Consider the following 132,258-nt stretch of genomic DNA (forward strand, 5'->3'; position numbering starts at 1 on the left):
CCGACCCTGCAGCAGGCCACCGCCGACCCACGCCTCCACCAGAGACTCCTAGACACTCACGGCAAGTCTGGGGCAGTCTCCTGTGGGGTCCCTGCTCCTTTCTCCTGGGTCCTGGGGCGCACAAGTTCTGTCTGTGCCTCCCAGAGTCTGTTTCCCAGTACCTGTGTAAGTTCTGGTGGCTCTGTGGTGGGGTTAATGGCGACCTCCTCCAAGAGGGCTTATGGCATACCCAGGTCTGCTGCACCCAGAGCCCCTGCCTCAGTGGCGGGCCACTGCTGACCTGTTCCCCTATGGAAGACACTCAGACACAGTTCTGGCTCAGTCTCTGTGGGGTCCTGGTGCACACAAGGTTTGTCTGAGCCCTCCGAGCGTCTCTGGCAGGTATGGGGTTTGATTCTAAATGTGATTTCGCCCCTCCTACCATCTTACTGGGGCTTCTCCTTTGCCCTTGGACGTGGGGTATCTTTTTTTGGTGGGATCCAACATTCTCCTGTCGATGGTTGTTCAGCAGCAAGTTGCAATTTTGGAGTTCTCACAGGAGAAGATGAGAGCATGTCCTACTTTGCCATTTTGTAGTCCCATCAACATGCCACCATAAAAAGATATTCCACAGTTATTTACTACATTCCCCCATACACACACACACACACACACACACACACACATACATATATATATACATTTGTTGTTGCTGTTGTTGTTCAGTCACTAAGTCCTGTCCAATTCTTTGTGCCCCATGGACTGCAGCACACCAGGCTTCCCTGTCCTTCATTATCACCCAGAGTTTGCCCAAACTCATGTCCATTGAGTTGGTGATGCCATCCAACCATCTGGTCCTCTGTTGTCCCCTTCTCCTCCTGCCCTCAATCTTTCTCAGCATCAGGGTCTTTTCCAACTAGTCAGCTCTTTGCATCAAGTGGGCAAAGTACTGGCGCTTCAGCATCAGTCTTTCCAGTGAATATTCAGGGTTGATGTCCTTTAGGAGTGATGGTTTGATCTCCTTGCAGTCCAGGGGACTCTCAAGAGTCCTCTCTAACAGCATAGCATCAATCCTTCAGGGCTCAGCCTTCTTTGTGATCCAGCTCTCATATCTGTATATGACTACTGGAAAGACCATAGCTTTGTCTATATAGACTTGTGTCGGCAAAGTGACATCTCTGTTTTTTAATACGCTGTCTAGGTTTGTCATAGCTTTTCTTCCAAGGAGCAAGCATCTTTTAATTTCATGGCTGCAGTCACTGTCTCAGTGATTTTGGAGCTCAAAAGAAGAAAATCTGTCACTGCTTCCCTGTTTTCCCCTTCGATTTGCCATGAAGTGATGGGGCTGGATCCCATGACTTTACTTTTTGAATGTTGAGTTTTAAGCCAGCTTTTTCACTCTCCTCTTTCACCCTCATCAAGAAGCTCTTTTTTTTTGCCATTAGAGTGGTATCATCTGCATATCTGAGGTTGTTGATTTCTCCTGGCAATCTTGATTGATTCCAGCTTGTGAGTGGTCCAGCCCAGCATTTTGCATGATGCACTCTGCATATAAGTTAAACAAGCAGGGTTCCAATATACAGCCTTGATGTACTCCTTTCCCAATTTTGAGCCAGTCCTAACTGTTGCTTCTTGTTCTGCACACAGGTTTCTCAGGAGGCAGGTGAGATCGTCTGGTACTCCCACCTCTTTAGGGATTTTCCAGTTTGTTGTGGTCCACACAGTCAAGGCTTTCGCGCAGCCAGTGAAGCAGAAGGAAGTGTTTTCCTGGAACTCTCTTGCTTTTTCGATGACCCAGCGGATGCTGGCAGTCTGATCTCTGGTTCCCCTGCCTTTTCTAAACCAGCTTGAACATCTGGAGTTCTCAGTTCCCATACTGCTGAAGCCTAGCTTGAAGGATTTTGAACATAACCTTACTAGCATTTTAACAACCCTTCCTTTTTACTATACCCACCCTCAGCATTTAGTTTTTGACATCTTTTGTGTGTGTGTGTATCCCTTAACTACTTATTTTGGATATAGATGAGTTTACTACTTTTATCTTTTAACCTTTCTACTATTGTTGACATATGTTTGCCTTTACCAAGGGGCTTTAGCTGTGGCCTTCTCTTTTCAACTTGGAGAAGTTCCTTTAACACTTCTTGTAAAGCTGGTTTGGTGGTGCTGACCTCTTTCAGCTTTTGTCTGTAAAACTTTCAATTTTTCCATGAAATGTGAATAAAAGCCTCGCTGAGTATTCTTGGTTGTAGGTTTTTCCCTTTGATCACTTTAAGTATATCACGCCGCTCACTCTCTTCTGGCTTACAGAGTTTTTGCTGAAAAGTTAGCCTAATGGGAGTTACCTTGTATGTTGCTTTTCCCTTGCTGATTATAATATTCTCTCCTTATCTTTAATCTTTGCCCTTTTAATTACCGTGTGTCTTGGTGTGACCTTCTTTGGGTTGATTCCCTTTGAGATTGTCTTTGCTTCCTGGACTTGGATGTCTGCTTCCATTCCCAGGTTTGGGGAGTTTTCAGCTATTATGTCTTCAAATATGCTCTCAGCCCCTTTCTTTCTGCCTTCTTCTTCTGGGAACCCTATAATCATGGTTTTTTTTTTCTATTCCCTTTCAGTGTTTTTATCAGTGTTTATTTTTTCATATAGGCTTCCCTGGTGGCTCAGATGGTAAAGAATCTGCCTGCGATGTGGGAGACCCGGGTTCGATCCCTGGGTCAGGGAGATCCTCTGGAGAAGGGAATGGCAACCTGCTCCAGAGTTCTTGCCTGGAGAATCCCAGGGCCAGAGGAGCCTGGGGGGCTACAGTCCCTGGGGTTGCACAGAGCCGGACATGACGGAGCGACCAACATGACGCAGCCAGCCAGCCTTTCATACGCTAGTTCTAATTTCACGTCACTTCTGTGGTGATTTCTCTTTTCTGCTCCGAGTTCGTCTCACTCGGGTTTTAAACCTCCTGTTGGCTGTTCCCTCCACAGGCTCGTGTTTCTCTGGTTTGTGCTTTAGGCAGGAGGTTGCTTCATTGTTTGAAAATTCATGGAGAAATATCAGACAAAATTCCATCTGTTCCATAAATTTTTATTTTTGGTGTGGCTTCTTCATTCTCCACAAGTTTCACCTTTTCTTTTCTCCTTTTTAATCCTGTAATCTTATTACATAGGTCCTGTGCTATTTCCCCTTTTGAAACTCATCCACAAATAAGGTATTTCCTGGCATAGATATTTGCACAAGTGTCATTGTGGGAGGGAACAAGATCATAATTAAGGGCAATAAGGATTTCCTTAACGTGTAAGTTCCTTTAGCCTTTATATCCCTGAGTCAGAGAGAAAAGGAAGCTTTAAGCTTGTTCCCAGTATATCATCTCTCTAATCCTAGCCTCCAACACAGACAGTCCTGCAAATCAACCTTATCATGTAGGTCTTCATTCAATGCCCCATCCTCTGCTTCTCAGAAGCAAACATCCACACAGGCTTTTGACTGCTGCATTGCCCATGCCATCCTCATTGCTAGAGCAGGATTTTGTGTTTGCACCTTGAAGAAGGGGATTCAATGCTTCCAGAGATGTGGAGCCAAGCACCACCCCTCCTCCCTTCATTTGGCTCTCCGGATGTATCTCTACTACTTTCCACACCGTGTCCACTTCTTTATGGTCCAGGATATTAAATGCATCTTTAGTTACCTCTAGGAGGTGGCTTCTGGTTTTGTTTTTTTTTCTTTCTGAGTTGCTCTGTGGTACTTTCTGAAAGGAGAATAGAGGAATCTTCAAATTGGATTTGCCCTAATATCTTTTCAATAAATCCCCCTTTCTGCTTAAATTAATTAATGCAATTAAATTAATTGCTTCTAAGAGTCCTGAGTGACATAAAAATTTGTGCTAACAGTGGCGGCAGGTGACATTTGCTCAGGAGGCATTAAGGCTCTTAAGAACATCCTTGCTCTCTCTTTCCAGGCCCTGGGAAGAATTGTAGCCGTGTGACTTGCTTTGGGCAGTGAAGAGTGACCAGAAGTGACACATCACACTTCCAGAGAAAAGCATTCCGTTTCAATGATCACTCTGTTTTTTTCAACTAATAAACTTTATTATTACTACTTTTTTGGCTATGGCAAGCAGCATGTCGGATCTTAATTCACTGACCGGGGACTAAAACCATGCTCCTTGCAGTGGAGGCATGAAGTCTTAACCATTGGACTGCCAGGGAAGTCCCTAATTATTTTTAAGAGCAGTTTTAGGTTCACGGGAAAATTGAGTGGAAAGCACAAACAGTTCCCATAAAACCTCTTGTCTCCAAACACACAGCCTCCCCCACTATTGACATCCTGCACCACAGATGATGATCAATGAACCTACACTGACACGTCATCATCACCCAGGTCCATTTACGTTAAGATTCACTCTCAGTGCTGTACATCCTTTAAAAGTGAAAAGTGAAAGCGTTAGTTACTCAGTCATGTCTGCCTCTTTGTGACCCCAAGGACTGTAGCCCGCCAGGCCCCTCTGCCCATGGAATTCTCCAGGCAAGAATACTGGAATGGGTATCCATTCCCTTCTCCAGGGGATCTTCCTGACCCAGGGATCGAACCCTGGTCTCACACATTGCAGGTGGGTTCTTTACCATCTGAGCCACCAGGGAAACCCCAGTATATCCTATGGGTTTTGACAAATGTATAATGACATGTATCCACCACTACAGTATCATCCAGGGTTGTTTCACTGCCCTAGACCTCCTCTGTGCTCTGCCTTTTCATCCTCCATCCCCTCTTCATCCCTGCATCCACTGATCTACTTTCTGCATAGTTTTGCCTTTTCCAGAGTGTCATACATAGTTGGAACCGTTCAGTCTGCAGCCTTTCAGACTGGGCTCTCTCACTCCGCACTGCGTATCTATGCTGGTCTGAATGGACCAACCGTTCCGTCTGCAGCCTTTCAGACTGGGCTCTCTCACTCCGCACTGCGTATCTCTGCTGGTCTGAATGGACCAGCCGTCCCGTCTGCAGCCTTTCAGACTGGGCTCTCTCACTCCGCAGTGCGCATCTCTGCTGGTCTGAATGGACCAACCATTCCGTCTGCAGCTTTTCAGACTGGGCTCTCTCACTCCGCACTGTGTATCTATGCTGGTCTGAATGGACCAGCCGTCCCGTCTGCAGCCTTTCAGACTGGGCTCTCTCACTCCGCAGTGCGCATCTCTGCTGGTCTGAATGGACCAACCATTCCGTCTGCAGCCTTTCAGACTGGGCTCTCTCACTCCGCACTGCGTATCTATGCTGGTCTGAATGGACCAACCGTTCCGTCTGCAGCCTTTCAGACTGGGCTCTCTCACTCCGCACTGCGCATCTCTGCTGGTCTGAATGGACCAGCGTTTATTTACCCATTGGCCTCCCGAAGGACACTTTTTTTTCTTTTTGAGGATAATTCTTTCCAATACTGTGTTGGTTTCTGCCCTACATCAGCATGAATCAGTCCCAGGTTCACACATGTCCGCTCCCTCGTGAACGCCCCTCCCGTCTCCCACCCCATCCCGCCCCTCTAGGTTGTCACAGGGCATCAGGCTGACCGCCCCGGGTCACACAGCAAACTCCCACGTGCTCTCTATTTTACATACGGTAATGTGTACGTTTCCCTACTACTCTCTCAGCTCATCCCGCCCGCTCCTTCCCCTACTGTGTCCACAAGTCCACTCTCTCTGTCTGCGTCTCCACTGCTGCCCTGCAAACAGGCTCATCAACACCATCTTTCCAGATTCCATACATGTGTGTCAATATGCAGTATTTGTCTTTCTCTTTCTGACTTACTTCACTCTGTATAATAGGCTCTAGGTTCATCCACCTCATTAAGGCTGACTTGAATACATTCTTTTTTATAGTTGTGTGTGGATAATTGTGTGAATCACAACAAACAGTAGGAAATTCTTAAAGAGGTGGGAATATCAGTCCACCTTACTTGCCTCCTGAGAAATCTGTATGCAGGTCAAGAAGCAACAGTTAGAATGGGAAATGGAACAACAGACTGGTTCCAAATCAGGAAAGGAGTACATCAAGGCTGTATATTGTCACCGTGCTTATTTAACTTATTTAACTTTCACAGAGTACACCATGCGAAATGCTGGGCTGGATGAAGTACAAGCTGGAATCAAGATTGCCAGGAGAGAGATCAATAACTTCAGATATGCAGATGACACCACCCTTATGGCAGAAAGTGAAGAACTAAAGAGCCTCTTGATGAAAGTGAAAGAGTAGAGTGAAAAAGTTGGCTTAAAATTCAACATTCAGAAAACTAAGATCATGGCATCTGGTCCCATCACTTCACAGCAAATACATGGGGAAACAGTAAGAGACTTTGTTTTGGGGGCTCCAAAATCACTGCAGATGATGACTGCAGCCATGAAATCAAAAGACTCTTGCTCCTTGGAAATAAAGCTATGACCAACCTAGACAGCATATTCAAAAGCAGAGACATTACTTTGCCAACAAAGGTCTGTCTACTCAAAGATATGGTTTTTCCAGTAGTCATGTATGGATGTGAGAGTTGGACTATAAAGAGAGCTGACCACTGAAGAATTGATGCTTTTGAACCATGGTGTTGGAGAAGACCCTTGAGAGTCCCTTGGATTGCATGGAGATCCAACCAGTCCATCCTAAAGGAAATCAGTCCTCAATAATCATTGGAAGGATTGATGCTGAAGCTGAAATTCCAATACTTTGGCCACCTGATGCGAAGAACTGATTCATTGGAAAAGACCCTGATGTTGGGAAAGATTGAAGGCAGGAGAAGGGGCCAAAAGAAGATAAGATGGTTGGATGGCATCACCGACTTAGTGGACATGGGTTTGAGCAAGCTCCAGGAGTTGGTGATGGACAGGGAAGTCTGGCGTGCTGCAGTTTATGGGGTCACAAAGAGTCAGACACAACTAAGCAACTGAACTTCTGACCTACTTCACTCTGTGTAATAGGCTCTAGGTTCATCCACCTCGTTAGGATCGACTCAAATATATTCTTTTTTATAGATGAGTAATATTCCATTGTATATATGTACCACAATTTTTTTCTCTACTCATCTGTCAATGAACATCTAGGTTGCTCTGAAGGGCATCTTGATTGCTTCTAAGTTTTGGCAATTGTAAATAAAGCTGTGATAAACATCCTTCTGCAGGATTTTGTATGGACATAAATTTTCACTTTATTTGGGTGAATACTAAGGAGTATGATTGCTGGGTCATATGGTAAGAATTTGTTTTGTTTCATAAAAAACTGCCAGTGTTTTTAACACACCTGTATCATTTTGCATTCTGGCAGTGAATGAAACTGTACTGCTCCATATTCTCACCAGAATTCAGCATTGTCAGTGTTCTGCATTTTGGCCATTTCTAACAAGTCTGTTGGTGATATCTAGTTGTTGTTTTGATTTGCCTTTCTCTAATGACATAGATTGAGCATCTTTTCCTGTGCTTATTTGCCACCTGCGTCTCTTCCCTGTTATCTGTTCTTGTCTTTTGCCCATTTTGAATCACGTTCACTTTGTGATTGCTGAGTTTGAAGAGGGTTTTGTTTTTTGTTTTGAATATTTTGGATAATGGTCCTTTATCAGTTGCATCCTTTGCAAATATTTCCTTCTAGGCTGTCTTATGTCTATGGCTTAGAAGAATAAGTCTCTTCTTATTCCCTTGGTATTGTATTCCACAGAGCACAAGTGTTTAATGAAGTCATTCACATCAATTACTTCTTTCATGTATCATGCCTTTGATTTTGTCTCTAAAAAGTCACAAGCATACCCAGGGTCACTTAGCTTTCTTAGTCACTGTCACTGTCACTTTCAGTTTTATAGTTTTGCACTTTATGTTTAGAGCTATGATCCACTTTGAGTTAAGTTTTTGTGTAAGGTGTAAGGTCTAGGCTGTTTGTCTGCAGGTTGACGTCCAGTTTTTCCTGCACTGTCTGTTCAGGGGACTATCTTCGCTCCACTGTATTCCCTTACTCTCTTCAGAGATCAGTTGACTACGTGTTTGTGGGTCTGTTTCTGGGTCCTCTTTTGCCAATACCATGCTGTCTTGATTACTGTAGCTTTATTACAGTCTTGAAGGTAGGCAGGGTCAGTCCTCCACTTGCATCCTTCTGAACCTTTAATACTGAGTCAGCTGTTCTGGGTCTTTTGTCTCTCCACATAAACTTTAGAATAAGTCTGTCAATATGCAGAAACTAACTTGCTGGAAATGCAAGTAGATCAAGTTGGGGAGAAGTGACATCTTGACAACATCGAGTCTCCCTATCCATGAACATAGAATCTCTCTCCATTTATTTAGTTCTTCTTTTGGTCTCTTTCATCAGAGTTTTGGTATATAGATCAAATATATAGCTTGTTAGACTTAAACCTAATTACTTCATTTTGGGGAAGCTAATTGCTAACCTAAAGCAATAAGATAGCCAGTTATTTCACCACCACCAACAACAAAAGGCATATTCAGGAGCAGCAAATAATTGCAATTCAGGACATGCAACTACGGTGACCTGCATGCAAGTCCAGTAAAGGAGACTTTTTAAAAAAACCTATTGGCTGCATCAGGTCTTAGTTGCAGCAGGTAGGGTCTTCCTTGGGTCTCCGGGACCTTTTCCTCGCAGTGCATGGACTCTCTAGCTATGGTGCATGGGCTCGGGCGTTCTTCCTTGTGGACTAAGGTGCCCTGTGGCATATGGGATCTCAGTTCCCTGACCAACGTTTGAACCCACTGACCCTGCATTGCAAGGCAGATTCTTTACCACTGGGCCACCACGGAAGTTGCAAGGAAACTCCTTTACAGAGCAGAGGAGGAGCTGGGAAGGGCTACTAGAAATTAAGTGTCCATGGGAGTAAACTGGGGTTTGATGCACAGTGGATTTTCATTAGCTGAGCTGTGACAGCCTGACATTGAGCTCTCACCAGGCAACGAGAGTCTCTCTTCCTCCTGTTGGCAGTAGTGGCATCACTCCTGCCTGAGAGGTAAGGCCCATCTCCTATGGACGCTGTATTGAGAGATACGTGCGTGAGAGCTTCTGCTTCTGTCCTTTCAGCTCCATTTTAGCAAGGTTCCCTTTTACAGGGACACCGTCTCTTACTGCACATTGCCTTACTGAACATCAAAGATACTGCTTTTTTAAAACCTGAAGGTTGGTGCACCAAGCCTGCATCAAGCAAGTCTGTTAGCACCATTTTGCCAACAGCATTTTCTTACTTCACGTCTCTATGTCCCATTTTGGCAACTCTCACAATATTGAAAGAAAACTTTACACTATTATTGTATTTGTTATAGTGATCTGTGATGTTTGATTTTAATACAACTCACTGAAGGTTCAGATGACAGCATTTTTCGGTAGTACTTTTAAAATTAAAGTATGGGTATGTGCATTTTTTTAGACATGTTATTATTGCACACTTAACCACTGACCACAATATAGTGTAAACATAACTTTTATATGCTCTGGGAAACAAAAGAAAAAGGTGTGACTTTACTGCAATATTCACTTTATTGTGGTGGTCTGGCTATCTGCAATATCGGGACATTGCAATAAACTGCAATATATGTGAGGTATGCTTGTATCAATTTTCACATAGTGTAAATGATAATACATTACTGATTTCAAAGTCCACTTGTTCATTACTGGTATACAGGAAAGCAGCTGACTTTCACATGTTTATTTTGTACCCTGCAGCCCTGATATAATCACTTATTAGTTTCAGGTTTGTTGTCTTTCGGATGTTTACATAGATGATCATGTCATTTGCAGAGACAGTTTGACTTCTTCCTTCCCAATCTGCGTGTTTCATTTTTCTTGTTGCATGTGCTAGGACTTCTTGTGTGGCACTGAAAAGCAGCTGTGAGAAGCAACATTCTTGCCTTGCTCTTGATCTTGGCAAGAAAACTCTGATGATGGTATTAAGGATGATGGTATTTTTACACTTTTGGTAAACTTTTATCCAGTTGAGGACACTTTCCTCTATTCAGAGCTGCTAAGACATATCCAGTTATCAGTGTGGCTTTAAACTATTAGTTTTGTTAAAAAGCACTTTTGTGAATGCAACATAACATGACCTGTCATGAATGAACTAGGGAAAATCTGGGATTTGTTATCTGGCTGGATTTTAGCTGTGTATGCTAAGGCGCTTCTGTCGTATTGACTCTTAGCAACCCTATCGACTGTAGCCCACCAGGCTCCTCTGCCCGTGGAATTCTCCAGGCAAGAATACCAGAGTGAGTTGCTATGCACTCCTCCAGGGGATCTTCCCAACCCAGGAACTGAACCCACATTTCTTATGTTTTCTGCATCGGCGTGTGGATTCCTTACTACTAGTGCCACCTGGGAAGCCTATGATTTTAGCAGAGGGTAGTAATCTAGATAGTACCAAGGGAGTGGACTCTGGATATATTGACAAACAGCTACAAAATAACTTATCTGGAGATGTGGACACCAGAGACAAATATCTTTTGAAGGCAAGACTTTGAGACTAGCTGACACCACCTTAAAAACAATGAGAAAGACTTGAGAAATTCAAGGACTACTCAAGGCAGTGGGGGGTGGGAAGGTCTCCTCTAACAGTGCTGGGTAGTCAATAGACAATGACAGGCTCAAAGTCCTAAAGTTTTAAGTTAAGACAAGGACTGAGAATCAGGAACTTTCTCTTACTTTGTAGAAGAATCTCTGAGTTTGCAACTGCCAAGACTGAATTAAGGGAAAACCAAAGTTTTAGCTAGTTCACCAGCAAATCCTACCAACAGGTGAATTCACAACCTTACCAGATCTCTCATGGAAAAGTTGGAGCACTCATCAGTCCTGGGAATTGAATTGGGGTATTTTGACAATAATGGGTACCTCATGCACCCTGAATATCCAACCTACCAAGGACCACCTTGAGAAATCAGTCCTTGCCCTATCTAAAAACTCTCACCTGAGGCAGTTAGTTCCAAGGTGAAGCCAGTTTCCTCCATTTCACCCCCATCTCACCTTGTCTCTACTGATACGTAAGAGCAAGATCTCAGTAGGACCCATGTGGTCAATCACCAAGTCACAGTCAGAAGAGTTTGAGCGGCTTCCCTGGTGGCTCAGTGGTAGAGAATTTGCCTGCCAGTGCAGATGACATGGGTTTGATCCCTGATCTGGGAGGATACCACATAGCAAAGAGCAACTAAGTCAGCTTGATGCCACCTGCCACCAAAATGTACCATTTGCTGGCTTCGCACACCAGCTACTTGAAACTAAGGCCGCAGCAGCTCCCTAGGTTGGAGGGGCATGCTCCTGGCCTTCCGGGCTTCAGGGTAAGGCGCGGAACACCCACTGATACACGTCCACCGGGTGCTCTAGGTTGGAGGGGCATGCTCCTGGCCTTCCGGGCTTCAGGGGAAGGCGCGGAACACCCGATGACACACATCCACTGGGCGCTCTAGGTTGGAGGGGCATGCTCCTGGCCTTCTGGGCTTCAGGGGAAGGCGCAGAATACCCGATGATACACGTCCACCGGGCACTGAGATGCTCCTGGCCTTCCGGGCTTCAGGGGAAGGCGCGGAATACCCGATGATACACGTCCACCGAGTGCTGAGATGCTCCTGGCCTTCCGGGCTTCAGGGGAAGGGGCAGAACACACGATGATACACGTCCACCGGGCACTGAGATGCTCCTGGCCTTCTGGGCTTCAGGGGAAGGTGCAGAATACCCGATGATACACGTCCACCGGGTGCTGAGATGCTCCTGGCCTTCCGGGCTTCAGGGGAAGGGGCGGAACACCCGATGATACACGTCCACCGGGCGCTCTAGGTTGGAGGGGCATGCTCCTGGCCTTCCGGGCTTCAGTGGAAGGCGCGGAACACCCACTGATACACGTCCACTGGGCGCTCTTAAGTTGGAGGGGCATGCTCCTGGCCTCCCAGGCTTCAGGGGAAGGGGCGGAACACCCGATGATACACGTCCACCGGGCGCTCTAGGTTGGAGGGGCATGCTCCTGGCCTTCCGGGCTTCAGGGGAAGGCGCAGAATACCCGATGATACACATCCACCGGGCGCTCTAGGTTGGAGGGGTATGCTCCTGGTCTTCCAGGCTTCAGGGGAAGGAGTGGAACACCCGATGATACACGTCCACTGGGCGCTGAGATGCTCCTGCGGCTGCCACAGGGGGTCACACTCTCCTGACTGCAACGTGTGCACAGTAATTCAGAAGCAACTGCCAGGGGCAGAGTGGGTCAACAGAACCCAGGAATGAGGCTCTAGGTCAAGCAGGAAATTGTGCTGCATGATGGAATCACTTCCTAACATTTATAACCAAGGATACATATAAACACAGCTTCACAGCTATAAAGTGCTTTTTGCACTGCCTCAGCTGTGGCCCACAAATTTTAATGCACACCACTTCCATTATCTTCCAATCCTAAACAGTCTCTCACATCTACGAGGATTCTTTGACAAGTAATTTAGAAGTGTGTTTTTAAATTTCCAAATATGTAACAGTTACCTCTGAAATTTTTAAAATGTTTTATGGCCCAATAACACACTTTGTATGATGCTAAAGCTTTGAAATATGACTGGCTTTGTGGACTAGGTGATGGTCAGTTTTCACCACTGTCCCACGTGTGCTTGAGGTTGTTTTTTTTTAAATTTCTTTAAAAAAAATGTTGGCTGCACCCCGCAGCACCTGGAATCTTTAGTTTCCCAACTAGGGATTGAACCCGTACCTCTGCATTGGAACAGAGTCCATCACCAACTTGATGGACATGAGTTTGAGCAAGCTCCAGGAGTTGGTGATGGACAGGAAAGCCTGGTGTGCTGCAGTCCATGGGAACACCAAGAGTTGGCTGTGACGGACTGACTGGATGGAACAGAACCACTGGACCGCTGGGGAAGTCCCTCACGCTGTTCTCAGAAGAGCGGCCTCTGTGTGTCCATCAGACCAAGCTTATAAACGGTCTCATCTGAATCTTCCGTATCCATCTGATTTTGTCTACTTGATCATCAGTCCCTAGTACAGATGTTAAACATCTCCCACTTGGGTTTGTGAACTGACTTCTCCTTGAAGTTGTGTCGGCTTCTGTTAGATAGATCTGAAGCTGTTTCTGGTGCAAGGCTGTTTTACCTTACAGGTGATCTGAACCCATTTCATTATTCAGTGACATCTTTTCTCTCTAGCAATACCTTTTAAATTCTAGGAACACATCATCATCTAATGATACAGTCATACCAGTTTTGTTTTGGTTACCATCTGTTTAACTGGAATTTAGTCTAATCTGTGTGCGTTCACTGTGACGGCGTGTGGGCCTAGACTTACCTCTGTCACTGTGTACCTTCCATTCACCCCACGTAGTTCTCCAGGTTTTACCCCTTCTCTCCCGCCTCCCCCTAGACTGATATTATCCATCCAGTTCCATTATCTTTTCCCTCCTACCCCAATAACAATGTTTCTGTCTTTTAGTAGTTAGAATTTTTAATAACCATCTTCACCTTAAAGTCTCTTTACCCACTTTACATATCAACTTGGTGTAACTCGGTTACAGCCAGCCTGGGGCCGCCCTGCCTTCTCCACTATCAAGCCCATCAACTCCACTCCAGCTCTGCTGCAGGAGCTGGTTTCCACCCTTTCCAAACGAGGCTGGGGCTAACACCGCAGTCACAGCGGCCGTGCCCTTCCTGCTCCTGTGACAATGAGAGGAAGAGGTGGCCAGCAAAGCCCTCCCTAGATGCCCACTCCCTCCTCACAGCTCCCTGGTCCACTGCCCCACAACCTGCAGGGAGTCTCTGGCCTAATAAGAGGCGGCTGGAGCTGGATCACCCCCTTCCCCGGATCTGAAGGCTCTTCTGCACGTGGGGCCTGAGCCCAGGACAAGCCGGCAAGGGACACGTGGCAGAGTCCGCTTTCCACCGGAGCCTGCCCCACAAGGGATGGGGTCAGGCAGCCCGGGCCTCAGGCCAGGCCGGCGCGCTCCAGGTCTTGGGGCAGGATGCGGCCCTTCTTGCGGGCCTTCTCCAGGCGCCGCTCGGCCCTGGCCACCTTCTTCTTGCGCAGGTTCTGCCGCCGCCGGTCCTGCCGCTGCTGCATCTTGCCCACCACGTGCGCCGTGCGCTTTTCCCAGGCACGCAGGCGCTGTGCGCGCCGCCGCTCCTTGCGCTTCAGGGCCTCCTGCAGCAGGCGCTCGTTGTCGCGGATCCTCACGCCCTCGGCCTTGTACAGCAGGTTGGTCCAGCGCATCTTGGCCTCGAGCTCCTGGGCCTGCCCCGCGTCCCGGTCCCGCAGCTCCTCCAGCCGGGCCTGCCGTGCCTGCAGGCGCTCCAGCAGCTGCCGGTAGTTTCTGCCGGTCAGGGGCGTCAGGTTCCCCTTCAGCTTCTGCCTCTTCTCCTTCCGGCGCTGGGCCTTGCTGGCCGGCTCCTCCTCGGTCACCTCCACCTCGGGGGAGAGGGCGGCGCGACCTGAGGGCTGCTCCCCGCCTGCCCCGGGGGCCCACTTCTGCCCGCCCAGCGGCAGCGCAGGGCACTCACCTTGTTGAAGAGCAGCCCCAGCTGGGCCTGCGTCTCCGCCCCGGGCACCCGAGGGCCCGGCTCGGTGGCCTTTGCCGCCTCCAGTGCCGCGGCAGCCTTCTCCTTTGCTCTCAGCTCCCTCCGCTTCCTCTTTTTCCGGTCGCGCTCCTGCTTCCTCCGGCGTCTTTTCTCCAAAACGGCGGCAGACAGCTCCTTGACGCTACCCTGCAGGGCGATCCCGCGCTCACTCACAAAGTTCTGGAAACGGGGCCCCTAGCTTAGCACATGCAATCAGGTCAGGAGAAGGGCCGGCGAAGCGCGGCGTTCCACCCCAAGATGACCTGGCCCCAGAGTGCACCAGAAAGAAGGACGAGGGGACGCCGTGAGAACCACACCTTCCGGATTCCAGGCAGAGGCCACATGCCAGGGCTCCTCCCCAGAAGAGGCCACTGAGTCTACCCGACAACCCGGCAAAGGGCACACCGCCCCCGTCTGGTCAGCCAGGCTCAGGCGCCCCACCAGGCGGGGAGGCTCGGTCAGGACGAGGCAGCGCTGCCTGTGCAGAGCCCAGCGCTACTCTGAGCTCACCGGGCAGACGAGCGTCTGCAGGAAGGCAGGGCCCCCGGGCCTGTCCCCACACGGCGAGAGGCTGGGGGAGGTCCCCAGGGAAAGGAGGGGGCGGCGACCCCATTCAGCACTCGGCACTCAGGCTAGTTCACATCCTGGAGGGTCAGTCAGTCGTGTGGCGGTCCCCTCAGGGAGGTCGCCTCATCTCAGGCCCTGGCTCACCTCAGGGCCGTCAGGACAATCAGAAGAACAAACGCCTAGGAGATGCTGCTGAGGGAGGAGCCTGAGCCTCTCAAAGGCCACAGCAGAGAAGAGCCAGGAGCTCAACACGGGGGCTTAGCCTGCACCGCCCCCCCAGAGAATGGCACCTGACCTCCCGCAGAACAGAGCTGCCGAGGCCCCCGTCAGGCCCGTGATGGCCAGCAGAGCAGGGAGCCGACCTCGGAGAGCCCCGGGGTGGGGAAAGCCCTGCAGCACCGAGACCCCTGCCACCCCCCGCCCCCCACCTACCTGGCCCCGCGCCTCCTCAATCTTCTCATGCAGGAGCTGCCGCAGAACATCCAAGGCGAATAACGAGTCGGGCTCTGTGGCCAGGCCATCTGCAAAGGAGGGTCAGAAATACGAAAGGAGCGCCTCCGTGGGCGGCCGCCTCCTCCCCGCCAGTGGCCACCAGCGGACCCGCGCAGGTTCAGAGAGCTCTTCACCTCTTCACGCTGGACTGGCCTCCGGGGCAGGGCCCGCTCGTGTAGCACGGGCCAAACCCATGTCTGGGTGCCGCCAACTCCTGAGGCACCCAGTGTACCTAATCGTGTTGCTACGACCAGAGAGGGCTGCATTTGCACCTATCCCAGATCCTGGGGGGCCCTGCCTGCCTGCCTCCCTCACCCGCCGGGGCCCTGGTGGAGCGGGCGGCTTCCTCCTCCTCCTTCTCCTCCTCGGCTGCCTCTGGCTTCCTGGCCTCAGACTTCTCCGCAGGGGCCTGGGCCTTGGGCTTTGCAGTCTTCTTCTCCCGCTCCCGGGATTTCTTCTGCGCTTTCTTCCTCTTCTTTCTGGGGGGTACAGCAGCTTCTGAGACTTGAGTTTTGCCAGCTGAAACAAGAAACGAGAAAGGGCTCCCACTTCAATCCTGGGACCCAGTGAGTAGGTAAGAAGGTCCTGCAAAGGTTTTGATTCCAGAAGGATGCCAAAAGCCAGTTGAGATAGGGGTTGTGGGGACCCTCATCCACTGAGCTCAGAACCACACAGCTCCTGGAAAGCAGACTGGTCACACTCATCAATCCCTGAAAAACACCCACACACTGACCCAACGGTCTACTTGTGAAATCATTCCTGGTGAGCAGATAGATCTGGCCTCAAAGATGTTCATCATAGTATCCTTTTTTGAGTGAAAAAGTAAAACCTAAATATCCATCCACAGGGACAATGATAGCACCTCCCACAACAAACTATGTAGCCATAAAAAATAACAACGTAAGCTTTCATTTTGGGCTTCCCAGGTGGTGCTAGTGGTAAAGAATCCACTTGCCAAAGAGATGCGGGTTCGATCCTTGTGCCAGCAAGATGCCCTGGAGTAGGAAATGGCAACCTACTCCAGTACTCTTGCATGGAAAAATCCCATGGACAGGGGAGCCTGGCAGGCTATAGTACACGGGGCCCGCAGAGTGGGACACAACTGAGCGACTGAACACACACACACACACACACACTTTCATATTAACAGGTGGAAAGGGAATTCCCTGACAGTCCAGGCAAAATGACTGTCTGAGGAGGCCTTACAAACGGCTGAGAAAAGAAAAGAAGCAAAAGGCAAAAGAGATAAGGAAAGATATACCCACTTGAACTCAGAGTTCCAAAGCATAGCAAAGAAAGCCTTCCTAAGTGACCAATGCAAAGAGATAGAGGTAAACAATAGACGGGAAAGACTAGAGATCTCTTCAAGAAAATTAAGAGACACCACAGGAACATTTCATGCAAAGGTAGGCATAATAAAGGACAGAAACAGCATGGACCTAACAGAAGCAGAAAATATTAAGAAGTGGTGGCACGGATACACAGAAAAACTATACCAAAAAGATCTTTATGACCCAGATTATCATGAGTATGTGATCACTCACCTAGACCCACACATCCTGGAATGTGAAGTCAAGTGGGCCTTAGGAAGCATCACTATGAACAAAGCTAGTGGAGGTGATGGAATTCCAATTGAGCTATTTCAAATCCTAAAAGAGGATGCTGTGAAAGTGCTGCACTCAATATGCCAGCAAATTTGGAAAACTCAGCAGTGGCCAGAGGACTGGAAAAAGTCAGTTTTCATTCCAATCCCAAAGAAAGGCAATGTCAAAGAATGTTCAAACTACCACACAATTGCACTCATCTCACCCACTAGCAAAGAAATGCTCAAAATTCTCCAAGTTAGGCTTCAACAGTACATAATAAGTTGACAAGTTTCAGATGTTCAAGTTGGTTTTAGAAAAGGCAGAGAGGAACCAGAGATCAAATTGCCAACATCAGCTGGATCACAGAGAAAGCAAGGTGATTTCCAGGTAAACACCTACATCTACTTCATTGACTACACTAAAGTCTCTTGACTGTGTGGATCACAACAAACTGTGGAAAATTTTTAAAGAGATGGAAATACCAGATCACCTTACCTGCCTCCTGAGAAATCTGTATGTAGGTCAAGAAGCAACAGTTAGAAATGGACATGGATAAAAAAAAAAAAAGAAACGGACATAGAAAAATGAACTGGTTCAAAATTGGGATACGTCAAGGCTGTATATTGTCACTCTGCTTATTTAACTTCTATGCAGAGTACATCATGCAAAATGCTGGACTGGATGAAGCACAAGCTGGAATCAAGATTGCCGGCAGAAATATCAATAACCTCAGATATGCAGATGATGCCACCCTTATGGCAGAAAGCGAAGAGGAACTAAAGAGCTTCTTGATGAAAGTGAAAGAGGAGAGTGAAAAAGCTGGCTTAAAACTCAACATTCAAAAAATGAAGACCGTGGCTCCAGTCCCATCACTTTATGGCAAACAGATGGGGAAACAGTGACAGACTTTATTTTCTTGGGCTCCAAAATGACTGCAGCCATGAAATTAAAAGACACTCCTTGGAAGAAAAGTTATGACCAACCTAGACAGCCTATTAAAAAGCAGAGACATCACTTTGCCAACAAAGGTCCATATAGTCAAAGCTATGGTTTTTCCAGTAGTCATGTATGGATGTGAGATTTGGACCATAAAGCACGCTGAGCACCAAAGAATTCACATTTTTGAACTATGGTGTTGGAGAAGACTCCTGAAAGTCCCTTGGACTGTAAGGAGATCAAATCACTCCATCCTGAAGGAAATCAGTCCTGAATATTCATTGGGAGGACTGATAATGAAGCTGAAGCTCCAATACTTTGGCCACTTGATGTGAAGAACTGACTCACTGAAAAAGACTCTGAGGCTGGTAAAGACTGAAGGCAGGAGGAGAAGGAGACAACAGAGGATGAGATGGTTGGATGGCATCACCAATTCAATGGACAGAAGTTTGAGTGAGCTCTTGGAGTTGGTGTCCCTTGGTCTGCAAGATCAAACCAGTCAATCCTAAAGGAAATCAACACCAAATATTCATTGGAAATCCTGATTCTGGGAAAGAGTGAAGGCAGGAGTAGAAGGAGTCAGGATGAGATAGGAGGGCTGACAGATGATGGGATGGCTGGATTGCATCATGGACTTGTTGGACATGAGTTTGAGCAAACTCTGGGAGCTGGTGATGGACAGGGAAGCCTGGGGTGCCGCAGTCCACGGGGTGGAAAAGACTCAGACACGACTGACCTGAACTGAATCAGTGGTTAGGACTCCATACTCTCACTGCCAAGGGCCTGAGTTCAATGTGTGGTTGGGGAACTAAGATCCCATAAATTATGTGGCAAAGAAAAGGTGGAGAAAATGTTTACATTTTAAAAGGAAAATGAGAAATGAGTGCACCAAGCAGGGACCTAGGTGGTTCAGGGAGAAATTCACAGGAAAGGAACTAGAAAGACACAGATCTAAAAAAAAAAAAAAGACACAGATCTAACTTTTCACTGAGTGACGAGAAATTCTCTTAACCTCTAGAGTGAACAGGTTGTCCTGGTATAAAGAAAGTCCGTTTCTCCTCTGGAAGGTCCACGCCCGTCTCTGCCGCTCTCCCTCTCCTCCAAGGCTGGACAGGACTTACAAGCCCCGGCTCCCCACAAGGCAGTTTTTGTCTGCTTCGCCTATCTGTGTATATGAGGGGGCCCTGTGACAGCAGCCATGTACGCTCCCATTGGCAGGAGCCATCTTCTTCCTCCCTTCTCCTCACACTACCCACAGTAATGGGCTGAACAAGTCATTTTTCTTATCAACGCTCACACCAGTCTTTCCACCCAGTGTGGAGAGCTGGCCGAGCCTGTTCCACAGAGTCACCTCCTCCAAACCCCGGCCGAGCTTCCTGCCTGGTGGGGCGCACGGCTGAGCCCCCTCGGACTCCGAGACAGGGGCCCCCAACCGGCCAGGGCAGTAGCGCGGCCCCGGTATCTCCCTCTAGTGCTTCGCAGACCTGCTTCACCCATCTGCGCCTCTACCCCGCCCGAAGACGGCTCATGGGCGGTGCAGCGGAGTGGGGACGCGAGCGCCGCGAGGATGGACGGGGTCCCCCTTCCGAAGCCCTTCAGCCCCGGCCCCCCGGGCTGCGCTTTTACCCGACTTGCGCTTCTGAGGCTCGGCGCTGGGCTGGGAGCAGATCTTCTTGGCCAGGCCCTGCAGGTAAGCGTCCTTCGCTAGCAGAGAAGTCATGGCTGGAGGCTCGGGGGTCAGCCGGGGCTCGCTCACCGTCCTGCTCGGAGCGAGGAGGGCCGGGGTGCAGCGTTCCGGGCCGCCACCGGGCTCGCAGGACCCTCACCACAAGACAACACCCTCACCACAAGACGCCCTGATGAGACCCTCTCACAAAATCCTCACCCTCCCAGCAACGCTCGCCGGAAATCACCACGTGCGCAGGCGCGGCTGGCCGAGCGCCGAGCCGCCAGCGCGCGGCGCTCGATTAACCGGGCCTAGGTGCCGCCGGAAGAAGCCTTTGGGGCGGGGAACGCAAAGCACTGTGGGGCGGGACGCAAAGCATTGTGGGGCAGAGGCGGTTCCTCGTACGCGGCGGGCCCCCGATTACCTTGGGGGGTGGGGGCGGGGCGACTGGAATAGACCCGCAATAATTGGGGCCTGTTTGGAGCTCAGCCCCCAAGGGGAAGCTGGCGAGACCGCGTTCGTCCGGAAAGGACTTGCGCGCCAGGCAGGTTCCAAACCCCGGGCATGCAAGCGATGAAGAAAACACGCGTCGGTGGCCCTGTCGAGTGTGTGGTTCCTTGGTGACTAGTGATAAATTCCGAGTATCGGAGGTGTCGGGTCGTGGGCTGTCGTTTCCTCCGTACACTGGGACGCTGACCTCCCTCTTGGAAGGAGACAGGACGCACCGGTGACAGGGCGCAGGGTTGACTTCCCGGCTCTCCTGGGTAACAGCCCCCGCCCCCCTCAGGTGAGCCTGGCTCCAGGCACGGGGCCTCGTTCCACCTGGGTTGAGTCCTGACCCCTCTCAGGGTCACGGGGCACAACACTAAATCCCCTTTGGAGCCCGCGGTCGGTCCTCCCTGACATGCCGGTAACCACAGCCCCGACTTGGGGGGCAACCGGAGGTTCAGACTTCCGGGCCCAAAGACATGCAGTAACGGTAGCAGTTTCTAATACATTCACTAAGTATTACTATCAAGGCCTTCTAGATCCTAGCGAGCTCTCTCCAGGAACTGGAAATGCATCCATGATCCCCATGCCGATAGAGCCCCCCAGGGCCAGAAGGCTGACCTGAAGGCCAAGGTTGACTAGGCAGAGCCCCGGGGCTCTTTTCCGACAGCCACTGGGAGACTGAGTGGTCCAAAAGCAAGAAAAGGAACCAAGCGATGCAAAAGGGCAGAAGTGGTTTTATTCAACAGTCTTTTATTACAAAAATAACCAAACGTATACAGCAACAGAATTAGGAAGCACTCTGCCTGACTTCCATGAGTGGGCAGCCCTCTTTCCCCACAGCCCTGCAGGGGCAGTCAGCTAGCAGAGGAGCCTCAGGATGAGGTAGTGGGCAGAGCTGTGCATGGAGGCTGGGCCTTGGCTAGTACTGTCCACTCTGAGCACTTACCCCCTCCCCCCATGGTAAATAGTATGCACAGATTAGGTTTCCCAACACTGGGCATCCTTGCCCTGCTGGTCCTCAATGAGACAAACTCTCCTGGAAACTCCCTTCTAGCCAGCCCAGAAAGCAGCAAATAGGAAGGATGGGCTACCCTGGAATGGTGGGGGGCACTCCTTCTCCCCAACACTCCTAGGTGGGCTGTCCCTGGGCTGACAAGTTTCCCAAAAAAGCCACAGTGGCTCCCCAAGTGGGCACCAGGGCTGAAGGGAGTGGAGGCTGGGGTGGGCCCAGAGGGGAGGACTGGATTTCATTCCTAAGATCCTAGGGGTCCGGGGCTGGGGGGAGCCCCAGGAGGCTCAGGTGTGCTCCGTGGGGCCTGGGCCACTAGTGTGGGAGTGGGCAGGGGCTGCAGCCTGCAGGGGGCCGCCAGCACTGGGCTCCGGGGATGCAAGCAGAGGGGCTGAGAGGCAGTCAGCGGAGTCTGTGTCCGGGTCCAGCCTCCAGTAAGCTTCGCACAGAGGCAGATCATTAGCTTCGCATAGACTTGAGCTTTTCCACCACCAGAAACCCAGGGAGAGACAGGAGCAGGCAGAGATGAAGCCAGGGAAGGAAAGCAAGATAGAAGCAGTTAAGGAAACACAGATCACACCCCAGACCTGCATTCCCCTCCTCCCGTGTGCACAGGGTGCTGCGCCTGCTTCCCGGTCCTCCAGGGGCTCCTACAGGGACCCATTTGGGACCAGCCACTGGCAGGCTGTGTGACCTCGGCAGGACCCTTCCACTGACCCATCCATGTTCCTCCTGCAGGGAGCTGCCAGCTCCACTCTCTAGCTGCAGGAACCAGTGTCCAGATGTGGTCTCCATGGTCCCTGCGCTTCTCAAGGCCCCTGGGGGCAGAGACCTTGTCTATTCTCTGGGCCTGGGACTCAGCCTGAATGGGGTGGTGGTTAGAAACAGAGGCCCTGGCGTTCTGTCTGGCAGCCCTGCACTAGCTGTGTGACCTCAAACAGGACCCCAGCGCCTTGAACTCAGGCTCCCGTCTCTAACACGGGGACAGTCTACGGCCACGCCACACTCAACGCACCAGATCTCATCTAGTGTGGGGACAGCACAGCTGGCCTCTCAGGACAGGGATGCAGGTGAACACAGCATGGCTCGTGGAGGCCGTCCAGGGGGCGGGTGGGGCCTGCCCGTCCCCACACTTGTCCCGCGGGCTTCCTCCCGCATCCTGCCTCTCGCTCCCGCCCCCAGCATCCAGCCTCAGAACCATCCTGGACACAGAGCAGAGTTTTGTAGACAGCGGAGGGCGAGAGGCAGAGAAAGCAAATCATGAGCAGAAAGCGGGGAAGCGAGCGTGTGGGCAGCGGGGATGCACGCGGAGAACGGGCTGAGCGCTGGTGGCTGGGGGACACGCCGCCTGTGTAGGGGACAAGCAGGGAGGGGCCCACAGCCGGCTGGCCCTGACAGCTGAGCCCCGGCCACCACAAGCATTTACAGACGGAGGGCCTCAGCCTCTCGAAGACCCCAGGCTGGCTGAGCCAGACTGACGGCCTGGAGCCACGACAGGAGGAGCCTGGCTCTCAGGCGTTCCCCTTCAGCCCCCATTGCCCTCAGCCTCAAGAGGCAGGGCTAAGCTCTCTCCTGCAGACATTCAGTCCACGGCCCTGGCCCATGGGGGCCACAAGGGGGCAAACACAAAGACACAAGGAGCAATGCCCCCAGCAGGGTCTGAACCCCCCCCAGGGACCACTCTGGACCCCTCCCTGAAGGCCACTATGTAGGAGGCACTTGCTGTGTGTCTGCTGAGCCAATAGGCATCAGGGATGAGAGGTGGTCCCAGAACCCTCTGGAAGAGTTGAAACCACTCCAACCGAGCAGTGACACTTGTCCCTTCCCACGAAGGTAAAGGCAGGAGGGACCGTGAGGGGTGGCACTGGAACACACACAGAAATCAAGCCTCAGGCCACAGACACGCTGGCTCTGGGCATCTTTGGCCCTAGCCTGGCCGCCATGGGACAGAAAGGAGCGATGAAAATCCACGACAGGAAAGACACATTTATCCAGCGAGGGCGAGGGGGTGCCAACCCCGCGTCTGCTGGAGTGAGTCTTGATTTTTCCAAGCTAACGACGGATGTGCGAGGCCTCTCCAGCCTCAGCTTCCCCGTAAGTAAATTACACCTGGATTCTGATTTCCTGGGGTCCCTCCAGCTCAAACTGCCTTGGTTTTGGAACTGTAAGCAGGCCACAAGGGCTGGCGTCACAGGCCTTGCCCACTGCTGTGATTGGGCATAGCACGCAGGAGGGCTGTGGTCTGTGAATAACGCTGAGCTGAACGGGAACTCTGGTCCAAGTGCCCAGGCCTGGCGTTCAAGGCCACACTCCACTTGGATTTTCTCCTCCTCCTTCCCAGGAACCCCCACCCCGACACACACATACAGAGTGGGTGTTCGGTGACACCCATGGCGAATCACAACCCTGGGCAAGCACTGGGGTTCTGGACAGGGGCTGGGTAGCCAAGAGCGCTGGCCCCGCGTGGCTGGGATGTTTAGGCCTGGATTAGACGATTAAGACGGACAGATGGGCCCCCAGACAGAAACACTGGCCTGGCCCTCCCAACCCTCGAGGTTCTGATTTTCATTCTGATGCCCGGGCCCCAGGAGGCAGCATCAGCTGTCTGTTGATCAGACGTTCTGACCCTGAGGTCTGCTCTGAAACCCAGACAAAGGGTTCTGTTGCCGAGACCAGGAAGGGTTGGGAAGCAGGGACCTTCGGGCTGCTGGCCGGGCCCGGGTCCGCAGGTCCAGCGTGCACGGGGTCCAGCCCTATTTGTACCTGGACGAGTAGTACTCCTCCTCCAGCTCGTACAGGTCGATGGAGACCTCGTCCCGCAGCGCGACGAGCTTCCGGTCACACTCCTCCTGCAGGGCACGCAGCTGCTGGCGGCGCTGCTCGATGGCCTCGTTCACAGACGGGAAGTCGTTGAGGATGAGGAACTGCTTGAGGTCAGACACCAGCTTCATCAGGGACTCGCCAGCGCGGACCTGTGGCCGTGGGGATCGAGCGGCACGGTGAGGGGCCGCCTGCCTCCGTGTGCCTGATGCTGGGTAGGCAATGGCAGCGGTGGCCTCATCCGCGAAGTGCGGCCACAGCGCTCACACAGGGTCATCGCCAGAAGTGAGGGACTAGAAGGTGAGCGAGCGGAGGGCAGCCACGTGAATTGCTGCCATGACAGGTGCCATCGGGCCTCTGGCTTCCACTCCTACAGGTATGGCCAGTCACACACTTTATTCAATCACGTATCCTGCTTCTGAAGACCTCAAACCCCAGACAAAACTGCCGTCCATTTAACCTGCCCTGTTCTTCCTCAGGGCCAGCATACCTGCCAGTTGTGGGTCCTACCGTTTAGGACCCTGTGCTATGCATTTCCATCCTGGGTGTGGACCCATGGAAACGCTTGGTGGCTTTGCTTCTTCCGTGGCATTGAAAGGGATCAAAATGACTGTCCTGTTTCATCTGGCCGTTTGCTTCTTGCATTTATAGAACCTTTACTTATGAGAAACCTTTGTGTATAAAGAACCTGCACTTAGAATCTTCAGAGAGGAAGGGCTGATCTCTTTGTAACCCCTGCCTAGCACTGGACAGAGTGGCCGTACCCACTACCTGCCAGCCCCTCCCTCAGCTGCCGAGGAAAGCCCTCCTCTCGAAGGGAGGTTTGCCCCTCTGCCCTCGGGAACCCCAGTAGACCACAGGCTTCTGGAGCCTGGACTGTCCCCTCCACCTGGTGACTCACGATGTTGGCGGCTCTCACGTGCATCTCGTAGTTGTCCTGCTCGCCCTGAGTGGCCCTTGACACCTGCGTCTCGTCCTCAATCTGGAGGGCAAATGAGAAAGTCCAGCATGGGCAGATGCCCCGGCCCACACGTACCCAGTGGTGGCGTTGGTGCACTCACACTTGCCACACCCTGTGGCCTATCTTGCCCTCTGCACCAGATGCTGCCCCCAGACCTCAGGCTGCGTGCTCCAGCACCCCCCACCCCCGCCCCGTTCTAAGGAGGTAAGGGGCACCCTCACAGGACCAACAGATGCCCAAGTACGAGGGCTGCTGTGCCAGGTGCAAGGAGGGGTTGGCCCCATCTCTTCAGCTCGTGCACTCAGCGACCTCCTAAACGGATGAATAAAAGGACAGTGTATTTTTTTAACTGACCATTTTCTGAGGGTTTTCTGGGTGCCAGACACTGTGTTAAGCACTTAACCATCATCTTAGGAAACTCTCACTGAAGCCTGGACAATCTTCCCTGGGGGGCAGACCTGAAGCCGGGACAGACCTGAGTGCACTCCAGGTGTCTCAGACGGTCAGTGGAGGAGCCAGGAGTCCTGCACCACCTGTCCTGTCCAAGGTCCGGGCTATTAACTGTCCCAACCCACCCACCAGGCCAGGATGCAGGCAGGGGTCAGGGCACTCTAACTGGTAGGGACCCAGATTTCCCAGGTCCCAATCCCAGCCCTGTTGGATATTCACAAAATATCCTGACTTGGGGCAGGATGCTAAAGCTTCTGAGTCTCTGTTCCCTCCTCTGAAAAGGAATTGGAGAGCAATGACCTGCCCTATAGCATTCTCTTGACGATTAAATGGGACGGGACACAAAGGGCCCTCACAGCTCAGCCTGACACTACGTGAGCACTAAATATCACTAAGAGCACTAGCTGCCACCATCACTATTAAGGCTCAAGCGAGTTACAGGACTGGAGCAATCATGCAGAGATCCAGCCCCACTCCAGTCAGTGGGCTTGCCTGCCCAGAACCGGCTGCTGACCCTCTCTCTGCCCACATGAGGGGCTTTCCCCAGCTTCTCGCCCGACCACATGCGCTCACAATAGTCCCTAGTGACTGCTTTAGGCGGATAAACACATCCAGCCAGACAAGGACGCCATGCTGCAGGGGACAATGAGGCACTGAGAAGTCAAGACCTCATCCAACCCCTTGATGCTAGTAAGTGACGCTGGATCCCGGCACTGTGACTGGAGTCCCATACAAATGTCTCCCCAGGGCCTGTAATTAGCCGGGAGATTTACCTGTCTCCCTTTTTGCTGCGGTCACCCTCTCCCCCACACCCCCACCCCCGGCCCTCCCAAACGTTCTCCCCATGGGGACGAGGGCCCTGCCTGGGGGCTCACTGCAGGATGGCCACCACCTGGCTGGGAGCACCCACGTGCAGTGGGTGCTGTTGAAAGCGGACGCCCCGACTCAGCTCTGCTCACTACTGTATTGGTCTTCAAGGGAGCCGGAGACCGGCGGCCCCCACCCACCTTGGCGGTCTTGATGATCTCGGTGAAGTTGTCCATGATGGACTTGACATCGTCCTTAAGCCGCTTGTTGTAAGACTGCAGCAGCGTCTCCTTGCTCTGCGGCAGGGCTCTCTGCTGGGCCATCGCGGGGCCTCAGGCAGCGCAGGACGGGGCGGGGGGCACCTGGAAGCGAGTCTGGGTGTGAGCAGGCCAGCTCCGGCCTCTCTCTCCGCTGCAGGCGCCAGCCTGGGTAGGACCCTCGGGCAGGCTCTCCGGAGATGCCCTTTCCGCCAAACACGCGCTACGGGCTCTCCTCTGGTCCGCGCCCCCTCGGCCGGACCCCGACGACCACTCGGCCGGCGCCGGCGCAGCCCTCTCGGAGGCTAGGCTGACGCACGTCCCCGCCGGCCCGCGGGGACCCGAGGAGCCGCTCGGGTCCTACCCCGACTCTGCCGCCCCCGTCTCCACGCCGCGGGCCCTGGAGGGCCGCCCCACGAGGCGTCGGGGCTCCTCGCTCCCGGGACCGGCCGCCCTCCCGCCCCGCGCCAGGTGCCTCCGGGCTGCGCGCGCGCTCCCGCGCGGCGAGGCTCCCCGACCGAACTCGCAGGGGAGTAAACCCCACCAGAAGGACGCCGACCGAGCCACGCCGCCCCAGCTCCCGCAGTAGGTCCGCAGAGCCGGAGCCCGCTGGGTACCTCGCTGGGGGCGGAGTGGGGGGGTACAAGCGCGCGCCCCTCCGAGTCAGTCTCCGCGGCCCTTCCCTGGGCTCCCACGGTTCTTCCTGCTCTAGGTACCGCCCCCCACCGAGCGGGAGGGAAAACGAAGTTCTTTCTCTTTAAATTCGAAATCCCGCGCCGGCGCCAGTTCTCGCGATCTCCGAGGGCCCCTACAAATTACCCACAATTCTTGGTCCTTTCTCTCTACGCCAGCCTTTCAAGATGGTGAGTCTGTTTTCTGTTCGTCGTGCCGGTTCGGCTGTCTGAGCTCTATCCGCCGCCATCCTCCTCGAAGCGCGACCGCGCGGGGGTGCCTCCACTGCCCAGAGCGAGGGCACCCCGCAGGGTCTCGCTCAGCGGCCTTGGGGCTGGATAAGACTCCCCGCCTTCGTCTGGCAGGGAGGGATGATGATCTGGGGAGAGCAGCGCCGCAGTGCGTGGCTCGGGGACGGACGGGGCCGGGGGGGAGGGGGAAGCTTCTCCATTTCTTAAGGGCCCGCTCAGGGGGTCTCGGCCCGCGCGGTGTCTTCTCTCGCTTCTACTGTTTGGAGCCTTCCGGTCCCCGAAGAGGGGGCCCGCTGTCCCCGTCGCGGGGAAGGGGCGGCGCCGCGGGTTCCCGGACCCGCCGCGCTCGTGCAGATGATGTGAAAGAATATTTGCTATCTGAGTGATGGTGAGGACGTTCCTGACCACCAAGATCGCTGATGTACGAGCCGGGGGCGGCCTCTGGGCCCGCGCGGCGCCTGACACACGAGGGGTCGGGCTCGCCCTCGGGGGTGGCGGGGTTGCCCGCCGTCCGCGCTCGTCATCGGGGGGCCAGGCCCCCAGGACCCGCCCGTCTGTAGAGAAACCGGCAGAGGCGGCGGTGGCGAAAGCTGGTGTTTTTTCTCGCCCAGCCGAAGGGAAAGAAGGCCAAGGGGAAGAAGGTGGCCCCGGCCCCGGCCGTGGTGAAGAAGCAGGAGGCCAAGAAGGTGGTAAACCCCCTGTTCGAGAAGAGGCCCAAGAATTTTGGCATTGGTGAGTCAGAAACGGGAGATATGTTTTCACGTTATCCTCGATGGAGAAAAATAGTAGCTCGTTGAACAGGAGGTCGTATTCTGTCCTAGATTTCGCTGGGTTCGGAGTCGAGGCTTACTTGGGTTGGAATTCTCACGTTTTGCCACTTTCTAACTAAGTTGTGCTCGGCTCTTAATCTCTCGCTTTGAGAGGTGGGGCAGTGACGGTCCTTTCTCAGTGGCCTCACTGTAAGCCTGAACATGTGTCACCGTGGAGTCCAGGTGCTGGCCTTCGGGGTTTGGCTTGGCCATCAAGAACCTCTGATGGTTCCCAGCGCAGAGGTGATGGGGCTGACTGCACCTTGGCTGCTTGAGGAACAGGAGGTGGCGCTATAGTCTCCCCTGTGTTCTTTGGTGTTTGTGTGCAAATGATGTAAAAGTATCTGTTACCTGGAATCTGGTGATGACATTTTAAACCACCAAGATCGCTGATGCACCTACGTCCTTACGTGTGTTTCTATACCTGAACTTGACAAGGAGTTTGAGCCTCACCTCGTTACTTTTTACTTCACAGGACAGGACATCCAACCCAAGAGGGACCTCACCCGCTTTGTCAAATGGCCCCGCTACATCCGCCTGCAGCGGCAAAGGGCTATTCTCTATAAGCGGCTGAAAGTGCCTCCTGCAATTAATCAATTCACCCAGGCCTTGGACCGACAAACAGGTGAGGTTCTGTGGTTTAAAAACACCATTGGGAAGGGATTTCTTGGACATGGTTGCCACCCTTTCTTGGACATGCTAGAACTCAGGCTTTTGAAGGGGCAGTGTGTGTTTTTAATAGGCTGGTTTATTAAAACTTAAAAGATTCCTTGTCTAGTTCCAAAATATGACATACTGATGGGTTAATGAACTAGGTCTGAGATCTCTTGGTCTGTGGTTGTATCCAGGACTGATCTAGCATTTATTGTTAAGTGATAAATATTGCAACCTCAGATCTGAATTTTTTTTTTTTTTTTTTTTTGGTCAGCTACTCAACTGCTTAAGCTGGCCCACAAGTACAGACCAGAGACAAAGCAGGAGAAGAAGCAGAGGCTGCTGGCCCGCGCTGAGAAGAAAGCCGCCGGCAAAGGCGACGTCCCCACCAAGAGGCCACCTGTCCTTAGAGCAGGTGAGTGCACCTTTCCTTGAAGAAGGTGAGTTGTGGGGCAGGCTGTTGGCAATGATGCATGAATTTCTTCACCTGGAATCACTGTGGAGAGTAAAATCCGAGCTTTTTAACCCTGAGTCACAGCCAGGCTGCGTGGAACTGCTTCTGTGAACAGCAGCCCCACCTCGCCCTCATGCAAACTGGCTGTGTGTTCCAGGGGTCAACACTGTCACCACCCTGGTGGAGAACAAGAAAGCTCAGCTGGTGGTGATCGCTCACGATGTGGATCCCATCGAGGTATGTGTGGTTTGTTTGCCTGTGTCGACTGCTGGACTTAGATTGGTGGGTCCTTGTCTGTACCAGGAAGATAGTGCCAAACTAGATGCTGGGTCTGACTGGCCCTGGTGGAGTGACAAGAATAGTCAGTTTTTCATATAAGGAAGTCCTGACAAGGGATCCAGTTCCTGGTTTTTGCGATGATGTGAATTTCTGACTGAATTAAACCTTGAAGTGCAAACACATGAGCTTTTTAACCCTGAGCAATTGCTACCACATTAGCCTTTTTAAGTTACTGCTTTTGCTCCAGATAACTCTAGAGCTAACGCTGTCTTCCAGCTCGTGGTCTTCCTGCCTGCCCTGTGCCGCAAGATGGGGGTTCCCTACTGCATCATCAAGGGTAAGGCCCGGCTGGGGCGCCTGGTCCACAGGAAGACATGTACCACCGTAGCCTTCACACAAGTCAACTCGTAAGTGCAGCGGAGCCCAGCATTCCCAAGTCACTAGGGGACCACCCTGCCCCCACTCCAAGGTCACATAATTTCTCTGGGTTTTACTTTAAAAAGTACATTTTCTGAATCTTTGCCAATGATGGTTATGAATTTCTTCACCTGAATAAACCATGTGGTCATGCTATATCTGAGGCAAGAGGCTTCTGTTGGAGCTAAATTGATGTCATGTCTGCTTTGAGGGAGGTGGGTAACTTGACAGGCCAGTGACCTTAATTTCCCTCTCTGCCTTGTCAGGGAGGACAAGAGTGCCCTGGCTAAGCTGGTGGAAGCCATCAGAACCAATTACAACGACAGATACGATGAGGTGAGAAACACATTCATACAAAATATTGTCTTTGAAGCCTTCAGTCAAAGACTGGCTGCTCTTGGGTCTGAGCAGTTGTATATGCCAGTGAACTTGGAACAATGAAATAGAATTGCATGAACCAGCGTGGTTTGAAAGCCTTAGAAAATGACACAGCAGGCTGACCGTGTCTCTTCTCCCACAGATCCGCCGTCACTGGGGAGGCAATGTCCTGGGGCCGAAGTCAGTGGCTCGCATCGCCAAGCTGGAAAAGGCTAAGGCCAAAGAACTGGCCACCAAGCTGGGCTGAGTGTACACTATTGAGTTTTCTGTACATAAAAGTAATAAAAAGGCTGCTTCAGCTGGTATCAAGCATTCTGGGATGAGAGTTTGGGGATGGTGACGAAGTACTTTCATCAGTTGTGCGTCCAGTTTTGTTTGGGGGGGGGGGGTGGGCGGGTACTGTGCTTGGTTTTCATTTACTGCACATGATTTTTTCCCTTGTTTGTGGTAAGCAGGGGCTCCTCTCCACGTTGTGCGTGGGCTTTTCCCTGTCACCACGGAAGCCCTGTGTGTGTGTCCAGTTTCTTAAAAGGCTGTCTTAGGTGGTACATTGGAGTTTAGGTGGAAAGAAAGGCACTTCATGTGCTGCAGAGATTTATTTATACCAAGAGCACATGATCAGCATAAAACCAAATCTCTTGAAGTGGCTTCAGTTGTTAAGGGACAGGCTGACTTCGGCTAACCTCACACACCAGGAGTCCGACTTAGGAACTTCTTGCACCACAGGTACGAGGTAGCCGCACAGAGTCCATACCTTGGGTTGAAAGCAGGGAACACTGTCAGGGGGTGGGTGGGGGGAGGGAGAGGGCGAGGCCGGGCCCCGGCTTACCAGGTGATGATGTACTGCAGGTGCTCGTTCCGCAGTGTGACTCTGGTCTGCCCTCCAATGGGCCCGCCAGGGACTGTGCTCTCTGCGGGACATGGAAGTGGCCTCATGGTGTCTGTGGGGCACTCAGCCAAGTCGGGCACACTCCCACCCACTGACATACATGCTGGGGTGTAAAGGACAGGAGGAGAGGTGTGTGGCCAGGGCTAAGAGGGAGGTGTTGGGGTGTGCTGCTCATAACATACTGAAGTCCGCATCGATGAAGATGGGTTCTGCGCCTGTGAGCCTGGCCATGGCCTCCAGGTCCCGGTAATGCCAGTGGTTCCGCTCCGGATTGTTCTCGGGGACAAAAGGCTTCCTAGTCTCTGTGAGCCTCACCATCCCCACCAGGTCCACCTCTCCCTCGATCTGTGAGGGAAGGTGAGAGATGCCGTGTCTCTGCAGAGCTGGGACAGCTCCTCCCGGAGGGGACAATCCACAGCCCTCACCTGGCCTTTACGCCGCGTGTCTGGATTCACTTTCCTCCTGGGCACAAACCCTCTGTTCACCAGAATGGTGATTCTAGAGTAGTAAGAACATGCTATTTCAGGCAGGGAAGAGGTTCTGAATGCAGGTGATGAGTGGTCACTGGGTGCCTCAGGGAAAGACTGCAGTAGAGCGAGCTGGGGGCAGGGGCGGGGCTCCAGCCCCGGGCGTGCTGTGGGTTCATAGCCTCCCCGCCGCCAACCTCTGCCTTTCACCTGCTGCAACACAGCCGGTGGCGGGTGTCTCCCCCCTGCCTCTCCCTTCAACTCCTGCTTTCAGTTCGCTGGCCTAGCCTAGCTGCAGCACTGGGACCCATCCTGCGCAGAAAACCAGAAGGCGAAGGCTGAGGCCCTGGGGTTTCTTCTCAGGCTGATGCTCCCGTTTTGGGTCTTGGTGGTGGTGGGGGAAGCGGTGCTGCAGGGCTGGCACTGACTACATACCACTTCCTACTCAAACAGCCTCCTGGGAAGGCTCCCCTGACCCGGAACCCTCCACGCAAGGCTGGGGCTCCTCTGCTGGCCCACCTGTTGCCCCATAAGCACTAAATGTCAGCTGAACGGTTTCTCCAAAGAGGTCTATTTCATGCTCCTTCCCCTTCAGAGCTCAACAACGCAGATGAAGTTCAGTAATTAGCTGTCTTAATGACACCAGGATGACATTTCAAACTCTCCAAGGAGTTGAGCTGTCTGGGTAGCCTGGATTCCCCGGGGTTGGGGGCTGAGAAGGAACATGGGAACCAGTACCTCTGCCAGGCCACTCAGCACCCCTTCCCTGACATGCCACTCACCCCAGCTCAGTGCAGTGGAAGGGAGTGACCACGTAGGCACCGCTCTCAGCCGCTGATGAGAGCCGGCCGGCTTCCCGGGCCTCCCGGGCAGGGTCCACCATCGTCCGCGGCATCATGTACAGCTCCTTGGAGTGGTCAAAGTGCCCCCTGACCTTCACGGGCCTGTACTCCAGGTTCTTCAGTTCCATTGGGCTATACGGGGCGGGAGAAGGGGAGCCGAGACCCACTTGAGGGTCTGCAGACCACGCCGCCCACCGTGGCCTGAGCAGAAGATGCACCAGCACCATGGGGGCTGCAGGGCTGCATGCTGTGCCCTCGAAGCGGGGCTGGGTCCTTGGGAAGCACGCGGAACGAGGATCTGTGCTGCTAAACGGTCCTAGTTTTCAAGAAAAGCTTAACGCTGTGGACTCCTGTGTGAACTCAGTAAAACAGAGGGGCCAAAGCGACCATCTGCAAGGCAAACATGACCCACTGTCTGCTCCCTTGAATGGGAAGCGTCATGACAACAGCTGTCCTTGTAGGCGAGTGTTTTTAAAGGAGGGAAGAAGGCCGGAGAATCACTAGGCACATTTTCAAAACACCACTCATGTCCAGACATGACAGACGTCTGTACTCCCGCCACCTAAGAAATACTGCTACGGGAGGCCGTCAGCACTGCAGGAGCCCTCAGTACACTGGGCCTGGAAACGGGTGAAACCCAAAGGCCTCTTTACATGTGTGGGTCAGGCAGCAGCTGGGTGTCAACAAGAAGCCGAGCAGGCCCACTGAGGAGTCAGGAAGGCAAGCTGCAGCCAGGCCCCACTGCTGCCCGTGAGCAAGCCCAGCCCCAGCTGGGCAGCCGCACACACTCACTCTGCGGGCAGTGGGATGGGCTCAGCCATAACTCTCGACTCTAGCTCTGCGATCAGCTGTAGCTTCCACTTCCGACGCTGGACCTGTGGGCACAGGGCGTAAGCCCAAGTGGGCGGCAGCACAGTCAAGGGCTCAGGGCCAGGAGAGCCACGTCAGCCTTTACCTGCCACGTCCCCAGGCCAAAAGCAGTCGCAGGAATAAGAAGCAGAAACCAGCGGAGGAAGGACTCATCTTCGCTTTTTGTGGCAGTTGCTTCGGCTGAAGAGCTACCACACCTGCGGGGCCTCCAGGCCAACCCTAGGAGATGTCACAGCACGGGCATGGGGCCAGAAGCCCTGGAAAGAACTGCAGTGGCCAATTCCTCGAAGCTGCCCTGACTGCCTGAGAGAACGTGGAACAGAAGGAGGGCGGCCACCGCGGGCAGTCAGAGCTAACCAGCAGCCCCTGCGTCCGGCCCAGCTCCTAACCCTAACCCTAACCCTAACCCTAACCCAGCGCAGGACCCCCACTCAGCAGTCACCGACTGAATGAGACCCAGCGATTAGGGCCTGGCTCTGTCACCCGACATGACCCTGGGTAACTCAAGGAACCACCTCATGGCTTTCCTGCAAGGACATGCTGAGACCTATCCTGTTACTTAGACACACGGACTGCCCATGCTCTGCAGAACAGAATGTGATACACTTAAGGACAGTGGTTTACACAGCTCTCAGAACGACTTTTCCTTTGAATCGCTCACAAATTTAAAGTTGGAAAAACGTACACAAGAGGTACCTTAGAGCTCTCAGAGCGTGACTTCCATCAATGGAAAGCAGCCTAGGTCTTAGGTTAAAAAAAAGGCAGGCCTGGAGCAAACTTACAGCCGCCTTTCCAGGGCGCCCAGCGCTCTATACACAAACACCCTTTGCTGAACCGCGGGGACCACATGCAAACTATACAGACAAGCCATGCTTTCCTTTAGGATCCCAGACGGTTTCGATCTCGGGTCGGCCCCGCCTCAGCCCGAGGCGGCCTCGGGCAGTGGCTGCACTGGTCGGCCGGGTGGCAGCACGGAGAACAGCCCGCGCGCACCCAGGGCCCGACTCCCGAGGCTGGGGCGGCAGTTTCAGAGCTTATCGCGACACCCTCGCCCCCCCGGCAAAATGAACGCACGGACTGAAAGGCTTTCCCGGGGCGCCTGGGGCGTCCCTGCACAAGAACTCACCTGCGCGCGGGGCGATCGCCAGGGCGCTCCTCCAGACGACGCTGGCCGGGGCCTGCGGAGACGCGAAAAACCGGCTGAGCTCACCCACTCCGAGGGCGCGCCCGACCGGCCGCACCCCCGCCCAGCCGCACCGCCCCAGCCCACTCACCATCCCCGCGCCCGCCGCGCACAGCAAAGGCCGCAGCCCCGCGGCGCGCAGCCCCAGCTGCAGCACCGCCGCCGCCATCGCCCCGCCCGCTCACTTCCGGGCCCTGGAGGCGTTTGCTTCCGGGACGTCGTTCGGCCCCGCCTCCGGCCCGCCCCCCGACCCACGTGGTTCCGGCGAAGGTCGGCGAAGGAGCCATGAACGAGCTGCCGGCGGACGTGCGCGCCTTTCTGCGCGAGCACCCGAGCCTGCGGCTGGAGCCCGGCGCCTGCAAGGTGGGAGCGGGGCGGGGGTGGGGTGCGGGAATCCCACGGCGGGCCCGGAGACCCCCAGCGCCCGGACCCCGTGACCGCGCCGCGCTCCCGCCCGCAGGTGCGGTGCGCTCTGACCGGCCACGAGCTGCCCTGTCGCCTGCCCGAGCTCCAGGTCTACACCCGCGGCAAGAAGTACCGGCGGCTGGTCCGCGCCTCCCCGGCCTTCGACTACGCCGAGTTCGAGCCGCACATCGTGCCCAGCACCAAGAACCCGTACGTGGCCGGGCCGGGGCGGGGCGGCCGGGCACTGCCCGCGGAGACCCAGGGAGGGACAGTTTCTAGTGCTGAGTCTGGGACTGGGTAGACTCCGGAGCCCCGACCCCTCCTCGCAGAGTGAGCGCTCTTCAGAGATGCGGCCAGTTTGGCAGCGCCCACCCTCCCGTCTTATAGGAGACCTGAGATGCAGGTGGGAGTTCCGGAGCTGTGAGTCACCTGGGACCCCAAATGAGACCCCCATCTCGCTCATGTCTATGTGTGTGTGTTCAGTCGCTCAGTCGTGTCCGACTCTTTGCGATCTGGTGGGCTTTAGTGCACCAGGCTTTTCTGTTCTTCACCATCTCCTGGAGTTTGCTCAAATTCATGTTCATTGAGTCGGTGTTGCTAGCTAACCATCTCATCCTCTGTCGTCCCCTTCTCCCCTTGCTCTGAATCTTTCCCAACCTAAGGGTCTTTTCCACTGAGTCGGCTCTTCGCATCAGGTGGCCAAAGTATTGGAGCTTCAGCTTCAGCATCAGTCCTTCCAGTGAACATTCAGGGTTGATTTCCTTCAGAAGTGATTGGTTTGATTTTGCTGTAGAAGGGATTCTCAAAAGTCTTCTCCAGCATCACAATTCAAAATTATCAGTTATTCCGCACTCAGCTTTCTTTATGGTCCAACTCTCACATTCATACATGACTACTGGATGGTAGTGCATTACAGTGGTACCGTCTGCATATCTGAAGTTGATATTTCGTTTTCTTTTTGTAAACACGAGGTTTGCCACCTGGCCTGTTTGCTTCGTAGAGGGTTGGCGCACTTGTGGTCTGTCACCTGAGGTTCTGAAGGCGGTCGTTTTCCTTCTTTAGTGTAAAGGAGAGCTTTGATTTAGCCGAGAGGGCATGGTTGACAGTAGTAGTCAAGATGAAGGGGGGGTGGCAGACAGTCCCGCTGTCCAGCACTTTGTGAAGCGGTGGTTCACATGCCTCTCCTGCTGGAAAAGCCTGGGGAGGCTGGCCAGGCTGTCTAGGCCTGTTTTCTGGGTGGACGGTGAAGCTGTCTGGAGGAGTGGCAGGCTGCAGTTGCTTGGAGGAATCCTGATGCCTAAGCCACACGGCAGACCTCCCTCATCAGACTCTCTAGGGGTGATTCTAAGATGTGGCCATGGTAGAGAGCTGTGGGTCTGGACCCTGGCTTGTGAACTGTCCCTTAGGCGTCAGCTGTTCTGCAAACTCACCCTGCGACACATCAACAAGTCCCCGGAGCACGTCCTGAGGCACACCCAGGGCCGGCGGTACCAGAGGGCGCTGCAGAAGTGTAAGTAGCCTCAGGGGACATGGGTGTCTGGGTGCTTGCGTGCTCTCCCCAGGACCAGCACCCCTAGAAGGCAGAAGCAGCAGCCCAGTCAGCCTTTGGTGGCCCTTGGTGGATGCACCAGGCCCGGTCCCAGCATGGTGAGGAGAGGGTCATGGTAGAGACGGCCCAGAGCGAGCAGCAGACTCGGAGTGACGTGGGTTGGGTTAAGTGCTGTGAAGGAGACGGTGCTAAAGCATCCTCAGGTGGGCCTGCCTCACACAGGAGGCTCTGTGAGGGTTTCTCTTTAGACAAGACTTGAGGGGCTGCTGGAAGAATGGTCGGCATGGCCGTGGGGAGGGGGGTTCTGTAGGATGGCTGCTGTGCCACCCGGCAAGTGGACCTGGAAAGGCAGGTGGGGATGAGACCACAGAGGGTCTTGGCAGCTATGGATGGGAGTGCGCTGGAGGGCTAGAGCCAGGACTTCATGGAGCACACCATCCAGGGAGGGGTCCCAGCTGCTGTGCCTGAGCGGGTGTCAGTCTCCGGGCGGCAGGCTGGCGTGGCTTCCTGGAAACTGGCTGGAGCCGAAGGAATGGGTGCTCCAGGCCTGTTCAGTCTCCGCTGTCCTGCCCCTGGCCCGCACCCCGACACCCCTGGCTGCTCTCCCCAGAGGAGCTGAGCTGAAGGCTCTCCTGCTGTTTCCCTGGGGAGGAGGGTGGCAGGGCCCGGGCCAAGCCCAGCTGTGTGCCGGAGGATGGTGGGGAGATGTGAGGGAGCCAGGCAGCATACCGGTCTGTCTCACAGATGAGGAGTGTCAGGAGCGGGGCGTGGAGTTTGTGCCGGCCTGCCTCCTACACAAGAGGAGGAGGAGGGAAGAGCAGCAGGATGGTGACAGGCCGCCACGTCCTAGAGAAGCCTTCTGGGAGCCCCCGTCCAGCGATGACGGCGCCGCCCCGAGTGACAGTGATGACAGCATGACAGACCTGTACCCGCGTAAGCTCCAGTGCTCGGGGTCCGGGTCACAGCTGTCCCCGCGGATTCCATCAGCAAGCCGCTCCCTGCTGCTGCATGTTCGCCTCTGGTCCTGGGCCTGGCTGACCCCTCGGCATAGGTGGTGCACTTGACCTAAGACAGCCCAAATCTCTACCCCTTGCAGCTGAGCTGTTCACCAAGGAGGACTTGGAGGCGCCCGGGCCTGGGGACAGCGCTGACGACTTTCTGACCGAGGAAGAGGATGAGAGGCTGAGGGGCCCCCGAGAGACGGGCCCTGAAGACGGGGGGGCCCTGGGAGCGGGCCAGGAACGCGTCCTCAAGCGCAGGAAGGTAGTGCTGTCTCCCAGGGTGCCGGTGTGGCAGCGGTTTCCTGTAGCCGTGGGTTTCAGCTTCTTTAGAAAAAATCAGATCCTTTTTTTTTTTTTTTTACAACTAAAATTTCAAGCCAGCAGTGTACAAGACAGGTGCTGGCGGGGCTGCTTCCTGGTCTGCGCTTTCACAGAAGGGGCTGCATGGAGCAGGCTCAGGGCCCCAGGTCTAAGGCAGGATGGCCCGGGCACAGCGCAGGAACCTTGAGGAGAGGACTCGACCAGAGCCCCCGGAACCTCTGAGACTGGGGCAGGAAAGACGGTTCCGTCAGTGACACAGCACTGGGCTGGTAGAGGGCGGGGCAGGGCTGTGCGGTTGGGGTCCCAGTGCTGCCTTTAACTGCCCCACCGAGTCATCAAGGAAGCCGCAGCCAGAAAGCTGCCCAGGGGTTCCCACTAAAGTCCCTTTCTCCCTGCAGGCTGGGGTTGGGGGGCAGGCTCACAACACCCCGGCATCGCATCAGAATGCCCCCGCTAATGGGAATTCTCTGTGCCACAGAAACAGTCCAGCTCCTTGAAAAAGAAGTTCAAAAGTCACCACCGCAAACCTAAGAGCTTCAGCTCTTGTAAACAGTCGGGTTAATGAAAGGTCGCTGGGGAAAACGCATCGAGAGAATTCTGAAAGTCCTCGGAAGTAGCCCGCCAGGGTCCCCATGGGTCCAGCCGGTGTCCCAAGACCTGCTTGACGCACTCCTTGCTTGCTGCCCCTGCACGGCTGAGGTCTGAGCCCCACACCCAGGGAGCAGCACGGACCCCAAAGGAAGACCTCCGTCTGGACACGGTCTCGGGCAACGCCTGGCAGGGGCACCCAGAGATTGCCCTGGCCAGGCCCCACCTGGCTGGCGGACACCAGAGGACCACACTGCGTACAACAAATGCCATTATTTATTTTGACGTGTCTCCAAAAATCAAAATGTTTTCAAACACAACTAAGATATAAAATACAGCATGAGATTTATACCTATTTCCCACAGAGAGCCAAAAAAAAAAGTATTTTTTTTTTTTTATTGTTTTTGCTCAAACCAATTTAGTAGGTCCTTTCTCCTCTTACATAAGCATCTACCCTGCCCTGAGTGTGGCCCACTCAGGGCAGGGGCTGTGGACTGGTGACCACCAGGGGTCAGTCTGCTTTTACAAACCAAAACCTGCCACAGAGCAGCTGCGGCCTGGCCAAGCGGGCTGCTCCCTGGGCCAGGAGGCTGGGTGACTGGGCGGGGTGCGCAGACAGAGGCCAGCCTGCCCAGACTGACAGCGAGTCTGCCCCCCTGCGTGTGGGCGCGCCCGCGGGATGGAAGTTGAAAGCCCTCCATCCTTATAAATACTTGGGGAGCAGGGAAGTGGGCTCCTGGGGGTGGGGTGTGAGGAGCCTCTGCAGTGGTGGGGCTCGGGGAGGGTATACACGGGTGGTGCTGGAAAGGTGGCGATGGCTCCCCTCGGGTTAGCTGGGTCCAGACTGCAGGGAAGGTTCTAGCAGCTCTGGTGGGTAAGAGCCAGCCTCCCCCTGCCCTGTGAAGCTGGCCAGGGGCTCGAGTGGGTCGGGGTGGGGGTTGCTCCCCTCACCCTGGCTCAACACGAAGGTCCGTGTGGATGCGGGTTCGGGACTGGCCCCAGAAGCCCCAGGGAAGGCCCTCAGGTCAGGCTCGCACCCCCAGCAGATGAATCCAGAGAAGACGGGGCCTGCTCCAAGGCAAGGTTTGTGAGACCTCGGAGGGCCTGGCCCCCAGGAGGACCTGGGGAGGGGCGGGGGCATAGGGGTTGTGGTCACCTTGTGGCCTCTGCTACTAGATGGACGAGTGAAGAACAGCGAGAAGAGCTCACGGCCCCGCCCCCAAGAAGAGAAACACAGTATAAGGCAATGTTAGAAAACTTTAAATACAGGATCAAGATCCAATCGGTAAGGCATCACAAATCGTAAAAAGTAATTGGGGCTGCATTCAGCATAGCAAATAGACAATCTGAGCAAGCAGCGGCCTCATGAGGGTGGGGAGAGAGCGGGGCCGGGGGGCACCAGGCCGGCTGCGGCTACGGCTCTGGGATGGTCGGCCTGAGGTAACTGGTCTGAGCGCCCGCCCCGGCCCAGCCCAGCCCGCAGCGGCAGCTGCTCCCTGGCTGGGCACGCAGGGGCCGACAAGGCCCACGTGCTGCCAGGCCTGGGCTCCAGACCCTGCGGGCTCCAGGTGGCCTTTCTGAGGGCCTTGTCCCCACCGTGAGACCCTCGTGCTCCCAGGTATCGCCCCACGGAAACCGTACTGGCCCCAGCTCCTTCTCTGAGGAACGCCCTGGCCACGAACCGCAGCCTCGCCTGCCGCTCTAATACTGCCTTATTCTTTGGGTCTGGGGTTTCTCTAAACGCTCTCACCGGCCTGTAAGAGGCTCCCAGCGCAGGGCGGAGACCACGGGGAAGGCACTGGTGCGGGGCTGAACCAGTGTGTTGGTGCTGGGCTGGGCCACCCTGATCATTGAGTAGTTTTAGCTAAAAAGGTAAACTTCAAAAAAAAATAAGAGGGGGGCTGCTCTGAATGATACACAAATGTATCTGCTCACAGTAGGCTTCCAGGTCCCCACCCCAAAAATGAAACAGAAAAACAGGGCTGACAGGCCACAGCCAAGCAAGATGCCCACTCCAAGAAGCCATGGCCCTGCCCTGGGGTGGGAAGCGCTGACCTCGGCCGGCTGGCTCCACGCGGTCGGATACCAGGCTGTGGGTCCATAGCAGGTTTAGCCGTTAATTATCAGGTGTCTGCAAATAAAGTTCTCAAAACATCTGTGCCTTTACCAAGGGAGGGAAGGGAAGGGGGTACAGGAGATGCTGGCAGTTACTCGAATCCACCCTGAACCAGTCCTCGACGGCCGCGGGTTCCAGCCAGGCAGGGAGGACTCTGTTACCATTCTTTCTTCTTCTCGTCCATGGACACGCCCCCGGGGCCCAGGGCCACCACCAGGAGCAAGCCTCCAATCACCGACATGGTCTGGAAGAAGTCGTACTTGAGGAAGTCGTGCATGGGCTTATAGACGGGAATGGTCCAGAAGGCGTTGAAGTACACGTTGATGGCAAACAGCCAGACGACAAGAGTCAAGGCGGCCAGCTTGGTTTTAAAACCGATGGCCACCAAGATCATCAGAGCCGTGCCCACGATGTTCTGGAGGATCTGCATAGGTTGAAAGGTATGGAATGAGAATGAATGTGAAGAACAGATGTATCCCATTTAATATGTAGGCGAGTTCCAGCTGCCCACATCCCCGCAGGCCCCGCGCCAGGGTGGAGTAACTCGGCGTGTGCCGAGAGCTTCACAAGCAGGGAAGGAAAAGAGGCGCTACCGAGGCGAGGGCAGCAGAGGCTGCCCCGGAGGGAGCGAGGCCTGCAGTTCACAGGCAGGGTTATTCGCGGGCTCACTCACGGCTGACCCCAGGGGCCCTGTTAGCTGGACCACACTCCCCAGGGCTGCTCAGGACCAACTGCTCCCTGCCCCCAGCGCCAGGAGCCCCTCCTGGGGACCCTGCCCAGCCAGGGCCCCAGCTCTATGAGCTCCTAGGAGCCAAGGATGAAGCCTTCGACTCTGCAGCCCCAAGCCCTGGCGTGCAAATAGGACATGCTGCAGGCGGGCGTGCCCGGAAGGAGAGAGAAGCAGGTGTGCGTGCTCTGATCCTGCTTCCCCCACTGGAGGGGCCCTGTGATGCGGTCAGGGCAGGACGGCCCCTTGGCGATGTGCAGCGTGCAGAGAGGAGGTGGCAGTGCCCTTCCAGAAGGCCGGGGATCAGCCAGGGAGACGTACCGAGAAGAAGCTGGCATCAAAGTGGAGCAGCGTCATGAACATCAGCACCAGCAGGACACGGCCTCCGAGCTGCATGTACTGCCTGGGGGAGCTCTCGCGCACGGTGGGCACGCCTGCGAACATGCTCTTGCCCTCGGAGCGGGACTCAGCCAGCAGCAGCAGCAAGCCGCCTCCCAGGGCCAGGTTCCTGCAGGACACACCCCGCGGCGGTCACTCGGGGCCCCCAGGCCCCACCAGCGCTGGGCGGGCTGGGTCGGAGGGCCCAGCAGGAAGGGGACTCCACTGACCAGCGCCCCCCGGACCCTCAGCCCTCATGAGACATGGGGTTCTCACCTGTGTTCTCGGGGTTCGGGGATGGGGAGGAAAAGGCCTCACCAACGTCCACTACAGGGTCTAAGAAGCACAGTTTTGACCCAGAGAAACTCACTTCAACCAGTAGCTACTGACTTTAGAGACATGAGGAGATACACTAGTCACCAACCAGGAGACACCTACCTCATCAAAAACTTCAAGTCCCACAAAATGCTGTAGGCGATCGTCTGGGGAACAGAGGAAAAAGAAACTGGAGTCTCAGCAGTTTCAGACAAACCTGTGTTTCCACAGAATTAACCGCATCAGGCAATTCTTCCAACATCGTGAGAAATCTAAACACAAGACAGACAAAACTCTTTCGGGACACCAACAGCCCCAAACTCAGCAAGGGGCTCGGCGTCCCTCGGGGTGGGCGGTGGCCCAGACCCGTCAACGAGCCCCTCCTTCCTCAGAGCTGGGCCCAGAGAGTTTTGGAGGACATGGCGGCTCCAAGACCCGATCCGGATGAAATGTGAGCTGAACATTTCATGAGTAGCTATGTGTTCTCTGTGAAGTAGAGAACCCTGTTCCTGCCTGGTCAGAAGGAACTTGGGGAAGTGGCCAACGGTGGAAGCCCGGAGCCTGGCCCCAAGCAGTTCCAGAAGACACACTCGGGCTGAAAGGGGAGTGGGGCTGAGTCCTCGCCGCCTCTGCCACAGGGGCTCGGCTCTAAGCAGGGCGAGAGGAGGGAGACCCGCTTACCTGCAGCGCGATGATGCCGAAGAGCCCGAAGCAGGCGTACTGCACGAAGTTCCTGCTCAGCACCAGGATGCAGCCGGCTGCAAGAAGGCTGAGGTCAGGGCTGCGGCCCCCCCACCCCGGCCGCTGGCATTGCGGCAGCCCAGCCACCCGCCCCGAGCAGAAAGCAGCCTCTGGCAGGGGGCGGTCTCTACCTATCAAAAGCCCTGGTCCAGAAAGCAGACTCCTGGCTAGAGCCGCGTGTGTTAGAGACAGCTCTGCTGGGAGCCGCAGTCCTGTCCTGTCCCTGACGGACGGGCGGCGGGAGCCGGGCCCAAAGCCCACGCGGCCGCACAGCGTCCGAGGCCCACCCTTCTCCGTTTGCCGCTGTTTTCCTCTCCAGACCCCAGGTTCAGTGTTCCTTGGCTCCTCACTGGCTGCCCCCAGCCCCTTGTACCTCCTGTTCTGGGAACTGAACCCAGGGCCGCAAAGCAACACAGCCAGGACTAAACACAGAGCAGCCAGCCGGGGGCCAGCAGGGCTCGCTCCCAGGCCCGCCCGGCGCCCTGGTGCGGGGAGCGGGGCGCAGGCCGCCGCCCGGGAGGCCCGCGGGGGCACAGGCGCCACTCACTCAGCTGTCCAAGCAGGTTGAGGAAGACGAAGGAGGAGGCCAGCAAGTAGCCGCAGCTCCAGGTGGTGTCGATGTAGTCCCGCTGCTCACTCCACTGGAACCACATGCGGATGCCGTCCTCCAGGAACGTGCTGATCAGGCAGAGGCGCGCCACGTGCGGCAGGTACTGCTTCGTGACGCGCAGGAACTGCAGGGCCGGGAAAGCTGCGGTGAGGGGCGGCAGGACGGAGCGGGGAGGCCCGGCGCCTGCTCCCAGCACCGCCCAGGGGTCGGAGGGCAGGGGGGCGTCCGGGCACCCTGCCTGGAGGCGAGGGAGACCTCAGTCCAGCCCCCGACCTCCTCCTCTGTCGTTTCAGCCGGTATGTGCGTGTCAACTACAGTCATCACCCGTGGAACTACTGCAGGACACCATGTCCACCCTCAGTCAAGGGCGTGAGAAGCCAGACTGGCCCACGACAGACTCAGCAGGCCCTCGGTGATGCCCTGGCCCAGGGTCTCTCTGCCGCAGCACTGCTGCCCCGGCACACACTGTGTCCGTCGCGGGGCGTCCACGAAGGCCGTGAGAGCCTGCCTGGCTTCGCTACCCTCAAGCTGCTGGGGCAGCTCCGCTCCCACGCTGACAGCTGGAAACGCCTGCAGACACAGCTTCCTCCTGCCCCATGCCAGCCAGGCTGTTCACGACGGCTGACCAGGAAAGACACACGCACCTTGAAACTGAGGGACAAATGTCATTCGGGTGAACCACACGCACTTTCTCTTCCCAGGCACTCGAAGCAGAGGGACAAAGGGAAAGACACCCTGTGACACACGATAACAGCAGACACCGGGGAGAAAGATCGGGTACCCGCCCACGTGACTGGTGTGTCAGCAGCCAGAGTCCGAAGGGCACCCGTTGAGTCTGACCCCTCGAAGGGACATCGAATGAGCGTCACAACCTCTGAGGCTGGATAGCCTGCTGCTGGAATAAACGAAGGTGTGCCTGGGAGCGTTTCTGCCATTTCGGTGTTTTGAAAAGCTGACTGCAAGTCCTAGGCGCTGCAAAGCCGTCCACCATGGTTAGCAGGCTGCCAGCCGCTTAGACCAAACTTTGGTTGTCAGTTCTGGCTTAGGGGGCACAGAGATGCCTCCCCTCCCCCGGGCTCTGGGCCGCAGCAGCCCGTCCTGAAGACAGAGGGGTGAAAGGCCAGGCGTCCACGCACTCCACATCCCAGAGCCTGGACCCCGAGGTGTCGCTTGTTCACATGTCTGCTTGGCCCCTGACCCCCCACGGAATTGCGCCGGAGCCCCAGGGAGAGAGGGAGATGTGCAGACAGGCGAGCGGGCGGCCCAGGGCAGGAAGCCAGGGCTGGGGCTGACCCCCCGACGGCCAGCGCACCGTGGACAAGCCGAGTGAATGCTTTGGTGGGGGCGGGGGGTCTCCACTATCCTACAAAGCACGGACCAGTGGGTTAATAGTCGTGAAGATTCTTTCCAACCTTAATGAGCAGAGGAAAAAAGCAAAGGACAATGAATCTTGTCTTTAAAAGGAAAAAAAAAAGAGGCCCCCAATACACCTACATGAAGTCTGGAGGCCACGTAGGCAGAAGCACTTCAGATCAGGAGCTGTGGGGACAGCGGACACCACACACCCTCCCGTTTCTGCCTCAGGGCCTGAATCAAAACGCCCAGCAGCAGGGTAATCACCCAGCCCAGGAGGCCCCGCCACCAGCCAAGAAGCCCTGGCGACAACACAGGCCTCAGCAGGGTGACAACACCTGGGGAAAGCCGAACGAGGCTGGCGCAGCCCACCAGGAGGGCAGTGTGGACTGTGAGTCCCAGGCAGGGGCCAACTCGCCTCCACTGGCCCCTAAACCGCAAGACGGAGGCTGTGTTTAAAGCCTCCATGACACGTCTGCACTCTTAATTTGAGTGTCTGGGTCAAGGGGATTAGAGAGCGGCGGAGAGAAGTTCTCTTCGGACAGGTAATTCACTCCTTCCAAGTGCAGACATGCCAAGACAGACATCTCTCTGCATTAGAAAAAACTGCAAAAATTCAGGTATCTGTGCTCTAAACTAAGCACATCTCAGTGATAAAGAATCCGCTTGCCAATGCAGGAGGCGTGGGTTTGATTCCTGGGTCAGGAAGGAAGGAAATGGCAACCCATTCCAGTATTCTTGACTGTGAAATCCCATGGACAGAGGAGCCTGGTGGGCTACAGCCCATGGGGTCACAAAGAGTTGGACATAACTTAGCAGCTAAACAACAACGTGGGCCAGGTTTCGGGCTATTTTACAAATCAGGCCACAGAGCCTCTCTGTAACCAGCCACGTCTAATGAGCACCTGTTTGGACTGAACACGGAGGAGGATGTCTAGGTGTGACAGTGTGAGACCAGCCCCAGCCTGAACCTTGCCTGCACACATCACGGTCTCAGCGTCTGGCCCCTGGACCCACACTGCTGCTGCAGACAGCGGCCTCGGCATGGCAGGGGAGCCCCTGAAGCAGGCACCCAGAGGCCACCAGGCCAGTGCTCACACTAAGCTGGCCTCCTGCACACACCATGGGTCCCGAGGCCGGGGCTGCCTGCGGCCCATGCACCCAGAGTGGTCACCCATGCCGTGCGCCGGGCAGAGGATCACAATGGGAAGGCCGGAGGGAGACGCTGAGTGGGCAGGGCCTGTCACCCTCTGGGGGGGAGGGCTTTCGCAGGAAGCTCACGGTAAAGTGTGGCATATGGGTCCTAAGCAGGACCCCATCTGAGGGCTCACCTACAGAGCTGAGGTTTCTGTACAAGGGGCTGTGGTTTCCGAGCAGCAGAGATTTAAGCGGCAGCTGTACCCAAGCTGGGACATGGCTCTGTGACACGGCCATCACATCACACAGCCACCTGCAGCTCCCAGAGAACACGGGGAAACCTACTCTCTCCGAGTGTTCAGGAAAAAAGGGACTTGAGGAAAACAGGCTACAATTCTTGGTTCATGAGAACTTGCAGGCAGAGGCAAGAGGTGGGTTAGGCTCCCGTGCACCCTGAGAACTGGGGCTGCCCTTCTCCAGGGCCGCTCTGAGCCTGCACACCCCAGAAGATTAAAGCCTGCAGCCAGGGACCTCCGGCCCATCAGGCTGAGTCAGGGCTGGTACCTGAGGCCAGTGACTCACAGGGGCACATCCACCAGGACCCCCGGGCCCCCAGCGAGTCTCCCCGGGAGCTCTGTAAGGCCACGCAGCACCTGGAGGTCCAGAAAGAGGTGGCGGTTGGCCCTGGGCTGGAGAGATGGCCTGGCTTCCCTACTAAAAGCCCACATGGGACACAGCACCAGGAGAGAGGAGCAGGGCCAGGCTGCTCCTGACCTTCCGGGAGAAGCCCCGCCGCCGCCGCCCCCACCCCGCGCCTTCTCAGAACCTCCTGTCTGAGGTCGGAGCAGGGGAGAGTGAGTCAGCCGGCTCCTCTCTGCCCTCTCCCCGCTCCTTTTTGGTGTGAGGCCGGAAGCCCCTGTGGGGGAGGGATGACAAAGGAACGGAACACGGAGAAGCCACCCAGCACCATCCCAAACCCGACCCACACCGGGGATCCACACGGGTTAAGGCACAGCCCGAGACCTGGGGGCTATGGGGGCTCGACTCAGTGTCCCGCCAGGGCCATCCCCGCTCCCCAGCGCTTGACCAGAGGCCAAAGGGAGCTCCCGAAGGTGAGAGCGCCCAGGACTGGCTCTGTCCTGCCAGAGGACAGGTGGAAATACCAAAGGCCACACGGACAGCAAGGTCTCATGCAGCTTATCTGTCACCTTGGTGACACAACCCATTAAGTGCTAATATTACTTACTGGGGCAAATGTGCTTGGGAGTCACAGCCTGCAGCCTGGCCGTGAGTCCCAGCTGCAGGGGACGGGCGTCATTTTGGATTGCTGAGCTCATTAGTCTCTGGCCCCTTCAGACCCAGGCTCAGATGGCTTCTGAATGCCAGCTTCCGCAGACAGCTCTCTCAGCACTTTCTCCAGCAGGAGGACGCTGTCCCTGCCACCCAGGGCAAGGAGCCTGATGCCAAAGAGGCAGCTGAGCCTGCTGGCCGCAAGGAGCCGGACCACTCACCCACACTCATGCCTCTGCAGGCCTGAAGGAAGGTTGCAGCTTGCTGACTCAATGTGGCGGCCCACCACGAGCCGCGCGAGACCACACAGACCTCCCTCTCTGCATCTGAAGAGGGAAGCACTCTGGCCCGAGCTCCCGGGACCCTGGGGCAACACAACAAGTGTGCACGGTCAACACAACGAGTGTGCACGGACAACATGGCCCCGCGCCGGAGCACTGGAGGTTCCGGATTACCGTCGTAGCTCTCGGGACACACAGCCCTTCTGAAACCCCGCTCACTTCTGGCCGACTTTCTGTCCCTTCATTTCTGCTTTTGTTTTCTGAAGATGAGGTTAGAAAAGACAGATATGTCGTGTTTATATTTATCGGTCACATCAGTGACTTTCATGACATTTCCCCAATCCCTTCAAGCGAGATCATTTTCGTCTTAAAAGCCCAGACCTTCTGCACCTTTACTGTTGGCAGCTGTTTTGACACTATGTGGATCACCGTCAAAAACGAAACCGCCAGCCCAGCCGGGCCAGATTCTGTCCATAGGAAGCCGTCGCTTTTGCCCTGTGCCCCGTCACCCATCCACGTCTTCCTCTCACACCAGGCCGGGTGGCAGAAGCAGCTCCTAACCTCGGTGGTTACAGCACAGCCTGGCCCCGCCCTCCCGAGTCGCCCACAGAAGGGCACAGAGGTGTCTGCGGACAGCTGTCACCACCAAGGTGGGCTCTGGCCCTCAAAAACTGACCGCAGGAGCCTGCCCTGCCCGGCAGATGCAGCCTTGTTTTCCCAGATTTTAGGCGGCGTGCTCTTACAGAAAAACACCAGGCATGAGAAGCATCTTGCGTGTGACACTGGGCTTTGCCCAGGGCTGTGGCCCCAGGAGCCTCAGCAGTGAAACCAGTACAGGTTGATCCTATGCGCCCCTCGAGGGCCTTTCGGTTCCAAGATTCTGCTGCTTTCATTTAAAGCAAACAAAATGCATGGAGGAAAAAAAGGAAGGATTACGTAAAGAGAGTCTGATTTTTTTTTTTTTTTTGGCAGGAGGAGGGTTTATCATTTGATAGTTGGCAGCAACTTGAGTGGAGACATTTTATCTAGATTCAGTTATGAAATTCACTTGCAAAACTGGGGTTTTTCCGGGCTGCAGAGAGAGTTGTACGAGGCTCTTACGGCTACCACGGCTGCATGGAGCCGTCTCCTTAGGTGGCGGCTACTTGGGGAAACAAAACTGGGTCACTAAAATCATGTCAATGAAAGCGGACAAAGCCGGCTGGCTTGGTTTTTGAGAGCTTTCTATACGAATTGTTTTTGCAAGGGATACAATTTTTAGATTGTAAACACAAAATCATGACCTGAGGGAAAAACATTTCTTCAAGTTGACTGTTTTAGCCCCACACTGTTTTATAACATAAACAGCTCACAGGAAAGTGGGGCTGGGAGAACCCAACGGGGAGGCCACGCTAGAGAGATCTCATCTGTCAGGGGAACGACAGGAAATCTTGTTCACCAATAACCGATTAGAAAACAGCTCAATTAACTATTGTTTAAAAATCTCTCTCTCACACACACACACACCTTCCAGGGAGCCCAGCCTTGTAGCAGGATGAATGATAACCACCCCCATAAAAACAGAAACTTAAACCTCACTGCTTTTAACTCCGACGAAGCCACACACCCATTAAGTAACCAAAGAAAGCATGGCGGTTGGGCCGGCCGCGGCTCTTCCTACAGGTCTGTAGACATAACGGGACACTTTCAGAAGTAAAACGTGCACGGCTAAAGAATCACCGCCATGGTCTCCAGGACAAGCTTGGTCGAATGAGACGGGTGGGAGGACCCTTTGCAGTACCTGGTTCTGTCCGTCTAGATTCCGAGCACCTTTAGCAGTGACTCAGTGGCCTGTTTCAAGGGCTCGCTTCCCTGTTGCTAGGAATGCCACCTGGACACTCCTGGACTCCTCCAACAGGAAGGTAGGCGTCCCCCTCCCCCCGGCTGTGTGTACAGACAGATACCCATTCATTTCAACGCGGGGCAGAGTCCACACAGGGAAGGAAGATGGAAGGGAAGGGTCAAAGGGACCCCGTGAACCCAACACGTCTGGGACAGAGCAAAGAAACAGTGCCGTGGCTTTCTGCAGTGGGGGTGCCTACCAGGGCGCCCCCCTTTCCACCGGGAGGACCCCCTCAGGCCTCCAGTTTGACCAACCCCCCTGTTCAGGATCCGCCCCCTAAGAATGCCCAGTGGAAGGACAAGCTTGCAGGGACGACCCAGCAGTGCAGAAAGGCGAGGACGCTCCCCAAGCATCCCCCATCCCACCCCGGGGCCTCAGGCCCCTTCTCGGGAGGCGCGGAGACAGCCGCTGGCGCCCCTCGGCGTCTAGGACGAGCCGGGCCGGATCAGGCAGGGAGGACAGGCCCACAGAGCTGGGCGCCCGAAGCCCGGGCCCGGCGAACACACCCAGGGCGCCCGACGCGCAGGCGGCGCAAGGGCGGGCTGGGCCCCCGAGGACGAGTTTGGGGGTGCCCCCGGCCGGGCAGGCGGCGAGCCCGGGAGGCAGGGCCTCGGCTGGGGGAGGGGGAGCGAGCCCGGCGGGGTATCGGCGGGGGGGGCCCGGCCCAGGCCTCGGGGCGGCGCGGGGGCCGGGGGCCGGCTCCGCGGGGCACGGGAGGGGCCCCGGGGGCACCCAGGCCGGGGGCCCGACAGGAGGGCCGGGGTTAGGGGGGCGCTCCGGGCCGACGGGCCCGCAGGCCGCACCTGGTCGGCGAAGTCCTCGGCCGTGCCCATCAGGTCGTTCTGGCCCATGGCGGCGGCGGGACGCTCGGCTCGCTCGCTCGCTCGATCGCTCCCTCGGCGCTCGGCCCGTCGGCGCCCGCGCCCGCTGCGGCCTCCACAGGAAGTGCCCGGCGGCCAGCCTCACTCCGCGTCCGCGGCTCCAGCGGCTGCCACGTAGGCCAACCCTTAAAGGGGCCGCGCCGCGGGGCCCGCCCCGGCCGCGCCTTAAAGGGGCCGCGCGCGGCCCGCCACACTCAGGCCCCGCCCTCCCCGCTGTGTTCAGGCCCCGCCCTCCCCGCGCGAGGCCCCGCCCCTGAGGGCCCGCCTGCTACAAGGACGTAGCAGTGGGCGCAGTTCAGGCCGGGAGGGCCCGGGTCGGCAGGCAAGCTCCCGGGGGCTGATGGGTTACCCCAGAGTGGGGGATGGGCGCACACCGGACGCGGACCACACTGCGCATGCTCAGTTCGGGGTCCGACTGCGGCTTGGGCCAGAGTGCACCCCAGCGCCCCGCAGAGGGACAGGGAGGCCGAGTCTTCCCCTCAAGACCCTATGGAAAAGTACCAGGTGCCGAGCGGTCCCCTGGCGAGGAGGTGGGGACGACAAGGGGCCGATGGTCAGGGCCGAGCCCAGGACCCGATCCTGCTGCCACACCGCCCCCCGCCCCCCACCGGTTTAAACGGTCACAGTCCCTGTGGCCCCCAGGGCTTCCCTGGTGGCTCAGCTGGTCAAGAATCCGCCTTACAGTGCGAGGGACCCGGGTTCGATCCCTGGGCGGGGAAGATCCCCTGGAGGAGGGCATGGACCCACTCCAGTATCCTTGCCTGGAGAATCCCACAGACAGAGGAGCCTGGCGGGCTACAGTCCATGGGGGCTACAAAGTGCCCGACACCACTGAGCGACTCAGCACAGCACACCCGAAAAGCCTCCCTGCTTCTACGTCTGACCCCAGGGAGGCAAAGTGCCCATGTTGGGCCAGTATTTGCCTCTAGCTCATAGGTGACCTCCTGGGTGTCCTTAGCCCCTTGGCATTGGATTTCCCCCTCTCTAAAATGAGGGATGAAATTAAGGCCTCTGCAGTCTGAATACAGGATGCTGGAAAACAACCTCATCCTTTTTCCCCCACAGGTCCTGCAAACTGTAGAACATTCAGAATTCAACATCTGCAGCCCTCACGCTCCCAGACACTCCATCACTAGTCCCTAGCTGGGGGAAACTGGGCATTTTCCAGGGCTTGTGAAAATGTTTAGGGCCTAAAAAATTCACAAAACAAAAGGAAGTTTGGAAAATAAAGAGAAATGAATGTTTCAGTTCAGTTCAGTTGCTCAGTTGTGTCCAACTCTTTGCGACCCCATGGACTGCAGCATGCCAGGCCTCCCTGTCCATCACCAACTTCTGGAGCTTGCTCAAACTCATGTCCATCGAGTTGGTGATGCCATCCAACCAACTCATCCTCTGTCGTCCACTTCTCCTGCCTTCAATCTTTCCCAGCATCAGGTCAGTTCTTCACATCAGGTGGCCAAGGTATTAGAGCTTCAGCTTCAGCATCAGTCCTTTCAATGAATATTCGGGACTGATCTCCTTTAGGATGGACTGGTTGGATCTCCTTGCAGTCCAAAGGACTCTTAAGAGTCTTCTCCAACATCACGGTTCAAAAGCATCAATTCTTCGGTACTCAGCTTTCTTTAAGGTCCAACTCTCACATCCATACATGACTACTGGAAAAACCATAGCTTTGACTAGATGGGGACTTCCCTGGTAGCTCAGTTGGTAAAGAATCTGCCTGCAATGAAGGAGACCCCGGTTCGATTCCTGGGTTGGAAAGATCTGCTGGAGAAGAAATAGGCTACCCACTCCAGTATTCTTGGGCTTCACTGGTGGCTCAGCTGGTAAAGAATCCGGCAGCATTTTAGGAGATCTGGGTTCGATCCCTAGGTTGGGAAGATTCCCTGGAGAAGGGAAAGGCCACCCACTCCAGTGTTCTGGCCTGGAGAATTCCATGGACTGACTGTATAGTCCATGGGGTCACAAAGAATCAGACATGACTGAGCAACTTTCACTCTGACTAGATGGACTTTTGTCGGCAAAGTAATGTCTCCACTTTTTAATATGCTGTCTAGGTTTGTCATAGCTTTTCTTCCAAGGAGCAAACATCTTTTAATTTCATGGCTGCAGTCACCATCTGTAGTGATTTTGGAGCCCAAGAAAATAAAATCTCTCACTGTTTCTACTGTTTCACTGTCTATTTGCCATGAAGTGATGGGACCAGATGCCATGATCTTAGTTTTCTGAAAGTTGAATTTTAAGCCAATTTTTTCACTCTTCTCTTTCACTTTCATCAAGAGGCTCTTTAGTTCCGCTTCGCTTTCTGCCGTAAGGGTGGTGTCATCTGCATATCTGAGGTTATTGATATTTCTCCCAGCAATCTTGATTCCAGCTTGTGCTTCTTCCAGCCCAGTGTTTCTCATGATGTAGTCTGCGTATAAGTTAAATAAGCAGGGTGACACTATACAGCCTTGACGTACTCCTTTCTCGATTTGGAACCAGTTCATTGTTCCAATCTGGTTCTAACTGTTGCTTCTTGACCTGCATAGATTTCTCAGGAGGCAGGTAAGGTGATCTGGTATTCCCATCTCGAGTAATTTTTCAGTTTGTAGTGATCCACACAGTTAAAGCCTTTAGTGTAGTCAATGAAGCAGAAGTATACGTTTTTCTGGAACTCTCTTGCTTTTTCGATGATCCAACGAATGTTGGCAATTTGATCTCTGGTTCCTCTGCCTTTTCTAAGTCCAGCTTGAACATCTGAAAGTACTTGGTTCACATACTGTCGAAGCCTAGCTTGGAGAATTTTGAACATCACTTTGCTAGCGTGTGAGATAAATGCAGTTGTGTGGTAGTCTGAACATTCTTTGGCATTACCTTGCTTTGGGATTGGAATGAGAACTGACCTTTTCCAGTCTTGTGGCCACTGCTAAGTTTTCCAAATTTGCTGGCATATTGAGTGCAGCACTTTCACAGCATCATCTTTTAGGATTTGAAATAGCTCAACTGGAATTCCATCACCTCCACTAGCTTTGTTCATAGTGATGCTTTCTAAGGCCCACTTGACTTCACATTGCAGGATGTCTGGCTCTAGATGAGTGATCACACCATCGTGATTATCTGGGTCATTAAGATCTTTTTAATGTAGTTCTTCTGTGTATTCTTGTCACCTTAATATCTTCTGCTTCTATTAGGTCCATACAGTTTCTGTCCTATATTGTGCCCACCTTTGCATGAAGTGTTTCCTCGGTATCTCTCATTTTCTTGAAGAGATCTCCAGTCTTTCCCATTCTATTGTATTCCTCTGTTTCCTTGCATTGATCAGTTGGGAAGGCTTTCTTCCTTCTCCTTGCTAGTGTTTGGAACTCTGCATTCCAATGGCTATATCTTTCCCTTTTCTCCTTTCCCTTTTGCTTCTCTTCTTTTCACAGCTATTTGTAAGGCTTCCTCAGACAGCCATTTGAATGTTTACCAAATGTATTAGATGTCAACTTTATTAAATGTTAGAGTCAATCTTTGTAAAAAAGATTCGTTAATCTGACAGTGACTCATTACGTTAGGTTTTCCTTACTTTGTGAGAATCCCCCTTGTGTGGGAGGGACGGGGAGGGAGTGTGGTGGGGAGTGAGCTGGTGGTAAAGCGGATGCACTTCTGGGTGACCAGAGAATTTTAAAAACAAGGTTATTCTTTAAGAGGGAAAAAAAAAAGCCTTGATCTGAGACACCAGTGCACTTTACTGTTTCATTTGCCCCCTGAGCATGCCTGAGTGTGAGCCTTCTTACACGGGCATGATCTAGTCAGGTCTCTGCCCCTGTCACCGCCGAGCAGGCTTCAGGCCACAGGTGCTGGGTTACAGAACCCTGAAACTCCTCTGGACTCTGAGGGTACCTAGACTGAGGGCCCCGCCGCCTGGACAAACTCCTCTGCATCCTGCAGCACCCTTTCCTTCATCCTCTGATGAATGTACTCGTGTCACTCAGCCTCATGTGTTCACGCACCATCTCTGGAGTCAGACCCCCGACTTCCAGCCCAAGCCAGGCCCTCTGAGGTATTAGTGCTGTAGCCTTGGGCAAGGACCCAGCTCCCCGTGTCTCAGTTTCCTCCAGTGGAAACGAGGAGATGGCAACAGTGCCAACTGTGTGGGTGGCTGTAAAGCGCTTGGCACGTGCCAGGTTCCCATGGGGTCATGGCTTATGATTGCACCAGTTGTGGACCAGTTATTTTCTTATTTGGTGGCCCAGTTTGGAGGTGGCTGCTGAAAGTTGGGATCCTAAGGGGCTAGTGAGTGAAGAAACCCTCTGCCCCAGGGAGGTGCTGGCTCTTGGACGCCTGGCTGGTCCTAACCACAGATTGGAGAAGGGGCCTGGGGAGTGGACAGAGCTCCAGAGTCAGCCCCTGAGAGATGGGCTCAGGTTCTGCCTTTGCAGGCCTCCTCAGCCTTCTGGGTCACTTCCTTCTTTGCTAGCCCACGAAGAAAGTTAGGAGGACCGGAAAAGACACTGGAGGTGGGCACACTTTGGGAAGTGCAAAGATGTGTACGTTTTCCTGAAAGCTTCTCTTTTGCTGGTAGATCTTGGACTGGCTGAGTCCTGGGGCTTTGGGGGTGAACCTGGTGGTAGAGGAGACAAAAACCAAAGCAAAACGCGTGATAAAGCAGGTAAGAGGCCATGCCTGAGGCACTCCAGTGGGGCTAGTGCCCCAAACATACACGGATCTCCTCCCACTTAGAGGAAGGCTTTCTCATGTGACAGTCGGGTTCCTGTCTGCCAGCAGTCGGGGAGGCAGATCCAGGGGTTGCGAGGGGCTGCGGGGGGAGATGTGGGGGTGGTATGAGGCTCCTTGGGGTTCCCTGGAGACTCAGCTCTTCCACCTTGATGGGGAAGGAATGCTCATGATTATTCCACCAGCAACCACAACCATACTCCCCATTTACGTGGACATGGTGCCAGGCATAATTGTTATCTTATTTAACTGCCCACCAACTCAGCAAAGAGGGACCGATGACCCCTCTTTATAGCCAAGGATAAGGAGGCTGGATGGCATCACTGACTCAATGGACATGAGCTTGAGCAAGCTCCGGGAGTTGGAGATGGACAGGGAGGCCTGGCGTGCTGCAGTCCATGGGGTCGCAAAGAGTCAGACACGACTGAGGACTGAACTGAACTGAACTGAAGGAGGCTGGCTGGGGGGTGGGGGCAGGGACTTGCCCAAGGTCACACAAGTTTAAGGGCAGGACACCAACCCTGGGCCCTTCCTCCACCTCCTCAGCAGGGCTGGCACGGCGGGGTGGAGTGCGCACCTGCAGGGGATGTGTAGTGTGCACCTTGGCATGTCCAAGCCCAGGTGGTCCAGAAGAGCAGCGGGTCTAGGCCAGAGCTTCGCTGCTGGCTGCTGCTGGCGCCCCCCGCTCTGCCAGGCCTCCTGTCTCTGCAGCAGTTCCCCTGAGGCAGCCAGGCTGGGAGTCCATACCAGCCTCCTGCTCCTTTGTGGGCTGGCCTCGAGGACTGACGCCCCACCTATCCACTCGGGACAACAAGCGCAAAAATTTTCTTGATTTTTCCCTCTGTATAAGCAACTCTGATAGGGCTTCCCTGGTGACTCAGTGGTAAAGAATCCGCCTTTACAGGAGACTCAAGTTCGATCCCTGGGTTGGGAAGATCCCCTGGAGGAGGAAATGGCTACCCACTCCAGTATTCTTTCCTGGGAAATCCCATGGACAGAGGAGCCTGGTGGGCTCCATGGGGTCCATAGGGTCACAGAGAGTCAGAGACAACTTAGTGACTAAACAACAATAAGGAACTCTGATGAACAATCTTACGGTTAATTTTTTTGAGGATCCATGATCTGCTTGGGATAAATTCCTAGAGGTGGGATTTCCAGTTCAAAAAGAGGTGATAATTTTAAAGCTCTCAGTATGTTTTTGGCCAAAATGACTTAAGCATGAGCCCTGAAGAGAGGAAAGGAATGCACGGTGCACCTGTTTCAGGGGTCTTTACGTGGGTCTGGCAATCACCCACCAACTGCATGTTCATCTGTGATCAGCTGATTACAAGAGTTCTTCATCGGTAAATCTTAGGAGCAGAAGTTCTGGGTGAGGGTCTGGTAAGATGCGGTGATAGTGTGCACCCAGTCTTTGCTATCAAGTATGGCGCAGAGTCAAAGTTCAGGCTGCTCTGCCCACCACCCTCGCTCCCTCTGCACACGTCCCCCAGCGCCCACGTTCGGTGCCGGGCACAGTCCTCCCGAACTGAGTGAGCAGCGAGCCATAAGGCTGGCGTGTACCAGGCTCCCTGGCTCTGGGCGCGACACATTTTTCCCTTCCCGGCTTTCGACATGGTGTGAAAATGGTCAGTGATTCTCTGGGGTTTGTGTCAGGCTGTCCTAAACTTACCCTTGCAGTAGGAGTGAAGATGATCTCACTGCTTAAAGTATTTCTGGATCCATCCCTTAGAACCTCTCCAGGCCCATCTGGTGCTGTGTGGTGGGTCCCGAATGATAGGAGCTTGGCACCCCTGGTGAATAATGGTGGTGGTGGTGGTAATAATGGTGGTGATGATGGTAGTGAATTGTGGTAATGGTGATTTTGATGGTGGTGGTGATTATAGTGGTGGTGATGGCGTTGGTAATGGTGGTGATTATAGTGGTGGTGATGATGACAGTAGTGACTGGGATCTTGATGGTGGTGATGGTGGTGGTTATAGTGGTGGTGATGATGACGGCAGTGACTGGGGTCTTGATGGTGGTGATGGCGGTGGTGATGGCAGTGATTATAGTGGTGATGATGGTAGTGATTGGGATCTTGATGGTGATGATGGTGGTTGTTATAGTGGTGGTGATGATGACAGTAGTGACTGGGGTCTTGATGGTGGTGATGGTGGTGGTTATAGTGGTGGTGATGATGACGGTAGTGACTGGGGTCTTGATGGTGGTGATGGCGGTGGTTATAGTGGTGGTGATGATGAAGGTAGTGACTGGGATCTTGATGGTGGTGGTGATGGTGGTTATAGTGGTGGTGATGATGACGGTAGTGACTGGGGTCTTGATGGTGATGATGGTGGTGGTTATAGTGGTGGTGGTGATGATGGTAGTGACTGGGATCTTGGTGGTGGTGATGCTGGTGGTTATAGTGGTGGTGATGATGACAGTAGTGACTGGGGTCTTGATGGTGGTGATGGTGGTGGTTATAGTGGTGGTGATGATGACGGTAGTGACTGGGGTCTTGATGGTGGTGATGGCGGTGGTTATAGTGGTGGTGATGATGAAGGTAGTGACTGGGATCTTGATGGTGGTGGTGATGGTGGTTATAGTGGTGGTGATGATGACGGTAGTGACTGGGGTCTTGATGGTGGTTATGGTGGTGGTTATAGTGGTGGTGGTGATGATGGTAGTGACTGGGATCTTGGTGGTGGTGATGCTGGTGGTTATAGTGGTGGTGATGATGACAGTAGTGACTGGGGTCTTGATGGTGGTGATGGTGGTGGTTATAGTGGTGGTGATGATGACGGCAGTGACTGGGGTCTTGATGGTGGTGATGGCGGTGGTGATGGCAGTGATTATAGTGGTGATGACGGTAGTGACTGGGGTCTTGATGGTGGTGATGGTGGTGGTTATAGTGGTGGTGGTGATGACAGTAGTGACTGGGGTCTTGATGGTGGTGATGGTGGTGGTTATAGTGGTGGTGGTGATGATGGCAGTGACTGGGGTCTTGGTGGTGGTGGTGGTGATGGCGCTGCTAGTGATCCTGATGGGGGTGTTCACTGCGTCTTGACTGACCGAGCTCTCCTCTGCGCCTCTAGGTGGAGTGCATTGATGAGCATCAGGCCGACGAGGCCCTGGAGGAGGTAACTCTCTGGGGACCACCTCTCCAGAGGACGTGATACAGGACACACAGAGCCTCTTCTGTACCCGCCTGTGGAGTGAAGGGTGGGCTGCTGGGGGCTTGGAGAGTCAGGACCAGCTCTTGGCTGGTGCCGTGGAGCCAGGTGCCCCAGGTCATGAAGGGAGTCTGTGCTCCAAACATTTATTTCTAAATCCAGGTACCGACAACTTAGAATATACGTTCTCAAAGAAGACTACCTTTAAATGTTGGCTAGGTCCCTAGGCTCTTCTACCAATAACCATCGGTCTTTTTCTTCAATTGTGAAAGTATCAGTTACAACAGAAAGTTTGGAAAATAGAGAATTGTTTAACAAAGAAAACATAAACTCTTACATTCCTTAGGTCTGCCAGTGGGCACTGACGGTGACATCCTGATTGATAAGAGCAGAGACAGCTGCGTGTACTGCAGTTTGCTGGGCAAAGGCTCTGAGCTGTTTTCTCTGCCCCTCTTGAATTTTACACGAAACTAAATGTCTCCCCTCCCATCTAATGGCCACCCGTAGCTTTTCTTTCTGGAATCACGAGCTTTTTAGCTTTACCAGCAGCTATTCTGTCCACAGAGTGTCTGAGGCACGCTGATGGACCCAGGCCACATTCATGGAAGAAAGAAGTGGGGGGCCATCCTGTACCCCCCAAGCATCATACTCCCCCCAACTCTCTCCCACATCCTGCTAGGCCACTGCCTTTCACACCCAACCCACCATCATGAGCAGCTGTCCATCAGGCTCCAAGTTGCTAAGGGAGCCACTTCTGCCGCCTAACTGTGTTTGTTTTCAAAGCACTTGGAGCTGAGGGCAGGGGCCTGGGACCTCTAGTGCCCACAGCCAGGAGGCCAGGGGGCCAGGGGGCCCAGGCACAGCAGTGCCCTCCTCCCTTTGGCCACACCCCCTTCTCCAGACATCCCGGACTCTGCTTGTTTCCGACGTGCCAGGGATTCTGCCTGCATCGGCCCACCTGGTCCTCCCGACACCCCACGAGGCAGACACCATGGCTACTGCTCTTTCCAGATGGGGCTGGGCGCCTGAGAGGTGGAGGAGCCTGCCCTCCGTTATACAGCACAGCCAGCACATCCGGAAACAGGACTCACCCTGGGCCATCTGGCTCCTAACCTCCAGGCCGCCCGCCCTCCCGGGACCCCCGCCCCTGCCCTGGACAGAGGAGCATGGCTGAGATGCGGTCTTCCCCACACCACCACCTCCTCTGCCCTTGTCCACAGCTGATGCCGCTGCTGAAGCTTCAGCACGCCCATATCTCCATCTACCAGGAGCTCTTCATCACGTGGAACAGTGAGGTGGGTCAGAGCCTGCCCGCGGACTCAGTGGGCACAGAGGGCCCCCCACCCAGCTGATTGTAACCCCGTGAGCACCAATGGCAGGACCTCTGCGAGGCTCCCCCTGGCTCTGCACCCTCCGGGCCATGCAGGGGCTTCTGGGTGGCATCTCACCTGGGACCCTACAGCCTTTGCGTGGGGCTCATTATCCCACTTTCCAGGAGAAGGCTGGGAGAAACCAGCTGGCAACAACCCAGTGTCTCTCAGGTCTGGGCCTGGCAGCCCCTAAGCCCTGCGCTGGGTCCCAGTGGCCGTCTGACTCCTCGTCTTTCCAGGGACCCCGAGGCCTGCCTGCCAGTCACCCCAGACGGGGTTGAGCTGGGGGCTGCTGGGCCCCGTCAGGCAAGGCCCCTCAGGGAGGAGTGGGTCTCAGCTGAACCCTAAGGGACGAAGGTGCCAGGGCCCCAGGCGCTGTGGCCTGCATGTGCCGCGGCGGACGCACGCACCTTTAAGAAAAGCCCAAGGGGCTTCGTGTAGACAGGGGTAGGGCAGGAGCGGGGAGCCACTCGTGATGGGCCGTGTCCACCCTGGGGGATGGGGGCAGTGCTGCCGTAGCCACCGCCGGTGGTGGCCCGGGGGAGGAAGGTCCTGGAGCAGTGATGGCCCAGGAGGTCCCAGGCGTGGGCTGCCAGGGGCCCGAACTCGGCACCTGGCTAAGGGGTCCAGGTGGGACCCGGCTAAGGGGCTGTGTCCCCAGCAGATCTCCTCTCTGTTCCTCTGCCTGGTGATGGAGTACCACAAGGAAAGCTTCCAGAATGTCATTGAGAAGAACAGGGCGGCAAAGACAGCCATGGACTCTGAGGTAAGACAGACTGTCAGGGATGCCAGGCCTGAGGCCCATCTGGACCGTGGGAGGCCCCACAGCGGGGGGCAGAGGGGCACCGGGGCACCACTGGGGCCCGGGCTCAGTTCTTCTGACGCTTAGGAATGAAGGTATTTGCCTACCGTAACGTGCATAGATCTTTCTGTAGAGTGGGCTGCATTTTGCATGGGCGGACACTCTGTCCCCGCCTCCCGTGAGGTCAGAGTGCTCCTGGTCCTCCAGACACCCCCAGCCAGTGCCCAGGCTCGACTGCCGCCTCCGGAGATCCCCTGCGTGTCCCTGAAGCTCCGGCAGACGGGCTCAGACAGCGTGACGTTTGCCTGTGTCTGGTTTCGCCTGTTCATCCCGGTACTTTGAGATCTGCTCACCTGTGAGTGTGTCAGGGGGCTCACGCCTGACTCACACCAGGTGATGCTTTTGAACTGTGGTGCTGGAGAAGACTTGAGAGTCCCTTGGAGATCAAACCAGTCAATCCTTAAGGAAATCAGTCCTGATTGTTTATTGGAAGGACTGATGCTGAAGCTGACGCTCCAATAAAATCAGTGCTGAATATTTATTGGAAGGACTGATGCTGAAGCTGAAGCTCCAATACTTTGGCCACCTGATGCAAAGAACTGACCTGATGCTGGGAAAGATTGAAGGCAGGAGGAGAAGGGGACGACAGAGGATGAGATGGTTGGATGGCATCACCGACTGGATGGACATGACTTTGAGCAAGCTCCAGGAGCTGGTGATGGACAGGGAGGCCTGGCGTGCTGCAGTCCATGGGGTCGCAGAGAGTCGGACACGACTTTGCGGCTGAACTGAACTGGGTGTGTCAGGAGAGCGTGCCTGTCCACAGCCAGGTGCCGCTCCATTGGATGGCCGCACCTCCGTCACGCACCTGGTCCAGGGCAGTGAGCATTTGGATTGCTTCCAGTTTGGGGCTGTTGTGACCAAGGGCCACCACGAACACTGCGGGGCATGTGTCTGATGGACCGAAACATCCGTTTCCTGGGGGAGTCCCTCGCCGTGGAGCTGCCGGGTCACAGCGTGGCTGCATGCACTGCTGTGGCCAGCGTCCCCCCGGGCTTCCGGGATGGTTAGTCAACTTGGTGCTGACCCTCAAGCGGTGGCCCTCGGGCTGTGCGTCCGGCCGGCGCTGCAGCATGTCAGTCCTCCTCCTGTTAGTGTTTCTTCACATGGCTGCGCCGGGTCTTCATGGCAGCACGCGGGGTCTTCAGTCTTCACTGCGGCACTCGGGATCTTTAGCTGTGGCGTATGGGAGCTCATTCCTGACCAGGGATCAAACCCACACCCCCAGTGCTGGGCGCACAGGGTCCTAACCACAGGACCGCCAGGGACATCCCAGACTTGTTAGTTTTAATTAAACATCACATTTCAGTTCACTGATTTCGAGCATGGTCACGGTGAGCACTTTTTGGCCGTTGGTATCTTCTGTAGTGTCTATTCAGGCCCCTCCCCGTTTAAACGCGAGGTCGTCCGTCTTGTTGATTCACACGAGCTGTGTCTGTGTTCTGGACACGGTGTCCAAACGTCTCCTAGTCTGCGGCTGCCGGCTCACTTTCTCAGTTGTCACGAGCTGCGGCTCATCAGTGTTTCCTCTGGTTGGTGCCTTCTGAGCCTTCGGGGAAGCTGTTCTTGGCCCAGGATTAGGACAATATTTTGCTCTGTCGTCCTCAGACTGGATCTATCTCGCTTTCACATTTAGGCCTGTGACCCACACCACGTGACTTTTGCTCTGAACACACCTCTGTTCTGCGGGCCTCTGGGAACCATCTCCCCGCTGGCGGTGGGTGGGTGGTGGTGCGGTGTTCTGAGGGGCAGCCGGCTCCTCTCCCAAGGTGGGCCTGGAGACAGGCTCAGAGTGGGTTTCAAACTTTCTGTTTGTAGGAGAACCCTGTCAAGCACAGGATGTTCTCAGAACCCCAGTAAGGAAAGCAGAGGCACTCTACTCAGGGGCCTGAGGTCAGTGGGAGGAGGAAGCCCAAGGTCCTGCCCCCTCAGCCCCTCTCCGGCACCCTGGGTGGGGTCTCTCAAGGAACACGGTGTGAAACTCACTGCCCTGGAAACTACATGGATCTTGTTGCTGACACAAACTGCTTCCAGAATGTTCTCAGGGCTCTTTTCATGCTAATGACCTGGGCAGGGAAGTCCCAAGTGAGAGCTGAACACTCAGCATCTCTGGTACTCTCGAGGGGTGGGGTGCAGGTAGAGCTGGAACCCAGGGCCTTGCAACTGACAAGGTCTTGCTGTCCTGAGGGCCCCCAAGCAGCCTGCAGCAGAAGTTCCCGCACTGGCTCTGAGCTGCCGGCCACTGGCTTCAGGCTCATCTGGACCCACGGGGGGGGAATGGGCCTGACCCCATGGGCTACACTGAGCGGCCCCGAGCTGCCTGTGAAGGGCAGGCGCCTTCTGGCCCCCCATCCTGGCGTCTCTTCCTCCCCAGTGGCTGCAGAACATGCTGGGCCAGGTGCTGGACGCGCTGGATTACCTGCACCACTTGGACATCATCCACAGGTTAGCGGGTGGCCAGGCCCCTCCTGGGGGTGGCGCCTCCCAGGGCAGCGTCTGCGGCGGAGGGGGGGGGGGCGGGGGGCAGGCCCACGGGAAGGAGGGGCAGCTGGACGAGGGTGGGCCCTGCTCCTCCAGGAGCACCTCCCAGACTCAGAGGGAGTGCCACCCCCTCCACGACCCTCCCCAGGCACACCCCGGGTGGGAGGTTCTAAAGTGCAAGGAAAGAAGCAGACAGCAGCATCCGTGGCCTCTGGGCATGCCCAGGCCGAGCTGCTGACCCTGGGCGTTGCAGAAGCAGTGCAGCTGCATGCCGTAGAGCCACCGTCGGAAGGAGAGAAAACCGTGTGAACTGACGTAGAAAGGGAACGCTCGCGATCCTGCTAAGGTCACTGATGGGACGCCAGGCCCCAAACGAGCTGGAAGGCTGTCAGTGGAGGGACCGCAGGCCGATCGCCAGGTTCCCTGCTTGTAGTTGCTTCGTTTTCCCTGTTTGAAGTGACAGTGTACTTAGCTTACAGGAAGCGGTATTTTTAAAGTGGTCCCAATAGGGCATTTACTGAGGCGGGGGGAGAAGGGATGGGGGCCCTAGGTGTGACCGGAATGGAGGGTCCGCAGAAGTGGCCCTGCCGGGCAGCGGGTGGAAGAGCACGCCTCTCGGTTGCAGGAACCTCAAGCCCTCCAACATTGCCCTCGTCAGCAACGACCACTGCAAACTGCAGGATCTGAGCTCCAACACGCTCATGACCGACAAGGCCAAGTGGAACGTCCGGGCGGAGGAAGGTGGCTGGGAGCAGCAGGGCCATTCCCTCAAGGGGGGGGTCCAAGGGCAGGGGCCACTCTAGAAGCTGAAACAAGGCAACAGCAACCTCTCTTTGCTCAGAAGGGCCCCAGAGACCGCCCCCCACCCCAGGCTTCTGTGGACTCCACAGAGACCCCCTTGCCTGGCTGTAACCGAGCGGGGTACAACCAAGGGGGGGGGGGGCACATGCAGGGTCCCGAAGATACTCAGAAAATGCTCACCTTCATGGAGGGGGCAGGGAGGTCTCCACAGGAAGGAAGCGGAGGGAGGCGCGGGGGGAGGGCTGGTGGGCGCTGGGCACTAGCTTGGCTGCGTTTCCTGATTTCTATGTGGCTGTGCGGGTCTTCTCCGCTGCACCGGCTTTCTCCAGTTCCGGGCAGCGGGGGCTGCTCTCCAGTCGCGGCGTGCTGGCCTCGCACTGCGGGGGCTTCTGGTTGCAGGGCGCAGGCTCTAGGCACACGGGCTTCAGTAGCTTGGCCTGCGGGCCCTGGAGCGTGCAGGCTGCGTGAGCTGCGACTCGCAGGCTCCAGAACTCGGGCTCTGCAGTGGTGGTGCCCGGGCTCGGTCGCTCCACAGCCTGTGGGGTCTTCCCAGACCAGAAACTGAACCGGTATCCCCAGCAATGCAGGCTAGTTCTCATCCACTGCACCACCAGGGAAGCCCCTCGGGCTGGATTTCTTTACTGAGCCTCAGAATAACCCAGGAGATGGTAGAGGTGAGGAGTCAGAGAGACGTTTCCATCCTCTGAAAAGACCACAGGGCAAAGGGAGCTGGGCTCCAAGCCTAACAGCCACCAGGGCGGTGAGAGGAGAGGGCGGCTCTCCCCGAGACACGGCAGAGCCCTGGGCGGGCAGGCACTGGTGGCATGCTGCCCTTCTGGAAGGCTGAACAAATGGGTGGTAGATGGACATGACATGCAGACAGATGGACAGGTGGATGGACGGACGGGTTGACAGATGAGTGGGTCGGGGAGTGGGTGGGTAGATGGACATGCAGACAGGTGGACAGATGGATGGATGGATGGATGGGTTGACAGATGAGTGGGTGAACAATCCAGGTGGATGAATGGTGGGCAGGTGTGTGAATGGGCGGGTCTGCTGGCGGCATAGATGGCAGGGGTTCTTGGAGCCACCCCTGTCTGGGCAGTGGGGGGTCCAGAAAGGGAGGGGTGCCTGAGGCGGGTCCGGCTCTGAGAGCTGGACAGGGATCCTGCTCTTCTGGCTCCCCGTTTGGGCTGCAAGTTGAGAAACTGGGGCAGGGCACCTAGAGCTTTGCCTCGAGGTCCGGACACGTAGAGGCAAGATGCTGAACGGGCACGTGGGTCTCAGCCTTCCTGGAAATGCCCCGTCTGCCTGTTCCCGCAGCCACTGTGAGACTCAGGGGTGCACACAGCTGGCCTGGTGGGCCCCAGCCTCGCAGGCCAGGATCTTACTAACCCGGGGCCTCAGACAGCATGTCTCTCCCTCCTCCGAGGAGAGTGACCAAGGGCCCATTTTCAAGTTGCTTGCTTCCCCGGGGAGCCCAGGACTCATACATGCCCCGCCTCATTCCTGCCAACAGACCCCTTCCAGAAGTCCTGGATGGCCCCTGAAGCCCTCAGCTTCTCCTTCAGCCAGAAATCCGACATCTGGTCCCTGGGCTGCATCATCTTGGACATGGCCAGCTGCTCCTTCCTGGACGTGAGGGCCTCCCACCTGCCCCCGCCCCTCAGCCCCCAGGAGCGCACCTTGGCCCTGAGAGGGGCACACACCCCCCATGGCATCCTCCTGCCATGGGTGTGCCCCATGTGAAGCCCCCTGCACTCCGCCCCGCTGGGCCCTTGTGTGGGGGCGATGCTGGTAACATGCCAACCCGCCCCCCACGGCAGCCCCTCGGGGACAAGATCCACCGAGCTCAAGTGCGCTGACCGGCCCGCCGTGGGGTCCCGGCCGTGGTGGGGGGTTGTCCCCAACTCCCTCTGGCCAGTGAGATGGCCACGGGCTTTTCTCCAAACCTGCATTTCTTCTTTGGACCAGAACTCCGGGGCACAGGTAGCCTCCATGCCTTCCTGACAGCGGTGGCCATCTCAGCTCCCTCTGCCTGGGGTCAGGCCTCCTCCTTCCCGCTGGGAGAGTACACAGCAGCCCTCTCTCCTCCTAGACGCTGGAGGCCATGCACCTGCGGAAGAACATCCGGAGCTCCCCCGACAGCCTGAGAGTTGTCCTGAGGACCATGGAGAAGAGGAAGGTCCCCGACGCGGAAACCTTCCAGTCCCTCTTGCCTCTGATGCTTCAGGCCGACCCAGCGGAGCGAGTCACCATCAGGTGAGCTCAGGCTCCGGGGTCCCATCTCGCTCTGGCTGTCACCATCTTCCCCTCTTAGTCTCTCAGCGGCCACTTGGGGTTTCAATGCTACAAAGCGCTTCATCCGCGGACAGTGGCTCCTCCAAGCTGGGCTGTCCCAAACTGTGGCCACGTCTCTTGAGTCCTGGACCGACAGGGGCATGGCCCCAGGCCCAGGAGCATGTTTGAATTCTAAGGTATTTTAAAGTCAGAAGGACAAAATGATCCATCCTGCGTTCTGAATGTTCACCTTTATTTCAACATAACCTGGAACTGTGGGGGTTTTTTTTGGTCTACATTATAGACGGAGGTGTCCACGCGGGTGCAAGTGCAGGGTCCTTCCTGGACAGGACGAGCTGGGGCACCCGCTGTGAGAGGTGCTTGCAAAGTGAGCGCCCACAGAAGGTGGGGGTCCCGCAGCTGCCAGCGAGCGGGGTGCGGGCGCAGGCGGCGGTTCTCTGCTCCTCCCCAGGGACGTGATTCACTTCACCTTCGTGCGCAGCAACTTCCGATCCTCCAGCATCGCCCTGGTGCTACAACGGCAGGCGGTGCCCGAGTTCATCATCGACTTGCTGCTCGACAGCAACGTGGCCAGCACCTTCGGTGACGACGGGGGCCCCAGAGGCCGGCGCGGGGGGGCCCCGTGGCCTCTTTATAAAGCTGGGGTTCCCCGGGACTGCTCCTCCCATGCGGCCGGTGGGCTTGCCCCTCGTCCCTCCCGAGCGTGGCCCTGCTCAATAGACCCCTCCGCCTGCTCTGGCCGGGGCCACGCCTCTGCTCTCGGGTGGACGGTGGGTCTGCAGGTCACCTTCAGTTCAGGCCTGGCTCTGCCCTCCCACCCCCTGCCTCTGGTATGGGTGGGCCATTCACTCCCTCCTCCCCTTCAGTGGCCCCCCGCCTGGGCTACGATAAGGGACTCCCTCCCACCCACCTACCCCCAGTGGACCACCTGTGCCTCCCTTTCTGGGGAAGGGGCACCCCCTGGGTCCTAGCTGCCCAGGCTCCCCGTCTCGTGGTTATGGGCTTTGGAGGCGGACAGCTGGGTCCAGTTGAAGCCCATCGCCCGCTGACTGAGTGGCCTGGAGGGAGTCGCCCGAGTTGAACCTCCTGGGTGGGCGCTGAGGCTGACCCTGGACTTTGGCTCGGTGGCTCCGCCCAGGAGGTGGGGATAAGGGCGTGGCCCCACGCCTGGTCACATGTGTCTGTGTGGTGGGGGGCTCACAGATGGGCCTTGAGCCGAGGCCTCCCCGCGCTGCCCTGTCCCCTGCAGAGGTCATGCAGAACTTCTCCAGCCGCCCGGAAGTCCAGCACAGGGCCCTGAAGAGGCTCCTGAGGATGACTGAAGACCAGCTGGGTAGAGCTCCCACGCCCCCATCCCGTCCCAGCTCCACCCCGCCCCTGCGGAGCCCCGCCCCCTCCAGCGCGCCTCGCTGGACGCCCCTGCCATCTGGCCCATCAGCATCCGAGGCTTCACCACATGCTGGGAGCAGGAGCCTGGACTTCTCTTACTGAGCCGAGGGTGGTGGGTGGCTCGGGGTCAGAACCATCTCCTGTGGCCTCTTTCCGCCTGCTTTTCATGGACACTACACAGACACCCCGCCTCTCCACCGTCCCTCTGGTCAGGCATCTGAGTGGCTGCTGATTTCCCGGTATCATAACCGAGGTCACACAGACCACCTCAGGGCGTTTGTGCGCTCTGTCCGTTTCTGCACAGTAAGACCCCAGATGTGCAGGCCTGAGTACTTCATGTTTTCACAGACGCTGCTCACTGCCTGCATAGATGTACCAACCTACCCACCTCTCAAGAGTGCATCTCCATCGATTATTAATATTAATAATACCATTAATTCTGCCAAAACATGGTTTTGGAAGATGTCTGCACTCAACCTGTCTCACCAGCCTGAATATCACATTCACGCACTCATCCACCCACCATCCATCCACCGTCCATTTGTCTATCATCCATCCAGCCAGCCACCATCCGTCCCCTCCATCCATTGTCCATTATCCCCCTCCATCCACCCACTGTCCATCCTTCTATAGCAGGCTGTCCCAGTGGCCGGGCTGCAGATATCATGGAGGCCAAGCCCCAGCCGGTCCTGAGGCCGCGGGGACCTCTCCTCGGTCGTTCCCCTTCCCTCCTCCCTCCCCGCGACCCCACCGAGCTGGGCGGTGGCCAGGAGAGCCCATGGGCAGGGAGAGTCTGCTCCCGGGGAAGGGGAGGGCAGGGCTGGGTCCCTTCTGAAGGGACCCTCAGCCTCCCAGGCGCCAGCACCTCTGACCTTGTCATTCTCACCACAAGGACACAGGCTAGGAGAGGGGACGGCAGTGGGAAGGGGCACAGCTGGGCCTGGACCCTGCTGCCACAGCCTGCTCCCCCCACCCCCGTGCTCGGCACAGGTCCCCGGGCGCTGAGCCGGCAGCCTAAGGCACTGCAGACGTCCCCTCTGAGGGCAGCCACGGCCAAGGGCGCTGGCGCTCTGGAGTCACACCACCTGGGTTCTCATCTACAAGGTCAGCCTTGTAGAGCTGCTGGGATAGGAAGCCAGCTACAGCATATCTGACAGGTGGTGCTCGGTCACCCAGGGCCCACACGCGATGCCCCCGACTCCCAGCGGGTTCTGGTCCCTGGTCTGGCCCACACCCCTCCCCTCACCTGCTCCTGTTCCCCCCCACCCCCAGGTCTACCGTGGCCGGCGGAGCTGGTGGAGGTGTTGCTCACCACCATGAAGCAGCACCAGAGGATACTGGACATACAGCTGTGTGCCTGCGCCCTGCTGCTGCGCACCCTGGGCCAAGGTGGGGCTCCCTCCGCCCCCCACACCCACCCTGGGCCCAGTTGGGCTCTCCCTGGCCGCCACACCCCCCATGGGCCAAGGTGGGCTCCCCCCGCCCCACCCACCCACCCTGAGCCAAGGTGGGCTCCCCCTGCCCCCCCAAACCCACCCTGGGCCAAAGTGGGCTCCCCCTGCCCCCCAAACCCACCCTGGGCCAAAGTGGGCTCCCCCAGCCCCACCCACCCACCCTGGGCCTGGGTGGGCTCCCCCCACCCCCCACCCCCACCCTGGGCCCGGGTTGGCTCCCTCCCCCCAACCAGGTCTGCGCTTGGCGTCCAACCCTCTGGGCGTGCTGCCACCCAACCCCACCCCAGGATGGCACAGCGTGGCCAGGAGACTGGGGCAGCACCCGGGGCCTGCCTGTGACCTGCTCTGGGGCCCTGGGCCGGCTCCTCCCTGCTCTGGCTGGTCTCCAGGCAAGAGAGGAGGAGCTGGATGGGGTGGAGGGGCTCTGTGGTGTGGCCACCCCGCCCCCCCCAGGCAGGCTGGGCGGGGTCCTAGGTGTGGGTGTCCAGGGGGTCAGCTGAGGGGGCAGTGAGAGAGGCTGGTGCCGACAGTCTGGGCTCCTCCTGGAGTCTTTAAAGAAAGCTTTAAATACCTGGCTTTTAAACTGGAAGTATTTCATTACTACTCTGAACTTTACTATTTAGGTTGAATTCCCACATAATGCTTTGCATGTCCACTCCGTGATAAATATCTACCCTGGCAGGGCCCCCAGCCCCTCGGTCCTTGACTTGGTCACACAAGCACTTGTGGGGACCCGCTCTGCACCCCGCCCTCAGCATCCTCCCCACAACCACGGAGCCCTGCCTCCAGCCCGGGGTAAACCCTGCTCTCCTGTGGCCCACGCAGCGCTGGCCCAGGACCCGGCGGCCACAGTAGCGAATGCCAGCACCATCATCCCTGTGCTGCTGAGCGTCCTGCAGAGCCACCCCGCGGAGGAGCAGCTCCTGGTTGTGGTCTACAGCCTGCTCACCATCGTGGCCAGCCAAGGTGGGTGCCACTCTCGGGCACTGGGCACATGGCGGGGGGGGGCACCCAGCCCCTCCACGGGGGCACAGACATTGCTTCCGGCTGCCCCACGCCCACGTGCGTCCCTCTGCCCATGGACACGGGCCCTACCAGGCAGCGGCACCGCCATGGGCTTCAGGTTCCTGCCCTTGCTGCCCCTCCGGCCCCTCCGCCTCACCTCACAATGGCCACCTGCGAGTCCTGGCCGAGGGGTGGCGTGCGGGAGAGGGTCACCCCCCAGGGCCTTACCCGAGTTGACTCCTGTCCAACCACTCACCTCTGCAATAGAAAGCTGGGGCCCCAGAGAGCCCAGGACCCTCACCTGGAGCCTGCCCGCACTAACCAGCCCACCACAGTCCACTGACCCCACGGCAGAGAGTGGAAAGGGCTGCCAGGCGTCCTCACGCTGGGACGACAGGTCTAAGTCAGGGCCACTTGGCCACGTCTGCTCACCACCCGAGCGAAAGCACCTTGGAAGAGAGGCCCCGAGGCTGGTCCGAGCCCAGTAATGGGACGCCAGCTGCTGGAACGGTGGCCCAGGGTTGGTCCAACAGTACCCATTTGTTTCCGAGTCCCACGCTGGGCGCGAGGCTGGCCCAGAGCAGGCTATGCGTTGAGATCATCGTGCCCGAGGTCAGGAGAGAAGGGAGGGGCCCTCAGGGAAGGCCTCTTGGGGAGGGGCTCCCCGCGGCCTCACTTCCCGGCCCACCCACAGGACTGGCCACAGACGAGCTGCAGAGGGCCGGGCTGTTCGAGGACATCCTGCAGCACCTGGACGGCGTCCCCAGGAACAGGGACATCTGCATCCACGGCCTGAGCCTGCTCTGGGCCCTGCTGGTGGGCAGTGAGTGAGCCACCCCCCCACCCCGCTGCCCCCTGACCACCCGAGCTGGGAGAAGGGGCAGACCCCGACCCTGGGCCCCCACCCGCCCACCCGGGAGGCCCTCTGCTCGGCCATCAGGGGCCACCCTGGTCTCACACACTGGCTCTAGCACCGGGCGACCTCTCTCTGACTTTTGATTCAGAAATGGGGACCCCCGCCAGCTGAATGGCTCCCTCTCCAGGTCCCAGCCCTCCAGCACCTGGACAGTCATTTTCCCAAGGAGAAGAGATCTCCCAGCCTTGGAGGCCCTGAGCACAGCTGGGTGCAAGATGCCCCAAGCCTCCCCTTGGGGTCCGATGCCTGTCCAGACTTGCTCGGCAGGCTGGAGTCAGCCCTCCCATCTCCCCACCTCGGACGGCAGGCCTCGAACCCCGCAGCTCTTGCTGTCCCCGTGGCAGGCGGGGGCGGGGGCCACACACACAGCAGGTACTTCTCCCCACGCCGGGACACAGGCGACCCCTCCTCACTTCGTCCCGTTGCAGCTGTCATCGTGAACAAGGCCCCCTTGGAGAGAGCCCCGGCTCTTGTCGCTGAGGTGCTGGCCACCTTCCCCAAGGATGCAGAGATGGCTGAAGCTGGCTGTTCGGTTCTGTGGCTGCTGTCCTTGCTGGGTGAGCAGCTGGGGGCCGAGGGCCGGAGGGCTGGCCAGGCCTCTGGACACAGGCGTGCCGGCCCCTCCCCAGGCTGCATCCAGGAGCAGGAGTGTGCGGAGGTGGCGGACCTCCTCTTGCAGAGCGTGCAGCTGTACCAGGACCGAGTCCTGCTGCTGAACAACGCCTACCGCGGGCTGGCCAGCCTCGCCAAGGTGTCCGGTGAGCCTGGGCTCAACGGGGCTGCTGCTCAGAGGTGGGGGGTGGGCTTCCCAGCGAAGCCTGCTGATGGCCCACAGACCGAAACCCATGCACACTCGCAAAGCAGGGAAACACCCAGTCCCAGCATGCAGGCGTCCTCTGCACCCACGCTGACCCTGTGTCGTGACCACCTCTCCTGCCCAACACGCTTGGTGTGAGCAGAGGTGCTCCTCCAGGTGCGGCTCTGAAATCAGCAGAGCTGACAAGCCTGAACCCCACCTGTCACTCAGCCCCTGGCCAGGCTCTGCGCCCGACCCGGGGCCACAGCCCTCTAGAGACTCTTGGGGCCTGGAGTCAGGCCAAGGCTGCCCGCTGCATCAGGGTGGTTCAGCCTGTGAGGTCCAGGCCCCTGGGGTGCACAGGCTAGACGGGGTGACCCTCACTCCTGGAGAAGCTCTGGAGTGGGGCAGGGTCTTCCCTTTCTGATGGAGACAACCTAGGCTGCAGGCCTGCCCCCACTCCCTCTGGGATCCCGTCAAACTGGGAGGAGACAGGGCCTGGAGCCCTGAGAGCAAAAGGCTCGAGGCTCAGCACACAGGAGCTGGGTCGTCAGAACCCAGTGAGCCAGACGCGAGTCAGAGTCCTGGGGAGAGCCTTGGCTTTGCTGCCTTCGAGGATCTATCGATGCCTTGGGGTGTCCGCCTCCCTCAGAACTCCAGGGGACCTGATGACCACATGGCATCAGGAGCTGGGTCTAACCTGCCTTGACAGGCCTCCTCGCGTGGGGGCACACTCCCTCCTCCATCCTGGGAGACGGCAGGGGTGGAGAGACCGGTGCCCTCTGCCGAAGAACACCCCAGAGGTGCAGAGTGGTCAAGGCCTGACTGCTGAAGTCCCCGAGGCCACCGTGGTGTCCTCAGCTGGCCGACGCTTGCTGCCCACAGCGCTCTGGGCTCTCAACAACCCCAAAAACTCAGCATGGCTGTCCTCCATCTGCTGGAGGACCCTCAGGCCCACCTATCAGGGAATGACCCCTACCTTCCCTCAGAGCTGGCAGCCCTGCAGGTGGTGATGCCCAGGGAGAGCGGCAGCGGCCTGGACCTCATCCTGGAGACGTACCAGCTGCACCGCGACGACCCGGAGGTGGTGGAGAGCATGTGCCTGCTGCTGGCCCACCTGGCCGCGTACAGTGAGGGCCCCGGCTCGTGGCCGTCTGGTGGGGGGGGGGGGGGAGGGCAGGAACACGCTGGGCCAAGCACGGAGCTCCTGAGTCCCAGGGATCTCACTGAGCCCCGAAGGGTGGGGGCCTGGGCCTGTCGAGCCGGCCTCAGGACCCCCTCTGCCCGCAGAGGAGATCCTGTCTGAGCTGGCATCCAGCGGCATCCAGCCCCTGGTTGCGGAGATCCACGGACGCTTCACCTCCAGCCTGGTGAGTGCTGGTGGGCCCTCCCTGCCTCAGCACACGGCCCCGCCGGGGCTGCAGGACACCCCACGGGGCAGGGGCGGTGCCCTCGGCGCACGCCCAGAGACTGTCCACAGCAGCCGACCGCCGCCTTCTTGCAGGAGCTCGTTTCTTACGCAGCCAGCGTGCTCCGCAGACTGGAGGCGGCCGCCCAGTCCAGCTCTGAGGGTGGCCGGTAGGCACCACCCTGGCCTCCTCTCCTCCTCGACCTGTACCTGACGGGGCGCCCAGTGCCACAGGCGTCTCCTGGGGGAGCGGGGTCAGAAGAGGTGGGACCCAGCCGTCCTCTCAGGCACGGGCCTCCACAAGGTGCAGCTCAAGTAAAAACATGCGTTTATGTCACACAACCTTCGTGGTGGCTTCAGACTTTTCCCACGGCTGGCAGGGGCTCAGCACAGCCTGGGGCGCTGCATGCTCCCCTCAGCGATCCCGCACCCCGGGCCGGGCGGAGCGCTGCAGGCGCCTGAGCTCACATGTCCGTCTGGGTCGGGGGGCACCCACCTCCGGGAAAACCGCACTGGGCAGCCCGAGCCCCCCTGCCTGCTGCGGGCTCTAACCTGGCATTTAAATATAGCAGGTATGCACAGGTGGGGTGAGCGGAACCCCAGCCTCAGGAGATCCCTCCAAGTGTCCGGGTGGCAGAGAAAACCCCTTAACGAGGCTGCGCTGGGGCAACCGTGTGGTCCATGCCCAAGTCCGCGGAGTCCCTTTCTTTCCGTTGCCACGGCAGTGAGGGGAAAGGCCCCCCTCAGACAGGTGACAAAGACCCGGCAGACAAGCGGGTGCTTAGCACCCTGGCCCGGGGAGCCCCAGGGACAGCCGCCCGGCCCCTTGTGCAGGAGAGGCTCGGACGCCACAACCAGACAAGACGCTCAGCTCAGCGGCATGCACGCTACGCGCCACTGTTTCTGAAAACCGCCCGCGGCTCTAGGAGCTCCATCCGTCGTCTGGCGTGGTCGCAGCTCCCGCAGGCGCAAGGGTGGCTCGGGGCGGGGTCCTGCTAGGTGTCCTGGCTGCCGGCCTCGGGGGCGGGGGGCCGCCTGTCCCCGGAGAGGCTCTCCCAGTCCCTCTTCACCAGGACATACAGCCTCATTGCCGCCTGTGCGTCCTGGACCTGGGGGATGTGGGGCGTCACCACGGCCATCCTGCCGGTGACTGGTGCGGCCACCTGCCCCCCCCACCCCCCATCCCGCAGCTCCTGAGTCCTGCTGCCAGACGTGGGGTGACAATGACCACAGATGAAAGCAGGGGTCCAGGGACGCAGCCCCCACTCGGGCAGGGGGGAAGGACCCCACAGACGGGGAGGGACAGGCGTGCTGGCTCACGAGGGGCCCTGGACGCCACACGACTTGGAAGGCAGATGGGAGGGGCGCGGGCCCTGACTGACGCCCAGAGGGCCAGGCTCTTCGGGCCCAGAGCCTCACCCTCAGCCCTTGGGGGCCTGCGATCTAGATGGGCCTTTCTCTCCAACTACAGCGCACCAGGAGCATCTGGTGTGAAGTGCGTGTGCCAACATCGGGTGACACTGCGCCTTGCCCACGAGCTCAGCACGGCCCCCAACCCGGAGGCCCATCACCCGTCACCCACCCGGCATCTGGAGGCCTGTCACCCAGGATGCACTTACGGAACAGTGCTCCGCCTGCTGCACCTGAATCCCCAGGATTCTCTCTGCAAGCAGCTTCAGAGATGGCCGTCCGCTCTGCCAGGGAGAGGGGAGCACGTCATCACATTTGGGTGGGGTCTGGGCAGGGGGGTGGCCCACCGAGGACCCAGGAGGGACTGTGCATCATTGGCACCGGGGGCCTCTGCCTCTGGAACACACATGTGCCTTCCGACCCACAGCTGGGGGTGTGATCAGAGGAGAGTGGACTCACTGACCTCAGCAGCACGAACTTTGGGTTGGCCAAGTCTTTTTTCTCTAAGGTTACTTTTCCTTTCTAAACGTCTAATTCTCCTTGTGACTCTCGTTTATTTTTTCACTGTTTTTTTTTTTTTGGCTGAACCATGCAGCATGCAGGATCTCAGTTTCCTGACCAGGGACTGAACCTGGACCCCCAGCAATGGAAGCGCCACGTCCCAACCACTGGACAAGTAGGAAAGTCCCTCCTCTTAGTTTTAAAGGTTAAAAGGGAAAACCAAACCAAACCAAACCTAAACACCTTTAACCAGGAAGCCAGCCTCCAGGGACCAGAACCCATGACCAGGTGAACCAGGCTTTCAGAGCCACATGGTCTCAGGTACCTTCACTTGGGTCCTGAAAGGCTTGTACTTCTGAGTGTCCCGGATCTTCCTCTTCGGGTGGCCCAGAAACAGTGCCTGGAGGAGGAAGGTGTGACAGGCGTTTTGGTGTTTGTCTGCAGAAAGGTGCCCCTTTCTCAGAATCCCACACCTCACACACACAGACAGGACGAGGCACTGATGCGAGCCTGAGCTCCCGGGGGCGACTGTCGCGGGACAGGGGATGCTCAGCAGAGAGAACGCACGGACGGAGACACAGCCTTAAAGGTGGGGAAAGTAGAGACTCAGTCACCAAGGAACCCGTGACCGTTTGTCCTGTATTTGAGTTTGTCTCACATACACACACGGTGTCAGGGATGAAACGGGTCCCCCCGCAACCTTGAGACAGGCCCAGGAGAGGGTGAAGAGCAAGTCTGCTCAGGTTACCAGGGCGGGGAGGGCGCAGGGGCTGAAGGGGGAGCCTGAGCCCTGGGGCCTCCGAGCTGAGAGCACTTGCTGCCCCAAGCTTCCCATCCCAACGAGTGGGCCACTGCGGGCCCGCGGCAGAGACCTGCTGTGCACAGGCCGAGCCCCACCCTCGGGGGCAGGAAGGGACCCTGGGAGCTGGCCTGCCGCCCACCGTGCTGGCTGTCAGAGGCCAGCCTCTGAGACGGGGGCTGCCTGGGGTCTCGAGGGAACAGGGATCAGGGTGCCCCTGCCCGGGTAGGGGCTCTGCCCTGAGGAGCGGGGGCTGTCCCTGGGCGGGGCGGCAGCGTCGTCCTGGCTCTCACTGCGCACGGCGTAGGCACAGGCCAACACCTTGAGGTCGTTGTGCAGCGCATGTCCGACCAGAATCCGGCCCTTGAGCAGGTCCGCGACTTCCCTCTGAACAACTTCAAACTCTTCTCCTGGACCAACACACAGAAGGGGTTTCAGTGCTGTGCTGAGAGCGAGCGCTCCTGCCCTGTCAGACCTGGGGTCCTGGGTGGGTCAGGCTCTCAGAAGGGGGCGCCAACCCTGCTTGTGCCCTGGGGCTGCCCACCCGGCCCAGGCAGCACTGGCAGAGCCTGCGGCCGAGGAGCGGCCGGGCGGCCTCGTGGGCCGTCCTCGAGGACCCAAGAGGCGTGGATGGCAGAGACCACACGCCCAGAGGAGGTGGGGGGGCTGCTGCCTCAAGCTCCTGTCCTCAGGATCCCTCCAGGCCAGATCTCAGGTCCCCTGAGCACAGCTCGTCCAAGGGCAGACTCTACAGACCAGCCCCCTGGGTGTGTCCCAAGATGGGACACCTCCGGCTCACCACTGCCCACCCCCCCAACGCTGCGGCCGCAGGGAAGCTGAGGGAAACTGCGAGAACCCGCCCTGGCCAGGCCAGGCCTCCCGCTGCTCGCCCCCCTTCACGGGAGCCCCTGCCGCCTGACCCACCTCCCCAGGCCCATCTGCACCTCCCAGCGGCCTTCTTCCTCCGACGCCCGCTCCATCCCTGCTGCCCAGTGACACTGCAGTTCGGGAACGCTGGCCCGGCTGCAGGTCAGGTGACCGAGAGGCAGCCAGGCCAACACAAAGCCCGCCAGGCTCCCGGGGACGTGCCCGGCTCAGCCACCCACCCTGCGCCAGGTCCGCAGGCTGGACCCCGCTGACCGCGGTCCTGTAGTCGGTCACTGGCTGGGTTGGCTTCACGTGCTTGTCGTACACGCACCTCCCGTGCTGGTTCACCAGGGACACGCGGGCCACGATGCTCTCCTCCCCCTTGGGGCCCACGCCCACCATCTCGCAGTCCATGGCTAAGGCTTTAGTCAGCCTGGGGGGGAACCAAGGCTCCAGGTTAACCCCGCGGGACCTGGGATCCAGCTCCGCCACTCAGCAACATGCCGAGGACCGGACTCAGCCAGACACCGAGGCGCCTGCCCTGAAGACCCCGCCGGCCCCCCAAGGCTGAGCACGCCCCATGGGGCCTGCGTACCCGCCGAAGGCCCGCTCCTTCACCAGCGTGACACTGCTCTCGCTCTGACCCAGCTGCTTCCTCGCTATGCTGGCTGCCTCCGGGCCAATGGCCGCTTCGATGTCTGCTGGATCAACATCGTCAAACCAGATGTCGTCTCTAAAAGACAGGGGAGGACGGGCTGGGCACAGTGGCAGGTGTGGCCCGCTCGAGGGCGCTCAGGCCCACGTGCCTGGCCGCCGGCCACAGTGATCACCTTCAACGTCTGATTAAAAATACACTCTACAGCTAGAATTTTGGAACCACAGAGAAACACAAAGAACAGGAAACAGAAATACACCTCTACCCTACTCAGGTGTAACGGCTGCCAACATTTTCTTCTCAATGACAAAACAAACAGCTACCAGGCATTTGGGAACCACGGATGAACACGCTGCCAGGAGAACGGAGACTCACGACACCCCTTGGTGCCCGCGGCGTCCCCATGCCGAGCCCGCAGACAGGGACGCCCAGGCTGGGATGCATAGCCGCTGAGTCCTCTCCTCCGAGATGCACTGGCCGACCGGAAGGCCCTCTGGCCTCTGCCCCAACAGGCTCTGCCCTCGCGGGACTGATCCCGACCACACGGCAGGAATCACGGAAACAACTTCAGTGCGTTGTCCGTCCCCTCCCCTCGGCTGCCCCTTCTCGATGGAGGGCCCAGCGGGGACCGCTCTTTCCTAAGAGGGTGCCTGGCACTGGGACATACGGCAGGCCCTCAAACGCTGCTTCCCGAAACCTTCAGCCACTGCGTCCTCAACCCCCGGTGACATGCAGCCAGGCGGACTGCCCAGCCACCCCCTGGGCAGCACCCCCAGCCACTGAGAGGCAGCTGCTGACTGGGCTCCTGGGTGGGCGACACCCAGGCTTTGCTGAGTAAGTGCCTGGCACCGGGGCGGCACGGGAGAATTACAGACCCAGCGCAGGTGACCACGCTGCGGCTCAGGGCGCCTCAGGAACCTGCCCCAAACCACCCAACTGGCAAGACACGGGCATCGGTTTTGAACTCAAGTTTTTCTGGCTTTGGTGTTCATTCATTCCACACGTCTTTCCTGGGGGCCCATGAGGTGCCAAGCCCTGTTCCGGGCCCTGGAAATACAGCAGCTATGGGACAGCGTCAGCCTCCGCTACGCCTACCTTCTAGGGGAATAGACTTACCCTAGGTTAATTCTAAATTACCTGAATTACCCACAAAGAAACCCACAGCCCCAAGGAAGGTGACAGAGGGGCCCCCAGCCTCAGCCTCCTTAGGGAGAGAGGCCTCAGTCGCCGTGACTGGGGAGGAGGCTGAGTCCAGCTTAGGCACAGGGTGGCCGGGGAGGCCGCGTCCATCACCACGTCGCGCGGTACGTACTCGGTGGGCGGGGCTGGAGGCAGTGGGGCAGTAGGCTCCCCAGCTTTCCGCTTCTTCTGCTTGATGCCGCCTTGCTGCGGAGACACGTCAGCACCGGTCCTCTTCCTGGCCCCTTTCTCCTCGGGCTGCACCGCTGCCTTCCTGCTCGTCAGCAAACCCGAGGGCCCGGAGGCCCCTTTGGCCTCGGGGTCTGTGTTTTCCATCCCCATCGCCTCTCTCTTTGCTTTATCTGAAATCCAGTTTCTGTTCTGTTGGACCCGCTGGGGCTGCTTTTTGGAATCCGTTTGAGAGGGAAGTAGAGGCTCTTGTGGGGTCTGTGATCTTTGTTTCAGCAGCTAAGAGAACCCAAAACAAAATACATAACATTGTAATTTAGAAATCACACACTGAAGGCTGAAAAAAAAGCGTGTATGTGTCTAAAAGCAACTTGTTCCCACATTCACAGTTATTTTAGCGTTAACTGCTTCAGAGTTGGCACACGGGGGCCACTTCCTCGGTCAGATTTCTTGGTTTGCTCCTGCTGTGAGGGTCTCAGGAAGAGACAGCCATGCCCCTGCTCCCCTCCAGGGAGGGCTGAGGTCTCCCAGCCCTGCGCCGTCAGTTAAGACCCTGCTATGTGGCAACCAGCTGAGCGAGGAGGCGGTTCCTACCCACCTGTTCCCGTAATGTTTAAAGAACAGGAGAACTGCCTTTCTTGTACAAATTAGAGGAAACGTGGAGTTTTTTCCCACAATAAATATCCATCCCTCTGCTCGCTTCTTTTTGCTTTACTTTCTTGTGAGAAAGAGGAGAGTCACAGCTAAGCATGTCCGAGATCCCTGGGCCTGCCCGAGGGAATTCCACGGTCTGTGTGTCAGGATGGGAGAATGATCTGGACTCCCCCCTTAAGGCGCAGGTTAACAGTCTCAGAAGCCCTTCTCTGCTGTCCCCCGCACCCACTCTGAGGTTCCGGGAGAGCTCTCAGGAGCGGCTGCAGAGACACGGTGAGGCTCAGCAGCAGCAAACAGCGCCAACGCCCGCCCAGCCCTGTGCAACCGCGGCCCAGGAGCCGGCTGTGTGACCCTGGGCCCCGTCCCTTGACCCCTCCCAGTCTCCTCGTCCAGAAAGCAGCAGAAACAGCAGCAGCCAAGTTCGGCAGAGGCGGAGACAATTTACAAGCGAAGCACAGCCGACAAACAGCACTCAGGAGATACTGACCGGTAAGTAAACTGCAAGTAAGTCTTGGCCCACTGATGGCCCAGAAAGGCAAGGAAGTATAACGTGACATTACAAGCAGGGAGTTGGTGGGGGATTGGGGTGTGGGGTCTGACTCCTGGTTCTGCTGACCTGGCTGCAACCTACTTAACCTTTCAGACCCATTTCCTCATCTGTAAAATGCAGATGATAAAAGATCTGAGTTGTTCTCAGGTTAAATATGAACACATACAGCTCATCTCGTCCAACAGTGTCTGAAGCACATTTGAAGTGCTCAGTGATCAGCGGCAGTGGTCACGGATTAAGGGCCCAGTGTTACCAGAATTTCATGGCAAATAGATGGGGTAATAGTGGAAACAGTGACAGACTATTTTTTGGAGCTCCAAAATCACTGAAGATGGTGACTGCAGACACAAAATTAAAAGACACTTACTCCTTGGAAGGAAAGATATGACAAACCTAGATAGCATATTAAACAGTAGAGATGTTACTTTGCCTACAAATGTCCATATGGTCAAGCTATGGTTTTTCCAGTATATGTGGATGTGAGAGTTGAACCACAAAGAAAGCTGAGCGCTGAAAAATGGATGCTTCTGAACTATGGTGTTGGAGAAGACTCTTGAGAGTCCCTTGGACTGCAAGGAGATCCAACCAGTCCATCCTAAAGGAGATCAGTCCTGGGTGTTCATTGGAAGGACTGATGCTGAAGCTGAAGCTCCAATACTCTGGCTACCTCATGCGAAGACTTGAGTCGTTGAAAAAGACCCTGATGCTGGGAGGGATTGAAGGCAGGAGGAGAAGGGGACGAAAGTGGATGAGATAGTTGGATGGCATCACCCATTGGATGGACATGAGTTTGAGTGAACTCTGGGAGTTGGTGACAGACAGGGAGGCCCGGTGTCCACGGGGTCGCGAAGAGTCGGGCACGACTGAGCGACTGAACTGAACTGTCAGCAGGACCCTGTGCATAGAGCCTCTGCTGTTCCGCACCCCACGCACTCCGGCCCCTGCGAGCGGCTCTGCTCCCCGCGTCCACTCCAGCCCGCGCCCCCCGGGACCCATACACTGTCCCCCTCTCCGCCCGCAGGGCCCTCGCGGCCTTGCCTCCTGCAACGCCTTCCAGTTTGGGGAAAAGTCCTCCGGAGCCTTTGGGGGTCGCACCGCGACCACTCCGGGGTCGTCCCCCAGCGTCCCGCCGGCTTCTCGCGCTTTGTTCCTCCAGACTCTCTTCTTCCGCCTTGGCTTCCTGACGGGCCCGGCTTCAGGTGCTGGGGCACGCGGGGCACCCGGGGCACGCGGGGCGCGCGCGGCGGCCGGCCGCCGCGCCTTCACCATCCCGGCCCCCGAGCCTGGTTCTGCCCGCCTGGACCCCGGAAGCCGCCCGGCACGCGTCCCCCTCACGTGGGCGCCGGTTTCCAGGAAGTGCTGGCTCTCTACCCAGCCGGGCTGGAAACCGGGCCTTCGCCTCTGGTTCCGCACAGCCGGGAGCAGGGCGGGCCTCCTCGACTGCTAAGGAGAAGGGCCGCCGCCCTGGTGAGCAGCGTACGCGGCTGGAGGCCCCGGGTCGGGTTGAAAGAAGCCGGGAATGTCTCTGAGGGCCGGCCCGGGGCCGAGAAAGGCGAGCGCCGGAAGGGGAGCGAGGGGACCGCCGTTGGTGTAGCACCGAGGCCTGGCCAGCGGGGCGCACGGCAGGCGGCCGCCAGGGGGCGCTGGGCGGCTGGATCCGGGAGCTGCGGGCGCGGAGCGGACGCCCGGTCCTGCGGGCCGCTGTCACCCGGCCACTGTCCCCACCCCGGCCAGTCTTGCCTTCGCGGCGGGGACACTGAGGCCCACGCCCTGTGGCACAGCCTGCTCTCCGCGGTCCAGCAGCATCCGGTAACAAGGATAAAGCGCTGCTACAAGTGGTGTCTCAGGTTCAGTTCAGTCGCCCAGTCGCGTTCAACTCTCTGTGACCCCATGGACTGCAGCATGCCAGGCCTCCCTGTCCATCACCAGTTCCCGGAGTTTACTCAAACTCATGTCCATTGAGTCGGTGATGTCATCCATCCATCTCATCCTCTGTCGGCCTCTTCTCCTCCTGCCTTCAATCTTTCCCAGCATCAGGGTCTTTTCCAATGAGTCAGCTCTTCGTATCAGGTGGCCAAAGTATTGGAGTTTCAGCTTCAGCATCAGTCCTTCCAATGAACACCCAGGACTGATCTCCTTTAGGATGGACTGGTTGGATCTCCTTGCAGTCCAAGGGACTCTCAAGAGTCTTCTCCAACATCACAGGTCAAAGCATCCATTCTTCGGCTCTCAGCTTTCTTTATGGTTCGACTCTCACATCCATACATGACCACTGGAAAAACCATAGCTTTGACTAGGTGGACCTTTGTTGGCAAAGTAATGTCTCTGCTTTTGAATATGCTGTCTAGGTTGCTCATAACTTTTCTTCCAAGGAGAGAGAGTGTTGTATGTTATGTGACAACGGTGATGTCACTTGCACCTCTGCCTGGCTCTGACAACACCTGGAGGCCAGACCTGCATTTCCCCAAAGCTCCCATCCCCACCTCTGTACCTGTGCTGGGGGGCCTTCAGGGAAATTCAGATACCAAATCAGCAATTTTGTATCCTAGCAACTGCCACCAAGATGAGAAAATGAGATGCTGTGGTAGAGACCAAGGAGGGTTAAGGCTGCCAAAGAACATGCAGGATGCCCAGAAAAACAGGAATTTCAGATAAAGAATAATTTTTACTATAATATGTTCCACATAATAGCTGCAATACTGAGGGCATACTTGTTCACTCGCTAGGTTGTAGCCCAACTTGCAACCCCGTAGACAGTAGCCCGCCAGGCTTCTCTTATTCATGGGCTTTCCCAAGGCAAGAATACTGGAGTGGGTTGCCATTTCTTTCTCCAGAGGATCTTCCTGACCCAGGGATCCACCCACATCTCCTGCCTGGCAGGCAGATTCTTTATCATTGAGCCACCTGGGAAGCCCTGAGGTCATCGTTGTTGTTCATTTGCTAAGTCAGTCCAACTTTTTTCAACCCCATGGATTGCAGCACACCAGGCTGCCCTGTCCTACACCATCTCCCAGAGTTTGCTCAAACTCATATCTATTGAGTTGATGATGCCATCTGACCATCTCATCCTCTGTCGTCCCCTTCTCCTCTTGCCCTCAATTTTTCCCAACATCAGGGTCTTTTCCAAGGAGTTGGCTCTTTGCATCAGGTGGCCAAATTATTGGAGCTTCAGCTTCAGCATCAGTCCTTCCAATGAACACCCTGGACTGATCTCCTTTGGGACGGACTGGTTGGATCTCCTTGCTGTCCAAGGGACTCTCAAGAGTCTTCTCCAACACCACAGTTTTAAACCATCAATTCTTTGGTGCTCAGACTTCTTTATGGTCCAACTCTCGCATCCTGTACATGACGACTGGAAAAACCACAGCTTTGACTCTATGGACCTTTGTCAGCAAAGTGATGTCTTTGCTTTTTAATACACTGTCTAGGTTTGTCATAGCTTTCCTTCCAAGGATAAGCGTCTTTTAATTTCATGACTGCAGTTACCATCCACAGTGATTTTGGAGCCCAAGAAAATAAAATCTGTCACTGCTTCCACTTTTTCCCCTTCTATTTGCCATGGAGTGATGGGACTGGATGCCATAATCTTAGTTTTGTCTTTTAATTTATTTTTTAATTGAAGAATGATTGCTTTACAGAATTTTGTTGTTTTCTGTCAAACCTCAACATGAATCAGCCATAGGTATACATCTATCCCCTCCCTTTTGAACCTCCCTCCCATCTCCCTCCCCACCCCACCCCTCTAGGTTGACACACAGCCCCTGTTTGAGCTTCCTGAGCCAGACAGCAAATTCCCGTTGGCTCTCTATTTTCCATATGGTGATGTAAGTTTCCATATTACTCTCTCCACACATCTCACCCTCTCCTCCCCCCTCCCCATGTCCATAAGTCTATTCTCTATGGCTGTTTCTCCGTTGCTGCCCTGCAAATAAATCATTCAGAACCATTTTTATAGATTCTGTATATGTGTGTTAGAGTACAATATTTATCTTTCTCTTTCTGACTCACTGCACCTGTTTAATAGGTTCTAGGTTCATCCCCTGCATCAGAACTGACTCAAATGTGTTCCTTTTTATGGCTGGGTAGTATTCCGTTGTGTGTATGCACCACAATTTCTTTATCCATTCATCTGTCGATGGGCATCTAGGTTACTTCCATGTTCTGGCTGTTGTAGACAGCGCTGCAATGAGCAGTGGGGTACGTGTATGTTTTTAATCTTAGTTTTTTGAATGTTGGATTTCGAGTCATCTTTTTCACTCTCTTCACTCACCTTCATCAACAGGTGCTTTAGTTCCTCATGTTTTCTGCTGTTAGAATGGTATATCATCTGTGTATCTGAGCTTGTTGATGTTTCTCCCAGCAATCTTGATTCCAGGTTGTGACTCATCCAGCCCAGCATTTTCCATGATGTACTCTGCATGTAAGTTAAATTAGCAGGGTGACAATATACAGCCTTGTTGTACTCCTTTCCCGATTTTGACCCAGTCCATTGTTTCATGTCTGGTTCTAACTGTTGCTTCTTGTCTTGCATACCAGTTTCTCAGGAGGCAGGTCAGGTGGCCTGGTATTCTCATCTCTTTACAGATTTTCCACAGTTTTTTGTGGCCCACACAGTCAAAGACTGTAGTGTAGTCAATAAAGCAGAACTCTCTTGCTTTTTCAATGATCCAGCAGATGTTGGCAATTTGATCTCTGGTTTCTCTGCCTCTTCGAAACTCAGCTTGAACATCTGGAGTTCTCAGTTCACGTATTGCTGAAGCCTAGCTTGAGAGATTTTGAGTTTTACCTTGCTAGTGTGTGAGATAAGTGCAATTGTGTGGTAGTTTGAGCATTCTTTGGCATTGCCTTTCTTTGGGATTGGAATGAAAACTGACCTTTTCTAGTCCTGTGGCCACTGCTGAGTTTTCCAAATTTGTTGGCATATTGAGTGCAGCACTTTCACAGCATCCTCTTTTACCATTTGAAATAGCTCAACTGGAATTCATCACCTCCACTAGATTTGTTCATAGTGATGCTTCCTAAGGCCCACTTGACTTTGCATTCCAGGATGTCTGGTTCTAGGTGAGTGATCACACCATCGTGGTTATCTGGGTCATTAAGACCTTATTTACAGAACTTTCATACAGTGGAAGTGAGAAATAGATTTAAGGGACTAGATCTGACAGACAGAGAGACTGATGAACTATGGACAGAGGTTCGTGACGTTGTACAGGAGACAGGGATCAAGACCATCCCTGTGAAAAAGAAATGCAAAAAGGCAAAATGGTTGTCTGAGGAGGCCTTACAAATAGCTGTGAAAAGAAGAGAAGTGAAAAGCAAAGGAGAAAAGGAAAGATACACCCATTTGAATACAGAGTTCCAGAGAATAGCAAAGAGAGATAAGAAAGCCTTCCTCAGTGATCAGTGCAAAGAAAGAGGAAAACAATAGAATGGGAAAGACTAGAGATCTCTTCAAGAAAATTAGAGATACCAAGGGAATATTTCATGCAAAGATGGGCTCAATAAAGGACAGAAATGGTATGGACTTAACAGAAGCAGAAGATATTAAGAAGAGGTGGCAAGAATACACAGAACTACACAAAAAAGACCCAGTTAATCATGATGGTGTGATCACTCACCTAGACCCAGACATCCTGGAGTGAGAAGTCAAGTGGGTCTTAGGAAGCATCACTGCAAACAAAGCTAGTAGAGGTGGTGGAATTCCAGTTGAGCTATTTCAAATCCTAAAAGATGATGCTGTGAAAGTGCTGCACTCAATATGCCAACAAATTTGGAAAACTCACTAGTGGCCACAGGACTAGAAAAGGTCCATTTTCATTCCAATCCCAAAGAAAGGCAATGCCAAAGAATGCTCTAACTACCGCACAATTGCACTCATCTCACACGCTACTAAAGTAATGCTCAAAATTCTCCAAGCCAGGCTTCAGCAATACGTGAACCATGAACTTTCAGATGTTCAAGCTGGTTTTAGAAAAGGCAGAGGAACCAGAGATCAAATTGCCAACATCCACTGGATCATTGAAAAAGCAAGAGAGTTCCAGAAAAACATCTATTTCTGCTTTATTGACTATGCCAAAGCCTTTGACTGTGTGGATCACAACAGACTGTGGAAAATTCTGAAAGAGATGGGAATACCAGAGAAACCTGTATGCAGGTCAGGAAGCAACAGTTAGAACTGGACATGGAACAACAGACTGGTTCCAAATAGGAAAAGGAGTACGTCAAGGCTGTATACTGTCACCCTACTTATTTAACTTATATGCAGAGTACATCATGAGAAACGCTGGGCTGGATGAAGCACAAGCTGGAATCAAGATTGCCAGGAGAAATATCAATAACTTCAAATATACAGATGACACCACCCTTATGGCAGAAAGTGAATAAGAACTAAAGAGCCTCTTGATGAAAGTGAAAGAAGAGAGTGAAAAAGTTGGCTTAAAGCTCAACATTCAGAAAACTAAGATCATGGCATCCAGTCCCATCACTTCCTGGCAAATAGACGGGGAAACAGTGGAAACAGTGGCTGACTTTATTTTTTGGGACTCCAAAATCAGTGCAGATGGTGACTGCAGCCATGAAATTAAAAGACGCTTATTCCTTGGACGGAAAGTTATGAGCAACCTAGACAGCATATTCAAAAGCAGAGACATTAATTTGTCAACAAAGATCTGCCTAGGCAAGGCTGTGGTTTTTCTAGGAGTCATGTATGGATGTGAGAGTTGGACTACAACGAAAGCTGAGTGCTGAAGAATTGATGCTTTGAACTGTGGTGTTGGAGAAGACTCTTGAGAGTCCCTTGGACTGCAAGGAGATCCAACCAGTTCATCCTAAAGGAGATCAGTCCTGGGTGTTCATTGGAAGGACTGATGCTGAAGCTGAAACTCCAATACTTTGGCCTCCTGATGGGAAGAACTGACTCATTGGAAAAGACCCTGATGCTGGGAAAGATTGAAGGCAGGAGGAGAAGGGATGACAGAGGATGAGATGGTTGGATGGCATCACCGACTCAATGGACATGAGTTTGAGTAAACTCCGGGAGTTTGTGATGAACAGGGAGGCCTGGCATGCTGTGGTCGATGGGGTCTCAAAGAGTCAGACTACCGAGTGAATGAACTGAACTGAAGACCTTTTTTGTATAGTTATTCTGTGTATTTTTGTCACCTCTTCTTAATTTCTTCTGCTTTTGTTAGGTCCTTGCTGTTTGTGTTGTTTATTGAGCCCATCTTTGCATGAAATGTCCCCTTGGTAGCTCATTTTCTTGAGATCTCTAGTCTTTCCCATTTTACCGTTTTCTTTTATTACTTTGCATTGTTCACTTAAGAAGGCTTTCTTATCTCTCCTTGCTCTTCTCTGGAACTCTGCATTCATTTGGATAGATTTTTCCCTTTCTCCCTTGCCTTTTGCTTCTCTTTTCTCAGCTATCTGTAAGACATCCTTGGACAACCACTTTGCCTTCTTGCATTTACTGTCACCCTTACACCAGGAAAAGAAAAAAATTCATCGTTTATCTGAAATTCAAATTCCGTTGCTGTCCTGACGTTTTTTTTTTTTCTAAATGTGGCACCCCTTGTGGGGGAAGGGGTATTTAGATGGTGTCTTAAGGAAGGTGGCGTTTTAGCTGAAACTGGACCGGGAAGCCCAGAGGTGAGAGGGAGGAGCAGAACTCTGGATCTGTTTGAGGGATGGACGGCAAGCTGGGGGGTGGGGGGGTTGCATGTAGTTAGAGTCTGCGAGCACAGGGGGAGGGCTGGGGAGGCAGGCAGAGGCTGGCAGGGGCCAGATCGCGAATCACAAGGCCTGGAGGCTAGGGGCGCACGTGGTCCTCAGGGCAGGGCTGGGGCCTGAGGACGTGGCATGGACCGGGGAGGGGCGAGCTGAGGGGCCAGGTGGGGAGCCTGGTCCAGAACCCCAGCCCAGGTTGGTGAGATGGTTGGAGGAGCTCCCTGTGTCAGTTTGGGTCTCGGGATGCACTCCCAGAGATGGAGTCAGGCGTGCGCACCACCCACTGGGGTGGGATGCCCATGGCAGATAAAGGGGGGAGGCTCAGACCACTCCTGACGCCTGTGATGGGAAGCAGACCGGCCCAGATGGATGGGTAGGTGCCCCCAGTGTAGTGGGACTCAGAGGGGCTGAGGTGGACATGGACTGGGGCGGGGGTGGGGACCCCCCTCCCGGGGTGGGGACCCCCCCTCCCTCGTTAGCCTCCAGCTCAGCCGGGGAAGGCGTCCTGGAGGCGGGAGGGAGTGGGGCACACGTTCCCGAGAACCTCCCAGGGGGCCTGTGGGCCCGGTGTCCCTAGCCTGGTGCTGTGAGCCGCCGCCGCCGCCGCCGCCGCCGGGTGCAGACACAGGCCAGGCAGTGGCCGAGAGGGAGGGAATGAGATGCGGACGGGCGCGCAGAGACAGGTCAGGGAAAGCAGGGTGTCCCTAGGGGCGCAGCAGTCACACCGCTGGGAGGTGAATCCCACTGACCCCCCCACCCCCGATCCCCGACCCCAGCCCGGTGTTCCAGGGGCAGGCCGGGTGGCAGTCCTCTGGGTCAGGGCCCAGCCCCGCGCACGCACGGCCAGGAGGAGCCAGCAGGCCGTCCTGTCCCCCCGGCGCCAGCCCTGGGAGGAAGCTCCCTCGAGTAAACCCAACCTCCTGGCCCAGCCCCGCGGCCCGCCTGCCCGGCGCTCCAGGATTCCCGCAGATCATCGCAGGCAGCATGGCGCCCTCCGCACGGGGGACCCTCACTTCTGCGATCTTCCTCCTGAGCTGCTGGGCGCTCCCTGATCCCCGGCAGGTGGGTGGGCCCGTGGGGCTGCGGTGCTGGGGGAGCCCGGGAGCTGGGAATCCAGACTCTTCTGGGGCTGAGGGCTGGGTTCCCTGGGGGGCGAGGGTGTGCCCAACAGCGCTTGGGCAGAGGGGGAGGAAGTCTGAACTCGGGGATCAGGGGACAAATTGGGCTCCCTGGAGATGGAGTTGGCCTCAGTGCTGTGTGCGCGAGGGTGAGGGGCGGACGCCGTCCACGCCGGGCTGAGGGGCTTGTCCCCCCTCCATCCAGGGCCCCTCTCTCCCGCTCAGCTTCCTCCTTGTCTTGCCCGGCCCCCACCTCCCCTCCCTGTGCCCCCTCACTCCTGACAGCAGTTTCTGCAGGTCCTGGAGCCAGGGGACGTGACCTCTTTCTTTGGCCCCGACGCTGCCTTTGAAGGTACGCTCCCTGGTGGCCCCCTTGCAACGGGGGTTTCTCAGGGCCCACGGCGGTGGGGGTGGGGGGAGGCAGGGGCATCTCACCATTGAATCAGGGGGCCGGCTCTTTGGAGGCTCTGCTGGGAGGAAGTCACAGGCGCCGCTGTCGCTCTTAATTAATTCTGGTCCTCTCTGCCAAGTTGATAAAGACTGGTCACGGTGTTCCGGGCGAGCTGGGGTTCTGACCCTGGGATTCTATTCAGTATCTCGAGGCAACAGTCACTCATTAGCGGGTCTCTTCCGCCCCCAAGCCTTGCCTGGGCCGACCGGCTCAGGAAGTCTTACGGGTTTCTGGCCAGGATGTAAACATTTATGTTTTCTGTGAGAAGCAAGATGGGCACTGGGTCGCACTCTGGCCAGAGACTTTTCCTGTTCTTCCTGGGCCGTGACTGTGGGCATCTCTGTGGTGCCAGCCCCCTTTCCGATGAGGACCACTGGGGACTTTGATCCAGAGGCTGATGGGGATCAGGGGCAGGGCGGGCGAGTGGTCGGGGGGGCAGAGAGTGAGGGGTGTCTGCTCGTGACTGCTCTGGGATCGGGGTCGGGTGCCTGGCGCCGGGCTGGTGGGCCAGTGGGGACCCCTAAGAGGACCCGGACAGCCGAGCAGGGGTGAGCGTGGGGCCTCCTGTCTCCCGCAGTGCCCCCATTCGACGTGGCCCCCCGGCCTGCGTCTGCGAGCACAAGGACAAGGGTGGGCCAGCGGGGCTGCCCTGCAGGGCCCCACACTGCTCCCTAGCAGCCCTGGGCCGGCTCTTCTCCTTCCGCTGCCGGCCTGAGCTGGGCCTGCTGGCCGCCTCCTTCACCAGCTAGCACGTGGTCAGTGCCTCCCTGCGGCTGCTGAGGGGGCCTCCCCACCCCTGCCTCACGGGAGGCCGGGCCCTGCTGCCCCCGGAGGCAGCAGCCAGGCTCACCTACTACTCGGGCCTCGTGGTGAGTGGGCGCCCGGGCTGGCTGGGGGGACACCATGGGGCAAACGTGTCCCCCAGCCCCCAGATGCAAGAGCAAGACCGCTTGGATCTTAGCCAGACTCTGACCCAGTTGAGGCCCTGCTCCTCGGAGGCTCAGAGACGCCGCTGAGTTCCCTCGGGCCACCCAGCGAGCAGGGGAGAGATCTGAGTGCAGGCCGGGGCACGGGGAACGGAACGAGCATGGGCTTTGCAGTCAGAGCTGAGTTCAGGCTCAGCTGTGCCCCTTCGTGCAGCTGACCCGCGGCCAGCCCCTCCGCTCAACCTGTGTTGTCTCTGAGGCGTGGTGAAGGCGGCACCGGCCTCCTGGGGGCTGTGGGGACTGGTGTCGTGCATTGTCATGAAGTGTCCCTCAGTGAGCAGAGCCGCTGATATCACTACACCCCCCCGCCCCCTGCCCCCCGCCGCCAGGTTCCCGGGCTGGGCGGTCCAGCCTGGGCCGAGACAGCGGGCACTCGCGGTCCCCCTGGTGACAGGCAGCGCTGTCCATTAGCGCAGGCCTAGCGCAGCCCTTGAGACGCCTTCCCTCCTTGCCCGTGGTCTTCACCAGGCCCTGCGGCCTGGGGTCTGAAGCCTGAGCACATGACGGGGAACGGGTACCTTGCCGTGGGGGCTGGCGGCAGGTGGCAGTCAGCGGGTGCAGCCCCAGAGGGCACGGGCCCCCCGCTGTCCCCCACAGATGGGCTCTTGGGCCTTGGACTGGGGGAGGAGTCCTGGGGAGACCCAGGGCCAGCCCGTGCCTGGTGCTGGGACGGCCCAGCGAGGCCCTTCCCTGAATGGGCAGGAGAAGGGCTGGTAGACCAGAAGGCTGTCTGTCCTCCAGGAGGGTGATGTCCTGCTGGGTGCAGACAGGTTCTACATCCAGCCATAGAGGAGGCAGCACTGGGCGCTGGTGCATCCCTGGGGGGAGCACAGCCCCACCTGATCCACAGGCCCACCCCCGGGGGCCCCACCACTGCAGGTACAGCTCCTGGAAGGAGGAGGGGGCTGTGGGCAGGGTCGGCTCTAGGGGAGGGACCAGCTCTCCTGATGCCTGGGGTTGTGCGGAACGGCCGAGCTCCACGCACCACCTTCGTGAGCATGCGGGGTGTGCCAACCCAGGGGAGTGTATGGCCACCAGCCCTGCCCTCAGACCATCTGCTCAGCGGACACGTAGACCTCCTGCCTCTGAACAGCCGTTCACCGTCTGCAAAGCGCGTTCACTGGCGTGGGCCTTGGAGCCTTGGGCCCTAGGTCAGAGGTCACTGGTAGTTCCCACGCTGCAGATGGGAACCCAGAGGCCCAAAGATGAGAAGTGGCCGCTGCAAGCCTACGCAACAGCTGCTGGGCACAGCCAGGGCGGGAGTTGGCCCTGTCGCCCCCAGGCCTGCTCATGCCTTCCCCAGGCTGCATCTGCTGCAAGCAGCGTGGGGTCCTGGGCTTTTCTTACCATCCCGGGGTGACCTCGTTCTCCAGTGTGCCCACCGTGGGGCTTTGGGGTGACCAGAAGAACGTAGAATCCACACCGTAGCTGACTCCTGGGTCTTGCACTGCCCTGCATGCCCGGTCAGCCCAGAGGAGGGGAATGAAGTATCTCCACCCGAGACAGCTGTCCTCCCAAGACCTGGCCACCTCTTTCCTGTGAGCCGGCCAAGCCGTCTGTTCTAACAGTCACAGCGTGAGTGACGTGTGAGAGCTTGGGACCGCCCACTCTCTGCCCGAGGAGGGCAGAGATGTCCTAACTCAGTCAGTGCCTGTCCGAGGGCACAAAACCACGGGCGCTGAGAAGCCAGCTCTAGGAGGGCCAGTGTGGAACTGCTCACTCAGCCCTGCAGACAGCCTTACAGCTAGCAAAGGAGGGGAGGGGAGGCGTAAGTCAGGAGCTTGGGGTTAGTATATACACACTACTATATATAAAATGGTATAGTGGTAAAGAATCAGCCTGCCAGTGCAGGAGATGCAAGAGACTTGGGTTCTATCCCTGGGTTGGGAAGATCTCCTGGAGGAGGAAATGGCAACTCATTCCAGTATGCTTGCCTGGAAAATCTCATGGACAGAGGAACCTGGCAGGCTGCAGTCTGTGGGGTTGCGAAGGGTCAGACATGACTGAATACACACACACACACACGCACACTAGATAAACAGGGTCCTATTTAGAGCACAGGGAACTCTACTCAACTGCTAATTTTTTTTGTAATAACCTAAAAGGGAAAAGAATCTGAAAAAGGACACATACACATGTGTGTGTGTTTATAAATGGGCTTCCCAGGTGGTGCAGTGCTGAAGAATCCCCCCGCCAAGCAGGACACTCCAGTTCGATCACTGGGTTGGGAAGATCCCCTGGAGGAGGGCATAGCAACCCACTCCTGTGATCTTGCCTGGAGAATGCCATGGACGGGGAGCCTGGCAGGCTACAGTCCGTGGGGCTGCAGAGTCAGGCAAGGCTTAACAACTGAGCGTGCACACACACGCTCACACACGCACTTAACTGCGTCACCGTGGGGTGCACCTGAAACTAACACATTGTAAGTTACTATACGTCAGTTAATTAACTAACTGAAAAAATGCTTAGCAAATTAATGATTAAAAAAGAACTAGGCTCACTCAGTCTCCCTGTGCCAGAGGCAGCCCCCCGCGAGAAAGCTGAGGCCGGGGCCCGCCAGCTCCCCCTCCCCACAGTGGATGGCACAGGGGGGCTTCCCACCACCGCGTCTCCGAGCCCGGGAGCCCAGGGGGCGGCGAGGCCTGGCCATGGGGGGCCCTGAGGTCAGCTGACCAGAGCCCCGTTTCACCCGCTTTCCGGGACCCTGGCTCTCAGCCCTGCCCACTCCTTCTCCAGGCCGCCCCGCTGCCCCTCGCCTCCGGAGACGGGCTGCCGGGGATGTCCTGAACCTGGAGCTGCTGGTGGCCGCGGGTCCCGACGTCCACCAGGCCCACGGGGAGGACACAGAGCGCTACGTGCTCACCAACCTCAACATGGTGAGAGCTTGCGGGGCAGCGGGCGCTGCGGGCAGTGCTGACCGGGGGTGAGCTCGGGGGTGGTCTCGGGGGCCTGGGGGGCAGCGGGCGCTGTGGGCAGTGCTGACCGGGGGCGGGCTCGAGGGCGTGGGGGGCAGCGGGCGCTGTGGGCAGTGCTGACCGGGGGCGGGCTCGGGGGCCTGGGGGACAGCGGCGGTCCTTGGAGACCACCGCTGGCCCGTCCATGGGAGCCTGTGGACACAGTGTCCCACACCCGGGCTTGTGCACAATGTCCGTGGGCTGGCTTATCTTGTGGGTCGAACTCGGTGTAAGCCTGAGGCTGGGGTCACATTTGAGGCTCAGGGTCCTGGGGTGGGGAGAGGTGTGATCTGTTCTTTTCCCTTCCTCAGCTGGGGAGTACAACCTCCAGCCTCTTGCTTCTGGGTCCCTGTGCTCCGGGACCCTCAAGCCTGGCCTCTCCCCCAATGTCCCTTTGACCTGGGGGCACCTCAGCTCACATTGCCTAGTAGTGGGGCGCCCTTCTTGCAGACACCCCCGTGTGGGACGGGCTCCCTTTCACTTGACTTCTGGGTTAACAGTGGGGGCAGGACGCACAGCTCCCACTGACTATTATCTCGGAGACAAAGAGGCAGCATAGAAACAGGTGGCCCAAAGCTGGTGATGACATTCCCGCTGGGGCTGGGCCACGCCGGAGCGCATTTGCTTGTAAATACACAGAAACACACGTGTTCTCGGCAGCCAGGTACGTTCCCACAAACCTCAGGAGACCAGTACCCCTGGCGGCAGCACCAGGGCCCGAGCTGCTCCCCTGCTGAGTGGGCCCTGGAGGGCGGGCGGCCTCAGAAGGTGGGGTCCTTGGCACCACCGTGTTCCCAGCCTCAGGTGTGCCCGGCTGTCTTGGACCAAAGGAAAGGATTCTCCCACTCTCAGAGCCCCAGGCCCTCCGAGCCCTCTCTTCTCTCAGATGTTCTCTGGGGTTCCCACCCTGCATGGAGGCTGGGTCCCAGGGGTCATACCCCTGGGGTCCCGACCCCCAGAGAAGCTGGCTCAAGTCCAGGACAAGCCAGCTCGGGTTTCCACCTGCCAGCCCCAGAGCTGAAACGTATTCCCTCTAAGTCACTTGAAAGCTCTGTTTTCAAGCTTTGGGCGGGGCGGGGTGGGGGGCCCTCCACCTTGAATATACTGAAATATGATAATCAAACCATACTCCCTCTGGCCATTCAACGTGTTTTATGAGGCCCAGTGATGGTCAGGTGGTAGACTGCAGACTGGCTCCTTCCCAGATGGTGCTGGTCGTGGTAGCAGTCAGCGTCATGCCGGGCACCCACCTGTGCCGACTGCATAGTTACTAAGTCTGCCAACAGCTATGGATGTGTTTCTCTGCCTCTTATAGAGGAGGGAATCGGGGCCCTGAGGTTAGTTAACAGGATCCTGAGGACACAGGTAGGTAGGGGGAGAGCCTGGCTCAGACTGAGGTCAGCCGAGGCCAGTGGCGGCCACATCCTCTCTGCCGGACTCCACGTCTCTAGAGGACGAGCTCGTGTGAATAGCCGCCGTGCAAGTTGACAGCCGGCATCTCGGCAGATGCACTGGAAGAGCTGGGAACCGGGTTTAGTAGGGCTCAGCCGCTCAGTCGTGTCCAACTCTTTGCGACCCCCTGGACTGTAGCCCACTAGGCTCCTCTGCTCATGGAATTTTCCAGGCAAGAATACTGGAGTGGGTTGCCATCTCTTTCTCTAGCGGATCTTCCTGACCCTAGGATTGAACCCAGGTCTCTGGCATCGCAGGCAGACTCTCTACTGTCTGAACCACCAGGGAATCCTGTGTTTGAAGGAACATTCTAGATGGATGGCAGTTATTCGCATCCTGTGGTTCCGGGGGTCTCTATGTTGGCTGGCCTTCCTAAGCCGTGAGCAGAGGGAGGGCCAGAGGACTGACTGTCCCTCTGGCTGGCTCCCAGCTGGAGGGCTAGCACCTCCGGTTCCCGCCACGCTGATGGAGCACCCTCTCCAGGCAGCCCACCCCCGCCCCTGGATCCCTGAAGTTGGCCACGCCTGCCCTCACGTGTCACCTCTCCTGCCCGCCCTTCCGCAGGGGTCAGAGCTGCTGAGGGATCCATCCCTGGGGGCTCAGTTCCGAGTTCACCTGGTGAAGATGGTCATCCTCACCCAGCTTGAGGTAGGTGCTGAGCCGGGAGCCCTGTCCCTGGGAAACCTGTTTCTGCAGTCTTTAACCTCCGTCCATAAGATCTGCTGGAGAAGGGATAGGCTACCCACTCCAGGATTCTTGGGCTTCCCTGGTAACTCAGCCGGTAAAGAATCCACCTGCAATGCGGGAGACCTGGGTTCGATCCCTGGGTTGGGAAGATCCCCTGGAGAAGGGAAAGGCCACCCACTCCAGTATTCTGGTCTGGAGAGTTCCATGGACTGTATAGTCCACGGGGTCGCAGACACGAGTGACGTGCACTTCACTTCGCCAGTGGATGCACAGCAGGGGGGATGTTCTCCTGTCCGCTGGCCCTGGCCCCGAGCTCCAGCTCTGCCCTGCTGGGCCTCGGGCCCCTCCTCTGTGCCCTGGGATGGTGGTATCATCGTCATGAGGATGGAGGCTGCAGCGGCAGTCAGCACCCTGCTTGGGGTGGAGCCCCTAAATATGTGCTCTGTTACCGGCCTCTCAGGATGCTCCGAAGATCACAGCCAACATCACCGCGTCACTGCTGAGCGTCTGTGAGTGGAGCAGGACGGTCAACCCCGAGGACGACACAGACCCTGCGCATGCTGACCTGGTCCTGTACATCACCAGGTAGCCGAGACCCCCGTGGCCTGCCAGCCTGCCCAGGAGTCACTCCTGTTCCCTGCCAAGGTGGCCTGCTGGCGGGCAGGCACCTCAGTGCCCCCGGGTGTCTGTTCTCTCCTCCTGAGGTTTGACCTGGAATTGCCCGATGGTAACCGGCAGGTTCGGGGGGTCACCCAGCTGGGGGGCGCCTGCTCCTCCTCCTGGAGCTGCCTTATCACTGAGGATACCGGCTTCGACCTGGGGCTCACCATCGCCCATGAGATTGGGCACAGGTAAGGGGCCCCATGCCCTGGCCCCAAGCTCCAGGCAAGGATGTGACCTGGGGCCCCCAGGAGGGGAGGTCATGACTGGCGGTGGTCCCAGGAAGAGCTAGGTGGGAGGAGCCGCTACTCTTGACCCCACTGGACTCAGGAGGGTGAGGGGCAAGGGCTGGGAAACCTGATATTTCTTCATTACCGAATAATTAAAACAAAACATTTTTCCCCCCCAAAAATATAAGCAAAACAAACTTAGGAGTTAAAAAGTGATTATTGTAGGAAACTCATGTAAAGGAAAACAAGGCTGTAAAAATCATCCCAAATCCCACCACTTAGAGAAAACATCCATCTTTTCTTTACACACACACATACATCATTTTTATCCACAAAATTGGAATTATGCTGTACGTTGGTTAACTGCCTTTTAAAAAATTTTTTCCACGTAACCATTTTTTTATTAATTATCTCTGGCTGCGCTGGGTCTTCATTGCTCCTCTCAGGCGTGCTCTCCTTTCTACGAGTGGGGGCTCCCCTCCAGCCGGGGCGCGCGGGCTCCTCGCTGCGGCGGCTTCTCGCTGCAGCAGCTTCTTGCAGCGGCGCGCAGGCTCTGGGGGTCGTGGGCGTCAGTAGTTGTGGTGTACACGCTTAGTTGCTCCGAGGCGTGTGGGATCTTCCTGGACCAGGGATTGAACCTATGTCCCCTGAATCGGCAGGTGGATTCCTAGTCACTGGACCACCAGGGAAGCCAAGTTAACTGCCTTTTTATGTAAGAATACATCCCAAAGATTTCTCTCAAAAGTCTTTTTACAATGTGTGTTGACTTTTTTGGTATGCACGTATTTTACCTAATCCATTCCCTAGTGTTATATACTTAGATTACTTTCAGACTTTTCCTCGTGTGACTGTTACACGTTCTTTGGGTGACTCTGCTCCTCTGTGCTGTTTACCAAGCGTGGAGGGCATCTTGCTCTTTTGACTTCTAGTCTTTTCATTACGAAAGCAAATATCTGCTTTCTGTGAAAATTCAAATAGTACCGGAGACTCCTAAAGTGAAAAGTGAGTGTCTAACTTCCTCGCCCGCTGGCCCCCACGCCCACACTCTGCCTGTTAGCCCCCTGCGAGCGCAGAGAGTTCCCACCCCCACCTCCAGGACAAGGCTGGGCTCCTACCCACAGCTGCCACTTTTACCCTAGCTCTCTGTCTCTGTCTGACTTCTTCCCCCACCCAGCCATTACAATTCCTCCATCTATCTTTTTTGTAAAAAATATTTATTCATTTATTTGGTTGCATGGGGTCTTAGTTGCCCTCCCCTACCCCCCCCCCCCCCATGTGCAATCTCAGTTCCCTGGTGCTGGGATTCAACCCTCCACTGCATTGGAAAATGAATAATTCTCAACCACTGGACCGCCAGGGAAGTCCCTCCTCCATCTATCTTGTTTGGAGAAACAAACAGGAATTGCAAACCATTGCCTTCCATTGGGAGCAGAAATCCTGGCCAGAGGCTCACCTCTCCACTTCTCCAGAATGCGGTGTTTTTGCAGTGTTCACCCCACCGATCCACCCCTGGGGTGTCAAGAAGGCGAACAGCAGCAGGGCCTCAACGGCCCTCCCTGGAGCGCCATCCTCCCAGATTTCAAACCCGGTGAAGAGTGTGGCCTTTAGATGTGTATCGGCTAAAAGAGGCCAGGGTTACCTGGCCGGCCCAGCGCTCCCTCCCTCGGTGGGGGAACGGAGGCTGGGTGCTCCCCCCGGGTTTAGCAGGTGGCCGGGCGGGCGAGCCTGCGGGAGTCGAGGGTCGGGGGTTACCCCGGGTCAAGACCGCCCTCAGAGCTGCTTCCTCCGCAGCTTCGGCCTGGAGCACGACGGCGTGCCAGGCAGCGGCTGCGGGCCCAGCGGGCACGTGATGGCCGCGGACGGCGCGGCGCCCGCCCTCGCCCTCGGGGGCCCGGCGTGGTCCCCCTGCAGCCGCCGGCAGCTGCTGAGTCTGCTCAGGTAGCCACGCCCCCGCCCCGCCCCTTGCTATGCCCCCATCCTCCGCCCCGGCCCCAGCCCTCCCGCGGCCCTCCGCCCGGTGTCCCCTCCCGTCGCCACCCCCACCCCCTCACCCCTGTCCACCTCTTCTTGGGCTCGCAGCCCGTCGGGGGGGGGGTACCCCTCCGTCTCGGCTTCCCTCGCCCTCACCTCCGGTGCCCACTCCTCCATCCCGCCCCCTCCCGGGGCCCACCCCCGGCCTGAACCGCGGCCTTGTCGCAGCGCAGGCCGGGCGCGCTGCGTGTGGGACCCTCCGGGGCCGCGGTCCGGGCCCGCGGGGCGGCCTCTGGAGGCGCAGCCCGGCCTCTACTACGGCGCGGACGAGCAGTGTCGGATCGCCTTCGGCCCTACGGCAGTCGCTTGCACCTTCCGCGGGGAGCACCTGGTGAGTCTGGCCGTGGGGGTCGCGGCCCACCACCCGCCCCTCCGCACCAGGGCCTCCCCCTGCCCGCTCATGCCCCCACCGCCCTTCTCCGCCCTTCTGCCCACTGGCCCAGACCCTCAGGTGCCCCTAGAAGTTCTCAATTTCTGAACAAGGGCCCTCACCTTTTCCTTCTGAGGAAGCCCCACAAATTATGTAGAGCTGGCTCTGATAGAGCCCCTGCGCCCATGGACCTTGATCCTGCGCAGGTGGTTACCAATGGGAGCTGGAGGGCTTCCTGGAGGAAGTGACCTCCAAGCTGACCCTCACAAGCAGGAGTCCGGGGTGGGGAAGCTACCCTAAAGACAGATTTCCTCTCAGGGCTGCACAGGACTTGCAGGCACTTTTGCTTCTGTGAGTCCCTTCCTGCTTACAAACTACTTGGAATTACAGCTTAGTGTTTTTGTAAAATATGTGATATTACAGGTGTTGTTATAAACACAAATATATTCATGCTATATATTAGGACATTCTATTTGGTCTAAAAGACCATCTTTTTTCCTTCCGATTTTAAAAGAAATGAAGACACTTTTGTGGGCCCCGGCCAGTGTTCCTGTTCCCGATAAAGGGGTCAGCCAGGGCCCCCTCCACTGCCCGGGGTGCTGGCTGTGTCACTGTCCTGTGGTCTGGGAGGGACCGGTGCGGCTGGACACGGACCCCACAGGCCCTGGGGGCCCCTCAACTGCCCGTGTGTCCCCCCTCTTAGGACATGTGCCAGGCTCTCTCCTGCCACACAGACCCCCTGGACCCAAGCAGCTGTAGCCGCCTACTTATTCCTCTCCTGGACGGGACAGAGTGTGGCGTGGGGAAGGTCAGCGGGGAGTGGAGGAGCATGTGCAAGTGTGTGTGTGTGTGTGTGTGTGTGTGCGCTCACATGTGCTCACCCAGACCTGCACCCTGCAGCCCTCCTCTGGGGGTGGAGACAGCAGGACCTCAGTAAATGGGGGCAGAGGGCCCTGGTGCTGTCCTGGGTGCCCTGGCCAGGAGAGGTGGGGAGCCCAGTGCTCACCCCACCCCCGCTGCTGGTGGCTTTATTCCAGGTTTACGGGACCCTTGCGACTCTGCTGGAGCAGGCGGGGGTCCAGGGCCCACCTCTTGACCTCCTCACTGCCCCCAGGGAGCGCAGTGTACTTGGGATGGCTGCTCCTGGGCCCACTGTGGTGGCCTGCGGACAGGGATGTGTTGTCACCAGCCTCACAGTGGGCACACGCCTCCATGTGCCCTGCCGTGGTCACCTGTCCTCCAGCTCCTGGCGCGTGCCCTCTGCCTTGTGTGGTCAGAACTTCCCTGCAGTCCCCGCACTGTGGGCTGCTGTAGACTGTCCTCTGTTTAGCATTGGCTCCTGAGCAGTATGGAGGTTGCAAGCATGTGTGTGTGTGTGTGTGTGTGTATGAGGGGGTATCCTGTGGGTGCAGGCATGCCCTGGGTGTGGAGTGCCTATGGGTGTGGGGGGTCCTGGGTGTAGGGTACCTGTGGGCATAGGATGCTCTGAGTGTGCGGTACGTGTGAGTGTGGGTGCCTGTGGGTGTGGGATGCCCTGGGTGCAAAACGCGGTCCCATCCTTCTCTTGCAGTGGTGCTCCAAGGGTCACTGCCGCTCGCTGGCGGAGCTGGCCCCCGTGGGGGTGGTGCACGGGCACTGGTCAGGCTGGGGGCCCGCCAGTCCTTGCTCCCGCTCCTGCGGAGGTGGCGTGGTCACCAGGAGGCGGCGGTGCAACAACCCCAGGTACTGCGTGGAGGTGGCTGCTCCGTGCGCCCAGGCTCGGGGCCCTGGGTCACGTCTCACCCCGTTGTCTTGTGGGCATTTTCAGGCCTGCCTTTGGGGGGCGCGCGTGCGTAGGTGCTGACCTCCAGGCTGAGATGTGCAACACTCAGGTAGGCCTGCTTCCCTGGGCAGGGGAGGGGCTGCGGTCGGAGGCGGCACTGGCCTGGAAGAGCCCAAGGGTCAGGATGGCTGTGATTTGGGCCAGGGCACTTTCGAGAGCAAAAGTGGTTTTATTAATACCTGCTCCTGATAGTTCAGTTGGTAAAGAATCTGCCTGCAATGCAGGAGATCCCGGTTTGATTCCTGGGTTGGGAAGATCTGCTGGAGAAGGGATAGGCTACCCACTCCAGTATTCTTGGGCTTTCCTTGTGGCTCAGCTGGTAAAGAATCCGCGTGCAATGCAGGAGTTCACAGTTCGTTCCCTGGGTTGGGAAGATCCCCTGGAGAAGGGAAAGGCTACCCACTCCAGTATTCTGGCCTGGAGAATTCCATGGACTGTATAGTCCAGGGGTTGCAAAGTCAGAAACAACTGAGCGACTTTCACTTTCTGGACCACAGCGCACAACCCAGGCCTGTCTGACCACTGAAAGCAGCACCCCCCCCCAAGTGTCCCCCTGCTTACCCGGATTCCACTGCCCTGGACTGAGAACACCCCTCCTTCCTGCAGCCGAGCCGGATACTGGGAGAGCATGGGTGATTCATTTAGTTATGAGTTCAGGTGACTTGCACACCCATAAAGTCAGCCATGTGAAATCTTGCGGTTCGGTGTTATCTTCACAACACCATGCGACCACCACCTTTTTCTAGTTCCAAACAGTTCCCGTCACCCCAGAGCAAAACCCCAGCCCATTAAGCAGTCACTCCGATGCTGCCTCCCCCCGGCCCCTGCCAGTCACCAGTCCACTTTCTATCTCTGGGGGTTTACCTGCGCTGGACATCTCATATAAGGGGAATCATACAACGTGTGGCTCTCTGCATCTGGCATCTTCCACTCGGTGCGTGGCATTTTCACGTGTAGCAAGTATTTGAACTCCACTCTTCGTGTCTGAATAACCTTCCATTGGATGGATGGACCGCATTTTGCTCACCCGTTCATCCGCTGTCCATTTGTTGAGGCATTTGTACTGTTTCCATCTTTGGTTGTTTCCACTTGGACTGTTTCCATCTTTTGTTGAATAGTGCTGCTATGAATATGTGTGTACGTGGACTTTTTTGAGTACCAGCTTTTCACTCTTTGGGGTGTATACCTAAAAGCGGAATTGCTGGATCACGTGATAATTCTACATTTAGCTCCTTGAGAACCTCCAAGCCATTTCCTGTGGCAGCTGAGCCGTTTGGCCTTCCCACCAGGAATGTGCGAGGGTTCCGCTAACTCCACATCCCCTCCAGCACTTACCTGTGTTTCCCTTGTGGCCGTCATAGAGGGTGTGGAGGGCTAGGGAGATTCCTCCGGCCTTGACCTAAGATCTGTACGTGGTGAGAACTTCCCTGCCCGGAGTCCCCAGGCGGACTCAGCAGGCCCACTCTGATTCTTTTCCTCAGACTCCAGTGCAGAGCAGGTCAGGACACCAGCCCGCCTCGGCATCCAGCTTCTTGTACAGAGGCCCTTTGCTCTCGACTCCTGTGACTTTTCCAATACTGATACCTGCACAGACATAGTTCAGTTCAGTTCAGCTCAGTTGCTCAGTCGTGTCTGACTCTTTGCGACGCCATGGACTGCAGCACACCAGGCCTCCCTGTCCATCACCAACTCCCAGAGTTTACCCAGACTCATGTCCATTGAGTCAGTGATGCCATCCAACCATCTCATCCTCTGTAGTCCCCTTCTCCTCCTGCCCTCAATCTTTCCCAGCATCAGGGTCTTTTCCAATGAGTCAGTTCTTCGCATCAGGTGGCCAAAGTACTGGAGTTTCAGCTTCAGCATCAGTCCTTCCGATGAACACCCAGGACTGATCTCCTTTGGGATGGACGGGTTGGATCTCCTTGCTTCACCAGACCCATGACAGCCAAATAAACAAACCATGTCATTGATTAAAAAGGAGTGATAGTAACACTGAAAGTGCAGGCGCGATGATCTCCTTGCAGTCTAAGGGACTCTCAAGAGTCTTCTCCTGCACCACAGTTCAAAAGCATCAATTCTTTGGTACTCAGCTTTCTTTATAGTCCAACCCTCACATCCTCACATGACCACTGGAGAAACCGCAGCTCTGACTAGACGTTGCGCAGACATGGTAGACGCACACAAACGGGGCCTCCCTTCTGCGGAGCTCTCTGCCTACTTTCTCTCCTCTTCATTGCCAGGGGCAGGCCCTGCCCCGTGCCTTCCCAGATTCTTGGAGAATCCTCCTGCAGCAGAGGGAGGCTCTCGACACCCCCAGTGTCCAGGGCAGGGAACCGAGGTGCAGCCAGGAGCCAGGCTCAAGCCCGCGTCTTCATCCTCGCGCTGCAGGGGCTGTTGCTGTCTCCCGGGGGCGAGGGTTCCCTCCCGGAGCCCCTGGCCCCGGCCCCTCGTGTGCCCATCCTCCGCCTCCTCCATGCAGGCCTGTGAGAAGACCCAGCTGGAGTTCATGTCCGAGCAGTGCGCGCAGACTGACGGCGAGCCTCTGCGCCTCTCCCCGGGGGGCAGCGCCGCCTTCTACCGCTGGGGGGCCGCGGAGCAGTACAGCGAAGGTGGGCCTGGGTGGGGGCCAGGCCCGAGACCCCGGGTGGGGGAGTCCCTGGGGGAGGCCCAGCGTCACTCTGATGCCGTTGGGAGCGGGCCCGGGCTCTGCATCCCACTGAGCATCCCACCCGCCCTGGCTCAGCCCCTGGCCGGCCAGTCAGCCCTGACCTCTCCTCCCTGAGTCTCTGTCTGTAAAACGGAGAAAAGAGGCATAGCGTGATGCCAGAGAAACACCTGCCTCATAAGTCGGCACACTCATCACACGGTGATGCAATTACTGCCTTGGGAGGCGGGGCGGGTGGGAAATAAAGCCCACCCCAACCCCAAATGCAAAGAGCACAGTGAGATGGTGCTTGGGGGGCAGCGAGAGCCCACTTGGATCCGGCTTGGCAGAGTCTCTGTCCCCGGCTCCCCGCACCCGCCCACCGGGCTTCTGGTTCTTCTGCTTCTCCCCAGGGAACGCCTTGTGCAGGCACGTGTGCCGGGCCGTTGGCGAGAGCTTCATGGTGCGGCGTGGGGACCGTTTTCTGGACGGCACGCGCTGTGTGCCGGGCGACCCTCAGGAGGACGGGGCCCTGAGCCTGTGCGTGTCGGGCAGCTGCAGGGTAGGCGTGCGCGCGGCGGAGGTGCCCTCCTACCCTCTGTGGCCCCGAGGGCTCTCCCCGGAGAAGCCAGGGCACGAAGGGGCCTTCGCGGGGGTCAGGTCTGGGCGTGCGGCCCCCATGGAGCCGCAGCAGCGTCTGTGCTGGGTGGCGCTGGGGAACAGGCCGAGCCTGGAGCCAAGAGCCTTGCCGTGACCTGGGGCAAGTCATCTAAGCTCACCTCCCACACCAGAAATGGCAAAACAGCCGGTTTGGTTGTATGGACCTCAAAGCCCAGCCCTGTCCGACGACACCTCACCTGCCGCTCTCCTCTGCACAGACGTTCGGCTGTGACGGCAGGATGGACTCCGGGCAGGTGCGGGACAGGTGCCAGGTGTGCGGCGGGGACAATAGCACGTGCCGGCCGCAGAACGGCTCCTTCACGGCCGGCAGGGCCAGAGGTAGGGCCTCCCCGGGGGCGAAGGGCCGGCTCCCCCCAGCCTCCAAGAAGACGCGCCAGCCCAGAGCCCGGGTGCCGGCTGCCTGGATGGTGGGGCCGCGTGCTGGCTCGGTCCTGGGCCCTCTCAGCGGGTCTCAGCCTCCCCAGGAGGCTCAGGCCGGTGATGAGGTGGCCCATCACTCACCGTTGCTCTCAGCACCTGTGACGCAGGAGGAGCACAGACATGGGAAGCCTGTGGTGGGCTGTTCTCTCCTCTCCCGCCGGAGGCATCTGAGCATGGGGATGCTATGCTTGGGACAATCCTTGACTTTGATCTATTTCTGCAAGAAGTCAGGTCTCGTGCAAAGTCAGTCGAGGAGCTGAGTCCCAGCTCCCTCGGGCGCTACCGTTTCCTCCCTCTGACTGTGACCTCAGCGGCCTGAGACCACCCCCACCTCTGCTTCCTCCTAGAGTACGTCACATTCCTGACCGTCGCCCCCAACCTGACTAGCATCTACGTCGTCAACCGCAGGCCCCTCTTCACACACCTGGGTGAGCTGGCCACACCGTGAAGTGTGCGGGCACCGCCCAAGGCGTCCTCACTTCCGACGCCACCTGCAAGTCTGAGGGTCCCGCCAGTGCCCTCTGTTGGGGGCTCACCGGGTGGACCCCGAGAACTCTGAGCGCTGTTGCCCTCACGGTTACGGCTTACTCCAAGGGACAGCTGAAGGGAGAGGTGCCTAGGGTGGCGGCGGGGAGCGCCTGTGTCCAGCCTCGAGAGCAGCCACACCGCGGTGCCCTGCCTCCCTGGGCGCTCTGGGGAGCTCACTGCCCGGGTGTCTATGTCGACGAGGTGCGGGGACTGACTGATCACGGTCTCAGTCTCCCATTTGGCTCAGGCTTGCTGACTCACAGCCCCCACCGTAAATCACGTATCTGAGCTTTCACCCTAAACACAGATGGATCTCTGTGTGAGGCCGGCCTCTTTATACCGTGGGTTTTTATGCCCAGAGGGTGCCCTTTGAATCTGGGTTGGGGTGCTCACCCTGAGGTCCTTGTACCTGCACTCGGTGAGGGAGCAGGTCTACAGCGCTCCCCGGGTTCCGGGAAGATGTGGGGAAGCCTCCCTCGGTCAGACCCCTGTGCGTCTCGGAGCGGAGCATGGGGTACCAGAAAGGTCTGCTCCCCGGGAGGGCGCGGGGCCCTGGGGTGGGCGTGGCAGGTGGAGCCCTGGAGGTTGCATCCTGTCGGCCCAGTTGTCCTCTCTCCCTGAACAGGGCCATCTGTGGGGGGGGCGGTTCTGGCTCGGGGGGCCCTGTGCTGCTGACGGCCCCTGCCCCCACAGCAGTGAGGGTGCGTGGGCGCTACGCCGTGGCCGGAAACGGCAGCATCTCCGCCAGCACCAGCTACCCCTCCGCCCTGGAGGACAGCCGCGTGGAGTACAGGCTGAGCCTGAGTGAGGACCGGCTGCCCCGCCGGGAGGAGATCCGCATCCCGGGCCCCACCCGCGGCGACGTGGAGATCCAGGTGACCGCAGGGCCTCCCCGGCTGTCGGCCTGCCCACCGGCTCAGACCCTCACCCGCTCCTTCAGCAGCCGCTGGGGGCTGGCGTCCCGGGGCTCAGAGCCCACCGGGGCCCCCGGAGTCCTGAGAGTGGCTCGGGGGAGAGCCCTGCAGAGGGGCCGGGGGCTTCCCGGGAGGAGGCCGTGCAGCTGAGGTCCGGGAGGGCGAGCTGAGGCTGCGGGCGAGCAGGCGGGGAGAGGGACCCGGGCCTGCAGTGGAGGGGCGCTCAGGGGCGGGAGGAAGGGGGCCCTCCAGTGAGGAGGCTGCTGGAGGGCTGGGCAGACCTCGAGGGGCCGTGCTGGCCATGTGAGGGGCCCAGGCTTCCTCCTGGGGGCCTGGGGAGCTGCCGGGTGGGGGGCCTGGGCAGGTGCAGTGGGGACTGGGCCATGTCGGACCTGCCGACGGAGGGCGTGGGTCTCCAGACAGCCGGAGAGGCCGGGCCGATGCCTATGGGGTCTGTCGTCCCTACAGGACGAGCAGAGGCAGCCCAAGAACAGGGAGCAGGGTGACCTGGGGTCAAGAGCCCGGCTGGGGGCTCAGCCCGGAGCTCAGCTCTGGCTCCGCAGAAACTTGGGGCAAATACTTAACTTTTCCGAGCCTCAGGTTCCCCCATCTGCAAACCGAAATTGATCACCCCTAAATAAAGTAATTGTGAAGATTCATCTTTTTTTTCCCAAAATACTGCACAGTAAGTGCTTGGCAGAGCGTTCGCGCCCCCCATGTGCACACGGCTGGCAATCCTGCCTCCTAGGGTCATGGGCGGCCGGGGTGGGGGGGTGGACGCGTGCGTGCGCCAGGCAGTGCTGGCCGCAGGCCCCGCCCGCGGCAGCTCAGCGTGGATGTGGGTCTTGCTGTCTGTCTGGGGCAGGCGGAGCCCAGGCTGTGTCTGCATGGGTCCTTCCCGCTGGGACCCAGCCTGCGGGCGGCCCCCTGTGAGCTTTGCTGAGGAGGGTGCTCAGAGGGCTGGACAGAAAGCAGTGGAGGCTGAAATAGCCCCAGAGAACCTCTGGGGATGGTCCGCATCTTGACAGCCCCTGACTGGGTCTAGCAGCCCACCCCCTGCTCCCACAGCTGGGGAGACAGCTGGGGCTCCCCCAAGAAGGCCAGGCCAGAGCGAGCCCCTGGGAGCAGCTAACCCCTTCCCTGCCTCCCCATGAGTCCTGTCTAGTTCACCCCCTCCCCGCCCCCAGGAGCCTACTTCCAAATGCTGGCTGTTGAGCAGTTCTGTTGGCATCCTTTGTGGTGCGGATAGAAACACAGATTCGCAGGCCCTGTTCGGGGCCTCTGACCCAGGACCTGTTGTTGATGGATGGCGGGGGTGGTGTGTGTGCTGAGAACATGCACGTTAGCAGAGGGCTGTGGTGGGTGGGGGCAGGTGCTGGGACCCAGGGGCCTCCTCCTGGCCTCCGCCTGCCAGGCTGGCCCCTCCCGGGACCCAGGGACCTTCCTGCAGTACAGACAAGCCCAGCCTCCCTGCTGGACCCTCTTCCTTAACCCCCTGTGTCCTCAGGGCCAAGCCCAGACTGCCAGCTCCCCGCCACCCCGCCAGAGCCCCAGATCCAGCCCGTTCTTGCCCTCCCCGGGGCCGCACTCATGCCGCAGAAGCCAGAGCTGTGGGCTTCTCACCCCAGGCTGGGCCTGGAAGGCCCTTTCCGCGGCCTCCTGCCAGCTGTCCACCCTGCTCAGCCTCCTCGGGGCCCTTCTCTGCACTCCCTGGCCCCCTGGGCACATCCCTGTCTCTGTACCTGCCTGCAACCCACCCTTTCCAGCCTCCATGAGCTCCCGGAGCCGGGGGCAGTGTCCTGGCTGTGACGTGTGGCCTGCACTCAGCATCAGTGGGGGCTTGCTGAGTGAAAGAACGTAAGGGGGAGGAAGGCAGGGTGGAAGGCTTCCTGAAGGAGGTGGCCGTGACAGCCCCTGCTCTCCATGCAGGTTTACAGGCGCTACGGCGAGGAGTACGGCAGCGCCGCCCGCCCGGACATCACCTTCACCTACTTCCAGCCAGAGCAGCGGCAGGCCTGGGCGTGGGCCCCGGTGCGGGGGCCCTGCTCCGTGAGCTGCGGGGCAGGTGGGGCCCAGGGCGGGGCTCGCCTGGAAGCCTGGCGTGCCTCCCCGTGGAGGTGTCCCAGCCCGCCCCGTTCCCCTCCAGGGCTGCGCCAGGTGACCTACAGCTGTCGGGACCAGGCCAGGAGCGAGTGGGTGGAGGCTGCCCGCTGTGCGGGGAGCCGGCCCCCGGCGACGTGGTCAGAGACCTGCGCACCCGAGCCCTGCCCCCCGCAGTGAGTGCTGGCCGCGGCCCCCCCGGGGGTGGGGGTGGCTCGGGGGCCCTCATGGCACAGCTGGCAGGGCCTGGGCATGTCCTTGATCAGCCCTGGCAGTGTCCCCAGGTGGCAGGTGAGGACAGTGAGACTCTGGCAGACCCGGGTGGCTGGTCAGCCTGGTGGGACCTGCTGCCCCCATCTATGGGCAGCTCGCTCCCTCGCTGAGCTCAGGCGCCCACCGCACGGAGAGAGGACCGCTGCCTGGGAGGGTTGTGGCATTGGCTCTGGGAGGGACCACACCCCGGTGGGAGCACGACGCTAGGGACAAGGCCATCTGTGTTGGGTGCAGGGTGGGGGCAGCCAGCCACGGGCACTTTCAAACGGATGTCCTCAGGCTCAGATGCGGCTCGGGGACACCTGGAGAGTGGGGGAGCTGGGCCGGCAGCCCCCCGCATGGCGTCTAGGTCCCTGAAGGGACCCTGGGCCCCACCCCAGCCGGGGAAGTGGTCTGACGGGTCACAGATGGATCTGCCCGATGCCCTGTTCCCTCCTTAGCTGGGCGACTGGAGACTTCGGCCCCTGCAGTGCCTCGTGTGGGGGTGGCCTGCGGGAGCGGGAGGTGCGCTGCGTGGAGGTCTGGGGCGGCCTGCTGAGGACCGTGCCCCGCTCCCGGTGCAGAGCGCTGGCCCCGCAGCCGGCGGCCGTGGACACCTGCAATTCCCAGCCCTGCCCCCAGAGGTGAGCACGGGGTGAGGAGGGCCCCCCCAAGGCCAGATCCAGGCAGAACCTCCCTGGTGGGACTCGTCCCTGCGCTGAGCCCTTCCCGAGGCCTCTGGCTGGGCCCCACCACCCTCCCACCCAGAAGGCCCTGGACTGGCCAGTCCCCTCTCTTTGAACTTTTTTTTGAACTTGTGAGGGCCAAGCAAAGCCACAGATGTCCAGCCACAGACGTCACTTTGTCATTGCCGCCCTGCAGCGTTCCAGCTGATGGAGGCCATCAGTCTGATTTGCTGCTAGCCATGTGGGGGACCCGAGCCAGTCCCCTCCCTCTCTGGGTCCCAGATTTGTCACCTGGGTAGCGGGGAGGGGGGTGGCCTAGGCCGCTGGTGGTCCGCAGGTGGCTCTGGGCACCCTCCCCCTCCCCCGCATGCCGTGTGACTGTGGCAGACACAGCGGTCACCGCTGTCTCCTGCTGAGGGCTGAGCCTGCCCCAGGGTCCCCTCCACACGGCGCTCCAGGCCGGCTCCAGCTCTCAGGGCCGGCGCAGGAGACGTGTTAGCTGGCGAGCCGCTGCATTTGGCACGTGCCTCCCAGCACTGCAGGGTCTAGGTCGCGCAGAGCCACCCTTTTCTCTGGTTGGGGACCCATCTTTGCCTCTGGAAGGCGGGAGGGTCAGGGCTGGTCTCTGCGCCCTATTTGCGGAGCGGAGGCCCGCAGCCATTCAGCCAGGCTTTGGGGAAAAGCCCCTGGCCTTGCCTCTGTGGGGGTCCCTCTCTGGGTTCTTGGAGACTGGGGAGCAGGTTCACCGCCTCTCTGCGCCAGGAGCTGGCTTGCCCCGACCGCCCGAAGGCAGAGGCAGGGCCTGACGGCTGTCATGTCCCATCCTCAGGGAGGCAGACGCATGCTCATCAGCCTGTGGAGCAGACCTGGCCGTGCAGAACACGACGTGTATGCTGGGGGCAGATGGCACAGGGCTGCCGGCAACTGCTGGGCCCTGCTCCGCAGATGAGAACCCGCCTGCCCCGGAGCCCTGTGTCGAGGTGGCATGTCCTCCCGGCTGGGACCAGGTGAGCGTCCCGGGAGAAGGGGGAGCTCTGCTTACACTGGCCTCCCAGCCAGAGCTGGAAGACCGCACTCATGCAGGGTTAGGGTTATGCTGTCCTCGGGAGGCCCCTGGGCAGAGGGCAGGCTTCGACACAGAACTCGGAGTGCTGGGACGCCCCCTCCCCACTGGCGAGCGGCCTGAAGCATCCAGAGCCTGATAGGACGGCGGCACTTTGCTGCCAGGCTCCCGCCGGCATCTGTGGGCTCAGGCTGGGAGGCGTTGCTTTCAGACAAGCATGCTGGCCAATGCCCCCCACTCCCCCTGGCTGGGGCAGGCAGGGGTACTTCAGGGCCAGGCGTGTCTGCGGATCTGGCTTTCAAGGCCCAGCGCTGCCTTCCCCACGGTGACTGCTCACGCTGGTGCAGACGCCAGGGTGGGGCCTGAAGGCACCGCCGGGGCCAGGAAGCCAGCTTCCTGGGAGAGCAGCCGCGGGGCGGGTGGCCTTTGGGAGCTGGTGACCACTTCTGTCCTCTCCTGAAGGAGTGCGGTGGGTGGGAGTGGAGGGCCAGGTCCCCGAGGTCTGGAGGTGGGAGGCCCAGACCTACCAGCTCGGTGCCTGCCCCCTGCAGCTGGATGTCCGGTCCCCGGGGCAGGAGGCTGCGTCCCCAGCGGGCAGCCCCAGGCTGGAGGCGCTTGCCGCACATGTGTGGACGCCCCTGGCGGGGCCGTGCTCGGCCTCCTGCGGTCAAGGTGAGGCTCCTGGTGCTCCTGAGGGTCAGATAGCTCGAGAAAAGTGTTTGAGGTGGCGTACCCAGGGACGTGACGTCATAAGCAAGGAGCCTGGGGCCAGCCGGGTACAGCGGCCAGGCGACCGTGCTCGTTGACTGGCTGGAAGGTAGGAAGTGATCATAAAACCCAGCCATGCTGGGACTCAAGAGAGTATTCTTAAGGTCTAAGGCGGGCCCCAAACTTAGCTCTGAGCTTTCTGGCGGCCAATCCAGAGAAGCAAAAATTAATGTTAAGATACAGAGTGTTTTAAAGTAAAAACCCTGGGAATCCCCTGGTGGGCCAGTGGGTAGGACTCACTGCTGTGGCCCAAGTTCAATCCCTGGTCAGGGAACTAAGACCCTGCAAGCTGCGAGGCAAGGTTGAAAATAACTAACTAAACTAAAACCCTAATCACTTGGTCAGCTAAACGCCAGCATGTTTAGAACTAAGGCCAGAGATTTCTTCTGTGGATACTCCTAAAGGAGAGGTTCAAGGACACGGCTGTAATAACATCTTGGCGGTAGACACAGTGAGAGGTTTTAATGTAGCCACTCGTGTAATGCCCCTCAACAGAAAAAGATCAGCCACCATTTTTGAGTGCCTACTATGTGCCAAGCACTTTCTGTGTGTGCGTGCATGCTCAGTAGCTCCGTCATGTCCAACGCTTTGTGACCCCATGGACTGTAGCCCACCAGGCTCCTCTGTCCATGCAATTTTCCAGGTTAAGAATCCTGGAGTGGGTTGCCATTTCCTTCTCCCTGGGATCTTCTTGACCCAGGGATCGAACCCATGTCTCTTGTGTCTCCTGAATTGGCAGGCAGATTCTTTACCACTGAGCTACCTGGGAAGCCCATCAAACACTTTCTAGTCTCCTGGAAAAATCTTGATAAATATCCCTCCAAGTCAGGCACCATTAGATAAAAAATCTGAGGCTCAGAGAAGTTAAGTCACTTGTCCAAGGTCACACAGCTGGTAGGTGGCAGAAAGTGAAAAAATCACTCAGTTGTGTCCGACTCTTTGTGACCCCATGGACTACAGAGTCCATGGAATTCTCCAGGCCAGAATACTGGAGTGGGTAGCCTTTCCCTTCTCCAGGGGATCTTCCCAACCCAGGGATCAAACCGAGGTCTCCCACATTGCGGGCGGATTCTCTACCAGCTGAGCCAAAAGGGAAGCCCAGGAATACTGGAGTGGGTAGCCTATCCCTTCTCCAGGGGATCTGCCTGACCCAGGAATCGAAACGGGGTCTCCTGTATTGCAGGCGGATTCTTTACCACCTGAGCTATGAGGGCGGCTAGGACTCAAATCCACAGAGGCCTCATCTGCTAGAGCCGACCAGGGACGGGGCGCCCGTGGTCCTTGCTGACCCCCTTCTCGGGGCGTGGGGTTCCTCCTTCCTCCCTGCAGGCCTGGCGGAGCTGCGTTTTGTGTGCATGGACCCTGCCCTCAGGATGCCCGTCCGGGAAGAGCTGTGTGACCCGGCCAGCAAGCCTGGGTGCCGGCGGGAGGCCTGCCAGGCTGCCCCGTGCCCGGCCAGGTGAGTCCGAGGGAGGGAGGCCGTGCAGAGGGGCAGCAGTCTGGGCCCCCCTGGGGGGAAGGCGCTCCACCCTGGCTGCGGCTCCCTGCTGACCGTTGGCTTTTCCCCCCTGCAGGTGGGAGACCTGGGCCTTGGCGCCGTGCCCGGTGACCTGCGGAGGCGGGCAGGTGCCACTGGCTGTTCGCTGTGTGAGGATGGACCGGGGCCACCTCGTCTCCCTGCCCCACTCCAAGTGCTGGCCCGTGCCCCCGCCTCGGCCCCTGGAGGCCTGCAGCCCGGAGCCCTGTCCCGCCAGGTCAGCCTCCCTCAGGAGGCCGGTGGTCCTCGGCCGGCGTCCTTGCAGAGTGGCGTCATCACGTCCTAAGCCTTGCATCCTCACCCGCAGGAGAGGGTCATACTGGTGCAGAGAAGACAGGGGCGGGGGGTTTGGAACGCCGTAGGCACTTGTGGTTGGTGGCTCGTTTTTCATCACTTGCTCTTTACTGGGCTTCTATGCCCGGGTGCTGCGTTGTCGCAGGCGGACCCCGCCGCTGACAAGACAGTCAGGCAGCCCTGGGCTCACGGGGCAGATGCTGGGGGCTGGGGGCGGGGGGACAGATGACAAATAAGATTGAGGAGGACATATATGTATGTATGAGTATATATGCATAATCTGAGGGACGGTGTTGGTGTGACGTGGAAACAGTGTGAAAGAAGGTTGGGAGTCTTGGCGGGGGCGGGCCCGGGTGATGGTAGGGCTGGGATTCCTGTTGGAGACCGATGTCTCTGCAGGGCCCCTTGGGTGCCCCACCCCTTCCCCATTGCTTTTCTGGACACATCTGCCCTCAACTTCCCCTTCTGTAAAATGGGGTCTTCTGAGTATTCTCTGTCCACTGTGCTGAGCCTCTTGGTGGAAATGTAAAAGTGACTCCCCGGAGAGAGAACCTTTTCCAGGCCCTTTCTGGTCTGGGGTGGACGTGAGGGGAAGCCGGGCTCCCCACGGGCGCCCCCTGACTCCCGTTTGCCCCAGGTGGCGGTACAAGCTGGCGGCCTGCAGCCTGAGCTGTGGGGGAGGGGTGGCGCAGAGGATCCTGTACTGTGCCCGGGCCCACGGGGAGGACGCGGACGAGGAGACCCTGCCGGATACCCAGTGCCAGGGGCTGCCCCGCCCGGAGCCACAGGAGGCCTGCAGCCCGGAGCCCTGCCCGCCCAGGTCAGCAGCCCCAGCGTGGGCAGTAGGCAGCCTGAGCGCCTGGTGTGTGCCAACGTGGGGCTGGGCCCGTGGGGGTTACAGGGTGTTTCAGGGGCAACAGAAATAGGACCCCCACCCCCTCCCGGGAGGCTGCACCTGATGTCATTCTAGCAAACTCAGTCGCGTTGGTCCTGATGGGGTGGGGCTGGGGGCTTCCCGCTGGAAGAGGCAGCATCTGAGCAGAGCCTGAGGGTGGTCCACCTGGGGCTCAGCACCGTTGAAGCCACAGGGACAGCGCAGGTCCCACCAGGGAGGTCCAAAGACGGGTGGGAGCCCGATGGGGAACCGCAGACATTCACCTCCTTCCTCCCAGTGCGCCCGCGGCTTCCTCTTTGTAATTTTGCACTTTAAATAATGCAGTGCTCCTCTGTGTCACTCAGAAACATCCAGAAAAGAATGTAAGTCACCCACATCCTACCACCAGATTTCATAGATGCTACCCTCTGTGTTTCTGCCATCTGTCTTCTTAGTTTTAAAGAAGTAACGCCACCACAGAGAGACCTCCCTTACACTTAAAGCTTTAAAATCATCTGTGATTTATCTGGGGTCTCTTGCAAAGTAGGGGGCTTCCCAGGTGGTGCTAGTGGTAAAGAGCCTGCCTGCCAATACAGAAGACATAATAGACTCAGGTTCGATCCCCGGGTTGGGAAGATCTCCTGGAGGAGGGCATGGCAACCCATTTCAGTATTCTTACCTGGAGAATCCCACGGACAGAGGAACTTGGAGGGTGACAGTCTATAGGGTCACAAAGGGCCAGACACAACTGAAACAACTTAGCACGCGTGCAAAGTAGGAGAGCAAACTATTTTTCCAAATCACTAGCTAGCGGCAACATTTGCTGCATTCCACTCCTCACCCTGCCAGGTGCCCCCTATTGCATCCTGACTTCTCCTGTGTGTCGGATCTGTGTTGAGGGCTTCCTACCAGGCTCTGTTGATTTACTCCCCCACCTACTGCCACCCTGAAATCAAATAGTTTAAATCACTGTAACTTTATGATCCATCTGCTATCCATACCTGTGTCTCTTGATTTTTTTGCTCATGCTAAAATGTGCACTCCATTTATTTTTGCGCATCGTATTTCGGATGATCTGGGATTTTCTTAATGGGAATTTCGTTCACACAGGAGCTCTGCTTACCCCTGGAATGTCCCTGTGGCCACCCTGGCCTCCTTGATGTTCTGGAACATTCCAGGCGATGCTTGTGCACCTGCCTTCCTGTGGCTCTTGTATGTGTCTTCTCAGAAATCCCACTCTGAGGCTCTGCTCGAAGTGCCATCACAAGGAGGCAGGGGGTCCTCCCAGGGACACTGTCACAGCGCGGGATGGGTGTGGGGTGCAATGCTCCTGGCATCTAGTGGGTGGAGGCTGGCGTGCCCCTAAACACACCCTCCACTGTACCGACGGCCCCACGACAAAGACCCATCTGGCCCCAAACGTCGCGAGGTGGAGACCTGCTCCGAGACAGGTGGGGAGGACTGGGTCTGGTTCCTGGCCATATTTCGGCGTCTAGAACAGTGCCAAGGCCGCAGAAGGCACGTGATCGGTAGGGGCCATCTCAGGTCTCAGGGCTGGGGCAGCCTAGTTTAGTGATTAGGACTCTAGGCCCCAGTGCAGCCTGCCTGGCTTCAGCCCCGGCTCTGAAATGTACCAGTTGCCATCATTTGGTGAAAGATGATAAATCACCACTGGCTGGATTGAATGATGGGGACGGAGATCAGCTGTCCATTGTCCCAGGGCACCGCTGCCCCGTCCCTGTTCCTGACCCAGCCAGCAGCTCGTGCCACGGGTGTTCTGTGACAAAGGGGATGGAAGGGGGGACCTTTTTAAGGAAATAGAGCTCTCCTTCCTGCAGAGCCTCCCCCGTGCCACTCAGCCCCGTGATCAGCCAGCGGGGGCCCAGGGGCTGCGCTGCTGGGCCCCCCCAGGGGCCCTGGAACCGGTCCTGGCTGGCCGTCTGAGGAGCTCCCCTGGGCAGTGCCACCTCTGGGGGAGCCGAGCCTCTCTCTGGGGTCTTCTCTTGCTGCAGGTGGGAAGTCATGTCCCTCGGCCCGTGCTCAGCCAGCTGTGGGCTTGGCACGGCCACACGCTCGGTGGCCTGTGTGCGGCTGGAGAGTGGCAAGGACACGGAGGTGGACGGGGCGGCCTGTGCAGGTCTGGTGCGGCCTCAGGCCAGCATCCCTTGCGTCGTCGCTGACTGTGCTTACCGGTGGCACGTCAGCGCCTGGACGCAGGTAAGCGCTGCAGCTGGGGCTGGCCGTCCAGCGCGTCGGCCGAGGGTCCTCACACATGGGGACCTGGGGGGGGGGTCGTGATCCCCTGAAAGGAGTGGGGAGAGACAGGCCTGTTAGGGCACCCAGGGATGGAAGACACAGCAAGGCCTAGAGGTGTCAGGGGACAGGTAGGCCTTCAGAGGTCCCGAGGTCTGGAGACGCCGGAAGATGAAGGACTGATAACTCTGGAAGGTGAGCAGCTGCCATCCTGCACCCAGCACCTTGCAAGACCCTGGAGAGACAAAGGTAGACAGGGCCGGGTCCCTCCCCCCGGAGGGGCTCGTTCACAGCGCGGAGGGGAGAAGAGGCAGAGCACACGGCCGCCAGGGGCGGCACGGGGTGGGATGGCAGGGTGGACACTGTGCTGCATTGAGTGACGGAGGGCAGAAGGAGGAAGCCACCGGTGTCCACTCAGGGGGCCTGGAGGGCAGCGAGGCCTGGGGGGCGACAGCGAGAGACCCGGGTTTGAAGCTGTGCTCCTCCTCCCTCTATGACCCTGGCAGGGTGACCTCTCTGAGCCTCAGTCTTCTCATCTGGAGAATGGGCGCATATGCTCGCCTCCTGCATTGGGCAGAGATTCTATCAGATCCCGCCTGGCCTCTGGTCAACCACTGTGTTGGTCTTGCCCCAGCAGGGTCAGCCTCACTCTGTCCCTCTTCCCTGGCAGTGCTCTGTCTCGTGTGGGGAGGGCATCCAGCGTCGGCATGACGCCTGCTTAGGACCCCGGGCCCGGGTGCCTGTGCCTGCAGACTTCTGCCAGCAGCTGCCCAAGCCGCTGACCGTGCGGGGCTGCTGGGCTGGGCCCTGCGCGGGGCAGGGGACGGCCAGCCCGGCACCCCACGAGGAAGCAGCCACTCCAGGTCAGACCACAGCTGCCACAGCTGCGTCCCCGGAGTGGCCCCAGCCCCATGCCCGCCTCCTCTCCCCAGCTCAAGGACGCCTGCCTGGGCCCCAGGAAAGCCCAGTGGAGACCAGTTAGGTTCATTCCTTCTTTCTGTGTGGGGCGGCTGCAGGAGGGGTGGGCAAAGGCATATTCATCAGGGAGAGTCAGACTGCGCTCCTCGTGGGGACCTCCCGGCGTGGGGTGGACCAGTGGTTGCAGCACTCCAGACACTGGGCCGAGCGTGGCTGAGCTGGAGGGGTGGGTTGGGAGGCTGGGCCCTCTGCCTCACTGGGAAAGCGCAAGCTCACTTTTATTATCATCGGGGAGAGGGACCCGAAGGTTGAGAAGAGTCAGAAGCCCTGCCCGTGTGACCCACTGGCGCATCAGGCCTGGCTCTGTGCCTGGGGCGGTGAGGCTGTGACCCACGCAGCCCCCTTCTCACCCGAGAAGCCTTCCAATGGGGCCTGGGAGGACATGAGCCGCCCCAGCTCCCAAGCTCCTCCCGCGGCCCTGCCCTGCGGGTCGCCCCGCCTGGAAGCCCTGCTCACCTGCCCTCCTGCTGCTCCCTTGCCAGGTGTCTGTGGCCGGCAGCACCTTGAGCCAACAGGAGTCATCGACATGCGAGGCATGGTGCGGGCGGACTGTGTGGTGGCCATCGGCCGGCCCCTGGGTGAAGTGGTGACCCTCCGGGTCTTGCAGGGTTCTCTCAACTGCAGTGCTGGTATGTCTGGGGCCACGGGAGCAGCTGTTGCCAGTGCTGGGGTCTGGGGATGCCAGTGAGGGTAACTCAAGGGTGCCCCATGCCTGGGGGCATGCTCCAAGTGCCTCCCCACGTGTTAATCACTTTAGCCCACTCAGGACTGGGGTGTGGTTGTCCCCATTTCGCAGATGAGGAAACTGAGGCTAGCAGAGATTGAGTTACACATGGAGATCCTTAGTGTTGCATGGCCAGTAAGCGGGAGCATCGGGACTTGAGCTCAGCTGAGTCTGCCCCCGGCCACTGGGCTGCCACTGGACTGGGGGTGCTGGGTCCTCACTACACTGCCCCTTCCCAGGGGAGATGCTGCTGCTTTGGGGCCGGCTCGTGTGGAGGAAGCTGTGCGGGAAGCCGGCTGGCATGGCTTTCAGCTCCCAAGCCAACACACTGCTGGTGAGGCAGCGTCTCATGCAGGTTGGAGGCGGAGTGCTGCTGCGGTATTCAAGCCAGCTTGCCCCGGGAGCCTTCCCCCGAGGTACGGCGAGGCGACGGAGCCTCCCCACCTGCCCAGAACCTGCCAACAGGGCCAGTCCTTATGGGCTGGTGGTCCAGGCAGACAGAGAACTGAGCTGTTGTTGTTCAATTTCTCATTTGTGTCCGACTCTGCGACCCTGTGGACTGCACTACGCCAGGCTTCCCTGTCCTTCATTATTTTTGAGTTTGCTCAAAACTCATATCCATTGAGTCTGTGATGCCATCCAACCATCTCATCCTCTGTTGTCCCCTTCTCCCCTTGCCCTGAATCTTTCCCCACCTCAGGGTCTTTTCCACTGAGTCGGCTCTTTGCATCAGGTGGCCAGAGTATTGGAGCTTTAGTTTCAGCATCAGTCCTTCCAATGAATATTCAGGGTTGATTTCCTTTAGACTTGACTGGTTTGATCTCCTTGCAGTCCAAGGGACTCTAAAGAGTCTTCTCCAACACCGCAGTTTGAAACCATCAGTTCTTTGGTGCTTGGCTTTCTTTATAGCCCAACTCTCACATCCATACATGACTACTGGAAAAACTGTAGCTTTGACCAGACGGACCTTTGTCGGCAAAGTAATGAGCTGACTGCAAATGAAATGCAGTGCCTTCCGGGCCCCCGACACCCGCTCCCTGCACGTGTGGCCGGCACGGGGTCCTGAACTGTGTGGCCTCCCTTCCTCTCTGGGCCCCACGGCACACGGGCGCACACCCTCCCTCAGGCCACCGCGGCCCCACACCCTGGCCTGGCACTCAGGTCCTCAGGATCCTTTAAGGGCCTTCTGCAAGCTGCTTTGCCCAGCCCCACTGAGTGCACTATCCTCTCGGCTCATCCTCCGCAGAGTGGGGTGTGTGTGTGTGCACATACACCTCGTGTGCAGGACAGTGGCCGGGAGCCCTGCAAGCCTGGGGCCCCAGTGCATCCATGGATAGCCCTCTGGCTTGCTTTGGGGGTCTTGCCCTCTTCTTGCAGCCCAAGCTGCTGGAAGGTTGCTTCCCCCAGGGTTCCAGGCACTTCTGGGTTCCCTAGACCTCAGGTAGGAAGTGGGACCCTGGACCACTCCTTCCTTGGCCCCTCAGCAAGGAGCACAGGCCCTGGCTGTTGGCCTGGTCATCGCTCCTCACTTCCCAGGCTCCCCGTGCACAGGCGCCTGCCTCGGGGGAGGCTTAGGAGGGCTGCCCCGGGCCGGGTTCAGTGTGAAGCCCTTTTGTACGTGACTGCGCTGAGTCCTCTTAAAGTCTACCCTGCCCAGTGTGTGCTGGTGTCCTCTTCACTTTACAGAAGGAACTGGAGCCCAGAGCATTTAAGGCCTTCATTAGGGTCACCCAGCCAGGAAGTGGTAGAGATGGGGTTCAGTGGGGTCTTCTGCTGGGGGCCCTGATCCTGAGTGTGGTGCTGCACTGATCCTCCCTGGCCTCTGGCAAGAGCAGCCATTCCTGAGGCATCCTCTGTTTGTGAGACGGTCCACACCCAGTTTTTCCACCTGCTCTCCCCTGCAGGATGTGACACGCAGCTCTTTGGACCCCGGGGTGAAATCTCGAGCCCATTGATGAGTCCGGGTGGGAGGAACGTGGGGGGCTGTCGCATCTTCATCGACGTGGCCCCGCAGGCCCGGATTGCCATCCATGCCCTGACCGTGGACAGGGGCACCAGAGCCGAGGGAACTGATGCAAGCTACATCTTGGTGAGGCTGCTGGGATGGGGACAGGAAGGGGCTGACTTCTGCTATCATTCTGGACAGCCGTCCCTGGGGACAGGGGGCAGGGACTGGACTGGAGGGTTGCTGGGCCCACTGAGTCTACTTCAGACCAAAATCCTCAAAATCAGTGAATGAATGGGAGATAAGTTTCTTCCACTTATTCACCAACAAATGTTTCTTGAGCTCCCTACAAGAAAGAAATACAGGAACTGGCTGATGTAGACAGCCGGTTCACCCAGGACTGAAGCAGCATAATTTTAGACCCTCAGATAATTTTACTAGAAGAGTAGGCCAAGCCCTTCCTCGATGAACTTTTGTGTGTTCTGGGAGAACTGGCCTCTGTAAGGTATCGGCTCCCTGCAGGAGGCTGTCTGGCCTCTGTACAAATCTGGGCTCAGACCCCAGCTCTGGCGTTCTGGCTGTGTGTCCTTGAGGGAGGAGTACCGCCTCTCTGAGCCTCAGTTGCTCAGGTAGAATAACAGCATCTTCATGATGGGCTGTTGTGTGACCTGGGTGTATGCTACTTTGTACATTAAGGGCTTATGCTAATTATTACTTGTGGCTGGTCCTTTGGGCTGCCCCTTTCCTCCCAGATCCGGGACATCCACAGCCTGAGGACAACGGCATTTCGTGGGCAGCAGACGCTCTACTGGGAGTCAGAGGGCAGCCAGGCAGAGATGGAGTTTAGCCAGGGCTTCCTGGAAGCACAGGCCAGCCTTCGGGGCCAGTACTGGACCCTCCACACGAGAGCTCCTTAGCCGGCCGATCCCCTGCCTCAGCTTCCTCTCCAAGTGCATCGCTAAGTTGCCCAGTGGACACAGTGGAACGCTTCCTCCCAGGCCCGGTAGGGAAAGGAAGGCGCCTGACATTGATGAACATCTGGCAGGTGTCCGTCCAGCCCTGGAGAGCTGACTCTGGTGTCTGAGTGCCTCCTCCAATAGGCAGAACACTAGAGGGTGGGAGGCGGGACCCTCCCTGAAAGCCGGCTCCCAGCCCCTCGGGTACAAATAAACGGAGCGTTCAGTCTGAGTGGCGTTTTCTTTATCCAGCCTGCCCAAACACGGTTTGAAAACCCGGCCCACCGCACGACGGGAATTCCCTGGCCGCGGTCGGGCTCCACGTCCACACCAGATTCCAGGAAACCCCCGGCCACCGCTAGCGGTCGTCGGTCTACCGGGGGAGGGAGGCTGGAGTCCCGAGGCCCTGATGACCGCGCGCCTGTCGCTTCCCTGCGACGCCCCACCCCCCTGCTAGTCTGGGTCTGGATGCTGACCGCGGAGAGTCCCGCGGGGCAGGGCCCAGCCCTGCGATAGTAAGCGCCAGGGGGCCAGGCGCGCTCAGTCCAGGTACCCGCGGCCACGCCCCTATGCTAATGATCACGACGCCCCGCCTCTATGCTAATAAGCCCGGGCCTCTCGGGCGCACCTCACCGCGGCCCCGCCCCCTAGCTAATAAGCACGAGGCCCCCGGGCGCTCTCTGTTTACGTCTCAGCGGGCCACGCCCCCGATGCTAATAAACACGAAGCCCCGCCTCTATGCTAATAAGCGTGAAGTCCCCGGGCGCTCTCCGTCCAGGTTCCGGAGGGCCACGCCCCCTACGCTAATAAGTCCGGGCCTCCTGGGCGCCCTCCCTCCGCCCGGCCCCTCCAGCCCCGCCCCCTATGCTAATAAGCGGCCGCCTCTCCCACAAGGCCGCGCGCCGGGACGACGCGGCTGGCTCCGCGGCCCTTTGTGCGCGCGGCGGGCAGCGCCGGACGGCGGCACCATGAGCGGCGCGGGCGGAGCGGCGGTGGCGCCCGCGAGCTCGGCGCAGCCCGCGCAGGAGGAGGGCATGACGTGGTGGTACCGCTGGCTGTGTCGCCTGTCGGGAGTGTTAGGGGCAGTCTGTGAGTACCCGGCTCGGCCCCGCGCCCCCCACCCTGCGTGCCACCGGGAAGGGACCCGCTCGGGATGCAGTCTGCGGGGCGTGCGGGGCGCGCGGGAAGCGGGCGCTTCTGTGGTTGCCATGGTTACCGGCCGGCGCCCCGGTTCCGGGCTCGTTCCGGGGCGAGGAGCGTGACCCACCCGGGGAGCTGCCGGCCCGACGTGGCCTCACCGCCGCCCCCCCCACCCCACCCCCACCCCTGCCGACGCGCATGGCCGGAGGGCAGACCCGCCTGCTGACTGCTGCGCGTTCGGACGGCGGTCGCCTTATTCTCTGGGCGAAGGTTGTTTACACGTGGGGCGGGTGCAGTTCTGGCCAGGTTTCCCGAGGGGCGGGTGGTGGTGTCAGGGAGCAGGTGATCCCCGAGGAAGGGAGGTGGCCCCTCCTCTGGGTCCTCGCTGTCCACTTGGAGACGGTGCGCTTCCTCTGATGTCAGCTCTGCCTCCGGCTGTCAACTCAGCCGCAGCAGCGCCTCAGCATCGCCCTCCTCCTGTTCCCGGGACACAGGCTCGTCCTGGACACACCCCCAACCTCAAGTTTTCCGGGAAGCCAGGCTCTTTTAGCACAGCCACCCCCAAAAGAGCAGGTATAGGAAGGCGGACCTGCTACTCAGTGAGAGAAAGATCTCGTGGCAGGTCTTCTGAGGCAAGCCTCAGTCTAGTTGAGTGGTGCTGCTACCCACAACCTTGTGAATTACTGGACTGGGGCGGGCACAGCCCGAGGTGTTAGAAAGGGAGTGTCTGTTTGTCCAGGCGTTCTCAGGATTTGAACAGTGAGTGCCTGGCACAGAGGGCCAGGGCCAGGCAGACCCTGATCAGATATGCCAGAAGGAGCCCCTCTTTAGGGTCCCTCCCAGGTGGGTGGAGGCCCGAAGAAAGCCCAGCAGTGCAGGTTAGGAGCGTGCCGCTCTCCAGGGGCCAGAGTGGGACAGGCCCTCCGCCAGTCACCAAAGGGCCTCTGAGTCCCTGTCACTACTATTCAGAGGAAGCATGCTTTTGACTTTGCAGGAGAGACTGGTCAGGTCTCAGGTATGATCCTTCAGAGTTTGGGTAGCTGTTTCCCTTGCAGATCAAAGTGAGGCTGCTGTGGGGCTGACACTGATGAGGCGTGGGGTGGGGAGGGGAGGGCCTGACTGTGTCCTGTCGGCCTTCACCCTTTTCCCTCTGTCTTGGGGTCCTCAGCCCTGCTGGTGGTGGTGGTTTAGTCACTAAGTCTTGTCTGACTCTTGCGACCCTATGGACTGTGGACTGTAGCCTGCCAGGCTTCTCTGTCCATGGGATTCTCCAGGCAAGAATACTGGAGTGGGTTGCCATTTCCTTCTCCAGGGGATCTTTCCGACCCAGGAGTTGAGCCCGGGTCTCCTGTATCGCGGGCGGGCAGACGCTTTACCAGCTGAGCCATGAGGCTGAGTCCCTTGTTAACCCTGGCATTCCATCCAGCTCTGTGCTTTTGAAGTAGGATACATGGGCCGCTCCAGGAGTTCACGGTGTTGGGGTACTGACCCGTGAAGATGAAGAGAGACCTGTGGCTTCACCCTGAAATGTCACTTTCACCTGCAGATTTGGGAATGTGATTGTCGTGTGGATCGCCAACAGGGTGGATTATATGTGGATCGCATATAACACAGGGTAGATTCCAAAGCACAGAGGAGTCTCAGAGATGAGACTCGAGTTCAGACAGCTCCTGCTTCTGTGTGGTCGCTGTGCGGGAGCACCACCTTCCACAGGTCGGGGGCCTTGGAGAGGCGTTTCCTCGGGGTCTTGATTGTCATTTGGAGGAGACAGGCTGGCCCTGGACACCTCCCTCACTTGGCAAGAGCATCGGAGGCCCCTGAGGGGACATCTTCCAGCCCTTGATGGTTAAAGGGCTCCTGGCTGGGTTGACACTGGGTCCTTCCGGAAGGTTGGCTTTTGGTAGACACAGGGGTGGAGGTGGAAGGCAGGACGCATGGGCCTCTGTCAGGTGAGACCAGGCACAGCGGACCGTTGGGCAGAAGCAGTGTCATGTCGTGGGCACTCATATCTGTGGCCCTGGGGAGCCCCGCTGCCTGAATGAGTGACGATCCAGGACAGGTGCCACTTTTAGTAGGGCAGAGCGCGTCTGTCGCTGCAGGAGACCTTGGGGGGCGGGGGCGGCGCACAGGGCGGTCCCCTTCACTTCACGAGGTTTCGTCTTCCATCGCTTGCTGTCTGTGTAGGGTTACATGGGAACACATCAGGAGGGTTCCAGGCCTTCTCAGGGATCAGGTACGGAGGGAGCTGCTGCAAATTTAATGAACTGGTTGCTCATTGCTGCCTTGTTGGAGGGGGCAGCTTCCTGCCCAGCAACTGGCTTCCTGGCCCAGCCTGGCAGGCTCCTGGAGTTCTTGGTGAAGCGGGCTGGCCCTGGGGATGGAGGGAGGTGAGTGCACAGACCCTGCCGTGGGAGGCCGTTGGGAGGGGTGAGCTAGCTCCACGTTTGGGGCCCCAGGGAAGCCACTTTCCGGGGTAGCAGAGGATGTCCCCTCCCTGCCGCAGGCCCTGAGTGTTTCCGGGTGGGCGGGCTGGGCTGCAGGAGAGAAAACAGGCCTGGAAAGGTGAAAAGACTGCACCCGGAGTCACTGGGCTGGGCTGTGGTCAGAGCGGGGATTGTGACCCAGGCTGACCTGGCCCCAGTTTCTGTTCCAAGAGGGGCGGCCCTGTCCGCACCCACACCCAGAGGGCTTCCCTCGCGGCCTGCGCTGAGTGGTGCCTCCTGTCCTGCCCCGAGCCCTTGAGAGATGGTCTCTCTTTGATGCTGTGCACCTTGCCAGGTGGGTGTCGGGACAGCTGGGGCTCAGAAGGCAGGCTCCCCCAGGCCCGGAACAGAGAGAGGGTGGGATGCCCTCGGTAAGCTCTTGCTGAGCCCTCGAGCAGGCCAGTTCCGGGATCCAGCTGCACTCTGGCTGTGGGGTCTGGGCAAGCTGCTTCACCTGCCTGAGGCTGTCCTCACCGGTCCGTGGAGCCGTGTGCTGGCCTCGCTTGGGTCAGCTGTCTGAGGGGAGATGTCTGGGCGCTGTGAGGAGAACCTGGGGCTGGGTTAGAAGGGCTTCTTGCGCTGACTCGAGCCATCTCCCCTGGCCGACTCTCGCTCGTGTGTCTCTCTTTACAGCTTGTGCGATCTCGGGCCTCTTCAACTGCATCACCATCCACCCTCTGAACATTGCGGCCGGCGTGTGGATGATGTGAGTAAGCATGTGACAGTCCTGCCTGGGGGGTTGGGGGTGTGTGCAGAGCCTCACCTCCCAGGAGGGCTGGGGGGAGCCCCCGGGGGTTGAGCTGGGAGCACTGGTCCATGAGGGTTGGCGGATGCTGGTGGTGTGCCGGGGACTCGGGCACCTGTAGGGGGTGTGAGTTGTGCAGAACAGTTCCTGCTCCGGGGCTCAGGGGGTTCTTGGGACAAATGGGGACCCTTTCCCTCCAGGCTGGGGGTGGATGGAAGGGCCTGGCCTGCTGGAAGGGCCCAGGGTCTGGTCACTGCGACTGGGCCCTGGGCTCCTCCGTGGGAGCCCCGAGGGGGCCATAGCAGCCCCCAGCCATGGCTCTGCACTGGGCGCCCTGCTCCAGCCGCCCTGTTTTGGCTCGTCTCGGAGCCTGGTGGGGTGAGCAGCCAGGAGTGGGAGGGGTGGCATCCCGGGGACACGGGCGCCAGGACCCGCCAGCCTGGCCCGGTGTCAGCCTTCTCCTCTCCCCGGCCCTCCAGCATGAACGCTTCTGTCCTGCTGCTGTGCGAGGCGCCCTTCTGCTGCCAGTTCATGGAGTTTGCGAACGCCGTGGCGGCCAAGGCGGACCGGCTGCGTTCCTGGCAGAAGGCCGTCTTCTACTGCGGGTGAGGGGCCGCAGGCCGGGCGTGAGTCAGCTCCCCCAGACCCTGCCTCTGCCCCACGCGGCGGTGTTGGCCAGGAGCGGGGAGGGGCCGGCTGACCACTACGGCGTCCTCCCCGTGGAGGTCTAAACGGGGATGGCCTTTGTGCCGAGTCACACGGTGGGCCCGCTGTGTGATGTGACCCAGCGGTTCTGCGTCGAGAAGCCTCAGCTTCTGCACAGGCTTCGGACGTGAGGTCCGTACGCCTTGCAGCATTGTCGGTAATAGCAGAAAGGAGACTCGCCTGGGCTGCTGGCCCATCTGTTCGGAGCTGTTAGGCAGATTCTGGTGGATCCTTGTGTCCCTCTGTGCAGCCTTTCAGGAGAGGGGCCGACCTAGGTGTCCTGACACGGAAGGGGGAAGAACAGGAAATAGGGCCTCCAAACACGCTTTTCTCGGATTTTCCCGCTTCTAGCAACAAGTTCAGCATCTGAGTCCTCGCGTCTGAACCCCGAGGTTGAACTAACTTCAGGATGTGTCTCATGCAGCTGCTAGAATAGCGCCTGGTGTCTGGGAGGCTGTTAACAGCTCCTGGCAGCTGCAGGAGGAGTGGTTATCTGGATTATCCTTAGGCGTCAACATGGAGGTTTTTATTTCAAGGGTTTCTTCCCTTCCTGGAGGCCAGTGGTTGTGGCAGTCTGAGCACAAGATACGTGTTCGGTTCTAGAGCTGCTTCCTCCTGTGTCTGATCACAGAGGAATATGAAATACCTGTAGGCATGTCCTTTGCCTTTATCTTTATTTTTTAAATGTATTTTTAAATGCTAACAGTAACATATGTTTGTTAAAGATAACCTGGAAAAGAGAAAGTTGTTACTCAAAGCCCCACTACCTGTTACATTTTGATATGTGTTCTTTCAGTCTGTCTGTAGGCATTTTTAAAAACCTGTTTCTCACCCAGTTTTAACCATTGCAAGTAAATTTGTGTCCTGGTTTTCCCCCCTTAACATCATGGTAAAAATGTTTTCAGTTTTACCACAGAGGTTCATAAGATGACTTTTAATGATAGAAATATTTATTCCACTGGATGTGTCGTGTTTCTCTTAATTTGTAAACTGAAGTACAGATCAGGCTGCAGGGAACATCTTGGTGCTAAAAATGTCTGTGTTTCTGATGATTTCCTTAGGATCTGTTTCCAGGTGTGGAGTTACTCGGTCAAAGATTATGATCGTTTAAATGATTCCAACGTGTGACTAAATTGTTTTCCACAATTTGAAGAGGTTCCCTGGGTCTCTTCCTCCTTGCCCCTGGCCCTGGGCCATGTGCCATTTTCACGTTTGTATCTGTTAGCCAAGAGGTGAAGTCTTTTTCTCTATGCTTTTACTAATTGCATTTTGCTTTTTGGTAATTAATGGTCTAGTTTCCTTTTTACCGATTGACATCATAATGTCTTACTTAGTAAGTTGCATGTGTTTTCTATATTAAAGATTCCATCATCTTTTATTATGTTTCCTGTAAAAATATTTCCAGCCTGTTGTTTGCCTTTAATTTTGTTTTGACAGAAGATTTTTTCCCCATGGTCTCTTTTCTCCTTCACAGTTTCTATTATTATTTTATCACTGGGAAATTTTATAACTCTAGTAAAACCTCATGACCACACATCCCGCCAGAAAGCAAATGCAGGTAGAATTCAGTTGGTCAAGCCCAGGGAGAGGCTGCAGTCTTGTCCTCATTGCGTACAGGGTGTGTGTGTTAACGCAGATCGCTGCCACTGGTCTGGACGTCCCAGCCAGGACCCGGCACTGACCCTGTGGACACGTAAGCCAGAGCGGCCACCTTCTGGGGGCGCCAGCGGGACCAGACAGAGCGGGGGCTGCCTCACCGATGAAGCACTCCGCGTGTGCCTCGCCACAGGGAAGCCCTGTGCAGTTTAACCTTTGGAACCTTCCTTGTTGAGATGTGGCTGATTTTACTGCACCACTAAGAGCCTTAGTTTATTTACTGCTTATGGTGTTCCAGGCGTTAAGTAGTCAACACGCCTTGCCTGCTTCCTCTCACAAACCTCTGAGATTTGATCCCACCTCACCATAGCAAGATTGAGCCTCAGTTGAATAACATGCTGTGAGTCACAAGGCCAGCATGGGCCTGACCTGACGACCGGATTTTTCTCCTCTGCCTGTATCTATGCACATTGAGGGCTTGAACCATCTCAGTGCTGTTTCAGCCTTTTTGGATCACGGACCCTTTCAAAAACCTTTTTTTTTTTTTAAATAATTTTATCTGTGTTTCGGTTGTGCCAGGCCCTTGCTGCTTTGTCCAGGCTTCTCTGGTCGCAGCAGGTGGGCCTGCTCTTGGGCCGTGGTCTGCAGGCTTCCCGTCGTGTGGCTCCTGCTGCAGACCGCGGGCTCTCTGAGCGAGAGCGCGGGAGTTGGGGCCCATGGGTTCCGTTGCTCAGTGGCATGGGGGTGATTGGGGATCAAACCCGTGTCTGCTTCATCGGCTGGTGGGTTCTTTACCACTGAGCCACCAGGGTAGTCTCCCCAAAATCCGATGAAAGCTTTGGGCTCTCTCCCCAGCGCGCAGAACTTTGCAGACAGGCTCATGGTGTTTGAGGACTCTGTGAAGCCCGATTGTGAACCTGTGTCCCGGCTGATGCCGGGGCACTCTTCCTGTGCCCGCTGTCCGGGAAGGGGCTGGGTGAGCCTGGGCAGCAGGAAGTGGTGTCATGGCCATGGGTGGGTGGGCATGCCCCTTGATTTCTGCTTCTCCCCTAGGATGGCGGTTGTTCCCATCGTCATCAGCCTGACCCTGACCACACTGCTGGGCAACGCCGTCGCCTTCGCCACCGGAGTCCTGTATGGGCTGTCTGCGCTGGGCAAAAGGTGCGTTTGCTGGCCCCGGCCCGGCTGCGGTGGGGGTGGGGGTGGGGGCGGTCTCTCCATCCGGAGCCTCTTGGACACAGGTCTGGGAGCGGCCCTGTTTCCCGCCATCAGTGACCCTCGTCAGCGTCTCCCAGGTGTCTGAGCTCTAAGGGGTGGAGGCAGGAGAACTCACGCGACCCCTGGCGCGGGATGGCAGGGATGCAGGGGCACAGCTCCTGGAGAGCCTCTGCCCAGAGGGCCCGCGCCCGGCTCGGTGTTCCCATGCCCCCCCAGTCCCGCAGAGCCCAGCCCGAGGGTCCCAGTCCTCCTCAATTCATGTCCCTGGCAGCCCAGGCCACTCTCAGAAGCGACAGGATGGGTCTTTGCCATCCTTAGTGACAGGGTCTCATCTCGGGAAACCAGGGGGTGTCATCAGGTGCTAGGCAGGCACCCCCAGGGCCCCAGGCCAGGAACGGGGCAGAGGCCGGGCGGCTGCATGTCTGGGGTCTGTGCCCCGTGTGGCGCTGACTGCCCTGTCTCCCCAGGGGCGATGCGATCTCCTACGCCAGGATCCAGCAGCAGAGGCAGCAGGTGGATGAGGAGAAGCTCACAGACGCCCTGGAGGGGGAGCTGTGAGGGGGCCGGGGGGCGCTCCTGCCCCCGCTCGCCCCCTGGTCTGTGTGAGCGTGGACCCCGAGGGGTCTGGGGAGGAGCCCGTGTCTGGTTCTCTCAGCCCCTCTCACTTGTCCCCACGCATGGAGTCCTCCTCTGCCCCCCCCGTGCCCCGCCCTTGGCATCGCCCCGAGCCAAGCACCGAGGGGCAGGGTGAGGGCCTCACCAGAGGCCGCAGAGCGAGCAGAGGGAGCCTCGGGTGACCAGCTGCAGGGCTCCGCACAGATGGCCCCCTGGCCCCGCTGTTCCCAGCTGGCCCGGCTTGGCCGACCGCAGGCCATGGGGTGGGTTTCGAGACTTCATGTGGCTGGCGGGACCACCCATTGTGACCGGCCGGAGGCCTGGGAGGAGCTGCTCCTGGGGACGTCGGTCCCTTCTCCAGGTGGGGGCACGTCCACTCGGGCCTCCTGGCCCCCCAGGCAGGAGCGTACTCCATGAGCTGAGCTTCCTGGGCCGCTTCTGCCTGGCCACCCCGGCCTCCCACCACTGCCCAGGCCCCACCAGTCTCCTCCGCGGGGACCCCCAGATGCCCCTCTGGTGCCTCTGCTGGTAGCTCTGGCAGCCTGACCGCTGGCCAGGGCGTGCTCTGGCCCCGGTCCCGTCACTGTGGACGAGCGCAGGAGCAGGCCTCTCCCCCGGGCCTGGCCGGCTGGGGCCAGCCGTGCGCGGCTCTGGGGCTCTGCCTCTGCCCCTCCCAGGAGCCTGGAGGGCTGCTCCCGCCTTCTGGAGCCAGCCCTAGGGCGGCACCCGATCTTTGCTTCCAGATGGACTTTCATCTCTGGGGTTCGCTAGGGTTGGTGGCTGGGAGGCAGGCCCTGTCCTGGGGATAGCGCACCCCCCACCCAGCAGCTCTCCTGGGAGCCCGGCCAGGCTGAGCTCCGGGGTGGCAGGGCCTACAGTGCGGCCGGCCCCATGGGACATGTGCCTTCAGGGGTCCTCCGGGACCACCTTCCTTAGGCCAGTGCCGGGGTCAGAGGGCTGTGGGCGGTAGGCCTCTCCAGGCCGGCAGGGTGTGCGTGTGTCTCCTGCGTGTGCCGCGGATCAGACTGTCTACCTCCCTGGAGGAGCGAGGCCCTGCCCATCCTTCCTGGCTCATCCTTCCCCAGCAGGTGGGGCTCTGGAGTCACTCCTGCCTCTGCTGGGTCTCCCTGCTGATGGGGGGAGTCTCCTGCTGACCGGGGTCTCCCTGTTGACAGGGTCTCCTTGCTGATGGGGTCTCCCTGCTGATGGGGTCTCCCGGCTGCAGGAGGGAAGAGCTGGCTGTGTGTGGAGCAGGGTTGTGTCTCTGGCCTCTGAGGAAGCTGGTGGGTGTTGGGCAGGCCGTCCAGCTCCCGGGTCACAGGCCAGAGTGGGCAGGTCACCTGCCGAGGTGGCCAGGGCTCGCCCGCCCTGGGGTCTGGGCTCTGTCCCCCACGGCCCTTGTCGACTCTCCGTGTCTGCCTCGAGTCTTGAGCAATAAAGCCTGATGGCGGTCTGTGTGCTCGCTCCCGCGCTCTGCTCGTTACCTTTCCCCTCTGGTCCGGAAGGGACGCCCTGACCCCAGAGCAGCTGAGCAGGGGCCCCCAGCCCTGGGGGAACCCGCCGTGTCCTCGGGGTGCCGTGCGGCCTGCTCCCAGCATCTGAGACGGCGCAGGTGGCTCTTCCGAGCACACAGCCAGGAGGAGCTGGGACCTCACGGCCGGGGACCCCCAGCTCTCACCCCTTCCTTCTGCCTCGCTGTGGGCAGACTGCGGTGGCCCGGGGCAGCAGGCCCTGGCAACCTCAGCTGAGTCTTGGGTCTGACCTGGCTGCTGGGGGGCTCCCCCACCGGGAGTACTCCCCACGCCCTCCTCTCATTTATTGGTATAAATACGGTGAACACAGCTCACCCTCAAGCACTTCCTGTTCCGGAAGCGGGCGGGTGTAGGAGGCAGAGTCCATGCTGGGTCCTGTGCCCTGGCCGGTGGGCGTCCAGCACGTCCCCTGTGGTGTCCACAGGCCTCACAGGTGCAGCTTCCTGCCCTGGTCCCTGCACGGCCGCCAGGCGATGGGAGCAGCCGGGTGGGGGCGGCGTCCCTGTGCAGAGCCAGTCCACCAGTGCTGGCCCGTCTGTCCTCAGCACGGGGTCTCCTAGTGAGGCCTTGTCCCTGGCCTGGGGCTGTGTGATGGCCGCCTCTGCCGGCAGGTCCGGCGGGCGGGTGTGTGACGCCGCTGGCCGGCGGTGCTGCCTGCCCAGGGCCTGCACGTGTTCCAAGGGCTGTCAGGCCTCAGGGCCGCCCTCCTGTGCCCGGGTCGTCGTCGGCGGGCTGCTGCTGCCTCCCGGATGCAGGGTGCAGGTTCGGGGCCAGAGCCCAGCTCCACGGCCCAGGGGTGTGGCCCTCTCCGGCGGGGACCCTCCCTAGTGCAGGAAGGACGTCCTCCCGGTGCGGAAGAAGGACTCTATCTGCTCCAGCGACCGGCCCTTGGTCTCGGGCACGCAGCAGCCGGTGAAGGCCAGGTTCACCAGGCACACGGCGGCGAAGAAGAAGAAGGGGGCCTGCAGGCCGAAGGCGTTCTGGGGGGGAGAGCGCACGGGTCACGGGGAGCCAGCGTCAGTTTCTGGCTCAGCTTGTGCTAGCCAGCCTGGGATGCGGCGCTCTATCTCATTACCAGTCAGACACCCTGGGGCTCCCCACCACCCGCAGGAAATCCAGCCACTTTAGCACGGTGTTCGGGGCCCTCCAGGGCTGCAGGCAGCCCCCTTCTGGTGCTGGGCCCTGGGACTGACCTCCTCCTCTGAGCTGGAGCCCACCCTGGCCCCAGACACCAGCCTCTCCCTGGTTCCAAAGCCCACCTTACCTTTCAGCCTTCCCACGCACCTGCCTGCAGCAGGCCTGCCACCACGGCACGGCTGGGGGCATGCACCTACTCTGCCTGCCGCCCCCTCCTCCCCACCATCGCTCTGCCTCCTGCTGGCACCTCTCTGGGTGCCCCCACCCTGCCCTGATCCACTGAGTGCACCAGGACAGGCCCTGCCAAGCTGTCCGCATCAGAGCCTCCCACCTGGGCACTGGGGACTGCGGCTGGCTTCAGGGCCTGCTGCGAGTCTGAGCCAAGAGTGAAGTTAGGACGGGGAAGTGCTCGGCCTAGAGACCCGAGCTGCCCACTGGCGGGAAGACCATGCTCGCTGCCCGGGAGGGTGCGGCAGGGCGGGCGGGCGTGGCTCTGTGGTCCCACCCCGGTCTGGGGGTCAGCTGCCTGACTTCTCCCAACGGTTCCCTGAGCCGAGTGTTTGCTGAACTGAAGGAGCCTTCACTACGCTGTCACTTGGTCCCTGGCCTGGTGTGAAGGGAGCGTGTGCTGAGGCTGAGGGGACACAAGGAGACGCCCGGCCAGGGGGCCCCCGGGCCCATGGGCCGAGTACTCACCGTCACCAGCAGGAAGGACTTGGTGAGGGCAAAGGCAGTGAGCCAGCTGACCAGCACGCAGAGCCCCGAGGCCACGCCGCGGGCCCGCAGGGGCAGGATCTCTGACATGAGGAGCCAGGTGATGGGCCCCCAGCCCATTGCATAGCCTGCCGGGAGTGGGGGGGGAAGGGCGCGCTCAAACCCCATCTGGGGGCCAGGGGAGGCCTCAGTGTCTCCCTGGAGCTGCTGGGAGACCCTCCCCAACCACCCAGACAGCACCCCAACCCATCCGAGCGCATGATGCTGGCCCGCCCCCACCCCTCCACGGCCGCACCTACCCATGATGAAGAGCATGGTGGCCAGCAGGGGCACCAGGGTGAGGTAGCTGGTGGGTGTGGCCAGGGGCTGCTCCGTGCCCTCCAGGGCCGCATGCTCCAGGCCCACGGTGCTGTTGGGGGCCAGAGACTTGGGACCGAAATGCACGTACAGCCCCAGGGTCAGGTTGGCGGCAAACATGCTGGCCGCTGTGGACAGACCGGCGGCCCTCGGGGGGCCAGGACACCGTGAGCCCGAGCCCC

The 132,258-nt window shown here is 58.1% G+C and overlaps 11 protein-coding genes and 5 non-coding genes across 33 annotated transcripts in view; 10 read left to right on the plus strand and 6 right to left on the minus strand.

The window, feature by feature from the left end:
* Window positions 1-13,379: 13,379 nt before the first annotated feature.
* On the minus strand, window positions 13,380-20,014 carry SURF6 (surfeit 6). Its single transcript, XM_020888351.2, has 5 exons — window positions 19,719-20,014; window positions 15,886-16,089; window positions 15,511-15,599; window positions 14,455-14,658; window positions 13,380-14,362 (listed from the first exon to the last, which is right to left on the minus strand). Exons 1-5 carry the CDS (start codon window positions 19,810-19,812, stop codon window positions 13,883-13,885), a joined length of 1,071 nt encoding a protein of 356 aa, XP_020744010.1. The 5' UTR covers window positions 19,813-20,014; the 3' UTR covers window positions 13,380-13,882.
* A 950-nt stretch (window positions 20,015-20,964) lies between these two features.
* MED22 (mediator complex subunit 22) lies at window positions 20,965-27,282 on the minus strand. 3 transcript variants are annotated; one of them, XM_070455634.1, is made up of 5 exons: window positions 27,172-27,282; window positions 26,498-26,659; window positions 24,981-25,061; window positions 24,023-24,231; window positions 20,965-21,739 (listed from the first exon to the last, which is right to left on the minus strand). In XM_070455634.1, exons 2-5 carry the CDS (start codon window positions 26,618-26,620, stop codon window positions 21,547-21,549), a joined length of 606 nt encoding a protein of 201 aa, XP_070311735.1. In that variant the 5' UTR covers window positions 26,621-26,659; window positions 27,172-27,282; the 3' UTR covers window positions 20,965-21,546. The 3 variants fall into 3 exon arrangements, with proteins under 3 accessions (XP_070311735.1, XP_070311744.1, XP_020744008.1); XM_070455643.1 differs by lacking the exon at window positions 27,172-27,282 and adding an exon at window positions 27,099-27,117; XM_020888349.2 differs by lacking the exon at window positions 27,172-27,282 and having other exon boundaries at window positions 26,498-27,149.
* Window positions 27,283-27,322: 40 nt separating this feature from the next.
* RPL7A (ribosomal protein L7a) lies at window positions 27,323-30,793 on the plus strand. The gene is made up of 8 exons (XM_020888348.2): window positions 27,323-27,417; window positions 28,089-28,209; window positions 28,762-28,911; window positions 29,215-29,355; window positions 29,552-29,631; window positions 29,950-30,080; window positions 30,357-30,426; window positions 30,611-30,793. The coding sequence occupies exons 1-8, from the start codon at window positions 27,415-27,417 to the stop codon at window positions 30,713-30,715; spliced, it is 801 nt and encodes a 266-aa protein (XP_020744007.1). The 5' UTR covers window positions 27,323-27,414; the 3' UTR covers window positions 30,716-30,793.
* LOC139031677 (small nucleolar RNA SNORD24) lies at window positions 27,827-27,901 on the plus strand. The gene has a single exon (XR_011484178.1). It is a non-coding gene; the product is annotated as a small nucleolar RNA SNORD24 (small nucleolar RNA).
* Window positions 28,611-28,683, plus strand: LOC139031678 (small nucleolar RNA SNORD24). Its single transcript, XR_011484179.1, has one exon. It is a non-coding gene; the product is annotated as a small nucleolar RNA SNORD24 (small nucleolar RNA).
* On the plus strand, window positions 29,402-29,476 carry LOC139031661 (small nucleolar RNA SNORD36). Its single transcript, XR_011484170.1, has one exon. It is a non-coding gene; the product is annotated as a small nucleolar RNA SNORD36 (small nucleolar RNA).
* On the plus strand, window positions 29,806-29,878 carry LOC139031650 (small nucleolar RNA SNORD36). Its single transcript, XR_011484160.1, has one exon. It is a non-coding gene; the product is annotated as a small nucleolar RNA SNORD36 (small nucleolar RNA).
* LOC139031672 (small nucleolar RNA SNORD36) lies at window positions 30,194-30,258 on the plus strand. Its single transcript, XR_011484176.1, has one exon. It is a non-coding gene; the product is annotated as a small nucleolar RNA SNORD36 (small nucleolar RNA).
* Window positions 30,794-31,049: 256 nt separating the features above from the next.
* Window positions 31,050-34,905, minus strand: SURF1 (SURF1 cytochrome c oxidase assembly factor). 4 transcript variants are annotated; one of them, XM_070455620.1, is made up of 9 exons: window positions 34,811-34,905; window positions 34,663-34,714; window positions 33,622-33,755; window positions 33,459-33,541; window positions 32,607-32,798; window positions 31,783-31,855; window positions 31,540-31,702; window positions 31,298-31,379; window positions 31,050-31,222 (listed from the first exon to the last, which is right to left on the minus strand). In XM_070455620.1, exons 1-9 carry the CDS (start codon window positions 34,886-34,888, stop codon window positions 31,153-31,155), a joined length of 927 nt encoding a protein of 308 aa, XP_070311721.1. In that variant the 5' UTR covers window positions 34,889-34,905; the 3' UTR covers window positions 31,050-31,152. The 4 variants fall into 4 exon arrangements, with proteins under 4 accessions (XP_070311721.1, XP_020744005.1, XP_070311724.1 ...); XM_020888346.2 differs by lacking the exon at window positions 34,811-34,905 and having other exon boundaries at window positions 33,622-33,839; window positions 34,663-34,716; XM_070455623.1 differs by lacking the exons at window positions 33,622-33,755; window positions 34,811-34,905.
* Window positions 34,906-34,979: 74 nt separating this feature from the next.
* SURF2 (surfeit 2) lies at window positions 34,980-38,936 on the plus strand. The gene is made up of 6 exons (XM_020888494.2): window positions 34,980-35,082; window positions 35,180-35,334; window positions 36,531-36,634; window positions 37,418-37,606; window positions 37,770-37,936; window positions 38,474-38,936. Exons 1-6 carry the CDS (start codon window positions 35,005-35,007, stop codon window positions 38,555-38,557), a joined length of 777 nt encoding a protein of 258 aa, XP_020744153.2. The 5' UTR covers window positions 34,980-35,004; the 3' UTR covers window positions 38,558-38,936.
* An 886-nt stretch (window positions 38,937-39,822) lies between these two features.
* Window positions 39,823-50,405, minus strand: SURF4 (surfeit 4). Its single transcript, XM_070455718.1, has 6 exons — window positions 50,217-50,405; window positions 43,408-43,594; window positions 42,801-42,877; window positions 42,243-42,286; window positions 41,748-41,934; window positions 39,823-41,123 (listed from the first exon to the last, which is right to left on the minus strand). Exons 1-6 carry the CDS (start codon window positions 50,262-50,264, stop codon window positions 40,857-40,859), a joined length of 810 nt encoding a protein of 269 aa, XP_070311819.1. The 5' UTR covers window positions 50,265-50,405; the 3' UTR covers window positions 39,823-40,856.
* On the plus strand, window positions 48,520-73,272 carry STKLD1 (serine/threonine kinase like domain containing 1). 10 transcript variants are annotated; one of them, XM_070455686.1, is made up of 17 exons: window positions 50,538-50,798; window positions 59,267-59,442; window positions 60,182-60,283; window positions 62,754-62,824; window positions 63,486-63,601; window positions 65,181-65,299; window positions 65,760-65,923; window positions 66,414-66,544; window positions 67,212-67,295; window positions 68,624-68,740; window positions 69,631-69,771; window positions 70,505-70,633; window positions 71,155-71,283; window positions 71,356-71,484; window positions 72,512-72,652; window positions 72,813-72,892; window positions 73,027-73,272. In XM_070455686.1, exons 1-17 carry the CDS (start codon window positions 50,657-50,659, stop codon window positions 73,102-73,104), a joined length of 2,049 nt encoding a protein of 682 aa, XP_070311787.1. In that variant the 5' UTR covers window positions 50,538-50,656; the 3' UTR covers window positions 73,105-73,272. The 10 variants fall into 10 exon arrangements, 3 of the variants coding, with proteins under 3 accessions (XP_070311787.1, XP_070311764.1, XP_070311768.1); XR_011483691.1 differs by lacking the exon at window positions 50,538-50,798 and adding exons at window positions 51,363-54,321; window positions 54,844-54,930; window positions 58,070-58,114 and having other exon boundaries at window positions 59,368-59,442; window positions 71,155-71,484; window positions 72,512-72,892; window positions 73,027-73,115; XR_011483700.1 differs by lacking the exon at window positions 50,538-50,798 and adding exons at window positions 48,520-49,432; window positions 58,070-58,114 and having other exon boundaries at window positions 59,368-59,442; window positions 71,155-71,484; window positions 72,512-72,892; window positions 73,027-73,115.
* REXO4 (REX4 homolog, 3'-5' exonuclease) lies at window positions 73,242-81,097 on the minus strand. Of its 3 annotated transcripts, none has more exons than XM_070455696.1 (8): window positions 80,773-81,097; window positions 78,475-78,809; window positions 77,103-77,240; window positions 76,747-76,940; window positions 75,934-76,050; window positions 75,167-75,241; window positions 74,550-74,624; window positions 73,242-74,039 (listed from the first exon to the last, which is right to left on the minus strand). In XM_070455696.1, the coding sequence occupies exons 1-8, from the start codon at window positions 81,001-81,003 to the stop codon at window positions 73,798-73,800; spliced, it is 1,407 nt and encodes a 468-aa protein (XP_070311797.1). In that variant the 5' UTR covers window positions 81,004-81,097; the 3' UTR covers window positions 73,242-73,797. The 3 variants fall into 3 exon arrangements, with proteins under 3 accessions (XP_070311797.1, XP_070311807.1, XP_070311803.1); XM_070455706.1 differs by lacking the exon at window positions 80,773-81,097 and adding an exon at window positions 79,672-79,892; XM_070455702.1 differs by having other exon boundaries at window positions 73,830-74,039; window positions 75,962-76,050; window positions 80,773-81,094.
* Window positions 81,098-88,336: 7,239 nt separating this feature from the next.
* ADAMTS13 (ADAM metallopeptidase with thrombospondin type 1 motif 13) lies at window positions 88,337-120,066 on the plus strand. The gene is made up of 30 exons (XM_070455733.1): window positions 88,337-88,518; window positions 88,872-88,926; window positions 92,748-92,887; window positions 94,982-95,065; window positions 95,565-95,689; window positions 95,809-95,955; window positions 97,786-97,932; window positions 98,194-98,356; window positions 99,099-99,203; window positions 99,966-100,117; window positions 100,203-100,266; window positions 102,697-102,826; window positions 103,275-103,423; window positions 103,740-103,860; window positions 104,310-104,390; window positions 105,184-105,365; window positions 107,334-107,469; window positions 107,551-107,680; window positions 108,218-108,400; window positions 109,272-109,449; window positions 110,057-110,177; window positions 111,603-111,732; window positions 111,848-112,027; window positions 112,742-112,924; window positions 114,991-115,195; window positions 115,902-116,208; window positions 116,692-116,838; window positions 117,173-117,349; window positions 118,838-119,022; window positions 119,631-120,066. Exons 1-30 carry the CDS (start codon window positions 88,441-88,443, stop codon window positions 119,793-119,795), a joined length of 4,350 nt encoding a protein of 1,449 aa, XP_070311834.1. The 5' UTR covers window positions 88,337-88,440; the 3' UTR covers window positions 119,796-120,066.
* A 646-nt stretch (window positions 120,067-120,712) lies between these two features.
* CACFD1 (calcium channel flower domain containing 1) lies at window positions 120,713-128,366 on the plus strand. Of its 2 annotated transcripts, none has more exons than XM_020888342.2 (5): window positions 120,713-120,923; window positions 124,091-124,163; window positions 124,682-124,807; window positions 127,557-127,664; window positions 128,189-128,366. In XM_020888342.2, the coding sequence occupies exons 1-5, from the start codon at window positions 120,803-120,805 to the stop codon at window positions 128,277-128,279; spliced, it is 519 nt and encodes a 172-aa protein (XP_020744001.2). In that variant the 5' UTR covers window positions 120,713-120,802; the 3' UTR covers window positions 128,280-128,366. The 2 variants fall into 2 exon arrangements, with proteins under 2 accessions (XP_020744001.2, XP_070311853.1); XM_070455752.1 differs by lacking the exon at window positions 120,713-120,923 and adding an exon at window positions 122,091-123,752.
* A 1,726-nt stretch (window positions 128,367-130,092) lies between these two features.
* The window catches only part of SLC2A6 (solute carrier family 2 member 6), a 10,988-nt gene continuing 8,822 nt past the window's right edge, over window positions 130,093-132,258 (minus strand). Inside the window, exons 9-11 of the mRNA XM_020888453.2 lie at window positions 132,019-132,204; window positions 131,702-131,847; window positions 130,093-130,848 (exon numbers count right to left, since the gene is read on the minus strand). Coding sequence (XP_020744112.2) covers window positions 130,693-130,848; window positions 131,702-131,847; window positions 132,019-132,204 — 488 coding nt within the window. The 3' untranslated portion in view covers window positions 130,093-130,692. The remainder of the gene's footprint in view (window positions 130,849-131,701; window positions 131,848-132,018; window positions 132,205-132,258) is intronic.

Source organism: Odocoileus virginianus, chromosome 2 (genome assembly GCF_023699985.2).
Source record: "Odocoileus virginianus isolate 20LAN1187 ecotype Illinois chromosome 2, Ovbor_1.2, whole genome shotgun sequence".
Classification (NCBI taxonomy): Eukaryota; Metazoa; Chordata; class Mammalia; order Artiodactyla; family Cervidae; genus Odocoileus; species Odocoileus virginianus.

Coding starts and splice junctions, on each gene's coding strand:
- RPL7A (XM_020888348.2), top strand. Junction 28,912..29,214: donor GGCCTTGGACCGACAAACAG/GTGAGGTTCTGT, acceptor TTTTTTGGTCAG/CTACTCAACTGCTTAAGCTG. Junction 29,356..29,551: donor GCCACCTGTCCTTAGAGCAG/GTGAGTGCACCT, acceptor TGTGTGTTCCAG/GGGTCAACACTGTCACCACC.
- STKLD1 (XM_070455663.1), top strand. CDS start 50,657: ATGGGCGCACACCGGACGCGGACCACACTGCGCATGCTCAGTTCGGGG. Junction 66,545..67,211: donor CAACGTGGCCAGCACCTTCG/GTGACGACGGGG, acceptor TGTCCCCTGCAG/AGGTCATGCAGAACTTCTCC. Junction 70,634..71,154: donor CTGGGCCCTGCTGGTGGGCA/GTGAGTGAGCCA, acceptor GTCCCGTTGCAG/CTGTCATCGTGAACAAGGCC.
- SURF6 (XM_020888351.2), bottom strand. CDS start 19,812: ATGACTTCTCTGCTAGCGAAGGACGCTTACCTGCAGGGCCTGGCCAAG. Junction 14,659..15,510: donor TTGAGGAGGCGCGGGGCCAG/GTAGGTGGGGGG, acceptor ATCGCCCTGCAG/GGTAGCGTCAAGGAGCTGTC. Junction 14,363..14,454: donor TGGGGCTGCTCTTCAACAAG/GTGAGTGCCCTG, acceptor CTCTCCCCCGAG/GTGGAGGTGACCGAGGAGGA.
- CACFD1 (XM_020888342.2), top strand. CDS start 120,803: ATGAGCGGCGCGGGCGGAGCGGCGGTGGCGCCCGCGAGCTCGGCGCAG. Junction 120,924..124,090: donor GGGAGTGTTAGGGGCAGTCT/GTGAGTACCCGG, acceptor CTCTCTTTACAG/CTTGTGCGATCTCGGGCCTC. Junction 127,665..128,188: donor CTGTCTGCGCTGGGCAAAAG/GTGCGTTTGCTG, acceptor CTGTCTCCCCAG/GGGCGATGCGATCTCCTACG.
- SURF4 (XM_070455718.1), bottom strand. CDS start 50,264: ATGGGCCAGAACGACCTGATGGGCACGGCCGAGGACTTCGCCGACCAG. Junction 43,595..50,216: donor CCGAGGACTTCGCCGACCAG/GTGCGGCCTGCG, acceptor CCGGCCCTGCAG/TTCCTGCGCGTCACGAAGCA. Junction 42,878..43,407: donor CAACCTGCTTGGACAGCTGA/GTGAGTGGCGCC, acceptor GCCTTCTTGCAG/CCGGCTGCATCCTGGTGCTG.
- ADAMTS13 (XM_070455733.1), top strand. CDS start 88,441: ATGGCGCCCTCCGCACGGGGGACCCTCACTTCTGCGATCTTCCTCCTG. Junction 116,209..116,691: donor GGAAAGCCCAGTGGAGACCA/GTTAGGTTCATT, acceptor CTCCCTTGCCAG/GTGTCTGTGGCCGGCAGCAC. Junction 117,350..118,837: donor CCCGGGAGCCTTCCCCCGAG/GTACGGCGAGGC, acceptor TCTCCCCTGCAG/GATGTGACACGCAGCTCTTT.
- MED22 (XM_070455634.1), bottom strand. CDS start 26,620: ATGGCCCAGCAGAGAGCCCTGCCGCAGAGCAAGGAGACGCTGCTGCAG. Junction 25,062..26,497: donor AGATCATCAAGACCGCCAAG/GTGGGTGGGGGC, acceptor TTTGCCCTCCAG/ATTGAGGACGAGACGCAGGT. Junction 21,740..24,022: donor GAGGAGTACTACTCGTCCAG/GTACAAATAGGG, acceptor GTGGTGGAAAAG/CTCAAGTCTATGCGAAGCTA.
- REXO4 (XM_070455696.1), bottom strand. CDS start 81,003: ATGGTGAAGGCGCGGCGGCCGGCCGCCGCGCGCGCCCCGCGTGCCCCG. Junction 78,810..80,772: donor ACTGGAAGGCGTTGCAGGAG/GCAAGGCCGCGA, acceptor GGGTTCTCTTAG/CTGCTGAAACAAAGATCACA. Junction 74,625..75,166: donor CTTTCAGGACCCAAGTGAAG/GTACCTGAGACC, acceptor TCTCCCTGGCAG/AGCGGACGGCCATCTCTGAA.
- SURF2 (XM_020888494.2), top strand. CDS start 35,005: ATGAACGAGCTGCCGGCGGACGTGCGCGCCTTTCTGCGCGAGCACCCG. Junction 35,335..36,530: donor GTGCCCAGCACCAAGAACCC/GTACGTGGCCGG, acceptor ACTGTCCCTTAG/GCGTCAGCTGTTCTGCAAAC. Junction 36,635..37,417: donor CCAGAGGGCGCTGCAGAAGT/GTAAGTAGCCTC, acceptor TCTGTCTCACAG/ATGAGGAGTGTCAGGAGCGG.
- SURF1 (XM_070455620.1), bottom strand. CDS start 34,888: ATGGCGGCGGCGGTGCTGCAGCTGGGGCTGCGCGCCGCGGGGCTGCGG. Junction 34,715..34,810: donor GCGCGGCGGGCGCGGGGATG/GTGAGTGGGCTG, acceptor GCGTCTCCGCAG/GCCCCGGCCAGCGTCGTCTG. Junction 31,856..32,606: donor TTCCACTGCACTGAGCTGGG/GTGAGTGGCATG, acceptor TTACTACTCTAG/AATCACCATTCTGGTGAACA.